At 31.3% G+C, this 144,179-nt stretch overlaps 10 protein-coding genes and 1 long non-coding RNA gene across 15 annotated transcripts; 3 read left to right on the top strand and 8 right to left on the bottom strand.

The window, feature by feature from the left end:
* Window positions 1–7,929: 7,929 nt before the first annotated feature.
* Window positions 7,930–11,680, top strand: LOC135138451 (leucine-rich repeats and immunoglobulin-like domains protein 3). Its single transcript, XM_064068424.1, has 2 exons — window positions 7,930–8,730; window positions 11,600–11,680. Exons 1-2 carry the CDS (start codon window positions 7,930–7,932, stop codon window positions 11,678–11,680), a joined length of 882 nt encoding a protein of 293 aa, XP_063924494.1.
* Window positions 11,681–16,927: 5,247 nt separating this feature from the next.
* Window positions 16,928–18,147, bottom strand: LOC135138450 (insulin-like growth factor-binding protein complex acid labile subunit). Its single transcript, XM_064068422.1, has 2 exons — window positions 17,323–18,147; window positions 16,928–17,014 (listed from the first exon to the last, which is right to left on the bottom strand). Exons 1-2 carry the CDS (start codon window positions 18,145–18,147, stop codon window positions 16,928–16,930), a joined length of 912 nt encoding a protein of 303 aa, XP_063924492.1.
* Window positions 18,148–20,706: 2,559 nt separating this feature from the next.
* Window positions 20,707–22,022, bottom strand: LOC135138449 (leucine-rich repeats and immunoglobulin-like domains protein 3). The gene is made up of 3 exons (XM_064068421.1): window positions 21,391–22,022; window positions 20,824–20,918; window positions 20,707–20,762 (listed from the first exon to the last, which is right to left on the bottom strand). The coding sequence occupies exons 1-3, from the start codon at window positions 22,020–22,022 to the stop codon at window positions 20,707–20,709; spliced, it is 783 nt and encodes a 260-aa protein (XP_063924491.1).
* A 564-nt stretch (window positions 22,023–22,586) lies between these two features.
* LOC135138447 (probable multidrug resistance-associated protein lethal(2)03659) lies at window positions 22,587–25,893 on the bottom strand. Its single transcript, XM_064068420.1, has 7 exons — window positions 25,695–25,893; window positions 25,488–25,644; window positions 24,360–25,442; window positions 24,001–24,313; window positions 23,807–23,957; window positions 23,529–23,759; window positions 22,587–23,479 (listed from the first exon to the last, which is right to left on the bottom strand). Exons 1-7 carry the CDS (start codon window positions 25,816–25,818, stop codon window positions 22,587–22,589), a joined length of 2,952 nt encoding a protein of 983 aa, XP_063924490.1. The 5' UTR covers window positions 25,819–25,893.
* Window positions 25,894–26,003: 110 nt separating this feature from the next.
* On the bottom strand, window positions 26,004–26,576 carry LOC135138446 (ATP-binding cassette subfamily C member 4-like). The gene is made up of 3 exons (XM_064068419.1): window positions 26,434–26,576; window positions 26,155–26,382; window positions 26,004–26,103 (listed from the first exon to the last, which is right to left on the bottom strand). Exons 1-3 carry the CDS (start codon window positions 26,574–26,576, stop codon window positions 26,004–26,006), a joined length of 471 nt encoding a protein of 156 aa, XP_063924489.1.
* Window positions 26,577–28,629: 2,053 nt separating this feature from the next.
* On the bottom strand, window positions 28,630–32,573 carry LOC135138445 (ATP-binding cassette sub-family C member 4-like). The gene is made up of 9 exons (XM_064068418.1): window positions 32,481–32,573; window positions 32,205–32,432; window positions 31,738–32,153; window positions 31,531–31,687; window positions 30,403–31,485; window positions 30,044–30,356; window positions 29,850–30,000; window positions 29,572–29,802; window positions 28,630–29,522 (listed from the first exon to the last, which is right to left on the bottom strand). The coding sequence occupies exons 1-9, from the start codon at window positions 32,555–32,557 to the stop codon at window positions 28,630–28,632; spliced, it is 3,549 nt and encodes a 1,182-aa protein (XP_063924488.1). The 5' UTR covers window positions 32,558–32,573.
* A 490-nt stretch (window positions 32,574–33,063) lies between these two features.
* Window positions 33,064–33,969, bottom strand: LOC135138444 (leucine-rich repeat-containing protein let-4-like). The gene has a single exon (XM_064068417.1). It carries the CDS (start codon window positions 33,967–33,969, stop codon window positions 33,064–33,066), a length of 906 nt encoding a protein of 301 aa, XP_063924487.1.
* A 2,405-nt stretch (window positions 33,970–36,374) lies between these two features.
* LOC135138443 (uncharacterized) lies at window positions 36,375–38,450 on the top strand. The gene is made up of 4 exons (XM_064068416.1): window positions 36,375–36,445; window positions 37,552–37,876; window positions 38,051–38,176; window positions 38,412–38,450. The coding sequence occupies exons 1-4, from the start codon at window positions 36,375–36,377 to the stop codon at window positions 38,448–38,450; spliced, it is 561 nt and encodes a 186-aa protein (XP_063924486.1).
* A 38,611-nt stretch (window positions 38,451–77,061) lies between these two features.
* Window positions 77,062–80,853, bottom strand: LOC135138692 (uncharacterized). The gene is made up of 2 exons (XM_064068673.1): window positions 78,798–80,853; window positions 77,062–77,928 (listed from the first exon to the last, which is right to left on the bottom strand). Exons 1-2 carry the CDS (start codon window positions 79,929–79,931, stop codon window positions 77,884–77,886), a joined length of 1,179 nt encoding a protein of 392 aa, XP_063924743.1. The 5' UTR covers window positions 79,932–80,853; the 3' UTR covers window positions 77,062–77,883.
* A 5,651-nt stretch (window positions 80,854–86,504) lies between these two features.
* Window positions 86,505–87,240, top strand: LOC135137852 (uncharacterized). Its single transcript, XR_010281947.1, has 3 exons — window positions 86,505–86,741; window positions 86,796–86,938; window positions 86,987–87,240. It is a non-coding gene; the product is annotated as an uncharacterized LOC135137852 (long non-coding RNA).
* LOC135137851 (vinculin) lies at window positions 87,238–143,942 on the bottom strand. Of its 5 annotated transcripts, none has more exons than XM_064067605.1 (12): window positions 143,843–143,942; window positions 142,638–143,232; window positions 135,816–136,326; window positions 135,660–135,756; window positions 117,750–118,637; window positions 109,745–109,832; window positions 109,646–109,678; window positions 109,385–109,492; window positions 109,236–109,292; window positions 108,840–108,961; window positions 93,796–94,129; window positions 87,238–87,869 (listed from the first exon to the last, which is right to left on the bottom strand). In XM_064067605.1, the coding sequence occupies exons 2-12, from the start codon at window positions 143,182–143,184 to the stop codon at window positions 87,697–87,699; spliced, it is 2,958 nt and encodes a 985-aa protein (XP_063923675.1). In that variant the 5' UTR covers window positions 143,185–143,232; window positions 143,843–143,942; the 3' UTR covers window positions 87,238–87,696. The 5 variants fall into 5 exon arrangements, with proteins under 5 accessions (XP_063923675.1, XP_063923673.1, XP_063923674.1 ...); XM_064067603.1 differs by lacking the exon at window positions 143,843–143,942 and adding an exon at window positions 143,649–143,836; XM_064067604.1 differs by lacking the exons at window positions 109,236–109,292; window positions 143,843–143,942 and adding an exon at window positions 143,649–143,836.
* Window positions 143,943–144,179: the final 237 nt, after the last annotated feature.

The raw sequence follows: 144,179 nt of genomic DNA, 5'->3' as shown, positions 1-144,179 counted from the left end.
CTTCCCTCTAAAAGTAGTCAAGCGTCAACCTAACAACAAGAAAACTGTAAAGTGGTTTGATAGTGAATTAATTCAAATGCGGAAAACATTACAACATTTATGTGAAATAAATAATCTAATTGGGAGTGAACAAACCAAGTCAGCAAAAAACTCGTTTAGGAAAGTATATCGTGACAAAATAAATGAAAAGAAAATGCTTTGTAATGAAGAATTCATCTCTACTGCAAGTAATAAAGTTAAGGCTATGTGGAAAATTATCAACGAAACTAGCAATAAAAGTGTTAATAGTCAAAAATTAAGCTGTGATATGACCTGTGACGATTTTAACAACTATTTTATAAATGAAATTTCAAAATTGGGAACGCAAAGCAATAATGACTGTGATATTGAACTCTGTGATATAGCAAGTAAGTCTACTCACTCCTTGATTAATAGCCCTAGTTTCAGTTTTAAAGAAGTGTCACACATAAAAGTGAGAGAAGCTATAGATAACCTGAAAAATAGTAATTCTTCAGATATCTTTAATCTTAATGTGAAAATTGTCAAAAGTATAAAGGACTTGCTGATACCTCCACTTGCAAAACTTATTAACTTTTGCATAAAATATTGCGTCTTTCCCAAATGTCTTAAAACAGCGGTCACTGTACCAGTATACAAAAAGGGTGATACTAATAATCCATCTAATTATCGACCTATCTCATTACTTCCCATATTTGCCAAAATATTAGAGAAAATTCTATTTGAACAACTTTGTACTTATCTTGAATCACATGCTTTACTTTCTGAGTCACAATATGTTTTTAGGAGAAACCGTTCCACTGGTAATGCTGTTCAGGAGTTAGTTAATTTTATATCTCAGTGCTTTGAAGATCGTAAAATTGCAGTTGCGTCTTTTCTGGACCTGTCCAAGGCCTTCGACTGCGTCTCGCATAAACTTCTCCTCAAAAAACTGACAGCCTACAACTTACTTGGTACCGTCTAGCATTCATCTTATTAGATCATATCTGGAAGATAGACACCAGGTTGTCAAATATAAGGAACAATTATCCGATTGTCTTCCTGTCAGAAAAAGTGTGCCACAAGGGTCCATCCTGGGGCCCCTCTTATTCATTATTTTTATTAACGACCTATCTTCTAGTATAGACTCAAAAATTATCTTGTATGCAGACGATACAACCCTAATAAACCAAGCAACATCGACGGAGACTATCTGCGTCAAAAGAGAGGAGACGCAATCGAGGGATGAAGATTGGTTCAGACAAAACGACCTCAGCTTGAACGCAAATAAAACTACCTCTATGTTATTTTCTTTAAAAAATAGCGATGTTCCACCCGATTTCACCACTTCAGCACAATTCCTTGGGATACATTTGGATGCAAAACTAACCTGGAAAGTTCACGGCGACGAGCTGGCCAATAGAATTAGCAAAAACTTATTTGTGTTAAGGAGTCTTAAAAATAAAGTATCATATCAAGTGCTCAGAACAGCATATTTTGCCTTATGTAAATCGCATCTAAGATACTGTATCCGAACATGGGGTCATGCCAGCATCTGTAATCGCATATTTAGGCTCCAAAGAAGAGCAATAAGAATTCTTGCTGGCATAGATTATAGGGATGATTGCCGCTCATATTTTACATCCTTAAGAATATTAACCCTACCGTCAATATATATATTAAATTCACTGCTACATCTTAAACTTAACATCAATAATCATATGAGACACAAAGATATTCACTCGTATAATACACGTCACAACGCTGCACTTCTTCCAAATTTTGTAAGGTTAAAATGAAACCAGTCATTCAATTATTACTCTGTCAAATTTTACAATAAATTATCAGAAAGTACTCAAAATCTTGGTATAAAGCAATTTAAGAGACAAATATCAGATTATCTCATCAAAAATGCATTTTACAATTATTATGAATTCCTCAGTGTTACCTCAGTAATTGTACCCCCATCCAATGTTTTGACTTGATTTTAAAGTTATAAAAATCCATATGTATGTAATGTGCCTTGTATTGAATTTGTGACTTGTACAACGACTTTTGTTATATGTACTAATAAACATTATTATTATTATTATTATTACTACCTAAAATGCCTAATTTACCGTTAGAGACCTAAAGTGTTAATTACAAGACCTAATTGTAAATTTTAAAAGACTTAAAATAGGATTCCACTACCAACGAAGCGGACGTGCTTGCACAATAGAGATTTTCAGTGAATTCATTGTTTTGACTGGCAGATTGTTTAAAAATGGGTTGCAAGCAACGCCTTTTAGTTTAGTGGTACGGGTTGGTGTCGCCAACTGACAACGCTGGCCTGCATTTCATTTAGATTATAGCCGGAAGGAGGTGAATCTTTGAAAAAGCATTTTATTTGAGAAGTTTATTGTTAGTGATACTGAGTGTCTTTGCGTGTTAGTGAGTGTGCTGGGGCCGTTTTTGATTTTTGTGCATACAGTAAAGAATCCTCACAATGCCTAAGGTAAAATCATCCATGAAAGATAAAATCAAATTATGGTTAGGGAATAATTTGGACACAAATTTTCAATTTCCTTCTTCAACCAAAGACAATGAGTTATTCTGCAAAGTGTGTGGAAAAGTTGTAAGTAAACATTTAAAATACTGAAGCTTGAATTAGGTTCACATTTTTGTTTCCTAGTTTAAGTGCGAAAAAAAATCACACTTTGAAGAACACTACAGTGGCGATGCACATAAAAAGAACGAGAATAAATCCAGCAAACAAACTTTATTAAACACTAGTTCCGACAATGATTTTACGCAATTTTGCACCGATTTATGTAGGGCATTTACCGCAGAAAATATTCCATGGAATAAAGTTAGTTGTCCTGAATTTAAAAATTTTCTGCATAAATATAATTTTATAATTTACAGGTAAAATTAAACAAATTAGAAATTCTATTGGCAATAATGATATATGGATTAGCGTCGATGAAACGACGGACAGATTAGGAAGATACATAGCCCATTTAGTAATTGGAAAGTTATCTTCTGAAGAAGCTGGCCGTCCATTTCTACTAGCTTTGACGCGGCTTCATAAAACTAATAGCAACACAATCTCGAGATTTATAAACGAATCATTGGGTGTGGTATTGATAATTTTAAGCATTGAAATTATTATAATTTATTTAATTGTTAATTAGCAGCTTGATTGTGGCCAAAAGGAACTGAACACAAAAAAGTTAAATGGTTTGTATCAGATGCTGCTTCATACATGATCAAAACTGGTACTAATTTGAAGGTGTTTTATGAAAATATAACACACTGAACATGTATGACACATGGGTTACATTTAGTGTCTGAAACAATTAGACTGAATTATCCAGATGTCAATGGGATAATTAGCAATGTTAAGAAAATCTTTTTAAAAGCACCAATAAGAGTAGAGTTTTATAAAAACAGTTTACCAAATACATTTCTCCCACCTGAACTTGTATTAACCAGGTGGGGCACTTGGATTTGTTGTAAAGTAAAGTAGGTTATTGTTGCATTATTGTTGCATTATAATTTCATTTCGCCATAGTTTTGTTAGCTATATTAAGGGGTCTATTTTGTAATTTATCGCTCCAGAACGATCTCGTTCCCAAACGATAATCGTTAGAAGCAATCGTAAAATCAGGTTAGCGAGATTGTGCAAATTTCCAATTTAAGAGGTCTATTTTGTAACTCTTAACGATCTCGCTAGAGCATCGTTAACTTGCGATAATCGTTCCCATAACGATTTTGGGACTGATAGCGATTTTGTAACATCTATCGTCTCGTTACATAGCGATCGTATCGTTAGAATGTCATCGTTCCGGAACGATAGGTTTCAGCTCACCGTTAGAAGTGTCAGAACACGTTAGAAAAGTATTTATACAATAAAGAGGAACGTTTTGGTGCAAATATGGGTAGAGAAGGTAAATGTAAGTAATTAATGTATGTTTGGATTAGGTTGATAACTTATTATAGGTATATTTTTTTTACTGCAGAGACAGAATGAGAAATTTGTCTCGGGTCTTAAGAGATGTAAACGACCCCTTGATCGTTCGAGAAGAAACCTTTAGGAAGACCTACCAACTGCCGCAGAGTTCTGTATTATTCACCAGAAGTTGCAGGAAAAATTACATACTCATGTGCTGTTTCACACAATCTTACGCATAAGAAATATCGAAAATGAAGAGATCAACATTGTCTATGACAAGGAGAACGATAATAATGAAGAACTTGAATATGAAGAACACAATTTACTACATGAATGGCATATCACAAGAAATAATTTAATAATACAGCATTTTCAATAATGTATTTATTATTTTTTTTACAACATAATGAAATTATTAAACAGTTCCTCTTTCACATACTCGTAGTCTTAAATTTCTGGCCTTCTTTCAAACATTGAATTTCCAATCTACAAATCTCTGGAACACACAGTGACGTTTACTTACCAGGCAGTACATTGTAATTAGAGTGCCCTATGTTATATTCTTGGTGTACTAAAAAACACAGAGGTTATGGTTTATTGTGTAACAGTATTTATAAAGATTAAACATCTCAGTTCTCATAATTGATTGGTCATGACTAAACAAGATGTTCACTTTGTCATAACCAAAGTGTTGATGTAAGCAGAATAATTGCTAATAGTTGTACGATAAATTATAGTAAAGTACACATTTTTAAAAAGAGTGTTCGGGAGATTCATTAATTACACATACCTCTCTGAACTGCTGAAAACTTTTTTGTGGTCCTCCCACAGAATTTAGTTTTGCTATCAACCCTTCCCATATCTTTTCTAAAAGATCTGGCTTGTCCGCTACGAACTTTTGGGCCCTAAAATCTACATTACCTTCTAACTCCTCCACATACAACTCATGTTACTCTTGGGTAATACGCTGGGCCCTTTTACGTTTTTCCACTGCTCCCGTGAACGTATTGTAAACTGAATTTCGTGTTAGTGTGATTATTTTGATGTTTTTCTTTTATAATTATTGTTTACTTACATGTTATAAAGTTCACAAATTTGTCCAAACTTCAATCAGTAGCAAAACAAATGTCACATGTCACAACAGAGAACAACGTAATCTAGACGCTACGCAAATTTAAATACTACCGATTCTAAAAACATTTGATTCATCGTTCCGCTAACGATTTCAAAGCTTTACGATTACGATAGTGTTTATAAAATTGGAAATTTGTACAATCTCGCTAAACTGATTTTACGATTGCTTCTAACGATTATCGTTTGGGAACGAGATCGTTCCGGAGCGATAAATTACAAAATAGACCCCTTATAGGTTTCTTCTCGAACGATCAAGGGGTCGTTTACATCTCTCAAGACCCGAGACAAATTTCTCATTCTGTCTCTGCAGTAAAAAAAATATACCTATAATAAGTCATCAACCTAATCCAAACATACATTAATTACTTACATTTACCTTCTCTACCCATATTTGCACCAAAACGTTCCTCTTCATTGTATAAATACTTTTCTAACGTGTTCTGACACTTCTAACGGTGAGCTGAAACCTATCGTTCCGGAACGATGACATTCTAACGATACGATCGCTATGTAACGAGACGATAGATGTTACAAAATCGCTATCAGTCCCAAAATCGTTATGGGAACGATTATCGTAAGTTAACGATGGTCTAGCGAGATCGTTAAGAGTTACAAAATAGACCTCTAAATTAGGTTGCTTGTCCAAATGTTTTGTAATCGCTGACTCCTCTGTATTTTGTAAGAATATGGTCAGTTGCCCTCGTTACGAGGAAGTGATAAATAGAGGAGTCAACGAAGAGACAAGGGAGAGAATGTGTGTAAGGTAGAGAAGAGGTTGCCATGTGATCATGGCCATGTAAAGTTGTCATGTAAGTTTTAATATCTGGTTGACCGAGTTTCACTCGGCTCGTTTGGTAGTATTAGATCAGATTAGGACAGATAAATATGCGTATAGTATGCATTTTGAAGTACACGCGCTACTTAAAAATACACATTAAAAAAGAAATTTCATAAGCAGTCTTTGTTTTAAACACTGATAAGTGACATGTAGAGATTAAAGAACAGAAAACTGGAATTATTGTTTGACATCTCATTTGTTACCCAAGTTTTCTCCCTGTCGTTCTTTTTTTTTCGTAGTTCTCTCTCTCGACTCTAGAAAAAGGTCACAACCACATTCTTACTGCCAGAAGAGTTTCGCCTCTGGTGTGGTTAACATATTGAGTTAACGTGCTCTTTTGTGTTATTCCTAATTTCTCAATCTCAACCCTGCTCCCGAAGATGCCATTTACGAAAGTGTGCGAAACGTTGAGCCCAAAAACTCAAATAACACGGTCCCATCCCCGAAAACGATCACATGTTGACACTGACCGTGGAACCTCTGAAATGAATGCTTGACAAAATAATCTCAATTCAACACACTTTCGTGTGCCTTTTATCCGCTCACTGTTTAGTTTTTGGTAAATTTTCTCACCTCAGGAGGTGAATTTCAACGTCCTCTATACAGTGGAGTATGTTTCGGTACGTACAATTGAAGATAAAAAGGTACGTCAAACGTACTGTCAGACTGTCACCCAAACTTCTCATATAAAACAATCTCGTGTTCGTGTAGTGTCATCTGATGTTGCCTAGCAACAAATATAATTCACTGCCTGAAAATTGCTGAAAATGCATGAAGCTGTAATTTTCAGAAGTTAAAACTATGATCAATCGATTTCTTGACCCAAAAAACCCCTAACCTGTAAATTTCATCGAAATCGTTAGAGCCGTTTTCGAGAAACCCATTACATATATATATATATACAAACTTTGCTCGTTTAATAGTATTAGATTATGTGGGCAGTGAAATAAACGGGAAATCGAAATATATGTGTCTAAGTCACAACCCCTTCACAACAGATTCAAGCAGCATTGTCATATGCAGAACACTTTGATGTTTTAAAATAAGTCAGTAAATATATAATGGTTTTTATTCTTATATTGAATATTTTTAGGTTGTATTGTCATTTGAAGCCACATATGCACAAAGCATTAAAAAAGCTCAAGAACTCCTGAATAAAGCAAACGTTAAAAATGAACTCTTGTACATTAAAACTCACTTTAAAATTATTGTTGATGCAATAGAACAATTAGAAACTATAGGTTTAAAATTAAATCAAAGTATGGAAATTGTGTAAAAAGTGTACACATCTTTAAAAAACACACCAGGAAAGGTGGGGGAACTGGCGTTCCAAAAATTATGTTCTCTATTAAAAAAGAATCCAGGATACGATTTTATATGTTCAGTAAATAACGTAATTTGCGGTAATGGAAATGCTACCAATAATGCATACATAAATGAAAACGTAGATTGTTCAATATTTAATTTTGCACCCATCACTTCTTGTGATGTGGAACCATGTTTTCAAAACTTAAAAGTGTTCTAAGCGATCAAAGGTGTACATTTATAATCGAAAATTCAGAGAAATATATAGTTTGCTTTTGTAACTCATTTAAAATACCTGAATTAATATTTTATTTTTTGTTAAATGCGACTTGCTTTAATTTGATCGCCATTTTTTGCGATAACTTAGAATTAGTGGACGTAACTATAGATCGTTTGTTTATTTAATAATTTTTTTGTTTGTTACACAAAATATTTGTTTCTATAAAGTTTCGTTTAATGTCTTTTTTTTAAATATATATTTCTTTGATGTATGCTTCTTCGTTGAGCAAATATTTTTTCCTCCAGGTTTTTAACCTAAACTAAGATTTTTATAACCTAATTCGTCAATTTTGGGACCTAAAAATGTCTCCTTTTATTCATTTTTTACCAACCTAAAATCCGAAGCCTAAATATGAGGTATCAACAAAAATAAAATTTTATAATGATAATGTTAATTGATGGGACAACTGTATACTCCAAATTGTTTAAACCTTAAACAATGGTGCTATTTATAACCGAAGCAGTTCTATTAGGAAATATGCGTAATACCTCCAAAATAGGTATTACATCAGACAGTAATTGTTACATTAGTGGCAACTTTATACCTAACCGTAATCTAGGTCTTCATAGAGTAGAAATACACAACATGTTCGTTTATATTATTCGTACGCTTTTTCTTTGGCATCTTCAAACATCATTTTTATCGCAAGCGTTTACTTCGATAAGCTATATTACAGTAGATAACGAAATGTACGAAAAACCGCACAACGAGTCCATAATTTTGACACAAGAACCTGCACTGGCGATAGTAGTTAAAGATAAAATTACCAAATTGTTCGACGGGTTATTTAATCTCTCGTACCCACTTGAATACCTGAAGTTTATAAACACCAGCACTGTAGAAATAGAACCAGATTTTCTGAACGGACAAGAAGTCTATTCACTTTCTATTCAAGAAAACAATATTAAAGTGATCCAAACGTACACTTTCAGGAATCTCAAACTTACATTAATAGATCTCAGTCGTAATGGAATCCAGATCGTTGAAAATCTGGCATTCGCTAATCTTTCTAATTTAGAGAAAATCTGTCTTGAAGGAAACAAACTAACGAATTTGAACTCCAAAGCCTACGAAAACCTACCCAAATTTCTAGATCTGATTTTAATGGAAAACTACATCACACAATTGGGACCATCTTCATTGGGTTTTGTCAAGACGAGAGATTTTATGTTATTTCTATCAGATAATAGGATTGCAAATATCCACGAAGACGCGTTCAGAGGATCAAATGCCACAAATGTATATTTTTTGTTAGACAACAATTTGTTACGACAAATTTCGGTCAACATTTTCCACAACCACAGTTTTCTACAAGTTAGTTTAACGGGAAACAAAATTCATACTTTAACTGGTAATCTTGAAATGCAAAATTTTAAAATTCTTGTTTTACGTATTGAAAACAGTTTTTATAAAAGAAGTTTTCAGTCTCTTTTAAACTGGACAATCAGGAACAACATAACGTTGGACTGTGAAACCTGTGTTGGTATGAATATCAACAATTTTGCGCGACCGGTACATTTTCAAAAGAGTTTTTCGATGATTTTTCAGATTTTTTTCGCTATTTGTTCGTGGTGGATTGTGGTCACGTAAATGCTTATTGGTTTATGTTGTGCATATATATGTGCAAATATATCTAGATTATTTGTCTAATAAAAATCGCGACAGACGGCAGGCAGACAGACAGACGGAAACGGTGGACCTATTTTTTGTTTGAGTACGAATAATAAAAATCTTGCACAACCGCTGCATTTTCAAAACAGATTTTCAATGATTTTTCAGGTTTTATGGTTGTTTACTTCAGTGAAATAAAGAATGAAAACGTTTGCGCATTAAATATTTAATTTCTTTTATATGCTTTAGTAATAATTCGAAGTGCGCGTTTTTGTAATATAAAGACTCGATACATTATTTCATAATTGAAACCAAAATAAAGTTGCTTCATAACTTTATTACTGACTAACTTTATTTCGTTATTGCCAAGGTATAACGACTTTTAAACAACTTGGAACATACAGTTTTTCCAGTTTTTATAAATATAAAATTTTGTCGTGACTCGTATTGGGAAATCGATTGAATAGACGATTCTCCGTTTTTTCTTTAATTAAAATTAAGTTATTCTTTGTGTCACAATTGCGACAATCTCATCAGCACAAAAATAGTGAATTTTATTTTTTGTTGATGCCGGATACCTTAAATTAACCTAAAATAGAAAAAAAATAAGGCACCTCTGAGATTTTTCGAAGTTTTTCCAAAAATGAAACACATGGAGACTCGAACACAATATTGTTAAAAAAACACTAGGAACCTCTATGATTCTTTCAAGTGTCTACAAAAACAAAATACCAGAAATCCCCGAAATCTTTCAAATTCCTTCAAAAATAAAACTCGAGGGTTCCGAACTTTCAAGGAAACTCTTTCAAAACCAAACACCAGTAAATACCAAAATATTTTCAAAGAAGACACTAAGAGTCCCTAAAATTAGTTCAAACTTTTTCAGAAATTAAACAACTTGAAAATGTAAAAGGCAAGCAGCCCCAAAAATTCTGTAGTGTTCCAAGGTATTTCAGCAGGCACGGCGAAATTCATTAATAACCAAAATTTGTGTATAGATATTGAAGTCTAGAAAAGTTTGAAAAATTTTGAAGAATTTAGGAAATTCTCGCTGTTTTATTTTTAAAGGTACTTGAAGGGATGTTAAGGATTTTTACTGTTTGTTCTTTAAATAATGCTAAAGAATTTTTAGTGTTCTTTGTATTTTAAAATTTGACAAAAATGTCGGTGATTTCTGATGTTTTGCTTTTGGGAGGCGTTTAAAAAAATCTTAGGGATTCCTAGTGTCTTTTTTTCTAAATAAAACAAATTATAGTGATTATTCAATACGTATTCAATGATTTATTAATACACAGTAACAAACATATTCATACACTCAAGAATATATGTCATCACACGACAAAAACCAGCTCAATAATATTATTAATAATAATATTCTGATCTAGATAATTATATTTTGACATATACCAAGTAAACGTACAACATAAATCAATAAGCATTCATGTGACCACAATACAACACGAACAAATAGCGAAAAAAATCTGAAAAATCATCGAAAAACCCTTTTGAAAATGTACCGGTTGCGCAAGATTTTTGATATTCATACTAACACAAGCTTCACATCTCAACGTTATGTTGTTCCGAATTGTCCAGTTTAAAAGAGATTGGAAACTTTTTTTATCAAAATTGTTGTCGATAGCAAACATATTAATTTTAAAATTTTGCACTTCAAGATTGCCAGTCAAATTACGAATTTTGTTTCCCGTTAACCAAACTTTTACAAAACTGTGGTTGTGGAAAATGTTGACTGAAATTTGTTGCAACAAATTGTTCTCTAGGAAAAGATTTACATTTGTGGCATTTGATCCTCTGAAGGCGTCTTCGTGGATGTTTGCAATCCTATTATCTGATAGAATTAACAAAAAATATCTCCTCTTGACAAAATCTAATGAAGATGGTCCCAACTGTGTGATGTAGTTTTTGATTAAAATGAGATCTTCAAATTTGGGTAGGTTTTCGAAGGCTTTGGAGTTCAAAGTCGTTAGTTCGTTATCTATAAGACGTATTTTCTCTAAATTGGAAAGATTAGCGAATGCCAGATTTTCAACGATCTGAATTCCATTACGACTGAGATCTATTATTGCAAGTGTGAGATTCCTAAAAGTGTACATTTGGATTACATTAATATTGTTTTCTTGAATATAAAGTGAATAAACTTCTTGTCCAATAAGAAAATCTGGTTCTATTTCTACAGTGCTGGTGTTTATAAACTCCAAGGTTTGGAGTGGGTATGAGAGATTAAATAATCCGTGGAACAATTTGCTAATTTTATCTTTAACCTTTATCGCCAGTGCAGGTTCCGGTGTCAAAATTATGGACTCGTTCTGCGGTTTTTCGTACCTTTTGTTATCTACGATAATATAGTTTATCGAAGTAAACGGTTGCAATAAAAATGATGATTGAAGATGCCAAAAAATGAGCGTACGAATAATATAGGCGAACATGTTGTGTGCTTCTGTTCTACCACGATCTATACTACGTAGATGTCTTATTATAGGTTCGAAATAAAGTTGCCACTAAAGTATCAATTACTGTCTGTTGTAATCCCTGTTTTGGTAGTACTACGCAAATTTCCTAATGGAAGTGCCTGGGTTGTACATGACGCAATCGTAGGCCAATCAACTAATCATATTAATCGAGTCCATAGGGTGAATTATATTTTGCAATTTAACTTTGAAACTGTAAAACCGAATGCTCTGAAATGTTGCAAAAGTACTAAGTTTATCGGAATCGTGGTAAATCGTTAATGAAAATGTATTCGTTTATCCCCTACAATAAAATTTGCCTAATAAGTCCTGTATCTGAAATATGTAAAATATTACTGTGGTTTATCAGGGCGCTCATAGTTTTTAGAATTATTCTTTTGGAAAGAGACGGTCAGCTTCTTCAGAAGATAACTTTCCGGTTACTAAATGTCCGTCGTCTCATCGACGCCAATCCATATCTCATTATAGCCAATAGAATTTCTAATTTGTTTAATTACCTGTAAATTATAAAATTTATGTTAAGAAGTTTTTAAATAAAAATTATAGTGTTCTTTTTATGTGCATCGCCACTGCCATGTTGTTGTTCAAAGTGTGATTTTTTTTCGCACTTAAACTAGGAAACGAAAATGTGAACAAAATTCAAGCTTCAGTATTTTCAATGTTTACTTACAACTTTTCCACACACTTTGCAGAACAATTCAGAGTTTGCAGAGTTGAGTTAAGATGGCCGACCAGGACGGTGGTTCGCAACGTATTGTGTGCTTTGTGTGCAGTAGAGTAGCTGTTAAAAAACGGATCTTTTGTGCAGATTGTCAACTCTGGTCACACATTGGATGTGCTGAAAGAAAACCATGTTGCATGCCTACAACTCCTGTTCAATTGCCTGATCCAGATGATCCGAATGCGATTAAATACTTGGTAACTGCCATAAATTCTTTGACCTCTTCTATCTCAGATATGAAAAAGTCCATCAATGATATACTATCAGAAAATAAAAAACTCCGAAAAGAGTTGGAAGATATAAAAACAAAGGGATTTACTAACAATGTTGATCAACAATCTGATCCAAATATAGAGGAATTTATTTCAGAAGCCAGGGATCGTATTCATCGTGAAAAAAACATAATTATCACAGGTCTCCCGGAAACAAATGGATCACCTGAAGATCGTAAAAGGAAAGACATGGAAAAAATAACGCAAATTATATCTACCGTTATTCCCGAAAATGATTACAAAATAATGTCTGCCATGCGTCTCGGAAAATCCAGCTCTACCAAACCCCGCTCCATTAAAATAGTTTTCGGTAATTCCGCCACAGTTAATGTTTTAGTTCGAGCTAAACCTAAAATCGACTCTGTTTATTTTAACAATGATTTAACACCCATGCAACAACAACAGGCCTATAATATACGCAAAGAACTTCGCACAAGACGCGAGAATGGCGAAAAGGGTCTCCGTATACGCTACAAAAATGGTGTGCCTACAATTATCAAGGATACAAAAAACTTCACTCTGATCGTAAAACAGGATTAAGTCTTTTCTACCAAAATGTGCGTGGTTTACGAACAAAAACGACAACTGCTTTTCTAACTTCCTTGAATATGGACTACGATATTATTATATTAACAGAAACTTGGCTTTGTAGTGAGATAACAGATGGTGAAATTTTTAGTAGTGACTACACAGTATTTCGTTTAGACCGTGATCTAAGATCCTCGGTAAAAGTTCGTGGCGGTGGTGTTTTGATATCTGTGCGTTCATACCTTCTAACCGACAATGTACGCATTCCTAATACTACTATATGTGAAGAATTATATGTTTCCATCAGGTGCGAAAACTATTTACTAATATGTGGCGCAGTTTACATTCCTCCAAATTCTAGTATCGATACTTATCTTCAAAACATTGCCTCCATTGATTGTATTCAAACATCTTTTCCTGATGCTTTACTTTGCATAGCTGGAGACTATAACTTACCAAACCTTGTTTATTCATCTACTATAGAAAACCTTATAACAGGAACTAGTGATAAAGATAAAATTATTTGTGACAGCTTTTCTTCACTAGATTTAATTCAATACAATCGTGTAGCTAATAACAACGACGTTATCCTCGATTTAATACTTAGTTCAATACCAAATACCTTTGTAAAAAAGTTATCTCAAGGTTTAGTTCCAATCGATTCCCACCATCCGCCGCTTTTGACGCATATTAATTTACCATATTCTACACCCTCTATTGCTCCATTGGCAAGTTGGCGTTATAATTTTAAAAATGCCAACTATAGCGAATTAAACGACTACTTTTCTTCACTTAATTGGAATTCCCTAATTGATTATAACGATATAAACTCAGCAACTGACTTTTTTTATTCTATTATATTTTCTGCTATCGATATATGTATTCCTAAATCTAGACTACATAATTGTCATTTTCCAGCATGGTACAAGCCTGACACTATCAAACTTATTAATAAAAAACGTAAAACTTTAGCCCTCTATAGAAAAACTTCAAATGAAAGTCATTACAATTCTTATAGACATCTTCGTAGACTTTCTAAAACGGCTATCAAAAAAGATTACAAAAAATACTTAACGTATATACAAACCAATTTAAATCATAATACGAAGATCTTCTACAGTTTTATCAACTCCAAACGTCAAAACTCCAAATCTTATTTTCCCAAATGTATGAATTTTGGTGACACCTGCTCTTCAAAACCTAAAGATATTGCCAATTTGTTTGCCAATTTTTTCAAGTCTGTTTATAATCAGGATGTTATCGACCCTAATATGACACTAGGCCTTTCAAGCGTCAACAACAATATCGATTTACACGACATAGATATCTGCATCGATGAAGTAAAAAATAAATTACTGTCCCTTAAATCTAGTTTTAATCCTGGACCAGATGGTATTCCTTCATTCTTCTTAACGCAGTGTGCTTCCAGTCTTGCTTGGCCAATCTGGATTTTATATAGTAAGTCTTTGACATCTGATACATGCCCAGACATCTGGAAACAATCTTATGTCATACCTTTGTACAAATCAGGTGACAATAAAGATGTTACAAACTATCGTCCTATTTCGATTATAGCAGCTTTATGCAAGGGACTCGAAGCAATCATCAGTGATACATTAACTAGATCTTATGCAAAGGTTTTGACACCTCATCAGCATGGATTTCTGCCAGGAAAAAGCACAGTAACAAATCTCGCCATCTACAATGAATATATCATTGATGCTTTAGAGGAGGCAGCTCAAGTCGACGCTGTATATCTAGATTTCTGTAAAGCTTTCGACAGAGTCAACCATGCCCTTCTTTTAAACAAATTAAAAATTTATGCCATACGAGGTTCTCTTCACCGCTGGTTAGCTTCTTACCTATTAAATCGTACCCAAAAAATCTCAGTTAAAGGCTTTTTATCAGATGCTATTTCTATTCCCTCGGGAGTCCCACAAGGCAGTCACATCGGTCCTATTTTATTTTTAATATTCATAAATGACCTGGCACTATCACTTAATTTTGTTAGATTTTTATTCTTTGCGGACGATCTTAAAATATTCATTAAAGTTAACGACCTTGCAGATTGTCAAGCTATGCAATATACTCTTATAAAAATAACCAACTGGTGTAGTGAAAATAGCATGCAATTAAATAACAAAAAGTGTAAACAAATAACATTCTCCAGGAAAAAATCCACTATAAAATTTTCATATAGCATTGACAACCAAATCCTGGAGGCTGTTAGTGAAATTAGGGACTTGGGGATCATTTTTAATTCGACTTTAAGTTTTGTTAAGCATATAGATTATGTAATCGATAAGTCTTTTCGAGTTAGTGGTTTCATAAGAAGAATGACTGCAGATTTCCATAGCATCATAGCAATTCGTAAGCTCTATATTACCATGGTTAGACCAATTTTAGAATATGGCATTCTTATATGGTTTCCTTCATATGCAATTCACGAAATTCGCCTCGAAAGGGTAAAAAGAAAGTTCTGTAATTATTTAATGTTTAAAATGGGTCTCAATAAATCAAATTATAATTATAATCAAAGACTTGCTATAACAGAACTAGAGACTCTTATACAACGTAAGTTAAAATTTGAGCTTAAGTTTGCATATAAACTGTTCAATAATCAAATTGATAGTGCCGAATTCTTATCCTTATTTAATTTTAGAGTACCTTTGGTACATACTAGGAACCAGGACACAATCTTATGTTCGATTAAAAGAACAAATCTCGGTTACAACACTTCTGTAGTAAATAGAATAGGATTGGCGGTTAATAACTTAGTAGATATAGATATCTTCAGTTGCTCGCAACATATGTTTAACAATTATTTAAGACGTTTGTAGTTATAAGGACATCTTATTTCATATTTTGTTTTTTAAAACTATTGTCTCTTTTGGAACTTTGTTCTGTTAGTCAATAAAAAATTATAATAAAAAAAAAAAAATCATTGTCTTTGGTTGAAGAAGGAAATTGAAAATTAGTGTCCAAATTATTCCCTAACCATAATTTGATTTTATATTTCATGGATGATTTTACCTTAGGATTCATTACTGTATCCACAAAAATTAAAACCGGCCCCAGCACACTCACCAACACGCAAAGACACTCAGTATTACTAACAATAAACTTCTAAAATGAAATGCAGGCCAGCGTTGTCACTTGGCGACGCCAACCCGTACGATTAAACTCAAAGGCATTGTTTACAACCCATTTTTAAACAATCTTGAGATTTTTGAAAGTTGTTTCAAAAATAAAGCACATGGAGCTCGAACATTACATTGTTAAAAACACTAGGAACCCTTAAGGTTTCTTCAAATGCTAACGAGAACAGAAAACAGAGTAAAATGCACCAATAACATACACTAGGCTCCGCCCTATAATTGCAAAATCCAAATTTTCTTGCAAAAATGTACTATTTTAACCATGTTCTATGTTTCTTGTTTTGATAAGATGGCTATGTATACTAAGAAAAAAGGCAAAATATAAACCCCGCCCGCCCGCCCTATCGCAATTCTGATGATTTTTTTAATTTCTCGTAAGCCGAGGGGCGAAGCTTAATTGTAAAACCCTCGTTTTCGTAAAATTCGTCAAGGTAGAGCAAACCTTGTGAAAAGCGATTTAAAATGTTTCCAGAGAAGTGATTACTATAGAAGACAGCAGAAATTTGTGTATAGATATGGAAGCCTAGAAAAGTATGAAAAATTTTGAAGAATTTAGGAAATTCTCGGTGTATTATTTTTAAAGGTACTTGAAGGGATTTTAGAGATTTCTATTGTTTGTTCTTTAAATAATGCTAAAGAATTCCTAGAGCTCTTTGTGTTTTAGACTTTGAGAAAAATGTCGGTGATTTCTGATGTTTTGCTTTTGAAGGCGTTTAAAAAAATCTTAGGAATTCCTAGTGTCTTTTTCTAAGTAAAACAAATTATTTATAGCGATTATTCAATATGTATTGAATGATTTATTAATACACAGTAACAAACCTATATATACACTCAAGAATATATGTCATCACACGACAAAAACCAGCTCAATATTATTTATAACAAGGAATTTCAGCACGAAAAGATTGTCCATTCTGATCTAGATAAATATATTTTGACATATACCAAGTAAACGTACAACATAAACCAATAAGCATTTATGTGACCACAATCCAACACGAACAAATAGCGAAAAAAATCTGGAAAATCATCGAAAAACTCTTTTGAAAATGTACCGGTTGCGCAAGATTTTTGAAATTCGTACTAACACCGGTTTCACAGTCCAGCGTTATGTCGTTCCGAATTGTCCAATGTAAAAGAGACTTTAAACTTTTTTTATCAAAATTGTTGTCGATACGAAACATAGTAATTTTAAAATTTTGCCGTTCAAGATTACCAGTCAATTTACGAATTTTGTTTCCCTTTAATCTAACTTCTAGAAAACTGTGGTTGTGGAAAATGTTGACTGAAATTTGTTGCAACAAATTGTTGTCTAGGAAAAGATTTACATTCGTGCCATTTGATCCTTTGAAGGCGTCTTCGTCGATGTTTGCAATCCTATTATGTGATAAAGATAAAACAAAATATCTCGTCTTGACAAAATCAAATGAAGATGGTGCTAATAGTGTGATGTAGTTTTTCATTAAAGTCAGCTTTCGTAATTTGGGTAGGTTTTCGTAGGCTTTGGAGTTCAAAGTCGTTAGTTTGTTTTCATCAAGATAGATTTCCTCTAAATTGGAAAGATTAGCGAATGCCAGATTTTCAACTAACTGGATTCCATTACGACTGAGATCTATATCTGTAAGTTTAAGATTCCTAAAAGTGTATGTTTGGACTACTTTAATATTGTTTTCTTGAACAATAAGCGAATAAACTTCTTGTCCTTTAAGAAAATCTGGTTCTATTTCTTCAGTGCTGGTGTTTATAAACTCCAGGGTTTGGAGTGGGTATGGGAGATTAAATAACCCGTCGAACAATTTGTTAATTTCATCTTTAACTATTATTGCCCGTGCAGGTTCTGATATCACAATTATGGATTGGTTCTGCGGTTTTTCGTCCATTTTGTTATCTACGATGATATAGTTTATGGAAGTAAACGCTTGCGATAAAATTGATGTCTGAAGAAGCCAAAAAGTAAGCGTACGAATAATATAGGCGATCATGTTGAATGCTTCTACTATACCAAGATCTAGACTAAGTTGATGTCCTCATTATCGGTTCGATATAAGTTGCTACTAACTCTCTGATGTAACGCCTGTTTTGGAAGTATTACGCATATTTTCCAATATATTTATTTCCTCGGTTATAGACAGCGCAATTATAGGCTAATCATAGTAATCGAGTCCATCGAGCGAATTGCCACTACGAAAAAGTGGATTTCACGATTTTCTGATTTCTTTCATTTCCATTATTTCAATTTTACATTTTGTTTTCTTTATTTTGCCTTTTTTCGATTTTTGATCTTCCGGTTCCGAAGAACTGAAAAAACGAAAAATTGAAACATTGAAAAACTAAAAATTGAAAAAAATGAATGAATCGAAAAATTAAAAAACCCAGAATTTGTAAAATCGGAAAATGATAGAATTTGCCACTTCTTCTTGTAAATTCGTGACACTGTAACACTGAAAAATCAAAAATTGAAAAACGTCACATTGAAAAAAGAAAAATTGTAAAATAAAAACACAGAAAAACCGAAAAATGAAAAAAAAAACAGGAAAATAAAAAACGGAAACGAAATATTTCAAATCGAGAAATTAAAGAAATGAAAAATTGAAAAATCAAAAAAAAATTAAAAATAAGAAAGTCGTGAAATTTCATCCAAAAATTGAAACATCCAAAAGTTGGAATAATGAAGACTCGTTGAGTTGCATGTTGTAAAATTGACGAAACAAAATAATTAAAAAATTGAAAAATTACAAACCAAAAAATCGAAAAAAAGATTATACCGGGTGTCTGGAAAATGGCGGATTTAATTCTCCGCCAAGCTCTTAACATTTTATGTAAGAACCCATTAGGCTTTGGAAAGAAAATTTGAGGCATCCAAATTGGAAAATTGGTTCTACCTTCAAAATTTATAAAGTACTTATTTCTGTAAAGTCTTTTTTATGTATTTTTAAATCTTTTAAGGTACACTTTCATCAAGAAGATTTCGTCTACGACTTAAAGTTGAAAGAGAACGCTATACCTAAATATTTTAAAGTCCAAGATTTTAAAGATAAAGCTCCATTAAGACAAACTGGTGGTTGCAGGTAAATTTGAAATAAACGATGAAGTGATCACCACGTCTCGGAATAAAATCTTACTGCTGCAATCGCTCAGTAGAAGTAAGGTATGTTTTACGCCGAGTAGTGTAGACGCTTTGATCTGATCGACAAGGACGTCGCCAGTGCGCACCACTAGCAGTGTTTACGGCTGCTAATAGTACTTCAAATAATAATACTTCACACCCTTTTTGATTTTTAAACCACCGGACAGACTTGTTATACTGAAGTGATATATTATATGCAAATTATTAAATTGATTTTTTTGGCTTCAATTATGAAATAATATATCGAATCTTTATATTACAAAAAAGAGCAGTTCGAATTATTGCGAAAGCAGGATATCAATTAACCGAATCTCCAGTAAGCTGTGATTTTGGGAGCGGAGTTTGGGGCTACCGGTCGGGGCTATTCTCCCTCCTCGACGGTGATTCTATCTATCGCAAGTCTACCCGGACAGCACATTACACGCATTTCGTTTCTCTCACGTTTTCTGTGTTATTTAACCTCAATTCCATTGTAAATGTTCAATTTTTTATGACTGATATTAACAACAACTGAACGAGTATTAAAGTTTCCAAAAGAGCAGTAAACAATATTTAAATTCGCCATACAATCTTGGGAAGTTTTAAACAACAAATAATTCTTATGTGAGATTAAAATTGGACATGGTAGACTTATTATATTCAATGGACTGCGCGTTCACGGTCAAGCAGGCAACGAGCAATATGGATTAAGGGTAAAATAATAATTAATAGTAATATAGGAAAATCATGGAAATATTGCAATAATTTAAATTACAAAGTCGCATAAACTTTATTTTTGAAGTTGTGTTACGGAAATAACAAAATCTTTTAATCTATAGAAACATTAATTTAATTTTTAATTTAATTAGTTAAATTTTATCATTAAAAACTAAAAATGATAAATAATTACGTACTTATAATATAAAAGAAATATATGTATACCAATTTTGCAAAGTACTTAAACACATGGTGATACATAAAAATTTGCGTCGTTCTTTTGGACTATTAACAGAATGGAATGCTATGACAAAGGAATAAATGTAAAAAATAATCTACTTCTTTCACAACTTTTAAATTTTAGATTGTAACAAATTTTTTTTATGTTTTTACTTCCCGAGCGTAAACAAAGGAAGTATTGTAATCGAGTCCGACGGCCGACTCTCTACTTTTACGTTTTCTCGACCTTTCATTACCCCTACAGGACGAAGCAATAGGTCTCCCGTTACCGTCTGTCTGTCTGTCCGTTTGTCCGTCTGTCTGCCGTCACTGATTTTTATTAGACAAATAATCTCCGAAAGTACTAGGCCGATTGTTGTCAAATTTTGTATTTATATTAGGAATATCTCTTGACTTTGGGGAGCATTACAACACTTTTTCTTTTCATTGCAACTAACACGTGAATATTTATCACACTCAACACACTAAACTCTTTTTTTAACAGCAGGATTACCACAATACCAGCACAGTACTTTATCTGCACAACTACTTGACGCCGGCATCTTGACGAACTTAACGAAAATGTTAGGGATTCCTAGTGTCTTTTTTCTAAATAAAACAAATTATAGTGATTATTAATACACAGTAAGAAACCTATACACACACTCAAGAATATATGTCATCACATGACAAAAACCAGCTCAATATTATTTATAACAAGGAATTGCAGTGGAAAAGGATGTCCATTCTGATCTAGATAATCATATTTTGACATATGCCAAGTAAAATACAACATAAATCAACAAGTATTTACATGGACACAATCCAACACAAACAAATAGCGAAGAAAATGTGGAAAATCATCGAAAAACCTTTTGGAAAATATACTGGTTGCGCAAGATTTTTGAAATTCGTACTAAGACAGGTTTCACAGTCCAGCGTTATCTCGTTCCGAATTGTCCAATGTAAAAGAGACTTTAAACTTTTTTTATCAAAATTGTTGTCGATACCTAACATAATAATTTTAACATTTTGCCGTTCAAGATTACCAGTCAATTTACGAATTTTGTTTCCCTTTAACCTAACTTCTAGAAAATTGCGGTTGTGGAAAATGTTGACTGAAATTTGTTGCAACAAATTGTTGTCTAGGTAAAGATGTATATTCGTGCCATTTGATCCTTTGAAAACGTCTTCGTCGATGGTTGCAATCCTATTATGAGGTAAAGACAACAAAATATATGTCGTCTTGACAAAATCAAATGAAGATGGTCCTAATAGTGTAATGTAGTTTTTCATTAAAGCCAGCTCTCGTAATTTGGGTAGGTTTTCGTAGGCTTTGGAGTTTAAAGTCGTTAGTTTGTTTTCATCAAGATAGATTTTCTCTAAGTTGGAAAGATTAGCGAATGCCAGATTTTCAACTAACTGGATTCCATTACGACTGAGATCTATATCTCTAAGTTTGAGATTCCTAAAAGTGTGCGTTTGGACTACTTTAATATTATTTTCTTGAATATAAAGCGAATAAACTTCTTGTCCTTTAAGAAAATCTGGTTCTATTTCTTCACTGCTGGTGTTTATAAACTTCAGACGGTTGAGTGGGTATGAGATATTAAATAACCCGTTGAATAAGTTGCTAATTTCATCTTTAACTATTATCGTCATTGCAGGTTCTGATATCAAAATTATGGACTCGTTCTGCCGATTTTTCTTCATTTTGTTATCTACGATAATATAGTTTATCGAAGTAACCGCTTGTGATAAAAATGATGTCTGAAGAAACCAAAAAATAAGCGTACGAATAATGTGGGCGAACATGTTGTGTATTTCTACCCTATCAAGATCTATACTGCGTTGATGTCCTCATTGTCGGTTCGATATAAAGTTGCCACTAATGTGAAAATTATTGTCTTATGTAATCCCTGTTTTGGAAGTATTACGCATATTTTCTCGGTTGTAGACAGCGCAATTATGGGCTAATTATAGCAATGGAGTCCATAGAATTGCCACATTCATGTTTTTCCACGTTTTCTTAATTCTGGAGTACGCAATAAGTAGTCTTCCGTTTCCGTCTGTCTGTCTGTGTGTCGTGTGTGTCCATTTTTATTAGACACATAATCTCCGAAATTAGTATAAATTTTTTGAAAACAGGAATCAAGAAAAGACAATGGTTTTGAAAATCGCCCATAGTTTGGACACTGTGATGGATTCGTACAAGATTTTGGTGATAGATGATGGGTGTGTTGTGGAATATGTTTATGGGAGTTGACTTAATAAAATTTATTGTTTATGGTTTTTCTTATACAATTGATAAAATATTCCGTTTTTGTCTTCTAGTAGACGACGCGGATCACCAACCTGAGCTACAGTACCATTGTCTAAAACCAGAACGTTGTCAAAACCTAGTATATACCGAAATTTGTGCGTTATGACGATGACAGTGCTATCCCCGAAACTACTTGAAATTACGCTATTTATTACAGATTCCGTATCAAGATCAACATTCGCTGTAACCTCATCCAAAATTACAACCTTGCTTTTCCGCACAATAGCCCTACACAAACAAACCAATCGTTCTTGCCCAGCACTCAGTTTTGTATCTTGACCAATTTTATCTTCCAAACTTTGAAACAGTTCCGCTAAATGCACCATTTTCAAAGCTTGCCAAATTTCATCGTCAGAAAACTTCTTCGTAGGATCAATGTTGTCGCGAAGACTTCCTGAAAACAAAGTAGACTCTTGCGAAATTATAAACACGTTGGACCGTAGCAAATCTAAACTAAGGGTAGCTATGTCAACATTGTCAATAAATATGTTTCCTTTGAATCCATATGGACGAAGAAGAAGAGACGTCAGTGAAGTTTTCCCGGCAGCAGTTCGTCCAACTATAGCTAATTTTGTCTTTGACTTTACAACAAAATTTAAATCGTTTAATACGTTGGTGGTGTTGTAGCCAAAATATACGTGTTCGTATCTTATTTCGCCTTCTGAAGGCCAGTTTGTCACAACTACGCCGTTTTTATTTTCTTGTTTTTGCTTAGTGTATTGTAGAATTCTTTCGACTGTCGTTATGTAGTTTTCGAGTCTGGTCCAAGAACGGCACAAAAACTGTTGCGTTAGGGTAAGTAAAAATATCTGCAAGAGACCGAGGCCTACATTGTCTGACGATATGTCTAAAAGGGTAAGTTTTTATTGTCAATTTAAAGCCACAAATGAAGTTACCTTCATCTAGAACTAAAAATAAAATAATTGCAAAAGTGCTAAAACACACACCACAGCTGTCAATAGTAAAATGGAAGGCTTTTTCACAAGTCATATACATGTACGAAGCCGAAGTATATAAATTCTGGCGTTTATCAAATTCCTCACGTTGAAGATTTTGTTGTTTGGAAATTCTAATAGTCGCCAGTCCCTCTAGTGTTGCGTTAATGTGACCAACTAAAGGACTCCGTGCTGGAAAATAGTTTTAGATAAAAAATATTATTATTGCATGAGCGTACTTGAAAACTCCAGTCGCTTTAGTGCCCGTCCTGTTCTTATATAAATCATTCTTAAAGTGATGATTATTGCACCAAATGCCGAACACGCGATCAAAAAATAAACGTTTACTGTCGCTCCAAGAATTATGATTCCGGTTGTTGCTGCAATGTTCTGGAACATAAAGTGTAAGTTTATATCGATGAAGCCAACTCACTCTCAACATATCGTAGAATGTTCTCGGTACGAATTCGTCAAGATAGAGCATATCTTCCGAAAAGCGATTTAATATGTTTCCAGCGAAGTGGCTATTGAAGAATTCTATCGAAGAATTTACAATTTTAGACAACAAAAATTTGTGGATAGATATGGAAGCCTTTTTAGCCAGAAACCAGTAAAGCGTTGTGTTGACTATGAAGAGCACAGTTGCCGCTATTATTAAAATGGGAAGAACGTAGATCATTCTTTGTCGATTTTCTAGTGCCATCGTCGTGGTAGAATTCTTGAAGATAAGTTGTTCGGTGCCAATCCTACAACAGTACCAATTATACCCACCTATGTGGCACTCGAGTTTACCAGTTAGCTTGTAGCTTGATAACACTAGTTTTCAAAACCTGGGTTAATACAATAAGGGAAAAAGCACCAAAAATTTTTGAAATTCCACCACAAGCTTCTAAATATTTTTGGTACACTTCTAATTTAACTTTTCCTGACGCTTTCACTTCTTGGTAAACATTGTCATCCGCTTCAAGATTTTCAACCAACTTTGTTTCAGTAGTTGTATTTTCTTTTGTTGTAAACCTCTTTTTCACCAGTTGCTTATCGTCACGTTTTATAGTACCGTTCTCGATTGTAACTACTCTGTCGGAATTATCAATATGTTGCACGTTTTGCGTAACCACAAGAGTTACTTTGTTTTTCAAAAATTTTCTCAAACACTCCTCGTAAACAAAATCTGCGACCATCACATCCAAATGACATAAACAATCGTCGATTAAGTAGACGTCGCAGTCTTTGTAAACAGCTCGTGCCAGATTGATTCTTGCTTGTTGGCCTTTACTCAGATTATCTCCTTTATCTGCCACCACCGTCGAGTCCTGTACTTCGTCAAGCAAAGCGCATACTCTTAGAACTTCCAGATATCGCTCTTGGTCGAAACTACTTCCAAATAATAAGTTTTGCTTAATGGTAGCTGGAAAAAGCCACGGCTCCTGAGATGCATAAGCAAAGATCTTCATATCATCTGTTGCCAAAATTTTTAAAAAGTGAGTTTTCCCGCTTCCAATTGGTCCGGTTATGGTCGTGATTCCACTACTGTATTCAAAATGCACGTGTGGTGTCTTCGGACTCAATAAAGGTGTGTATATGGAAAGTTCGTCGACGCTTCTATATGTTGGTCTAAGAAAATGTTCGATTCTTGTGATAACGGCGATTATTGTTCCAAATTCGAGTACTGCCCGAGGTAAGACGTGTTGTAGAGGCAAACGAAGTGTGTTGAGACTGTTTAATATGACAAAGAGTGTACCGACATTTGACTTAACTCCAGAAAATATTAAGCCAACCACAATGATGTACCACGAAATGTCAACAACTGCAGACGAAATGATGATGCTGGTATTCAACAAGATAAATACTTTAGTAAGAAGAGACACTTCTTTTCTGGAAACTAAAATTCATACGGGAGGTACAATTTTGTGTCCTTACTTTCTAATTCCTTGAATTTTGTGTTGGTAATAGTCACCCCATAAGTAGTATTTTATCAACGATATCCCCCCCAAAACCTCTTTAGTAGTTTGAAGCCTCATATCCGTCTTTGCCAAAGTTCTGACTTGGAGTTTCTTCACAAAAAAAGCCAAAATTCCTAAAAATGGGTACACCCGACCTAGATCGACCTCCGGTACTATAACTCACCACTGATAGTCACCGCCGCAACAATAATGACAATTAAAATCACAAACAGCCAACCCACTTCCGTGTACAACACGTAACACAAAACCAAAATGTTCAAGACATCTCTCAGCATTAAAGTCACCATTAGTAGGAATTCTTCAAACTCTGACACATCTTTCGTGATAAGATTAACACTTCTGCCAATCGACACCGACTTCAAATCTAGAACTCGTCTGTAGATCAGAGAAGTGAGACCAGCGCGGATTTTTAGAGAAAATGTGATGATTCTTCGATCGAAGTTATTAACGTATAAAACTGTAGCGAACTCTACTAGTACCAGCAATAAGCACACGCTTCGCTTTTCGGAAAAGTGGTACGGTCGGACGCAAAGTACAAAATAAATCTTTTGGTCAGTCGGGGTTTCACAGCTCTGGAAGAAGGAACGTAAGTTTGGACGTTGCAATGTTGGAAGAATTCATACGTTAGAGTTAGCGGAATGATTAAAGTTAGTACTAGTAGAAAGTACTGTTTGCCGAAGCATCTGAACAGAAGGTGTGGTAACGAGTTCCGGTTGTTTCTTGCTTGTTTCGTCCATTCTTTTTCTAGTTTTTGTCCTAACTGTTTCGACTCGTACGATGGTAGTACTTCGTATATGTCGGTTTCAGTCAGCTCTTTCTTATATCCTTTTAGAAAGAGTTTGGCTGTGTAACTAAATTTTTAGTGTTACTTTATGGTACTATTATTCGGGTATTCTACTTACGTGAAAAATAATTTTGAAAAGAAATTGGTACTCTTCACAGGATTGAGTGGTTTGTGTGTCTTTTTTTGGTGATTCATTGTTAAGTATAGTAGTTTTTTCATGTACTGTTTGAGTTCAGTATTATTGAGTGTTTTGATATACATTTCTAATGGAAAAATTACACTTGTAAAAACAATTTAAAAGTGCATAAAAAGCGTAGCACAGTCGTTAAGTGAGTGATACGAAACAAACGATAAGGAAATGAAGCACGTGTTGCCATAATGATAAATAAAAATTAGGGTTGGGTAAGGCTAATTTGTGTAAGCATCTTTTCTGTATCTATCTATTTTGTACATTCTACATATAACGTGGCGACAACTACAAGGGCCCGGTGTATAAAGCCTGGTCTATATCTCAGATGGAGTACCACAAGGAAGCATCTTAGGACCTCTTCTCTAAACCGTAAAATTAAAAAAATTTAAATTTAATAATAATCTGCGTTAGTAAATAAAACAACAAATTATATAGCTTATTCTATATTTAGTGAATGATTATCAATAAACATTAACAGTCCTATGTACACACAAGAATATATGTCGTCATACGAGTAAAACCAGGTCAGTATACGATTTTTTTTCATGGATTAGATCGACGGGTAAATAACTATTACTTTGTTTTCAAAAGAGGAGTCCTCCGAGTTTTATTTTTGAAAGCATTTGAAAAGATTTTAGATGATTTTTAGTGTTTTGCTGTTGAAGGCGTTTGAAAAAGTCTTAGGTGTTATTAGTGTCTTTTTTCTAAAGAATGCGATACAATATTCGGGACCTCTTGTTTTAGATTTTAGAAAATTTAATAGATGTTAGGGACCTCTGGTGTCTTTTTTTTAATACTTTGCCATAATTTTGAACTTCACGTGTGCTTTTTTTTAATTTGACAAATCTTTGAGAATTTATTGTTTTGTTCTTTGAATTTTATTTTTGAAGAAGTTTGAAAAAGCCTCGGGGATTCCCGGTGTTTTATTTTTGAAGTAGTTTGAAAGAATATTAGGGGTTCTTAGTGTGCTTTTTTAAGAATGCTATGACAGAATTTGGAAAAATCTCAGGAACAACTTTCGCTGTGTTTCTGAAATTTGAAAAAATTTTAGGAGCTTTGTTATTAGAAGAATTTGAGAAGACCTTAGGAATTGCTGGTGTTTTGTTCTTGAAACAGTCTCAAAGAATTTCGAAGTTTTTTGAAATTTATTTTGGAAGAAAGTTTGAAAGAATCTTAGAGTTTCTAGAAATAAATAAATAAAATTCGTTGTTTTTGTGATGATGACATTATTGGAACTGTGAACACAAAGAATAAATTTAATTTAGTTAAAGAAAAACGGAGAACATTTTGTTCAAGATCAAAAGGTTACACTATTCAATGCGATGACAATATTTTATATCGATCTAGAAAACTGTATGCTCCAAGTTGTTTAAAACTCGTATACCTTAGCAATAACGAAGTAATGTGGTTGTAAATTTGTGAAGCAATTTTCTTTTGGTTGCTTTTTTTTTGGTTTCAATTATGAAATCTTTCATAGAAACAATTAATTGCGTGTTTGACACTAACGTAAGTATTACTCTCTGATAATAAATAATGAAAAAATAGGTTTTCCGTTTTCGTCTTGAAGGATTTGTCAAATATTTTTTAAAATTAGCTGGTTCAGGTATAGCGAAAAACACTGTATTTTCATTTCTCGACCGCCAAAGTGACACTTACACTCCGTGGTACATCATATACTACTGACTCAACTCAACAAACTCTAATGTTTCAAAACAATAAAAGAAGATTGTCATTAATGATGAATATAACGATTTTCACTCCAAAAACAATTAAAACTTCCTCTCACATTTCTTCTCTTAGTAAATAATTAAATCGTCCACATAGACAATTTTTATTATTCAATTTCAGTTGGCAACTACAAACTCTCTTCAAGGTTTCGAAGATCCAAGACGTTGACGACAAGTTTACAATCTCTACAGAACCAAAAGAATCACAACAACTATGAGAAAAGTTTGAAAACAAATGGAATCGGAACAAGAACCCTTCATTGATGAAAACCCCCACTTCCATTCTTTTTCATCTATATGATTTTGAAGAAGCCATCTACATCGAGTAATCATCAATGATGCGTGTGCCGTGGAATTTCGGACTACTAAGGGGTCATGAGAGTTGACTTAACAAAATTTATTGTTTATGGTTTTTCTCATACAATTTGTAAAAGATTCCGTTTCTGTCTTCTAGTAGACGACGCGGATCACCAACCTGAGCTACAGTACCATTGTCTAAAACCAGAACGTTGTCAAAACCTAGTATATACCGAAATTTGTGGGTTATGACGATGACAGTGCTATCCCCAAAACTACTTGAAATTACGCTATGTATTACGGATTCCGTATCAGAATCAACATTCGCTGTAACCTCATCCAAAATTACAACCTTGCTTTTCCGCACAATAGCCCTACACAAACAAACCAATCGTTCTTGCCCAGCACTCAGTTTTGTATCTTGACAAATTTTATCTTCCAAACTTTGAAACAGTCCCGCTAAATGCACCATTTTCAAAGCTTGCCAAATTTCATCGTCAGAAAACTTCTTCGTAGGATCAATGTTGTCGCGAAGACTTCCTGAAAACAAAGTAGACTCTTGCGAAATTATAAACACGTTGGACCGGAGCAAATCTAAACTAAGAGTAGCTATGTCAACATTGTCAATAAATATGTGTCCTTTGAATCCATATGGACGAAAAAGAAGAGACGTCAGTGAAGTTTTCCCGGCAGCAGTTCGTCCAACTATAGCAAATTTTGTCTTCGACTTTACAACAAAATTTAAATCGTTTAATACGTTGGTGGTGTTGTAGCCAAAATATACGTGTTCGTATCTTATTTCGCCTTGTGAAGGCCAGTTTGTCACAACTACGCCGTTTTCATTTTCTTGCTTTTGCTTAGTGTATTGTAGAATTCTTTCGACTGTCGTCATGTAGTTTTCGAGTCTGGTCCAAGAACGGCACAAAAACTGTTGCGTTATGGTAAGTAAAAATATCTGCAAGAGACCGAGGCCTACATTGTCTGACGATATGTCTAAAAGGGTAAATTTTTATTGTCAATTTAAAGCCACAAATGAAGTTACCTTCATCTAAAACTAAAAATAAAATAATTGCAAAAGTGCTAAAACACACACCACAGCTGTCAATAGTAAAATGGAAGGCTTTTTCACAAGTCATATACATGTACGAAGCCGAAGTATATAAATTCTGGCGTTTATCAAATTCCTCACGTTGAAGATTTTGTTGTTTGGAAATTCTAATAGTCGCCAGTCCCTCTAGTGTTGCGTTAATGTGACCAACTAAAGGACTCCGTGCTGGAAAATAGTTTTAGATAAAAAATATTATTATTGCATGAGCGTACTTGAAAACTCCAGTCGCTTTAGTGCCCGTCCTGTTCTTATATAAATCATTCTTAAAGTGATGATTATTGCACCAAACGCCAAACACGCGATCAAAAAATAGACGTTTACTGTCGCTGCAAGAATTATGATTCCGGTTGTTGCTGCAATGTTCTGGAACATAAAGTGTAAGTTTATATCGATGAAGGCAACTCACTCTCAACATATCGTAGAATGTTCTCGGTACGAATTCGTCAAGATAGAGCATATCTTCCGAAAAGCGATTTAATATGTTTCCAGCGAAGTGGCTATTGAAGAATTCTATCGAAGAATTTACAATTTTAGACAACAACAATTTGTGTATAGATATGGAAGCCTTTTTAGCCAGAAACCAGTAAAGTGTTGTGTTGACTATGAAGAGCACAGTTGCCGCTATTATTAAAATGGGAAGAACGTAGATCATTCTTTGTCGATTTTCTAGTGCCTTCGTCGTGGTAGAATTCTTGAAGATAAGTTGTTCGGTGCGAATCCTACAACAGAACCAATTATACCCACCTATGTGGTACTCGAGTTTACCAGTTAGCTTGTAGCTTGATAACACTAGTTTTCAAAACCTGGGTTAATACAACCAGGAAAAAAATACCAAAAATTTTTGAAATTCCATCACAAGCTTCTAAATATTTTTGATACGCTTCTAATTTGACTTTTCCTGAAGCTTTCACTTCTTGGTAAACATTGTCATCCGCTTCAAGATTTTCAACCAACTTTGTTTCAGTAGTTGTATTTTCTTTTGTTGTAAACTTTTTTTTCACCAGTTGCTTATCGTCACTCTTAATAGTACCATTCTCTATTGTAACTAGTCTGTCGGAATTACCAATATGTTGCACGTTTTGCGTAACCACAAGAGTTATTTTGTCTTTCAAAAACTTTCTCAAACACTCTTCGTAAACGAAATCTGCGACCATCACATCCAAATGACATAAACAATCGTCGATTAAGTAGACGTCGCAGTCTTTGTAAACAGCTCGTGCCAGATTGATTCTTGCTTGTTGGCCTTTACTCAGGTTAGCTCCTTTATCTGCCACCACCGTCGAGTCTTGTACTTCGTCAAGCAAAGCACAAACTCTTAGAACTTCCAGATATCGCGCTTGGTCGAAACCACTTCCAAACAAAATGTTCTGCTTAATGGTGGCTGGAAAAAGCCACGGTTCCTGAGATGCATAAGCAAAACTTTTCATATCTTCTTTTGCCAAAATTGTTAAAAAGTATGTTTTTCCGCCACCAACTGGTCCGGTTATGGCCGTGATTCCACTACTGTATTCAAACTCCACGTGTGGCGTTTTCACACTCAATAAAGGAATGTTTGTGGACGGTTCGTCGATGTTTCTGCTTGTTGCTCTAAGAAAATTTTCGATTCTTGTGATAGCAGCGATTATTGTTGCAAATTCGAGTACTGCCCGTGGTAAGACATGTTGTAGAGGCAAACGAAGTGCGTTAAGACTGTTTAATATGACAAAGAGAGTACCAACATTTGACTTAACTCCGGAAAATATTAAGCCAACCACAATGATGTACCACGAAAAATCAATAACTGAAGACGAAATTATGATACTGGTACTCAACAAGATAAATACTTTAGTAAGAAGAGACACTTCTTTTCTGGAAACTAAAATTAATACGGAAGGTACAATTTTGTCTCCTTACTTTCTAATTTCTTGGATTTTGTGTTGGTAGTAGTCACCCCATTGGTAGTACTTTATCAACGATATCCCCCCCAAAACCTCTTTAGTGGTTTGAAGCCTCATATCCGTCTTTGCCAAAGTTCTGACTTGGAGTTTCTTCACAAAAAATGCCAAAATTCCTAAAAATGGGTACACTCGACTTAGATCGACCTCCGGTACTATAACTCACCACTGATAGTCACCGCCGTAACAATAATGAAAATCAAAATCACGAACAGCCAACCAGCTTCTGTGTACAACACGTAACACAAAACCAAAATGTTCAAGACATCTCTCAGCATTAAAGTCACCATTAGTAGGAATTCTTCAAACTCTGACACATCTTTCGTGATAAGATTAACACTTCTGCCAATCGATACCGACTTCAAATCTAGAACTCGTCTGTAGATCAGAGAAGTGAGACCAGCGCGGATTTTTAGAGAAAATGTGATGATTCTTCGATCGAAGTTATTGACGTATAAAACTGTAGCGAACTCTACTAGTACCAACAAAGCCCCATAAGCGCACGCTTCGCTTTTTGGAAAAGTAGTACGGTCCGACGCGAAGTACAAAATAAATCTTTTGGTCAATCGGGGTTTCACAGCTCTGGAAGAAGGAACGTAAGTTTGGAAGTTGCAATGTTGGAAGAATTCATACGTTAGAGTTAGCGGAATGATTAAAGTTAGTACTAGTAGAAAGTACTCTTTGCCGAAGCATTTGAACAGAAGGTGTGGTAAGGAGTTTCGGTTGTTTCTTGCTTGTTTCGTCCATTCTTTTTCTAGTTTTTGTCCTAACTGTTTCGACTCGTACGATGGCAGTACTTGGTATATATCGCTTTCAATCAGCTCTTTGTTGTATCCTTTTAGAAAGAGTTTGGCAGTGTAACTAAATTTAGTGTTATTTTCTAGTATTATTTGTTATTTTAGTACTTACGTAAAAAATAATTTTGAAAAGAAATTAGTGCTCTTCACAGGATTGAGTGGTTTGTGTGTCTTTTTTTCGTAATTCATTGTGTAGTGTAGTACTTAGTTGTTTAAGGTACTGTCTAGGGTTCAGTGTTTTCATGGTTTACATTTCTAATGGAAAAATTATACTTGTAAAGACAATTTAAAAGTGTATAAAAAACGTAGCACAGTCGTTAAGTGAGTGATACGACAGAAACGATAAGAAAATGGTGCCAGAATGATAAATAAAAAGTAAGGTTGGGTAAGGCTAATTTGTGCTGTGTCTGTCAATTTTTTTTTTTATTAAATTTGTAACAGTATACCACAATCGATATTCCAGCCATTCAGTATCTAACATAAATCGTAAAATTGAAAATTTTTATTTTTTATAATCTGTGTTAGTAAATAAAACAAATTATTATGATTATTCAATATGTATTGAGTGATTATAGATACGTCATCACACGAGTATTATTTATAAAAAGGAATTGCAGTGCAAAAGGATTGTGCATTCTGATCTAGATATATTTTGACATACACCAAGTAAATGTACAACATAAACCAATAAGCATTTATGTGACCACAATCCACCCGAAACAAATAACAAAAAAAATCTCAAAATTTATCGAAAAACCCTTTTGAAGCTGTACCGGTTGGGCAAGATTGTTGATATTTGTACCAACACTGGTCTCACAGTCCAATAACGTTATGTTGTTCCGAAATGTCCAATTTAAAAGAGACCGCAAATTCTGTTTATCGAAATTGTTGTCGATACGCAAAATAAGAATTTTACAATTTTGCACTTCAAGATTGCCAGTCAATTTACGAATTTTGTTTCCCTTTAGCCTAACTTCTAGAAAACTGTGGTTGTGGAAAATGTTGACTGAAATTTGTTGCAACAAATTGTTTTCTAGGAAAAGATGTATATCTGTGGCATTTGATCCTTTGAATGCATCTTCGGCGATGTTTGTTATCCTATTATGTGACAGAGATAACATAAAATCTCTCGTTTGGGAAAAATCCAGTGAAGATGGTCCCAGTTGTGTGATGCAGTTTTTCACTAAAACCAGTTCTTCAAATCTGGGTAGGTTTTCGTAGGCTTTGGAGTTCAAAGTCGTTAGTTCGTTTTCTGCAAGGTAGATTACCTCTAAATTGGAAAGATTAGCGAATGCCAGATTTTCAACAAACTGGATTCCATTACGGCTGAGATCTATAAATGTAAGTTTGTGATTCCTGAAAGTGTAAGTTTGGATCACTTTAATATTGTTTTCTTGAATAATAATAGAATCAACTTCTTGTCCGTTAAGAAAATCTGGTTCTATTTCTACAGTGTAGGTGTTTATAAACTGCAGGCTTTGGACTGGGTATGAGAGATTAAATAACCCGTCGAACAATTTGGTAACTTTATCGTCAACTATTATCGTCACTGCAGGTTCTGATGTCAAAATTATGGACTCGTTCTGATTTTTTCTGTTCATTTCGTAATTTAAGGTAATATAGTTTATCGAAGTACACGCCTGAAATAAAAATGAAGTTTGAAGATGCCAGAAAATAAGCGTACGAATAATATAGACGAACATGTTGTGTGTTTCTACTCTACCAAGATCTAGATTACGTTGATGTCCTCATTATCGTTTCGAAATAAAGTTGCCACTAAAGTAACAATTACTGTCTGATGTAATCCCCATTTTGGAAGTATTGCGCAGATTTCCCAATAGAAGTGCCTCGTTTGTAGATTTTGCAATCATGCATGGGCTAATCAGAGTGATCGAGTCCTTCGGGCGAATTGCCACTTTCATATTTTTCCACGTTTCATTACCTCTGCGTCAATTTTTGTTAGGCACATAATCTCGGAAATTACTGTAAATTGTCCATGCATATTAGGACTATCATATACAGACAGAAAGAAAAGGGATAGAGAAGTAGAGTCTCCGGAAGAGAAAAAGCAGGTCTTCCAAAGAACAAATTGACAGTAACGTCACCTCTGCAATTGATAAAGAAGAAGAATCAAGGAGACATAGAGATGGAGAAGGAATGGAATACACGGCCTAAAGAGGAACTTAAAACAATAAGAGAAGAATTAAAGCAAGCAAGAGATCAACTACAGGAGAAAAATCAAGAAATTAGAGACAAGCATGAAGAATGGAAGCGAGTTAAGGAAGAAATGGGAAAGCGAGTGGGTGAAGTAGAAAGTCAGCTAGATCGAATGGACAGAGAAAAGAGAAGAAACAAAGTAGTGATGATGGGATTCGAAATAGGAACAGGAGGGCAGCAGCAGATAATTGAAAAGGTGATAAAATTTTTAGAAGAGAAAGTCAAAATTAAAAGCGCGTACAAAATTGCAGAGAAAGTTTAAAAATAGTGGAATTCGAAAATAGAGAAGAAAAAATATATGTAATGAAAAGCAAGAACTTAAGAGGGTCGTCAATTTACATGAATGATGATCTGACGAAAACGGAAAGAAAAATTCAAATCAAAATAAAAGAAGAGGCAACAAAAGAGAGAAATAAAGGAAAAATGGTTAGAATGGGATATAAAAAGTTAACTGTAGAAGACAGAAATTTTGAATGAAGTGAAGAAGAGGGTAGACTCAAGAAGGTAGAAAAATTTTAGTAAAGAGCCAAAAGAAAAGGAAGAAAAAGAGGAAAAATGGAAGGAAACAAGGCAAAGGAAAAGGAAAAGAAATAAAGGATGCAGATAGGGAAATCGGAAAAAGGGAAACTGGTACAAAATTAGGAGAAAAAGGGGTGAAGGTACTGTTTTGGAATGTCCAAGGGTTGCGAAAAAATGAAAAAGAGTTCTGGGTCTACGTGGGAAAATTTGATGTGGTGGGTCTAGTAGAGACATGGGTACAAAGAGAAAACTGGGAGAAATTTGAAGAAAGATTACCACAAGAATATGTGTGGGAGTGTCAAGGAGCCACAAAGGAAATGAAAAAGGGGAGAGCAAGCGGGGGAATAGTAATGGGAATTCGAAAAGAAATGCAAGAATTGGAAAAGGAAAGTAATAGTAAAAACAGACTAATGAAGAAAGTAATACAGTTGGATAACAATCGATGGAAATAATAACCGTTTATAGCAAGAAAACGGAGGAAAACAAGATAAACATAGAAAAGGAAACAAAAGAAAAAGGAGACTTTTACGAGGGGATTTTAACGCAAGACTGGGCGATAAGGGGACAAGAATAATAGATAAAGAAAAGGGAGATAAAAGAGGATCAAAAGACAAGGCAAATAACAAAAAAGGAAAAATATTCTGGAAGATAATAGAAGAAATGGGATGGGAAATTTTGAATGGAAACAAGGAAGGAAATGAAGAAGGAGAATGGACGTACGTAAGGGCTAGAGGAGAATCAATTATAGACTATGGGATTGTCAACGAAGGGGCGTGGGAAGAAATAGAAAGTTAAAAAGTGGGGGAAAGGGTAGAATCAGACCACATGCCACTAGAAATAAAAATCAAAGGAAAAGAGCAACAGTACGAACAACAAGAGTGAAGAAACGAAAGAAAAGAAATAGAAAAAAAAAGATGGGATGAAAAGGGAATTCAAAGATACAGAAGTAGACTAGAAAAAAACAAATTCGAAGTAAAAGAAGATATAGATGCTATGATAGCAAAACTGATCAACTTAATTGTAGCGTAGAAGCTACGGAAAAAAGAAAGATATACATATGGCAAGGGAGGAATAATGGATGGAACGGAGAATGTAGTGAATTGAAGAGAAAAGCAAGGGAAAAATTAAGAAAATGGAAGAGTAACAGGGGAAGGAAAGAAGAGTACTTAAAAGCAAGAGAGAATTATAGGAGAAAATGTGAAGAAAGAAAAGGAGAACAACGAGAAGAAGAAGAGAAGGCAATAAAATCCCTGAAAACAGAAAAAGAAATATGGAGATATCTAAACAAGGAACGGAGAAGGAAGAGTGGGCAACTGGAACAACGATTAAAAGTTTCAAAAAGTACGTACAAAACAGGAATTGGAAGTGAATGTGGAAAAACAAAAATGGTGGTGTTTGAGAAGAAAGTAAGAAAGAAGAAGGAAGAGTGGGCATGGAGAGGGAAGAAGATTGCATAGGTGAAAGAATTCCATTACTTAGGATATACATTAAAGAGCAATAACTCAGATAGAGCTCATATTCAAGAAATGGTCCGAAAAGCGAACAAAGTGATAGGAATGGTATGGGGAATAGGAGATAGAAAATTTGGACATGAATATAAGAGAAGAATGATGATGTTTGATAGTTTGATCAAAAGTGTATTTATGTACGGAGCTGAGATATGGGGATGGAGGGAATATGAAGAAATAGAGAGAGTGCAAGAAAAATACATAAAATGGACATTGGGATTGGAAAAGTATACGTCGGAGTATACAGTGAGAGAAGAAACAAAAAGGGAGAAAATAAGAGTGGAAGCGGGTAAAAGGGAGGTTGGACTTGAAGAGAGTTTAGTGAGAGCGGTGTAAAATATTGCAAGGATGTTGGAAAAAAATAAGAAAGGAAGGGGGAAAACATGTTTGGAACGAAAGAGACAAGTATTATGAAGGAAAGGGATATGCATGTGCAGAAATAGAGAGAATGGGAGAGGAGTATGAAAAAACAACTGAGTGTAAGAGATAAGGATATAGATAAGCAAGAACGCAGATCGAGAATATCGGAGTCTAGATATAATGCAGCGTATAGAAAAATAGTAAAGGATGAAGTACCAAGGTACACACACAGAGAGAGAGTATAAACTTATTCGCTCAATTTTTTTCTTCTGTATATGAAAAGAACAATAGCAATTTCAACCTTAATTTTGTTCCGGATATGGAAGTAAATGATTATGGTTTAAAGGTGTCTATTGTTGAGGTGTTTGAGCATATTTCCCAAATAAAATCCTCCTCCAATTATGGTCCAGATCAGATTCCAAGCATTCTCTTACAAAACTGTGTCTTCACAATTTCTCTTCCATTGATTTTGTTATTTCAATCGTCTCTAAATGAACGTAAATTTCCTAAAGTTTGGAAAAACAGTTATATTATCCCTATCTTTAAAACTGGTGAACAGAATAGAACTGATCATTATAGAGGAGTGTGTAACCAATCTGTTATTGCAAAGATTTTTGACTTCATAGTGTCTAAACAATTGCAGTGTATGTCGTCCTGCATAATTTCTGAAAAACAACATAGTTTCGTTAAAAATAGATCAACTCTGTCGAACTTAATAGAATACTATTCCTTTCTTAATGATGCTTTTGCCACTAAACTTCAAGTTGATGCTGCATATACCGATTTCTCTAAAGCCTTCGATAAACTAAATCATAAGTTGCTACTTTTAAAGTTATCCAAATACGGTTTTAATAACAACACTATAAAGTGGTTAGCGTCATTCTTAAGTGATAGGCAGCAACAGGTGAGAATTGGGAACCACTTATCTACTCCCTTTTCTGTAACATCGGGGGTCCCACAAGGTTCACACTGTGGTCCTATTTTGTTCTTGTTATTTATTAATGACATAACATCTTGCTTTCACAATTCGAATTTTTTATTATATGCTGACGATTTGAAGCTATTTAAATCTGTTCAGTATATGACTGACGCAATGGAATTGCAAGATGACCTTAATAGATTACATGCATGGTCTTTGAGCAATTTACTACCTCTAAATCTCAAAAAGTGTTATGTGATCTCTTTCCTCAACTCTAAATCATTGGTAACTTTTAATTATCAGTTAGAAAGCTCTGTCATAACTCGTGTGAAAGAAATCAAGAATTTAGGCCTTATTTTTGATTCATTCCTTACATTCAAGCAACATAATTATCATATTTATAATAAATCAATTAGAATATTAGGCTTCATATGGCGTCATTGTTGTGATTTATCTCAGTGGTTCATTACATTGTTATACACTTCATTTGTGCGTTCTCATCTTGAATATTGTTCCCCAGTATGGAATCCATATTATAGAGTTGACTGTGATCTACTAGAAAAAGTTCAAAGAGGTTTCTTCGTTTGATTGAATTTAAACTTAATCGTAGTCATCATCAGGGTGATTACACTTGGATTTGTAGTTATCTCAATATAAACTCTTTAGAGGATAGGCATTGTATGTCGGATATTTGCATTCTCCATGGTCTCATAAATGGTAACATTGACAATTCTTTACTGTTAAGTAAGTTTAACGTTCTTAATTCCTGCAGCCAATAGTCGTATTACGCGTAGTTCAGCGACGTTCAGAATTTCTGTATCTAGTACCAACAAAACTATAAGAATCACGCTATCTTAAGAATGATGGAGACAGCAAATCATCCGAATAAATATAACGATTTCGTATTATTCAACAGTGGTAAACACGAGTTTAAAAGAAAACTAAAGCGATTATTTCCGTCACAATTTTTATAAACAGTGTATTATGAGTATATATTTTTTATCTCTTCTCATATCTATTGCTAATTTTTCTTATTGTTAAGATGAATTAATTAAGTAATTTAAGTTTGTATACTTGTATATTTATTTTATGTACTATTATTGTAATTGAAGTTATACGTCAATAAAATAATAATAGTAATAATAATAAAGCTGAAGTGTTTGTTTAGTTGAACACGCTAATCTTAGAAACTACTGGTTCGAATTCAAAAAATCTTTTTTTGTTGGATAGTCCATTTATCGTATCTACATATAGGCTATATAACATCACGCTACGATCACTAGGAGTGAAGTAGCAATGAAAAATTGGAAAAAACGGGAAAAATATTCCTTCTTTGACAGCTTCCGTTGCTTACACTGCCTAAACGGTTAAAGTTACGTAAAAATCATGTATGACGAAATTGTTCCCTTCTAAAAGTTCTAAAGAAAAGTCCGCGACAGCGTATGTCTATCTTTTAAGGTCAACTCAGTATAACCATTTTTATGGTTATGAAATTTGTTCTAAAATAATAATGCATCTATATAAATAAAAATGAATCGCTGAAATGTATGTACGCGCATAACTTCAGAACGACTGCACCAAATTAGATGATTCTTTTTTTTATGTGTTCCTTATTGTCAGGACAAGGTTTGTATATAAAAAAATTTACAAAAAATAAGACAGCTAAAAAATCAAAAAATTCTAAAAATTTTATGTGGGAATCGCCACTTCAAATTAATTTCAATAGTTGGCGTTCCTGACGGACCTGTCGTCTAACTGACGTGTCATACAAAACTATTTCTTCCGTGCGATTGTGAAAAGTATATTGCATTTCAAATAGTTGTTTGTTTTTTCGTAAAAAAAACGTCGTTTATTTTAAGAAAAGACTTGGTTAAAGTGAATTTAGTTACACATTGCAAAAAGTTTCTTGATAATTTTGATCTGCCATTCTATTTACCTATATTCACTTTATTGGTTTCGACAAAACCTCAACCTTTACCGTTATTCGAGGATTTAATTTTTCCAAAATTTAAACATTGTCGACTGAACGAATCACGGAATCTGATAAATTAAAACTGAAGTCGTACTTACCCTGTTTTCTGTCCTTTTTGGAGAAATATCCATTTTCGTTCGTGTTCACAGCACTAACACAACAAATTTTCATTAATATGTATTAATAATAAACTTGAAATTCGCTAAAACGCTCCACTTTTACGCCAAAATGACGCGACGATTTTGCCGCCATCAAACAGAAATTAATACTGAACACAAAGGACCGCAAAACGTGACCTTTATACAGGTAGCTCACGTGACATTGATGTCATCGTACGTCACGATGAGACTGCAAAAATTGTTTTTCATATTTTGGTCGGGAAAATGCACATTTTCGGGGATAATTTAATATTGTTTAAACAAATTGATTTGTTTTTAATAATTTCGGGTTTGTAGGAATACGAGTTTCGGTTTAATTATCATATATATTTATGCTTATCATATTTAAACATTATAAGTGATATTAATTATGTTTAAAATTCATTAATTTATATCGTGCAAATGTATAGCTTTGATCAACCGACTTCAATCGTTTCGAAAATTTTCCCAAAATTTAAACATTGTCGAGTGAACGAATCACGGAATCCGATAAATTAAAACTGAAGTCGTAAGATAATTAAATTTTATTTATGCATAAATTGTGCAGTGCGTTCTTTCTAACACTGGCCACAGAGATTCCCATCTCAAGGTGTCTACCCAATACTAACTTATATTTTGGTGACTCAATTTTTGCCTTGATGGTTGAACACTGTCACTGTTTTCCGTTTTTGTTGTATCGAGATGCATCAACTCTTACCTACTGAAGTATTAGCATCATCTAGAAAAACTAGAAATATTTTGGTTTGATATTCGAGTAGATACTTCATATTTCGAGTATGAGCATCTACTGAGTTTTATTTATATCAACCGTTGTTAAAAAATTGTTCGAACGTTGTTTCGACAAAACTTCCTTCGCACCAAAAGTATAATGAAACATATTCAGCATTTTCGAGTTGAGTCTTTTCTTCACACAATTTTATGATGACCTAATCAATATTTACGATCAACCCGTATACCACCTTGGATTGGTGCAGTGTAATACTAAAAATAACTGTATTGTATTCCCAAAATTATCTGCGAAAATCGAGTGAGCCGTCGCATCATTTTTTTGGGGGGAATAAATAAATATTCTTAACAATTTACCATGCTTACAATAACTTTATAACGTCTGCAAGATCTCAAAGTATCCATTTCTGCAACTCTTGAGTTATTCACTAAAATAAATTGACTGATCCATTCATTTTTTTGAGTCACTGTAAAAGCAAATCTAAAAAATACGAATGCAATGATAAATTATGAAAATATACTGATGATATTTTGCACATTTTAGATAGGATTTATTCGGCAAAATCTTGAGATAACGTCATCAAGTTTTTGGACTTGATAGAAAGATATATTTTGATTAAAAACCTACCATGTCAAACAGTAACTTCAAAACGTCTGCAATATTTCAAAATTCAGTCTTGCAATTCTTGATTCAATCAATAAAATAAATTGACTCAGTGATTAATTTTTTTGAGTACACCCCCTATAAGCAAAACTAAAAAATATGGATGGAATGATAAATCACAAGTATAGTCTCCTCCTATTTTGGACATTTTAGATAGCATTGATTCATTTGGCAAAATTTTGGGCTGACGTCATCAATTTTTTGGAGGGGATAAGTAAATAAATTTTGAATAAAAACAAACAAAATTAAATTGTAGTTGAAACGAAGTTCACGGGATCAGCTAGTCTAACATAAATCGTAAAATTGAAAATCTTGATTTGTAATAATCTGTTAGTAAATAAAACAAATTATAGTGATTATTCAATATGTATTGAGTGATTATTAATAAACAGTAGCAAACCTACACATACGCTCAAGAATATATGTCATCACACGACAAAAAACAGGTTAGTATTATTTATAACATGGAATTGCGGTGCAAAAGGATTATCCATTCTGATCTAGATATATTCTGACATATGCCAAGTAAATGTACAACATAAACCAATAAGCATTTATGTGACCACAATCCACCAGATACAAATAACGGAAAAAATCTGAAAAATCATCGAAAAATCCCTTTGAAAATGTACCTGTTGCGCAAGATTTTTGATATTCGTACCAACAGAGGTTTCCCATTCCAACGTTATGTTGTTCCGAATTGCCCAACTTAAAAGAGACTGGGAACTCTGTTGATCAAAATTGTTTTCGATGCGCAAAATAACAATTTTAAAATTTTGCACTTCAAGATTACCACTTAAATTACGAATTTTGTTTCCCTTTAGCCTAACTTCTAGAAAACTGTGGTTGTGGAAAAGGTTAACCGAAATTTGCTCCAACAAATTGTTTTCTAGGACAAGATGTATACTCGTGCCATTTGATCCTTTGAAGGCGTCCTCGTCGATGTTTGTAATCCTGTTATGTGACAGAGATAACATAAAATCTTTCGTCTTGACAAAATCCAATGAAGATGGTCCCAGTTGTGTGATGCAGTTTTTCATTAAATTCAGTTCTTCAGACCTGGGTAGGTTCTCATAGGCTTTGGAGTTCAACGTCGTTAGTTCGTTTTCCACAAGGTAGATTACCTTTAAATTGGAAAGATTAGCGAATGCCAGATTTTCAACAAACTGGATTCTATTGCAGCTGAGATCTATAAATGTAAGTTTGAGATTCCTGAAAGTGTATGTTTGGATCACTTTAATATTGTTTTCTTGAACAATAATCGAATTAACTTCTTGTCCGTTAAGAAAATCTGGTTCAATTTCTTCAGTGGATGTGTTTATAAAGTGCAAGCTTTGGAGTGGGTATGAGAGATTAAATAACCCGTCGAACAATTTGCTAACTATATCGTTAACTGTTATCGTCACTGCAGGTTCTGATGTCAAAATTATGGACTCGTTCTGAGGTTTTTCGTTCAATTCGTTATTTAAGATAATATAGCTTATCGAAGTACACCCTTGAAATAAAAATGATGTTTGAAGATGCCAAAAAATAAACGTATGACTAGCATAGGCGAACATGTTGTGTGTGTCTACTCTACCTAGATCTAGACTACGTTGATGTCCTCATTATCGTTTCGAAATAAAGTTGCCACTAATGGAACAATTACTGTCTGATGAAATCCACTTTTATGTTTTTGCACGTTCCATTACCTCTGGAGTACGAAAAAAGTGGCCATTTAGATGGTAAATCCCCGCCAACGATTTGAATACGCCATTTCCAAAATTTGTAATAACATTTTTAGTCCAGTCATTTTAGGATAAAAAAGGGATCAATCTCGGAATGAGAGATAATAAGCTGAATTTTTGTATATACCTTAATTTTGGCGTTTTAAAAGTTGTGTCAAAAGTCTCATAAAATCTCATGTCTGCGTCGTAAGTTATTCAAGGTCAAAGGTGAAGAAAAACAGTTTTTTGCGATTATCTCGGTTTCTATTGCTCCAGTGATGTTAACATCTATTATCATAATTGTAGAGTACAAAATTTGGGACAAATTTTATTTGAAACATTTTTTCATGCGCTCAATCGTTTTTGAGATAGAGGGCAGTGAGCGCGCAGCGCTCATCCATACGTACTGTAATGCAATCAACCGTGAATATCCGTGAATACTACCTTGAATTTTGAGAAATTTGTATTATTTATCAATTAATACATTGTATTTAAACATTTTACATATTTTCAACATATTCATTGAATAATACTTACCTACTTTGTGTAATTAAAAACGCATTTAATGAAATATTTATTGTATATCTCAATTTATTTATATCTTTAAAATGTGTAAGGTTTTAAATACTTATTTTTCTATCATGATTATAAGTGGAAGGTCTGGAAACAACGATTCAGGGCACCGAAGATGATGACCATGAAACAGAAATTCCCGAACGTCCAGAAGATGACGGCGAAGAAGAAGAAAATTAATACTTTTGTTCTTTAAATTATTAAAGATTTCTAGATTTTCACTGCAATTCAATTTCAATCGTAAGAAATGTACAGGTACTGAACAAAGATAAAATTAAAATACATTAACTCGTTTTACTTCCTTAAAATTTACTTTGAAAAAATTAATATAACTTTTAGATATATAATAATATAGCAAGTATAATATATTATCTAATATATAAAAACTTACACATTTGAAAGATAAAGTACTTAATTATTTTTCTACTTAAAATCTACTTTCAATAAATTAAGATATACCTACAATAAGTATTTCATTTAAAGAGTTTTTAATTCCACAAAGTAGGTAGGAAGTATCATTATCATTAAATGAATGTATTGAAAATATGTAAAATGTTATTAAATGCAATGTATTAACTGATAAATAATACAAATTATTCAAAATTAAAGGCAGGATTCACAGATATTCACGGTTGATTGCATTACAGTACGTATGGACGAGCGCTGCGCGCTCACTGCCCTCTATCTCAAAAACGATTGAGCGCATGAAAAAATGTTTCAAATAAAATTTGTCCCAAATTTTCTGCTCTACAATTACGATAATAAATGTTAACATCATTGGAGCAATAGAAACCGAGATAATCGCAAAAAACTGTTTTTCTTGACCTTTGACCTTGAATAACTTACGACGCAGACACGAGATTTTATGAGACTTTTGAGACAACTTTTAGAACGCTAAAATGAACGTATATACGAAAATTCAGCTTATTATCTCTCATTCCGAGGTTGATCGCTAATTTGACTGGACTATTTTTTTATTTTTCATAAAACAAGATACTCCTGTACTTGTGGTGTATGAACTTATCCTTTGAAACTGCAAAACCGAAACCTTTCAAACGGATTAAGGTTGAAACTAGATGAATAGACATTTTATTCCTTTTTCATACAATATATTAGTCTGGAGGATAATTAAGATATCACCTGCCAGTATACACACCATTACATTACCAACTATTAGACACATATATTTTTTTACAATTATCACTATCCATATCTACCCTTCCTAGTTCCAATAAGGACCTACGAACAGCAGGAACTGACTGCTCCAGATTGTCATGCCTAGTCATGCTGCTTGTGGTCCTCTTACAAAAATTAATCTTCCAAAAAAAAATTATTACTGCTACAACAATTCCTAACAAATATAACACATACATTGAAAATATGTGCATTTTATGCGAATTTTGGTTATTCTCTCAATAATTAAGTTTTTGGTTACGTTTTAAATCGTCGATTTTTACGCTTATTGATTTCAATTTTTGAATATTATTTCTATCGATCACTAAAGGATTATATGACAGCTCTGACAACTGGGAATTTCCAAACTCAGACATATTTATGTGAATTGAATCTGTGATATCTAATGAAGGAATCAAATTCGTGAAGATTTCGCTCGAGAAGTAATTTTGTGTATTTAGTATTAGTGATTTTGTGTAACCGCTACAATTCGAATTTAATCTCAAAATGCCAGTATGATTTAATGAAAGAACATATCGTTGATCGGATGGTTTGCAGTTAACATTTATATACTCTTCTTTATTCGTAAATACCAACCACGAATTTGGAGAAGCCAATTGTATAAAAATGGTATTTGATAGCTTCATTACCCGTGTTTCACAAGATTTAGGTATGTTATCAACAGGAGTTAGTAAATTCGACTCACAACCCCCATGCATGTGCACTAAGTAGATAGGGTGTGATTGCTTACAAATGTAGTTGTTTGAAATTTTTAAGCATTCTTGAATTTCAGAATATTCGAAAAGAAAATAGTGTTGTCGTACAGGATCTATTATTAAATACGGCTTTTGTGGTTGAATAAAAATGTAATTCGACCCTGACAAGTGTATTGGAAGGCTTGACATTTTTAACAAATCGTAATTACTAGGAAGAATCAGTGGAATAACTATTACAAAACAAAGTTTATCCTGATAAGGAAATATGTTAATGTATATGTTATATGAATTTAGACCACCTGCGTGAATGAAAGTGCTGACGTATCAGTATAATATAACATGACTTATTTTAAGGTAGGTCATGGTTTTGAATCGAAACCTTGACCCTGCAACAATAATATTTACGTTTACAAAAATCTTGAATTTTAAATTTCAAAGAAATAGAAAAGAGATAGAAAAGTAAAGATATGTATCATTTACTCAATACATTTTTTTTTAATCTATTTTTGTAAACTAATACCAATTTCTTGCCTATCCTAATAGTGCAATTCACATCGGAATCTATGGACACTACTTCATATGGCCCCTTATAAAGAGGTTGCAGTTTTTTCGTTTTACCGATTTTCTTTTCTTCGTTTACTAAATATACCTTGTCAGTAACTTTTAAATCAAGCTCCTTTATATATTTATCATAATATTGTTTAGACTTGACTTTACTATTTAATAAATTTTTGCGAGCAATTTCATTACTATGTTGCATTCTTGATTTTAGTTCATTGTAGTAATCATCATAGCTATAAAACGTTTCGGGACTTCTAGTTATAGACGAAGGTAGTTTCGCTTTTCTACCATATAATAATTCAAAAGGAGAATAACTTGTCGAAGTATGCGGAGTGGTATTGAAACTAAATGCTGCATACGGCAAAAACTTATCCCACTTAGTCAAATCTTGATTTATAAAATTTCGCAAATATTCGACTAAAGTTCTATGAGATCTTTCTAAACTTCCGTTCGATTGCGGATGATAACTAGTACAACAAATATGTTTTATTTTTAAAATACTGCAAGTTGTTTTAAAGACTTCACTCATGAAATTACTTCCTTGATCCGTGACTACGTAATTTGGCAATCCGTACTGACAAATAATATGTGTGGTGAAGGCATGAGCTATTGTGTTTGCTGCTTGATTTGGTAACGGAATAGCTATAGAAAATTTGGTTAAGTCGTCGTGAAAAGTAAGTATGTATTTGTTTCCATTTTCGGACTGATTTAGAGGACCTACCACATCTAAAAATATTTTCTCAAAAGGAACTGATGAAGTTGTTGTTATGACCATTGGTAGTTTCGTACGTTTTGAACATTTATTTTTCTGACATTGTGAACATGACCTTATAAATTTCTGAATGTCTTTAAACATATTTTTCCATTTATAGTATTGTCTGATTCTGTTATAAGTTTTGTTCACACCTTCGTGACCTCCAGTGGGAGTCACGTGAAATTCTTTTAGTACTTCTTGCACTTCTTCAGGCGTCAGATTATTATGAACATTTTCGTGATAGAGGCTAATGCTTACGTTTGTGTTTTTAAAAATATATTTTATCATTGTTCTAGCTGTATTGATCTGCAACTGTTCTGCTTTAAAATTTTTAATAGAAGTAGCCAGTTGTGAAATACCTTTAGTCAAGCAAAAATCTTTCAAATTGAGCAAGGAATAAAACAAATCTTCGTAAGATGATTTATGAGCTTTAGTTTCTTTAGTAACAAGGTAAATAAAATATCGATCATCTGACTGTAAATAAGCTATGTTGTGTAATTGAGCTTGTTAAGATTTAACTCATATTTGCTATTGTAGTATTCCGTCTTATCAGAAAATTCACGATCTGTTACATAAAACAAATTAGTTTCTTTAGGCACATCATCTAAACTTTGATCTGTATCAACAACGTTATCGTTAATAACAGTACAATCCTCAATTTCTTTTAAAAAGTTCTTGTATAAATCGCGTCTGACTGAAATTTGGTGAATTCGTGACAAGCTATCTGCTTTATTATTCTTACCGGGTTTATAAATAATTTTGTAGTCATAATCTTCTAGTTTTAGTCTAAATCGTAAAAGACGAGATGAAGGATCTGAAACTGAAAACAAATAAACAAGTGGTTTGTGGTCCGTCACAATGGTAAATTTCCTTTCCAATAAATAAGGTCTAAAATGTTGTACGGACCAGACAATGGCTAGTAATTCTCGTTCAATTGTGGAATAATTTCTTTCAGATTTATTTAGTGTACGACTAGCATAAGCAATTGGAAGATCGCTTCCCCAAGAACCTCGTGATAATATAGAACCTATAGCGAATTGACTTGCATCCGTTGTGAAAATAAATTGTTTATTAAAATCAGGAAATTGTAGTATAGGCGGACTTACTAATTTTTCTTTCAATTGTGAAAATGCATCTTCGCATAACGCATTCCATTCAAATTTGACACCTTTTTTCAAGAGATTATTAAGTGGTTGAACAATTTGAGAAAAGTTTTTGATGAAACGTCGATAATACGATGCAAGACCTAAAAATGATTTCAACTCTTTTTCAGTTGTTGGAGTAGGAAATTTTAATACTGCGTCAATCTTTTTTGTATCGGGCCTTACCCCATCTTCAGAGATAATATGCCCAAGGTAGTTGATTTCTTTTCTCAAGAACAAACATTTACTAGGTTGAAGTTTTAAACTGTGCTGTCTAAGATGAAAAAAAATGTCTACCAATTTCGAATTATGATCTCGTAGAGAACTACCATAAATTATGACGTCGTCTAAGTAGACAAAACATTTTATTCCCTGGAGACCTACTAAAACATTATTCATTAATCTCTGAAAAGTAGCTGGAGCTCCTTTCAACCCCATTGACATTCGATAATACTCATAATAACTGTAAAAAGAAAAAGCTGTTAAACGTCTGCCTTTTTCTGAAATGGGAATTTGGTGGAATCCATGAGCAAGATCCACAACAGAAAAATACTTAGAATTCCCCAATTGGTCCAATATTTCTGTAATATTAGGCAATGGGTAAGCATCCGATTCAGTGATGTCATTCAATTTTCTATAATCAACAACCAGTCGCCATTTTTTGCTTCCATCGGGACCTGGTTTTTTTGCAACAACTAGAATTGGAAAATTATAAGGAGAATGACTGTTTTGGATTATGCCATCGCCAAGCATTTTTTTAACTTGATTTTGCACTTCCTGTTTTTGACTCTCGGGCAACCGATATGGCTTTACAAATACAGGTTTGTCAGATATTATAGGTATTTCATGCTCCACTATATTTGTGTGTGTTAATTTGTCACCTTCTAAATAGAATAAATCATTAAACTCACGACAAATATTTAATATTGAATCGCGCTCTTCCGAATTCATGTGACTTGTATCAATCTGTTCCTCTAAAGATTGTATACGTTTTGACTCGAGGGTGGAAACAAAGTTAATGATTTGATAGTTATTTAAGTTTTCAAATTCGAGTTTTTCGGTATTTAATTCTAAAGAAGTTTCAGATGAATTTATTAGACTGATTTTACAAAATCCATTGTTTGATTCTCTGGCAATATTTCTTTTTGTAAACAAATTTTTGAGTCATTAAAATTAACAGGTACTGACACCACGTACTCACAACGAGCTGGAATAATGAAAGTTTTATTTAGAACATTCGAATAATTTGTGATCTGTAAACAGATTTCTTTACCGTTGACTGATAATGATAACTTAGCACATCTCAAATTTATTATTGCATGATAAGCGGAAAGAAAATCATGACCTAGAATTCCATGAGCTGGCACAGGAAAATCATCTGCGACGATATGAAACGGATGTGTAAATGTAATTCCATTTACTTGAATTTTGCCTATTGCTACTCCAAGTGTCGTGACAAGATTTTCGTTAACACCTTTTAACAAATTTTTTTGATTAGTACATATTTACAAGAGCATCATCATTAACCTCGCATAATCTTAAAACTGAAATTTCCGAACCAGAGTCAAGTAACAAATTTGCTGATTCACCGTTATATGACAATTGCAATGGTAATTGCACGCTAAGCAGATTGGGATTTTTCAATGATATAGTGAAAACTCTAGAATCATTATTTTTTGAACTATGAGGTATTTGAAATTGTTTATCTAGGCAATTTTGAGGTTTCGGATCGGAGTTTCGATTGTTAAAATAAGAATTCTGGCTTTTGTCAGCAGTGTTATTAGAAATGTTTTGGTAATTTGATCGCTTAGCATTATTATATTGACGTTTACGACAGTTGTCTATAGTATGACCCACATTCTTACAATATGCACAGGTAATGTTAATATTGTTAACCTTGACTTCTCGCTTGTGTGCAGATCTAGCAAAATTTTGAAAGTCGGGCAATTTATTTGATTCTGAAGCTTTATTCGAATAACACTGATTCGCCTTGTGATTAGATTTGCCACATTTGTAACATCTGATGAAATTATTCATTTTAGGGTAACTAGAATTTACGTGTCCAATACACTTTAAGGTGCGCTCTTCTTCGCAGGCTGCTTCAATCGCGGCAGTAAGATCATCAAACCTACTCGCTTTAATTACAAATTTTAAAGAAGGAACTAATCCTTCGACAAAAGCTTTTATAGCCGATTTTTTGTTTAAATTTTTAATAATAGGTGCTGCTGCCTCACCTTCACTTCGTACACATGCATCGGTTAAATCCTGACATAAACGTTCAATTTTGTTATCAAAAGACCTAACATTTTCATTTTGTTTTTGACGTGTACTTAATAATTCCAGCTGAATTTGAGCTATTGTTCTTGTCTCTAAAAACTGATTTTGAATTGCTGGTTTCAAAATTTCCCAGTTATTAAACTCGCCATATTTAACAATTTCATAAGCTAATCCTGATAATTTTGTTTTTACAACACTTAGGAAACTATCTTTTTCTGCACGCGTCGTAGCTGTATTATATACAATATCACAACAACTTAGAAATTTATGCAACTCTCGACGTTCGCCACTAAATTCGGGAATCATTTTTAACACTATCTCTATCTGAAAAGGCATGATTTCGTCAAATAAATACTTCAAGTCTACAAGGATCATTCATAAAAAAATTCGAACTTACAAGTTACAGCAACGACGTAGAATTTCTTGATTTCCTTCCGGGACTGGATTTGAAAATGTGTACCACAACCACCAACGCTCTCTTCTGAGGACCAGAGACCACAAACTCTCCTTGGAAGACCAAAGACCACTCACTTTCTTTGAAGGACCAGAGACTTACTTACGCAATCTCTTCAGGACCAGAGACTTCAAGCAATCTCTTCAAGAAACGGAGACTTAAGGCAATCTCTTCAAGAACCTCTTTTTTCAACGAAAACCCCACACACCTGACACCACTTTTATGTTGTGAAGGGGTTGTGACTTAGACACATACAAGACAACTTTATACATGGCCATAATCACATGGCAACTTCTTCTGTACCTTACACACACTCTCTCCTTGTCTCTTCGTTGACTCCTCTATTTATCACTTCCTCGTAACGAGGGCAACTGACCATATTCTTACAAAATACAGAGGATTCAGCGATTACAAAACATTTGGACAAGCAACCTAATTTAATATAGCTAACAAAACTATGGCGAAATGAAATTATAATGCAACAATAACCTACTTTACTTTACAACACAACCCACTTAAACATTTGTAGACAAGTGTGCAAAAAACCATCAGAAAACTGTTTTGAAGGCGTAGCGGTCGAGCAAAATTTTTCTCTGTTTCACTTAAACAACCCCAACATTCCAACGTTATGTTGTTCCAAACTGTCCACGCTTGAATTTGTTTGAAAGCTTTCTTATCAATAGTGTCATCGATATCCATACGTTTAATTCTAAAATTCTGAGCACTTAAATTACCAGTTAATGTACGAATTTTATTCTTTCTCAGTGAAACTAAATCAAACGTGTGGTTGTGGAAAATGTTAACTGAAATTTCCTCTAACAAATTCTTGTCCAGTGCGATGACCACATCCTCGACACTTAATCCTTTAAAAACGTTGTCATCTATGTATGTAATCCTGTTATATACAAGGTAGAGTGCAAAATTGTTTTTTTGAACAAAATCCAGTAAAGACGGCCCCAAATGACTGATTTCGTTTGTCATTAAACTCATTAAATGTAATTTAGGCAAGCTGGCGAAGGCTCTACTATTAAAAACTGTCAGTTTGTTTGTGGAAAGACGTATTTCTTCTAAATTCGAAAGATTAACAAAAGCCATATCTTCAATCGCCAGGATGCCATTCTTAGAAAGATCAATTGATTTAAGTACGAGGTTCCTAAAACTGTGTGTCCTGATTACTTTAATACTGTTCCTAATTATGTCCAGATTAGTAATTTCTTGCCCATAAAGAAAATCTGGATCTATTTCGACGACGCTACAGTTTTGAATCCGCAGAATGTCAACTGGGTATGAAAAATTGAATAATCCTTTGAACAATGTGGCGACTTTATCGGTGACCGAGACAGCGTTTAATGGTTGTGAGGAGAAAATTACGAATCCGTTTTGTGGTGTTTCATTATCGTCACTATCTGTGACAATGTAGTTTATCGAGGAAGAAGTATTTGACAAAACCGATTTCTGAAGTTGCCAGAAGACAACTATTCGAAAAATATACAGATACATGTTGCACGGTTATAACACAACTCACGTCACATCAGAGTACTGCGTGTGCTGGTGTTCCTGCCAAAACTAACTCTTTAAAAGTGTTGTTTTGAAATATTAACGGACGTGTTGCAATCTGAAATGTTATTTTAAATAGCCAATTTTGAAAGTTGGATTGAAGTTTTTGATAAATGTGTTGGACGACGAAACTAAATTAAGTAATTTCGATGGGTTGCGCCACAAAATCGAACCACTTAACGTTTTCTCGATATTCTCCCGTTTCTTTCCGTCTCACATTTTGTTTGTATGTTAAGGCGCAATTCCACTGAGGCAATACTGAACGACATGTTGCTTGATACTTGTTTCCTAGTCACCACAATTTCTCAAAAATGTGAAGAATACGCACGTTTTTATATAATAATTATAAAATAATTAATAACGAGTTTGTCTTCTCTGTTTTGAGAAGTCAAACTCACTCAAATCAAATTAATTTCTAAATGGCATTCATTCGATGTATAAACTTAAATAAACACTTGAGCTTCAGGTTGCTATTACCTACTGCTGAAGGACAAGGGGTGTGATTTATGCCTCTGGTTTTTACTTTGCAGCGGTTATCACAAAATGAAAATTGTAAAATCGAATTTTATAATTTTCTTACAGAGCTGGATTTGTCGGATGATACTTAAAACCCTTGGATCAATTTTTTAAATAAGAATAATAATAATCATAGTCAAAACATTTTGTTTTATTGTGGCTTACTTAATAATTTTAGTCGTTTGTTTTGAGGAGACAAATCATTCAAATTAAACAAATTTCTAGTGATATTCTTTCGATATATCAACATAAACCATCGAAGTTAAGCATGTACACTAATAATAGTAGGGGAACGAGGGGCTTGTTGTAACAGTTTTTAGGAAAACGAATATAATTTGGTATCTATTAGCTGTTTGACCATTATAAAAGTATCTATCGGTAGTCTAACTATTCCCCTATTGGACTGAACAGGCAAAAGATCAAAATTGTTCACTTTCACTTCACACCAGGCATTTTCTTAAAAAAAGTGCGTTGTTACAACTTGCCCCGTGGTTGGGGCTAGTTGTAACAGCCATCAGACAGGTAGTAACAATAAAAATAAAGCTGATGTTGATACATATTTAGACTTTATTTTTCAAAAATCAACACAACACTTCATTATATACAATTTTTTTTCAGTAAAACTGAAATAAACTTTTAGAAAAAGAGTCAACATTAAAGATTTGAGTCTTGTCTTCCTTTTTCTTAATATATCTGGAAAGCGATATAAGGTATAGGTCAAAATTTTGGCTCTCTTTTCGTATGCTAGGGACGAGATTTGTAGAAGTGAATTTGGGATAAGTTGTAACATGTTACAACTTGCCCCAAAGCTATTGTTACAACATGCCCCGTAGCACAATTTCCTACATTTAATTACATTTCGAAAAAATTAGGTGGTTTAGCGTCAAAATGTGTAAGGAATATCAAAGCTGAGTAATTTTTGAACTACATGCAAACCTAATTAATTTTAAATTAATTAATAACTGATACGAAAAACCAAATTTTACTAAAGCAATATTTTACATTACTTGGCCAAAACGAAACACGTGCACGCATCCACTCACTGCGCTGGCTGAAGGAACAGTGGTTGTGATGACATGATGTCTTATGGTGCAAGAATTAAGTTCAGTAAAAAACCTGACGTTAAAGAGTTTAAATTCTGGGTAAAAATGTAGTGTTACAACTTACCCCTGTTACAACAAGCCCCTAGTTCCCCTACACTCTTTTCCGTTTCCGTTTTCCGCACAGGTTTTTACTATGTAAAGGTTATCAGAAAATACAAATTTTCTATTAATTAAAAAACTGAAAAATTGAGAAATCGGAAAGTCAAAGAAACAAAGTCGAAAAATCGCAACATCAAAAAATTCAAAAACTGAGATATCGAGAAATCGAAAAATCGAATTAAAAATATGTAAAATTTAATGCAAAATAGAACACACTGTTTCTAAAACACAAATTAGTAAAGTATTGCTAATGTAGGACGTTTCCTTAGTATAACACAATTAAAGAATTAATTCTTAGTTAAACAATAGTATATTGTTATACGAGTTGTACAATCGCACGCAAATGTTTTGAGCCTATGGGCGGATCGTTTTTGCCTGCCCTCACCGAAGAAGGCGGTCCAAATCCTTCAAGGGCAGAATTTGCAGGTAAGCTCAAACTACAACGAAATTCACATTTTACCCTATAAAATTTTATTGACAATAACGGGACGGACAGTAGTTATATATACATTTGGTAAGAAATATTTATGGCTCACACCAGTTTTCTCGAATTTGTCGGAGAAGATTTAGCAGGTAGTTGTTCCCATAAAATAATGGTCACTTTCGTTCGTGAGTAACCATGGTCCGGACATGAATTATTTTGCTTTCTAACATCTTTCGACCAATTGTTCCGTATAAAAAATTTCATCACTTTTTCAAATAAAATACTCTTAAAAAGAAAACGATATTGTCGTTGAGTGGCATGTAACTGGCATAATAAAAAAACGTGCCATTTTTGTTAACTGATATTTTTTTCATAAATGTCGCAAAATTATTAAATTTGTCTAATCATCCCCACCAATACTGTGATGACGTCACTTCAAATTTATGCATAGTAAATGGGTTTTAAATTGTATACAGTAACATAGTCCTACACATGTAGTTTATGACTCCGTGATGGGTTTTTATCCGAAACGTCCAGATTCTTGGAAAAAAAATCAAATTTATAAAACAATATTTTGCAATTTAATTTTGAATTTGCAAAATCGAATACTTTGAAATCTTGCAGATGTTTTAAAATCATGATAAACATGATACATTTTTAATTAAAATATATTTGCTTATCCCCTCTAAAAAATTGATGACGTCACCTCAAAATTTTGCAGAATAAATCCTATCTTAAATGTATAAAATATGATGAGTTTTATACTTGTGATTTATCAATGCATTAATATTTTTTAGATTTGGTTATACAGGATGTCTCAAAAAAGTTAATGACTGATTCAATTTATTTTATTGAAGAAATCAAGAATAGCAAAACTGAATACTTTGAAATATTGTAGATGTTTTGAAGTTTTTGTAAGCATGGTAACTTTTTCGAAAATTTAATTAATCAAATATGCGCAAAATCAAAAATCGGAAAATCGAAAAATACAAATCGTAAAAATCGAAAATTCAATGAATCAAACACCTAGGTCGATCGAAAAGTGGAAATTCACAAACCTCAAAAATCGAAAAATCGAAAATTGAAAAACGGGAAAGCCAAAAAATCGAAAAGTCAAAAATTTGTAATATTGAAAATTAAAAAAATCAAAAACAAAAATAAAAAAAATCGGAAATTAAAATAATCAAAATACATAAAGTAAAAAAAATTGCAAAGCAAACTGAAACGAACAGAAAAATCGAAAAAGCAAAAAATTGGAAAAACAAAAATTCGAAAAATCTAAAATCGAAAAAGCGGAAAATCGAAAATCTGAATAAAGAAGCTTGGAAATTCTGAAAATTGGAAAATCGAAAACCAAAAAATCGGAAAGTAACAAAATTGAAGTCTAACAGTTGAGAATGGAAAAATTGAAAAACCGAAAATTCTAAAAATCGACAATGGACAAATTGAAAATCGCAAAATTTAAATTGAAAAATTGAACATAGAAAAATCGAAAATTCGACTACTCAAATTTTCTAAAAATCGAAAAATCATAAAACTGAAAAATCCAAAATTCTAATCATCGAAAGTCTGAAAACTGAAAATCGAAAATTCTGAAAAGCGGAAAATAGAATAACGAAAAATTTAAAAGAAAGAAAATTGAAGTCTAAAAACCCAAGAATGGAAAAATTAAAAATCAAAAATTCGAAAAATCAAAACCGAAAAATTCAAAGATTTAAAAAGAAAATCGAAAAATCAAAAATCTGAAAATTGAAACTCGAAAATTTGGAAAATCGAAAAGTAAAAAAATTGAAGTCTAAAAGCTGAAAAATGGAAAACTGAACAATCGAAAATTCGAAAATCAAATATCGAAAAATCGAAAAGCCGAAAAATCGAAAATTTGATAAATCAGATATGCGAAAAACAGAAAATCTGAAAATACAAAACTGGAAAATCAAAAATCTAAAAATGGAAAAACCGAAAATCGAAAATTCAATAAATCTAATACGTAGGTCGATCGAAAAACTGGAAATTCACAAATCTGAAAAATCGAAAATTTGCAAGATTGAAAAACCGAGAATTGAAAAATCAAAAAACCGAAAAATGGAAAAATCAAAAATCGAAAAATAGGAAAACCGAAAATTCGAAAATTCATAATATTGAAAACTCTAAAAGTCGACAATTCAAAAATCAAAAAACTGGAAAAAGATAATCGAAAAATCGAAAAGTAAACAAATTCCAAACTCGTAAAATCAAAAAGTGGAAAATCGAAAACTGGAAATTGAAAAATCGAAGATTGGAAAATCGAAAAATCGAAAATCGGAATATCGAGAATTGACAAATTAAAAAACCGAAAAATCGAAAAATTAAAAAATCGGAAAACGAAAAATTAAAAAAAAACGAAAATTCAAAAATCGAATAATCCGAAACTAAAATAAGAGAAAAGTGGAAAAGTAAAAATTGCAAAGTCTCAAAACTGACGAACAGAACAATCGAAAAATAAAAAAAAATCGAAAAATATCTAAACATGGAAAATCGAAAAATCGAAAATCGGAAAATGGAAAAACCGAAAAATCGAAAATCGAAAACTCAAAAATTCGATAAAATAAATACTCGAAAAAGCGAAAAGTAAAAAAATTGCAAGGCCTAAAAATTGAAAAATCAAAAAATCGAAAAAATTAAAATCGAAAAAACGACGATCGAAAAAAAATCAAAAAATCGAAAAGTGGAAAATCGGAAAGTAACAAATTTGAAATCTAAAAGCTGCAAATTGCAGAACCATAAAATCAGAAAATGGAAAATCGAATAATCGAAAGTTGAAAAATCGAAGGTCGAAAAATAAAACAACCGAAAAATCGAAAAATTTTATGATTAATGGAAAATCGAAAAATCGAGAATAGAATAATTAAAAAACCGGAAAATTGAAAAATCGGAAATCGAAGAATTAAAAACGTAAAATCGAGAATTCAAAAATCAAAAAAATCCGAAAGTAAAATATAATCGAAAAATGCAAAAAAATTGCAAAGTCTAAAAACTGACGAACAGAAAAATCAAAAAATCTAAAAATGGAAAGACGAAAAATCGAAAATTGAAAGAATGGCAAATTAAAAAATCGAAATATCGAAAAATCAAAAAAACGAAAAATTAAAAAGTCGAAAAGCGAAAAAACTGAAAACTCGAAAAATCAAAATACCGCAAATTTGAAAAATCAGAAAATTAGAAAGTAATAAAATCGAAAATTGATAGAAAAATGGAAACTGAAAAATCTAATTCGATGAAACTGTTGGTCGAAAAAACGAAAAATCGAAAATCGAAGTGACCTTTTTTTGAGACAGGCTGTATAAGTAAATCTAAAAAATATTACTGCAATGATAAATCACAGGTATAGACTCATCATATCAAATTTTACGATAACGTCATGCATTTTTTGGCGAAGATAAGCAAATACATTTTGATCGTGGCTTTGAAAGTATTCTTCGACTTTCGTTCCATTTCAAAATTTACTCTTTGTATATTTCAGTGGTCACAACGAGTTCACTAACTATGCTGAAGTATGCAAAGATTAAATTTGTCACTGAAAAGATGTCGGAAGTAATAAATTATCCTACGTAAAGTCATTCTCTTATATTCTTCGAAATTTCCTAATTTAGTTTTGTCATCTAATACTTTTATTGAAACTTCAATCCAAATTTCAAAACCGACTACTTAAAGTAACATTTCAGATTGCAAAACGTTTGTTAATATTTCAAAACAAAACCTTTTAAAAAGTTAGTTTCGGTAGGAACACGCAATACCCTACTTTGAACTAAAACCACTCTGAAATGACCTCAGTTGTGTTATGAACACGCAACATGTATCTGTATATTTTTCGAATAGTTGTCTTTTGGCAACTTCAGAAATCGGTTTTGTCAAATATTTCTTCCTCGATTAACTACATTATCACAGATAATGACTCTAACGAAACACCACAAAACGGATTCGTAATTTTCTCCTCACAACCATTAAAAACTGTCTTGGTCACCGATAAAGTCGCCACATTGTTCAAAGGATTATTCAATTTTTCATACCCAGTTAACATTCTGCGGATTCAGAATTGTAGCGTTGTCGAAATAGATCCCGATTTTCTGAACGGGCAAGAAATTACTAATCTGCACATAATTAGGAGCAATATTAAAGTAATCAGGACACACAGTTTTAGGAACCTCGTACTTAAATCAATTGATCTTTCTAAGAATGGCATTCGTTAATCTTTCCAATTTAAAAGTAATACAACTCGTGACAAACGAACTGACAGTTTTAAATCCTAGAGCATACAGAGGTTTGCCCGAATTACACACACTGAGTGTAGTGAAAAATAATATCACTCATTTGGGGCCATCTTCACTGGATTTTGTTCGAAAAAACAATTTTGCACTCTACCTTATATACAATAGTATTACGTACATAGATGACAACGTTTTTAAAGGATTAACTGTCAAGGATGTGGTCATCGCACTGGACAAGAATTTGTTAGAGGAAATTTCAGTTAACATTTTTCACAACCACACGTTTAATTTGGTTTCATTGAGGAAGAACAAAATTCGTACAATAACTGGTAATTTAAGTGCTCAAAATTTTAGTATTAAACTTATGGAGATAGATAACACTATTGATAAGAAACCTTTCAAACAAATTTTAGCGTGGGCAATTTGGAACAATATAACGTTGGACTGTTGGGGTTGTTTAAGTGAAACTGAGAAAAATTTTGCTCAACCGCTACGGTTTCAAAACAGGTTTCTGATGGTTTTTTGCACACTTGCCTACAATTGTTTACGCAGCGCTGTATCTTAGAAAGATATATCGTAATTGTTCTTCGGACTACTATATTTCGCCAAAAAAATGTATATATCTAGTCTTCTGCATCAAGCTTTCTAGTAAAACACTTATTAGAGTTATTGTATTTGTGATATTTTCAAATAAAAATAATTCTGGACAACGTTTTACCATCTACACGATATTCCGAACATACATATAAAATACAATCGGTCCGGTAGTTTTGGAGATTATCTGCCTAATAAAAATCTGAACAGATAGTAGATAGACTGAGCCACGAGAACTAATTTTTCATACTCTATGGGTCATGAAATATCGAGAACACATAAAAGTAGCCAGTCGCCCTCCCGATAGACTCGATTTTTTATAATTTTTTGTATTTTATAAAAACATCAAAAAAAAAATATCGAAAATCTAAAATTTAGAAATTGAAAAACTGAAAAATCGACAAATCTAGAAATCAAAAATCAGAATTTAAAAAATTGAAAAATTGAAAAATCTCAAAACTGAAAGAACTATCCAAAAATTGACAAATTAAAAAACTGAAAAATCGAAACACCGAAAAATTGGAAATTCGAAAAATTGAAAACCCCAAAAGTAAAAAATCGAAAAACCGAGAAATCCAAAAATCGAAACATCGAAAAATCCAAAAACTGAGACATCGAGAAATCGAAAAATCAGAGGATCAAGAAACTGCGGAGTCGAAGACCGAGAAGAAAAGTTAAAAATTGAAAAATTGATGAATCGAGAAATCAAAAAATTGAAAAATCGACAAATTTTAAACTAGAAAAATTGGAAAATCGAAAATTTAAAAATTCGGAAAATTGAAATAAAGAAAAACCACAAACTCGAAAAATCGAAAAACTTAGAATTTTAAAAATTGAAAAATTAAAACATCGAAAAGTTGAAAAAATTTAAAAATCTAAAGTTTAACGAAAAATTGGAAATCCAAAAAGTAAAAAATCCCGAAATCAACAATTCCAGAGCTCAAAAAATCGAAAAGTAAAAAGAAAAAAATCCTAAAACTGAAATATCGAAAAATTGAAAAATAAAAAGTCTAGAAATCTAAAAATCTAGAATTCAAAAAATCGAAAAGTTGAAATACTAAAAAGCCCAAAACTGAAGTATTGGAAAATTTAAAAACAGAGGAAAATTTAAAGAATTGAAAAACTGTAACATCACACATTTAACGAAATATCCAAAAATTGGGGTATTAAGAAAAGTCAATAAAGCAAAGTCGAAAATTTGCAAACTTTAAAAATCGGAAAACTGAAAAATGAAAAACCTGAAAAATTGAAGAACTGAAGAACTGAAAAATCGAAACTGGAAAGTCGAGAAATGGGAAAATAAATTGATTAACAAAAAAATCGGAAAATTGAAAATTCAGAATCCTCAAAATTTGAAAAATTAAAAAATATTGAAGAACGGAAAAATCGAAAAATCTAAAATTTAAAACATTGAAATATTAAAATATCGTAAAATCTAAACATCAAAAAATCAAAAAAATAGAAATTCAAATATCTAAAATTTAAATATTGAAAAACTGAAAAATCAACAAATCAACAAATCGAAATTCGAAAATTTAAAAAATTGGAAAATTGGAAAATCGGATAATTCAAAAATCGAAAGAAAAGATCGATAAATCGAGGAGTCCAAAAATCGACAAGTCGAAAAATTTAAACACTGAAAAATCTGAAAACTGAAACAAACATCCAAACAATTGAAAAATTAAAATTTGGAAAATTGAAACATCGAAAAATTAAAACAGCAAAGTCGAAAAGTCGTAAGGTTAAAAAATCGAAAACCTGGAAAATCGATAAATTGAAAAATTGAATAACTGAAACATCACAAAATTGAACGAAATATCCAAAAATTGGGGTATTAAGAAAAGTCAAAAAAGCAAAGTCGAAAATTTGCAAACTTAAAAAATCGGAAAACTGAAAAATGAAAAACCAGAAAAATCGAAAAATTGCAGAACTGAAGAACTGAAAAATCGAAACTTTGGAAAGTCGAGAAATGGGAAAATAAATAATTAACAAAAAAATCGGAAAATTGAAAATTCAGAGTCCTCAAAATTTGAAAAATTAAAAAATATTGAAGAACTAAAAAATCGAAAAATCTAAAATTTAAAACATTGAAAAACTGAAAAATCAACAAATCGACAAATCGAAATTCGAAAATTTTAAAAATTGGAAAATTGAAAAATCGGATAATTCAAAAATCGAAACATCGAAAAATCGAAAAGCCGAAAAGTAAAAAATTGAAAAATCGATATATCGAAAAATCGGAACATCGAAAAATTCAAAAACTGAGACATCAAAAAGTCGAAAAATCAAAAGATCGAGAAATCTGGTAGTCCAAAAATCGACAAGTCGAAAAATCTAAACATTGAAAAATCTCAAAACTGATACAAACATCCAAAGAATTGAAAAATTAAAAATTTGGAAAATTGAAACATCGAAAAATTAAAACAGCAAAGTCGAAAAGTCGTAAGCTTAAAAAATCGAAAACCTGAAAAATGGATAAACTGAAGAATTGAAGAAGTGAAAAATCGAAACTTTGGGAAGTCGTCAAATGGGAAAATAAGAAAAAAGATTACTTAAGAAATCGGAAAATTGAAAATTTGGGAACGTCAAAATTTGAAAAATTGAAAAATAGAAATATTGAAAGAAATGAAAAATCGAAATAGGGAAATCGAAAAATCTAAAATTTAAAACATTGAAAAATTAAAATATTGCAAAATTTAAAATATTGAAAAATCGAGAAATCCAAACATCAAAAAAGCAAAAATAAAAATTCGAAAATCTAAAATTTAAAAATCGAAAAACTAAAAAATCGACAAATCAAGAAATCAAAAACCAGAACTAAAAAAACTGAAAAATCGAAACACCGAAAAATTGTAAATTCGAAAAATTGAAAACCCCAAAAGTAAAAATTCGAAAAACCGAGAAATCCAAAAGTCGAAAAATCGAAAAATCCAAAAACTGAGACATCGAGAAATCGAAAAATCAGGGGATCAATAAACTGAGGAGTCGAAGACCGAGAAGAAAAGTTAAAAATTGAAAAATTGATGAATCGAAAATAAATAACAAGAAAATCGGAAAATTGAAAATTCAGAGTCCTCAAAATGTGAAAAATTAAAAAATATTGAAGAACTGAAAAATCGAAAAATCGAAAATTTAAAACATTGAAAAATTAAAATATGGTAAAATCCAAACATCAAAAAATAAAAAAAATTGAAATCCGAATATCTAAAATTTAAATATTGAAAAACTGAAAAATCAACAAATCGACAAATCGAAATTCGAAAATTTAAAAAATTGAAAAATTGAAAAATCGGATAATTCAAAAATCGAAACATCGAAAAATCGAAAAGCCGAAAAGTAAAACATTGAAAAACCGATAAATCGAAACATCGAAAAATTCAAAAACCGAGACATCAAGAAGTCGAAAAATCAAAAGATCGATAAATCGAGGAGTCCAAAAATCGACAAGTCGAAAAATCTAAACACTGAAAAATCTGAAAACTGAAACAAACATCCAAATAATTGAAAAATTAAAAATTTGGAAAATTTAAACATCGAAAAATTAAAACAGCAAAGTCGAAAAGTCGTAAGCTTAAAAAATCGAAAACCTGAAAAATCGATAAACTGAAGAATTGAACAAGTGAAAAGTCGAAACTTTGGGAAGTCGTCAAATGGGAAAATAAAAAAAAAGATTACTTCAGAAATCTAAAATTTAAAACATTGAACAATTAAAATATCGCAAAATTGAAAAATCGAGACTAAACATCAAAAAAGCAAAAAATAAAAATTCGAAAATCTAAAATTTAAAAATCGAAAAACTGAAAAATCGACAAATCGAGAAATCAAAAACCGGAATTTAAAAAACTGAGAAATCGAAACACCGAAAAATTGGAAATTCGAAAAATTGAAAACCCCAAAAGTAAAAAATCGAAAAACCGATAAATCCAAAAATCGAAACATCGAAAAATCCAAAAATTGAGACATCGAGAAATCGAAAAATCAGAGGATCAAGAAACTGAGGAGTCGAAGACCGAGAAGAAAAGTTAAAAATTGAAAAATTGATGAATCGAGAAATCAAAAAATTGAAAAACCGAAAAATTTTAAACTAGAAAAATTGGAAAATCGGAAATTTAAAATTCGGAAAATTGAAAAATTGGAATAAAGAAAAACTGCAGACTCGAGAAATCGAAAAACTTTGAATTTTAAAAATTGAAAAATTAAAACATCGAAAAGTTGAAAAATTTAAAAATCTAAAGTTTAACGAAAAATTGGAAATCCAAAAAGTAAAAAATCGCGAAATCAAAAAATTCAGAGTTCAAAAAATCGAAAATAGAAAGAAAAAAAATCCCAAAACTGAAATATCGAAAAATTGAAAAATAAAAGTCGAGAAATCAAAAAATCCAGAACTCAAAATATCGAAAAGTTGAAATACTAAAAAGCCCAAAACTGAAGTATTGGAAAATTTAAAAATAGAAGAAAAATTGAAGAATTGAAAAACTGAAACATCACAAAATTGAACGAAATATCCAAAAATTGGGGTATTAAGACAAGTCAACAAAGCAAAGTCGAAAATTTGCAAACTTAAAAAAACGGAAAACTGAAAAATGAAAAACTTGAAAAATCGAAAAATTGAAGAACTGAAGACTGAAAAATCGAAACTTTGGAAAGTCGAGAAATGGGAAAATAAATAGATTAACAAAAAAATCGGAAAACTGAAAATTTAGAATCCTCAAAATTTGAAAAATTAAAAAATATTGAAGAACTGAAAAATCGAACAATCTAAAATTTAAAACATTGAAAAATTAAAACATCAAAAAATCAAAAAATTAAAAATTCGAATATCTAAAATTTAAATATTGAAAAATCAACAAATCGACAAATCGAAATTCGAAAATTAAAAAAATTGGAAAATTGAAAAATCGGATAATTCAAAAATCGAAACATCGAAAAATCGAAAAGCCGAAAAGTAAAACATTGAAAAACCGATAAATCGAAAAATCGAAACATCGAAAAATTCAAAAACTGAGACATCAAGAAGTCGAAAAATCAAAAGATCGAGAAATCGAGGAGTCCAAAAATCGACAAGTCGAAAAATCTAAACACTGAAAAATCTGAAAACTGAAACAAACTTCCAAATAACTGAAAAATTAAAAATTTGGAAAATTGAAACATCGAAAAATTAAAACAGCAAAGTCGAAAAGTCGTAAGCTTAAAAAATCGAAAACCTGAAAAATCGATAAATTGAAGAATTGAAGAAGTGAGAAATCGAATCTTTGGGAAATGGTCAAATGGGAAAATAAAAAAAAGATTACTTTAGAAATCGCAAAATTGAAAATTTGGGAACGTCAAAATTTGAAAAACTGAAAAATAGAAATATTGAAGAACTGAAAAATCGAAAAATAGGGAAATTGAAAAATCTAAAATTTAAAACATTGAACAATTAAAACATCGCAAAATTGAAAAATCGAGAAATCCAAACATCAAAAAAGCATAAAATAGAAATTCGAAAATCTAAAATTTAAAAATCGAAAAACTGAAAAATCGACAAATCGAGAAATCAAAAACCGGAATTTAAAAAACTGAAAAATCGAAACACCGAAAAATTGGAAATTCGAAAAATTGAAAACCCCAAAAGTAAAAAATCGAAAAACCGAGAAATCCAAAAATCGAAACATCGAAAAATCCAAAAATTGAGACATCGAGAAATCGAAAAATCAGAGGATCAAGAAACTGAGGAGTCGAGGACCGAGAAGAAAAGTTAAAAATTGAAAAATTGATGAATCGAGAAATCAAAAAATTGAAAAATCGAAAAATTTTAAATTAGAAAAATTGGAAAATCGGAAATTTAAAAATTCGGAAAATTGAAAAATTGGAATAAAGAAAAACTGTAAACTCGAGAAATCGAAAAACTTAGAATTTTAAAAATTGAAAAATTAAAACATCGAAAAGTTGAAAAATTAAAAAATCTAAAGTTTAACGAAAAATTGGAAATCCAAAAAGTAAAAAATCGCGAAATCAAAAAATCCAGAGCTCAAAAAATCGAAAAGTAAAAAGAAAAAAATCCCAAAACTGAAATATCGAAAGAATGAAAAATAAAAAGCCGAGAAATCGAAAAATCCAGAACTCAAAAAATCGAAAAGTTGAAATACTAAAAAGCCCTAAACTGAAGTATTGGAAAATTTAAAAATAGAAGAAAAATTGAAGAATTGAAAAACTGAAACATCACAAAATTGGGGTATTAAGAAAAGTCAACAAAGCAAAGTCCAAAATTTGCAAACTTAAAAAATCGGAAAACTGAAAAATGAAAAACCTGAAAAATTGAAAAATTGAAGAACTGAAGAACTGAAAAATTGAAACTTTGGAAAGTCGAGAAATGGGAAAATAAATAGATCAACAAAAAAAATCGGAAAATTGAAAATTCAAAATCCTCAAAATTTGAAAAATTAAAAAATATTGAAGAACTGAAAAATCGAAAAATCTAAAATTTAAAACATTGAAAAATTAAAATATTAGAAAATCCAAACATCAATAAATCAAAAGAATAGAAATCCGAATTTCTAAAATATAAATATTGAAAAACTGAAAAATCAACAAATCGAAAAATCGAAATTCGAAAATTTAAAAATTGGAAAATTGAAAAATCGGACAATTCAAAAATTGGAACATCGAAAAATCGAAAAGCCGAAAAGTAAAAAATTGAAAAACCGATAAATCGAAACATTGAAAAATTCAAAAACTGAAACATCAAGAAGTCGAAAAATCAAAAATCGAGAAATCGAGGAGTCCAAAAATCGACAAGTCGAAAAATCTAAACATTGAAAAATCTCAAAACTGAAACAAACATCCAATTGAAAAATTAAAAATTTGGAAAATTAAAACAGCAAAGTCGAAAAGTCGTAAGCTTAAAAAATCGATAAATTGAAGAATTGAAGAAGTGAAAAATCGAAACTTTAGGAAGTCGTCAAAAAAAGATCAGAAATCGGGAAATTGAAAATTTGGGAAAGTCAAAATTTGGAAAATTGAAAAATAAAAATATTGAAGAACTGAAAAATCGAAAAATAGGGAAATCGAAAAATCTAAAATTTAAAACATTGAACAATCAAAATATCGCAGAATTGAAAATCCCAGAAATCCAAACATCAAAAAATCAAAAAATAAAAATTCGAAAATCTCAAAACCGAAATAAAAATCCAAATAAGTGAGAAATTAAAAACTTGGAAATTTGAAACATCGAAAAATTAAAACAGCAAACTCGAAAACTCGTAAGCTTAGAAAATCGAAAAATTGGGAAGTCGTCAAGTGGGAAAATAAAAAAAGATTACTTCAGAAATCGGAAAACTGGAAATTTAGGAACGTTAAAATTTGAAAAATATTTAAAAATCGTAAAATTGAAGAGGACAAAAATTGAGAAATCGTATTAATGAAACAGGAATCGGGAAATCGAAAAATAAAAAAAACGAGAAATTGAAAATTTGAAGAATGGAAAAATTGAAAAAGCGCAAAATTGAGATATTGAAAAATTGAGACATATACCTAAATTTGAAAAATAAAGAAATCGAAAAGCCGAAAAATCTCAACAGAGTATTCATAAACCACAAGTTCCGGTCTAATCGGAAAATGGAAATGCGAAAAATAAAAAAAGTGTGATGTCGAAACGTGTGGAATTCGAAAAGCTGGAAAGTCGAAAGATCAACAAATCCAAAAAATGTGAAAGCGGGAATTTGCAAAAACCTAGTAATTAAAAAATCGAAAATTCGTCTAGTGCGGAGATCAAAAAGTCGGAAAATCTAGAAAACGAGAAATGGAAAAAATATAAAAATCGAGAAATTGAAAAGTCGAAAAATCGATCAATTGTAAAATCGCAATGTCGAAAAATCAAAACAGAGATCAGATCAATAGAAATATATAGAAATTGGGCAATGGAGAAATCAAGTGAACGAAAAATTGGGAAATCGGAAAATCGAAAATTTGAAAAATCCAGAAACCGGGAAATTGAAAAATCAAAAAAAAATGTCTTCTATTATATATATATTGAATTATTACCAATGGAAACAAGAATATTGTGGATTTCGAGTCATAATATCAAAGAAATTTAGAAGCCGATTTTAACAAAATTCACAGTATTAATAAATACCGTTAAGATTAAAAATAAAGCTAGATTTTTTTTGGTGCGTTTCCTAAAAACAAGTGCCCTCTAGATCACATAATAACAAGTGCGTCTTCGTAACATAATGCGTTCAAGTCATAGGCAGAGGCGGAGTATGGGTGATTAAAGTATGATACGTTAATGAATTCAAAGAATTTCTAACAGAATTTTAAAAAATGTATACCATTAAAATTTGTTTTAAGAGGGTACAAACCTTTTCTTTGCCACTAACAATATTCCAAAAAGTATTGTTTAATTTAGTTTTATCTTCATCTGCCAGTATCTACTAATTCCTAGAATTACCCACAAATGACTTCCTCCCCGCATTGTATTTCTGTCAATTTAAACGCAATTTAAAATTTGGGAACACTTAATAATAGTACACCGGTCCTAATATTTAACCAAATTTATGCTTTCACACAGATTTATGTCTCTCACACGACACAAAATAACCATTCCTATTTTAACCACTATGTGGCTTCAATCACACCACATTCTGGTTCTAGTTCTCCTACCATGTCAAGTTTTTGCCAGTTTCGTAAGTAACTTTTATATTTGCTTGTTCTACTTTTATGTATTTATTTTGTTTTTTTTTTTTTTTGAAGATGAAAAACAAATATATCGTCGATTTAGAAAGCGCTTACTTGTGCCCCGACAACGACCAGCTGGAAATCCCGGTACGAAAATATCGCGTGGATCGTCTTAATCGGACACACCGTGCTTTAAGCGTAGATTTTTCGCTGGCACGACCTTTAGATAACACCGTAGAAGCTGTAGTTTTAATGGAAAAAGAGTCTGAGGGTGGTTGGATCAATTTGCCCGTTTTCCCCTACCAGCGCGATCCTTGTCGGAAAGTAATGGACAGTTCTCTGGATCAAGCTAAACTCTTATTCATCAAATTTGCCCGAGCTTTGGGTGCACAACATCCAGAGAAATGCGATATTCCGGCTGGAAAGTACTCAGTCGATAGGTACCCTCTGGATCTTACCAGCACCGTTCCGTTTTGGACTGGACGATTTCGGTCGACTTTGGTAGTCAGAAATGTTAAGGACAAGAAGAAGATCCTTTGTCTTGGTTCTTTGGTTAATTTTAAAGAATTGTCAGACTGATTTTGGTTGTACGAAACTATAAGGATCATAAAGTATAGCATAATCCAGCACTTGATTACTTTCTCCTATTTGATTTTGACATGTCCTTCGTAGTTTTAAGATGAAAAAGGTCAAAAAGGTCACAAATTAAATAAAAACTGTTACGAAACATGTTCATTTCAACCAATTAATTACGAATCAAATCATAATTACGAAACTGATTGGAACCCGATAAAACGAACAAACCTATAATTTTTCATACATTACTAGTACCATGCATGGTCGAGTGTCATTCCATTGCCAACCATGTCGTTTCTTTGCCACATCTTGGTACTAATATGTCTACCATCCCACCTCTTCGCAGCCTTCGTAAGTTAAACACTTACTTCAACTCAATATTACTTTATTTTTCTTAAGATGATACAAAAGTACAGCATCAACGTAGAAAATGGCTATTTATGCCCAGACAATGACCAACTGGAAACACCTATGACACTATATCGAGTTGACCGTTTAAACCGGACCCATGCCGCCCTTACTCTGGACTTTTCTATTGCCCATCCAGTAGACAAAGCAGTTGAAGGTGTTATCATCACGGAAAGGGCATCTGAGAGTGGATGGATTCAGTTACCCGTTTTTCCTTTTCAACAAAATCCCTGTCCCAAGATACTGAATGGGTCGTTTAAGGAAAGCAGAGCTTTGTTTATAAATTTTGGGAAAGCTATAGGCTTGGAGAATATAGAAAAATGTGACTTTCCGGCTGGCCATTACTCTGTTAATCGATTTCCCGTCGAAATCGGCAACGATATGCCGTTTTGGGAGGGGCGTTTTAGATTTACGGCCATTTTGAGAAGAAGTGCGACGAAGAAGAAGCTGTTTTGTGCTGTCACGGTAATTAGTTTCAAGGAAATGTAACGGTGATGTAACGGATTTTGGTGTTTATTTGAAATAAATAGTGTCTTATAGCACAGAGATATTTTTTTCAGGAGAACCCAAAATTTTGATTGTTGACCTGAAAATGTTATCGGTTTCAATTTTTTTTTCTGAACAGTCGATGCACTTACGAAATGATCTAACTACTATTTAATTTTGAAAGTACTTACTTAGTGTGACTTTTATCTTTGGATATTGTTTTTCCATCATTTTCTGTATTGCCTATTCTTTCTCTTTCTCTTCCTATTATTTCATTGCCATCTCCACCTACAATTACATAGTCGTCATCGTTTATTTCGATTTTGTATTTTATTTTTTCTTTCATTGTTGTCATGTTGTCTTACTATATTTTGTTCCAATGTACCATTTATTTCCTTTAATTATATGATCAACCCTTCTTTATCACTGCAGTTCATTTTTAATTCTTTCCTTTCTTGTTTTACTCCCATTATTACTCTCTCTTTAGCTCTTCCGTTCTTCTTTTCCCTTTCTGCCCCCTGATATGTCCAATTGAATTCTCTTGGCATTTTCTCTTTCAACCTTTCTCACTCTTTCATTTCTATCCATGTTTCTAAGACACTAACCAAAATTTGGCTAATCATCCCCACCATCAATGGGATGACGTCATCTCCAAAATTTACAATATGTTTTTTTATTTTATAAAATAAGATACTCCTACACTTGTGACCTATGAATCTGTGTTGAGTTTTCACCCTTGACTTCCCAATTTTTGGAAAAAAATCAAAATTGCATAATATTTTGCAGCTTAACTTTGAAAATGCAAAACTGAATACTCTGGAACCTTGCAAACACCTCAAAATTTTGCCTAATAAACGCGTTGCACTTATAAGGGTTATTTTCTTTCATTTTTCAATTTTTCCATTGTTCAGTGTTTCGGTTTCATAATTTTTCGTTTTGTCAACTTTAATTTTTTCGATTTTTTAATGTCGCAACTTTTAATTTTTTTCGTCAACTAAAATTGAGTTCTTAATTATTGCTTTTGATTTTCCCGCTATTTGCATTTTCATTTTCTCGATTTTATATTACAGTTTATCGTTTCTTGATTGGATTTCCAGTTATCCAATTTTTCGATTTCTTTAATTTTCAGTATTTGGATTTTATGATACATATTTGGCTTTTTCAATTTTGCATTTTTTTGATTTTTAAATTTCTCAATTTTTAAAGTTTCGATTTTTTAATTTTTCGTTTCGTCAATTTTTCGAGTTCTTGATTTACAGTTTTTCGGTTTTTCAAAGTTTTGATTTTATACTTTCATGTTTTTTCATTTTTGATTTTTCAGTTTTATAATTTTATAATTTTTGTTTTTTTAAATTGAAAATTTAAAAAATCGAAAAAAAGTAATGAATCGAAAATTGGAAAATCGAAAAATTATATAATCGCTAACAATGTAAAGTCAAATTATCCATAATATTGAAAGATTGAAAAATTTAAAAATTATATATCGAGAAATTGAAAAGTTAAATATCGAACACGGAAAAATTCCAAAATAATAAAATTGAAAAAGTGAAGAATTTTAAAAATATTCAAAATGAAAACCAGAAAAGTTGCAAATCAAAAACTAAAGACACGAAAAATTGAAAAATCTGAAATTTAAAATGGAAAAATCGAAATATTGAAAAGTTCTACATTGAAAAAAAGAAAAATATACGATCAAATCACTGAAAAATCGAAAAATTAAAAAGATAAGGGAAACAAAAAACCGAAACGAAAAATTGCATATCGTAAAATTGAAGAAACACAAAAAAATGAAAAGTTGAAAAATTGCAAATCGAAAAAATGAAAAAATTTAAACTGAAAAAAAATTAAATCGTAACATTGAAAAATCGAAAATCGTAACATTGAAAAGGAAATAAAAAACCAAAACAAAAAATTGCAATCGAAAATTTGAAGAAATGAAAAAATGGAGAATCGAAAAACCGAAAAATAAAAAATCGAAAAATTGAAAAATTTAAAAAGGGACAAAATTGAAAAATTGAAACATTCAACAACTAAAAATCGCGAAACTTAAAAATCCTAAGAACTTAATGAATCGAAAAATTGTTAAACAGAAAAATTATAGAATTGTCAAAAATGTAAAGTCTCACAATTCGTAATATTTAGAGAATATAAAATATAAAATAATAGAAAATAAAAAACCGAAACGAAAAATTGCAGAAATGAAAAATTTAAGAATCGAAAAATTGAAAAATAAAAAATGGAAAAATTGAGAAATAATAACTTTAAAAATTGAAAAACTGAAACATCGAAAAAATGGAAAATCGAAAATCTAAAAAATTGAAAAATCGCAAGTTAAAAAGCTGATAAATAGAAAACCTGACATTATAATTGAAAGAAATAAAGAAAATAAAAAACCAAAATGAAAAATTGAAAAATTAAAAGTGAAAACTCGAGAAACTCAATTGGAAAAATTTAAACTTAGAAATTCGAAAAATTGAAGAACGAGAAATATCGAAAACTAAAAAATCGGAAAAAATGATAAATTGAAAAACTGAGAAAACGAAAAATTGCAAATCGAAAAACTGAAGAAATGAAAAACTGAATCGTTGAAAAACCAAAAATCGCGAAATTTAAAAACCGTAAGAAATTAATGAATTGAAAAAATTAAATATCAAGAAATTGAAAAATTGTTTTAAATTTTGAAGTTTCATTTAAAATGAGAACTGGAAGAATTGCAGAACAAAAATTAAACAAATGAAAAATTGAAAAATCTAAATATTGAAACATTTCACATTGAAAAAAAGAAAACTGATAAAATCCGAGAACTGAAAAATAGTAAAATTAAAAAAAAAACAAGAAAACAATTAAAAGGCAACGAAAAATTGCATACTGTAAAATTGAAGAAAAAAAAATGAACAGTTAAAAAATTTTTAATAATTGAAAATGAAACAGCAAAAAATTATAAAATCGTAACAATGAAAAATTGAAAATATGTAAAAACAGACAAATCGCATATCGAAAAATTGAAGAAAAGAAAAACTAAAAAAATTAAAACTGAAAAAACAAAAGATTATAAAAACGAAATATTGAAAAATTAATAATTGAAAACTTGAGAAACTCAAATGGAAAAATAATCGAAGAATAAAAAATAAAAATTGAAAACACAAAAAAACGAAAAATTGCAAACCTAGAAACGGAAGAAATGAAAAATTGAAACACTGACGAATTCAAAATCGAGAAACTTAAAATCGAAAAAAATAATGAATCCAAAATTGGAAAACCGAAAAATTATAGAATCGTCAACAATGTAAAGTCCAATAATTCATAATATTGGAAGATTGAAAAATTAAAAATCGAAAAATCGAACAAATGGAAAAAGTTTTAAAATGCAATAATTGAAACACGAAAAAATTACAAAATATAAAATTGAAAAAGTGAAGAATTTTAAAAACTGTAATTATTATTACATATTCAAAATGAAAACTAGAAAAGGTTCAAATAAAAAATTGAAGACACAAAAAATGGAAAATTCGAGAAACTGAAAAATATGAAAAATTAAAAAAATTAAAATTGAAAATTTGAGATATTGAAAATTTTTACACTGAAAAAAAGAAAACTTATACAATCAGGTCACCGAAAAATTGCATATCGTAAAATTGAAGAAACACAAAAAAATGAAAAGTTGAAAAATTGAAAAACTAAGAGAAATTTCAAATCGAACAATTAAAGAAATGAAAAACTATAAAATCCAAAAACTGAAAAATTTTACAATGGGAACTCGGAAGTTACATATCGTAAAAATAGAAGAACCAAAAAAATTAAAAATTAAAACATTGCAAATCAAAAAATTTAAGAAACAAATTATAAAATTGGAACATTAAAAAATCGAAAATGTGAAAATAAAGAAAATAAAAAAACCTAAACGTAAAATTGTAAATCGAAAATTTTAACGAACTTTTATTTTTCATTTTTTGGACTATGCAATTTTCATTTTCTCGATTTTTATATCACGATTTTTCGTTTTTTCATTTCGTGTATTTTTTCATTGTGTCTTCCGATTTTATAACTTTTCGTTTCCTCAATTTTTCAATTCTGGAGTTTTTGAATTTCCCGATTTTCCAGTTTCTTTAATTTCTAATATTTTTTTCGATGTTGCTCTTTTTCGATCTTAAAGTTTCTCGATTTTGATTAATCTTCCGATTTTTCAGTTTTATAATTTTGCAATTTTGCAATTTTTTTGATTTGAAAAATTAAACAATCGTACGATTAAGTCTAAAAATTAAAAAATTGCACTTCGAAACATTGAATTATCTAAAAATTGAAAAATTTTACATTGAAAGAAGAAAAATTAGAAAATCAGAATTTTGAAAAACCAAAAAATTAAAAAAATAAAAATAAACGGAAACGAAAAATTGAAACACCCAAAGTTATAAAATCGAAAAATTGAAAAATATAAAATTATTACTATTAAAAATGAAACTTTGAAGAGTTGCCATATCGTAAAATAGAAAAACCAAAAAACAAATGAAAAGTTTAAATTGAAAAACCAAAAAATAATAAAATAGGAACATTAAAAAATTGTAAAAACAAAAGAAAAAATAAAAAACTGAAACGAAAAACTGCAAATTGAAAATTTGAAGAAATGAAAAATTGAAGTTATTCAAAATCTTTCATTTTTATTTTTCAATTTCCCGACTTTTTAATTTTCATATTCTTGATTTTTATATCACAATTTTTCGTTTTTTCATTTCTTCTATTTTTTCAATGTTTCTTTCGATTTTGTAATTTTTCGTTACTTGAAATATTCAAATCTTTGATTTTTCAGTTCCTCGGTTTTCCAAGTTTTAAACTTTAGAGTTCTTCGATTTTTAATCTTACGATTTTTCAGTTTTTCGTTTCTTCAGTTTTTTACATTTTCTATTCGCTTTTTCATTTTTGGTTTTTCAGTTTTACAATTTTGCAATGTTTCCATTTTTTTGATTCGAAAAGTTGAAAAACCATACAATTAAAAGTCTAAAAATTAAAAATCGAAAAACTAAAAAATCGGAAAAAATTGAAAAAGCAAAAAACTGAAAAACGGAAAATTGGGAAAAAGAAAAAATGGAAAATAGAAAAATTTCATAGAGAAAAAAGAAAAATTCAAAAACTGGAAAATTGAAAAAATACGAGAATTAAATAACGGAAAGGAAAAATTGCAAATCGAAAAATTAAAGAAACCAAAAATTGATAAATCCAAAGTTATAAAATCGAAAAACTGAAAAATTTAAAAACGGGAACTCGAAGATTTACATATCGTAAAAATAAAAGAACGAAAAAAATTAAAAATTACAACATTGCAAATCAAAAAATTGAAGAAACGAATAATTTAAAAAGTTAAAATTGAAAAAACAAATTATAAAATCGGAACATTAAAAAATCGAAAATGTGAAAATAAAGAAAATAAAAAACCTAAACGGAAAATTGTAAATCGAAAATTTTAACGAATTTTTCAAATTCTTGTTTTTATTATTCACTTTTTCTATTATTCAATTCTCATTTTCTCGATTTTTATATCACGATTTTTGGTTTTTTCATTTCGTCTATTTTTTCAATGTTTCTTCCGATTTTATAACTTTTCGTTTATTCAGTTTTTCAATTCTGCAGTTTCTGAATTTCCCGATTTTCCAATTTATTTAATTTCCAATATTTTTTTTCGATATTGCTCTTTTTAGATTTTATAGTTTCTCGATTTTTGATCTTCCGATTTTTCAGTTTTACAATTTTGCATTGTTTCCATTTTTTTGATTCGAAAAATTGAAAAATCGTACAATTAAAGTCTAAAAATTAAAAATCGCAAAACTAAAAAATAAAAAAAAATAAAAAATGAAAATTACGAAAAAGAAAAAAGAAAAAATTGAGAAATTGCACTTCAAAACATTGAATTATCCAAAAAATGAAAAAATAAGAGAAATGAAAAACGGTAACGAAAAAGTGAGAAATTAAAAATTGAAAACTTGTGGAACTGCATATTGAAAAACTGCAAAATCTAAAAACTGAAACATCCGAAGTTATAAAATTGAAAAATTTTACCTTGAAAAAAGAAAAATTATAAAATCCGAATTTTGGAAAACCAAAAATTGAAAAAATAAGAAAAATAAAAAACTGTAAATCAAAAATTTGATGAAATTTTTCAAATTCTTGTTTTTTATTTTTCATTTCCTTTAGTTTTTAATTTTCATTTTCTCGATTTTTATATCACGATTTTTCGTTTTTTCAATTATTCAATTCTGCAGTTTTTCAATTTCCCGATTTTCGACTTTATTTAATTTTCAATATTTTTTTCGATCTTGTTCTTTTTCGATTTTAAAGTTTCCCGATTTTTGATCTTCCGACTTACAATTTTGCAATTTTTCCATTTTTTGATTCGAAAAATTCAAAAATCGAAAAATTGACAAATCAAAAAAAACTGAACAATCGAAAAATCGCAACTCCAAGAACTTAAGTACAAAAAATTTGAAACACTGGAAACCTAAAAATCGTAGAACTTGAAAAAAAAAAAAAAACAATGAATCCAAAAACTGGCAAGAAGAAAAAACGAAGTCGAAAAATTATAACATTAAAAGACTGAAAAATTAAATATCGGGAAATTCAAAAATTAAAAATAAAAATTTTGAAAAATCGAATATTTTTTTAAATTACAATTATTATTACATTTCAAAATGAAGACTCGAAAAATTGCAACTCAAAAATTGAAAATTTTCACATCAAAAGAGAAAAATTGAAAACTCCTGAAAATGCAAATTGAAAAACTGAAACATCCAAAGTTATAAAATGGAAAAATTGAAAAATATAAAAATGAAAATTCGAAGAGTTACATATCGTAAAATAAAGCCAAAAAAAATAAATGAAAAATTAAAAAATTCAAATTGAAAAATTGAAGAAACGAAGAATTGTGAAAATAAAAAAATAAAAAGCCTAAACGAAAAATTGTAACTTGAACATTTGAAAATTTTTTTCAAATAATTGTTTATTTTTGTTTTTCCGATTTTTTTATTTTCCTTTTCTCGATTTTTATATCACGAGTTTTTGTTTATTCAATTTTTCAGTTCTGCAGTTTTTCAATTTCCTGTTTTTCCAATTTCGTTAATTTACAATTGTTTTTATTTTGCTTTTTTTCTATTTTAAAATTTCTCGATTTTTGAGCTTTCATTTTTTAGTTTAACAATTTTACAATTTTTCCATTTTTTTTTATTTGAAAAATAATAATAATAATACTTTTAAAAAATTGGAAAAATAAAAGACGGGAACGAAAAATTGAAAAATTAAAAATTGAAACATCCAAAGTTATAAAATTGAAAAACTGAAAAATATAAAAATTACTATTATTAAAAATGAAAAATTTCACGGGAGGAAAATTTAAAACGTTGAAATTGAAAAAATTAAAAAATGTAAAATCGGAACATTAAGAACTTGAAAAATTGTGAGAGCAAAGAAAATAAAAAACCGAAAGGAAAAATTGCAAATCGAAAATTTGAAGAAATAAAAATTTTCCCGATTTTTTAATTTTCATTTTCTCGATGTTTTATATCACCATATGTCACGACCGGGTCGGGGGAGAGATTGGTAGAGCTAAGGATAATTACCCGATCCGACGTTAAGAATAAAAATCCCAAATACATTTATAAACTAAATATATTTCAACTTACATTACAAATTCCATCCTTAGGGGGCACGGTGCGTCACTTCACTTCTCTCACTTTACCTTCTCCCTGTCCCTAGTTAGTACCGACTGCCCCTTTCGTCAGTCCGCACTCACCCCACCTAAGCTTCCGTAATGCCAGCAAAAAGAGGTTTTTGCTGACATCCCACAAGCATGGCATGAGGCAATCTTTACATAACTAGGGCAACTAGCAGTTCCGTGACACATCTCCCCCCTTAAGGAACACTGGACCTCCAGTGTTTTACAAACAGATATCTCTTAACTAATACAATGCATACAACGTACATAGCCACAAATTATCCATTTTGCAAACACAACCCTATAAAATATACAATCATATTAGACTTCACTCCTACTTTACTACAATAAAAAAGATACTCAACGATACAAAATTACATTCTTCTGGTCGACATACCCAGGAAGACCCTACCAACATTTTACACACTTGAATAAGACAAAAATTGATTTAAGGTATTTATCTTTTGAAGCAACTATTTTAAAATCTCTCGCGACAAGCGGCACTCTCTTACTAATTGCAGCAGTTGATGAGCGCTATTTTAACGTCCCTGCTTACTGGCCGAAGTCCCGTTCACCACCATTTCCTTTTTGGCAAAACTCAACCACTATGAGTCCAGTCTTGTTAACTGGAGTCTTCTTTAAGGAGAACTCGTCGTCGTAGAAGCTTGGTTCTCGAACGAGAGCGTCGTATGCGAGAGTGATGTCAGGGCCTTTTTTTTTTTTCCCCCCATGCTGGTTCTGTCTCGAGCAAGAACGCCTTATGTATGGTAGGTGTCTCCCGTTGCCAGACCCGGTTCCAGAACATAAAAAAAAAAGTTCATTCATTAGAATTACCTTATACTCCTACAAAATAGATAAAGCGAAGCCAGTACACAATATCTAAATAACTTTCTAAATCTATGTTCAATCTCCGATCTAAAATATAAAACAGTGGACAACTACTTATTATCTACATATAACCTATATATGGGTAATACATATATGCCTGCAGGCTTCAATCGACCTGCACAGATATTGCCTCAGCATTTGTCTAACGATCTTTTGAATCGAGAGTCCAAATATTAAGACAAGATCCACAGGTGATAATATATATAATTTACGACGCGTCATCTACAGTTATCCTAACGGCTTCCCCCCCTTGTAGTAGAAGGGAGGTGGTAGGGTTACATGTTTGGTTGGGGGAGGCTATCGCTGGGTGGTTGGATTTCCAAAATATATATATTAATAAAACAGTTAAGATTAAATTCCAAACAACTAAAGTAGCGGATGTATGTACACCATAACTGTCCGCAAAAGAAAAAATTTGTGGTGATTCTGGAATATTTGCGACAAAATTTTGGAGAAGTTTATTCGGGGAGGTTAAATTTAAATGCGGAATAGTCAATGACCAATTTGGATTAATACATTCCAAAAAGTTGTTATATGATGGTAACGAGTGGGTATGAATGGGGTTAAGAATGAAAGATTTTAGATTCGACCACGCTGCTGGAATTATGTGATTTACGTGGATGCGAGGGATAGTATCTAAGCAGGGAAAACGTCTAGGTATTATTACATCATGCAGGTAAACAAGTGCACACTGGCAGTGAAGTTTTATTTTTAACGCGCCCAATAAGCTTCCGAATTCAGTTAGGGTTTTATTACTGCTGGGACAACTTATATAAGCGCCTACCTTTAAATTTGTTATTATAAATAAATCCTCCTCGACTTCTGTGATGGTAAGCGATGTCGATGCGTGACATTTCATGGGGCAGTGATAACTTAATTCCTCCACTGTCGCCCCTTCATATAATTTTCGTGCACACGTAGGCCCATGAAGTTTATCCTCTCCGAATCGAGGAAGAAAGCACAGCTTGTCGGAGTGCGGCCTGCACTGATGCAACCCCAAACCAGAAATTTGTCGGTACAAATTGTGCCTCCGGTGTCTAGTGTAGGGAGCTTCTGCCACCGCCAAAAACAAGGTGCTGTACTCTATTCTGCAACTCTGATTGTACCAACTGAAGGGTGCAGTTATGAGCTCAAACAAACTCCACCTAATGCCCTGTTGTACGATGGGCACTCGTACTACCAGTGTTATGTTATTTCCTGAAATTACACAATCTGTTATTGGTAACTGATAATACCTGTGTATATCCGTGACAGCAATAGCTAAATCGTGACCTGCTTTGATTAATTCCTTTCGAAGTTCCATTAAGTTCGCTTGAAAAAGTTGGGGCCGCAACACCTTTTCTGGTATTTGGTGTTGTCGACATGACAGTTTTACGTCCCTTTGTTCCAACGCGCGCCACATTGTTACGATACGTCTAGTATTCTGAAATTGATTTTCTATTAAAGTACCGAAAAATCCTTCCCATTCACTCGTCTTGTTCCTAAAATTTGTGATGGCTTTTTCCATTTCTTTAATCCTCCTCTCCGTGGATTTAAAAGCCTCCCCGACCTGATCTGTATATTTTTTAAATTCCACAGAATTTTGACTTAGCGTTTTGATATTTTCAGATAGGCTCCTCTCCAATTGTCGAAGTTTTTTCTGTAAAGCCCTTTCTTCCATGTGCAGCGAGTCTAGTTTGTGTTGTGTTGCAACGCCGCAACACCAAGCCAGTCCCTCTCCTAGAAAATCCAGGCTGCGTTTTTCTCTGTGCTGTTGATCTTCAAAAAGCTGCCATCCTTCTTCCGACTCTTGTGGTTCCAGCTCGCCGTCAACCGCTTCCATTAACTGGTGCATAGCGGTCGCCAGCTCGCAATTGTGATCGCCACTACATTGTTTTGATGTGCCCATACTGTTTGTTTGTGGTTTGAACCACGCCATTGTATACTTTATTGGTATGGTTGCCTCGTAATTCAAAGTCTCCACAAGGGGCCTCCAGAATGCTCCTGCCGACACTTCTATTTGTCCTCCAACGCAAGAATTTTGACTGATTAGTAAGATAGCGAACAGCCTGTAGGAAAGCCATGTTAATACATTTATTTTGAATTCGTTTTACCTTAACTTAAAAATTGTACTATTTGTTTGTCTTTTTCCGACACGCAGGCTCACACGTTTGAAAAGTTCTCGTAAACCCCCGTTAACAAAGCATACATTTAAAATAAAAACTAACACCCAACGCTTTTATATAGTTCGACAAAATTATCTCATTATAATGGATGCAAAAGTAGATCAATGAAAACATTGTTTATTTGTCGCTACTCACCTGTGGACTCCATGGATCATTATATTTTAAAAGTCGACTTACATGTACAACTTCTTTTTTCGAGCCTTTTCTAATCTCGTAATCCACATCCCCCATTTTTCTTATCACCGTATATGGACCGAAATATTTTAATAATAATTTTTCACTCTTTCCCACTTTTCTAATAGGAGTAAATATTTTTATTTTTTCCCCAGGCATGAACTCAACGTGCCTATGTTTTTCGTCGAATCTTTCTTTATCAATATTTTGTTTTTTATAAATATTTTCGACAGCCCAGTTCCTAACGGCCAATGCCTTTTCTCTAATATCAAACACGTAGCTTGACAGCGGTTCCTGCAGAAGATTTGCCTGCGTAGGTAAGACTGCTTCTCTTGCATAGACAAGCATGAATGGAGAAAACTGAGTGGTATCTTGACGAGCTGTATTGTAGGCGAACGTTACGTGAGTTAAATACTGGCACCAGTCTTTCTGGCTGGTGCTTGTGAAAACGGCGAGCATGTCGGCGAGTGTTTTGTTGAACCTCTCTGTCAGTCCGTTACACTGTGGATGGTTAGCTGTTGTAAAAGTGTGATAAACACCCATCAATTTCAACAGTTCTTGTACCACTTGCGACCGAAAGTTGGTTCCCCTATCACTCAAAAGGTATCTTGGGCTTCCATGTCTCGTAAGTATCTGTTCCAAAATAAACTTGGCCACTGATTCTGCTTTAGCATTAGCCATCGCCCGAGTCTCAGCCCATCTTGTTGCATAATCTGTGGCTACAACTATGACTACATTTCCTCTCTTGCTCTTTGGGAATGGTCCCAAGATATCTATGGCTACTCTATCAAATGGCAACCCCACTTGAATAGGTTTTAGTAGTCCGGCTGGTTTCTTATGTTGTTCGCCCTTCCGCGCTTGACAGTCTGCACACCCTTTTACAAACTTTTCCACATTTCTGCGCTATGCGTCCGGAGAGTGCGGACGTTTCCAACAATCCCTCTGGGGATGCGTGTAAGAAATGTAAAATTATACCCGTGACAGGGCTTAAATGTGTTAAGTGCAATTCGCTCAGTCATCCCAGCTGTGTGAAATTATTAAAAAATGTGCAGTACCTAGGTGATGCGCAAATAATCTGTTGCGATAATGGTGAAAGTGTGGATAATGCAAGTAACAAGTCGCAAATATTTGAATTTTCCCATGAAGATATTGAAAAGATTATCCAAAAGGTAACTCGGCCCTTAATGCATGAAATTGAGTTGTTGCGTATGGAAGTTCGAGATTTAAAAGAAACTAATGTGGACTTGATTAAATTAATGACACAAAGTAACCCCAGTCTTGCTCCAAAGCTCTTTTCTTCTCAAGAAATAAAATCTACAGTTCCTAAATGGTCGTCAGTCGTTACACAATCAATTGATAAGCCAAGTCAGTCATTACATTTTCCGAATTTTCGTGATAAAGTTGATGTGAACTTGAATAAACCTTTCACTGAAGGTGAGAGAAGCACCGATAACGATAACAAGAACAGCGCAAGAAATCGTGGAAAGAAAATTCAAAAAAAGGAGTCAACTACTGTTACCAATAAACAAACAGATGAATTTCGTGTGAGTAGGGACGACGAAATAAATTTTCATGACAAAGTGGAAAATCCGTGGATGGAACTAAGAAGAAATCGAAGCAATCGTAGAAAACAAGTACCCACTATAACTGGAACTTCGAAGCAAGAAGATGATGGTGAATTTCGTTCTACTTACGTTAAAAGAGCATGGTTCTACGTCGGAAAAGTTGTTAAAAACATTGAGACTAGTAGTGTCAAAGCTTATATAACCAAAAAGTTGTCCACTGATGAGGTCATAGTCGAAAATCTTAAGCTGCAGGGAACATATGATGCCTTTAAAGTTGGTGTAAACTTTAGTCTGAAGGACAATTTATTACGTGAAGATTTTTGGCCACAAGGTGTGTGTGTAAGACGGTTTAATTTTCCAAAGAAGAATTTTTTAGGAAAAAATGCAGGGACGGAGTTAATTTGAAGAAACTCCATCATGAAGAGAGCGACGAATGTTACTTTAAACTAAACCGGCCCAACAGTTGTGGTAATGATTATCTACCTATTTATTACCAAAATGTTCGCAGCATTAGGTCGAGAGTTAATGAGGTATTTTTTTGTTTAAATGTTTCGGATTATGATGTCATTTGTTTAACTGAGTCATGGCTTGACTCATCAATCAGTAATTGTGAATTTATGCCATCTAGTTATTGTGTGTTTCGTGCCGATCGTAATTTTACATGTAGTAATCGGCAAAGAGGTGGAGGGGTGGTCTTAGCAGTTAGTGACAAATTTCCTGTGTCGAGTGTTGATTTATCAGTTTTCGACGCTTTTCATCTTATTGATATAGTTGCTTGTAAGTTATGTTGTGGACGTAGTTCTTTATTTATTTTTGTGATATATATTCCTCCGGATGTGTCCATTCAAGAATATGAATTATTTTTAGAATGTTTTGAAAATATTGCTGTTGAATTAGATAATATTCTTATAATTGGTGACTTCAATGCTCCTACTTTTTCGAATAATGTAAAGGATTCAAAATCTAATTTAGTATTTAATATGATGTCTTTTTTGAACCTTACACAGTATAACAATATTCGTAACTGTAATAAGGTATTACTGGACTTAGTTTTTACCAATTACGGCAAATGTTTGGTTGAACAGGACACCTGTCCTATTGTGCCAGAAGATCGACACCATCCTGCGCTTAATATTAATTTGGTTTTAAAAACTGGTACCTACGAAAATTTGTCTATGTGTACAGATGTAAAAACTTATAACTTTAAAAAGGCGGACTATGTTTCTTTATATAATGGTCTATTAACCACTAATTGGGATGTCCTGTATGAGTCCACTAATGTGAATAGTGCCTGTGAGACGTTATACAGAATATTGTACTCATTGTTTGATAAACATGTACCATTGTTTAAATGTTCCAAATTCAGTTTCCCGAGTTGGTATACTACTGAACTTAGACAACAAATCATTCTGAAGCATAAAGTGTTTAGAGAAATCAAACGAAAGCCTTCCTGTCATCTTCGAAATCACTTCAGTTCTTTACGTCGTATTGTTAAACAACTCTTGCGTCGGGATTTTAATAACTACATTAAAAATGTTCAGCATGCTTTACTGCGTGATCCTAAATACTTCTGGTCGTATATCAAAGAAAAAAAGGGGCGCTCCAATATTCCCAATAAAGTTCACCTTAACCATAATTTTCATGATAACCCAGCTGATATTGTTAATTGCTTTGCTAAATTCTTTTCTTCGTCTTTTCATAATCCTTCATTGAATAGTTTTGCTCATTCAAGTCAGCTTACAGGTATTAGTAATAGTTGCATTAATGTGGTTATTTCTGAAGATGATGTAAGCAGGGCAATAAAATTACTTAAGGATAGTCAAGTTGCTGGAGATGATCAAGTTCCCAGTTTTCTGGTTAAAGACTGTTCTAATGTTTTCGTTAAGCCCCTAATGCATATCTTTAATATAATTTTAAAAACTTCATGCTTTCCGGATAAGTGGAAAACCGCCAAGATTGTGCCCATTTTCAAGAGTGGTGATGTTTCAGCAGTGAGCAATTATAGACCTATTTCGTTGCTGTGCAATTTTTCAAAAATATTTGAACGTATTCTTTTTAATCAGATCTCCTTCCAAACTAAGTTGTTAGTAAATGAGGGCCAACATGGGTTTACCATGGGCAGATCCACTTTAACGAATTTAACTTGCTATTCCCAAGATATATCTCAGGCTTTGGATAACAGAGGTCAATTGGACGTGATGTATGGTGATTTTTCAAAGGCCTTTGACAGAGTCAACCACCAGCTCTTATTAAGAAAGCTGTCGAATATTGGTTTCTCTAATTCTCTCACAAATCTTTTTGAATCTTATTTGACTAAGCGCAACAATTTTGTGGTAGTAAATGGATTTAAGTCCAACAGTTACATCACAGCTGCTGGAGTGCCGCAGGGCTCCACTCTTGGTCCTTTGCTATTCACATTATTTATTAACGATGTGCTAGATTGTATTCGCTACTCAAAAGTTCTCATTTTCGCAGATGATATTAAAATATACCGTGAAATTAGTGGTAATAGTGACTCCTTGCTTCTTCAAAAAGACATAAATAATTTGGTTTCTTGGTCATTGCTCAACTTTTTACCTTTAAATGAGAATAAATCCTTTATTATTTCGTTCACACACAAGCTTAATGTATGCGAGTTTGATTACAAAATCAATCATCACAGCTTACAGAAATGCTCTTCCATTTTGGATTTAGGTGTTTTGTATGATAATAAGTTCAGTTTTGCAGAACATGTGGAGAGCATTACTTCACAAGCTAAAAGATCACTAGGGTTCCTTATTAGAAACTGCAAAGATTTCACTAGCATTCAAGCTTTGAAAACTTTGTTCTATGCTTTGGTGCGCTCTAAATTAGAATACTGTGCGTTAGCTTGGTTTCCTTATTACAACTATCAAGTAGTATGCCTTGAGAACATACAGCGCAGATTTTTAAAGTACCTCTATTTTAAGGAACAGAAAACATGGCCAACGAGAAATTATCCGCAAACAGCTCTACTAGAAAAATTTGATATGAGTTCATTATTTTGTAGACGTGTTACTGGCGTTATCGTTTTTTTATATAAATTATTAAATAATCAAATTGATTGCAGGGCCTTAACTAATTCTTTGTCCTTTCTGGTACCTAGAACTAGCAGCAGGCATTCTGTAACATTATACACTAGCATTGCTAGAACTAATTTTGGGAGAAAAGCACCGATATATCTAATAAGCTATTTTTTAAAAGAAATAGAAATGAATTCTGATTTTGACATTTTTAACACTAGCCTTAAGTCTATAAAAGACACTGTTAGAATTAAGCTTAAGTAGTTTACACTTTACTTTCAGATATGGTTTTCATACTGTTGTATTTTAATTTAAGTTATTTATTTCTTGATGTATATGCCTAGATTTACAGATTGTGTGTTTGATTTTTGATATTGCAGATAAATGTAGGTATTTATTTCGGCTTTAATTTATTCATTCATTCATTTATTTCTATTTTAATTTTATTTAAGTTAAGTTACTGTTCTTATGTTTCATTATATTGAGATCTTTGATTATTTATGCATTTAATTTATTAATTTGTTATTTTCTTTGATTCTGAATTGTTGTCATTGTTTTTATACTCTTTATAATTGTCCTGTAACTGGAATGTGTAGTTCTGTTGGGCAATAAACTTTATTTATTTATTTATTATTTATTTATCACAATTTCTAGTTTATTCAATTTTTCAAATTTTCAATCTTTGATTTTTCAGTTCCTCCGTTTTCCATTTTTAAATTTTTCAATTTTGAAATTTTTGGATGTCACGATTTTCCGATTTCTTTATAATAATAATACTTTATTTCAACGCCAAAATAGCTTTAAGTACATGGATTTACAAAGAAGGAGGATACATAGAGTAAAAAATACACACACCTATAATTACCTACATAAGAAGAAGAATTCGTAATTTATGTTTAAAAGAGTTGAATGAAGCATAACAAAAGAAATCAATTTCATTGTAATACAAGTTAGAAACATTCAAAATTTCATGTAAAGGTGAAGCTTTAACATAATTAGTTGCGGCAAAATCAATATAAAATAGAGACTTAATCCTAGTCAGATGTTGGGGCACTCTAAATTTGATCATATTAAGTATAGTTTACAATATTTCTTTTTTTCGATTTTTTAGTTTCTCGTTTCTTCAATTTTTCACTTTTTCTTTTCGCTTTTTCATTTTTTATTTTTCAGTTTAACATTTTGTAATTTTTTGGATTCGAAAAGCTGAAAAATCGTACAATTAGAAGTCTAAAAATCAAAAAAGAGGGAAAATACTGAAAAACAAATTATAAAACCGAAAAATTGTAAAAATACAGCAAACAAAAAACCGAAACGAAAAACTGCAAATCGAAAATTTGAAAAAAAATGAAAATTTAAAGAATCGAAGAATGGAAAAATTTAAATATTGAAAGTCAAAATTTGGAAAATTGAAAAAATGAAAGTTGAAAACTCGAAGAATTGAGAGATGCCTCAAGCAATCATAATAGGAATTTAAAAATGGCACACTGGTTACCTGAGAAATCATAAATTTTTTTCATAAACATCAAAAACCATAATTTTTGTTCAAATTTGGTTTTTTCATATGGAATGACACTTTTTTCCGATTATTGTATTTTTAGTCTCACGTACTGGCTGCGTGGATAATCTGTCTTTCTTTTTTTCCACTTTCGGTACTGATTTATATTTTTTACTCGATGAGCGACTACTATACAAACAATAAATTGTTTGCAATATTGTTTATACCAAACAATATTCTCTATCGGTGTGGCATCTACGATCTTTGGTATGTCTCAAGGGCATGGAGGTTTGTATTTCTTTAATTTTTTCGCGTAATAATATGTTATAATTTCGATTTCAGGTATTTTTAAAAAATTGTTTGAAAATCGTCGTTACCAGCTCATGGCTAATTTATCTTACAATGCTTACGTTGTACACTATACAATTGCCATGTTAAGTGCTGGTTTAAAGATGCAGCCTTCATACACCTCCGCTTACATTATGGTGAGTCGCTCTGTAGTAAAACTGTGTTAGTTAACTGTATGATTTCAGTGTTGTGATATACTGACCACAATAGTGCTTTCCTTTTTGGTGTCAATAGTTCTGACTCTGTTTGTACAAATGCCTCTTACCATTTTGTCGAAAAAGATGATGTTTATGGTAAAATAGTCATAATAAATATGTAGTTGCATGAGCAGTAGCACCATCCTGTTGAAACTATCCTGTCACGAAATTTTTAATATCATGGAGACTTAAAGGAGAAGGAAGGAACGTGTAAAAGGGCGACGAAACTCTCACCCACCTTAAATATAAACAAATTTATTAATCCGTTACATAAAATTCATTCCAAATACAAATAAAATAGTTAAAAAAATTAATAATATTAGAAATAAAAACATTGAAAGCAACCTTTTAAATATTTAAGCACTTTAACAAGTTCAAGCCATGGGTATTGCTTCAGATAGGATTGTACTCTCAAATAATAACAATCATGGCTATAGACATATACTTAAAAATAAAATTTGGCACTATTGCACTTTATATAAATACTCTCCATATATATCTCCTTACTCGGTAAAGCATAGAAAAATAACTATCATATTCCACTAAGGCAAGTTTTCCTAATAACTATAGAGGATTAATTAGTGACGATCGCGACCTTGCGTCGCAACCGCCTCGTTTGTTATCGACGTGTTAACTTAACAAAACTGAACACAGTATCGATCGACAATAATTAAACAACCAAAGAGATTATTATTTTTTTAAGCGTAGGCATACCACGGCTGTCTTCGTACCCACCTAAGCTTGCCGTGCGTCTGCGCGTGGATCTTGACGCTTGCGCTCTCGGCGGCTCGGACCGTCTCCTTCACGCTCTGCATGAGATTCTGGGCGTTGCCTTCCAGCATTTCTGTGGCTTCGCGGTCTTCCTCGGACCCTAAAGACACACAAACGTTAAGTAAAACACTCCAAGGAGCTCGCTAGGTAAGGCCATTGTTTAAGTATATTATAGTTGGACAACCTATACGGACAATCACTTTCCCATGTAGAAAAGAATGAATATATATTTTACATCTCACTCGCTTCACTATGAAGTGGCGGTACCTTACGAAAGGGGGTAAAAATAGTCCGTAAGCACGTGATGTCGATAAGGTAGTAAACGGACGTATTAATCAGTACGTTGTACGGGGAGCAGTCACAAAATAAGCAAACGTACGTGTTGAAGACTTTACTGTAATATATCTATATGTAGTGCATACCTGTTTCAAGGTTAAGGTAACAAAAATTTAATATTATCGCGGTATACCTATTATCCATGAACTGCATGGCTAACAAATATGCGTCCCTTCGTCCACTTTAAAGGTATACGAAATTAAACGACGACTACTTTAATTAATAAGTAACAAGTCAATTAATTTGCCTCCAGAATAACTATGGATTATCATCAAACTATGAACACCAAATTAATTCAATATGAACATCTTCTTACGTATTTTTTTTATTAACAGTAGTCAAATCATTAAATACATATTATTTTTGAAACTAAAATGCATTTTATCCTAATATTGTATCACAAAATATTCATCACCATTTAAATATATACGATTTAGACATCAAGAAATAAATTTAAAATTGCAAAAATTATACTAAAACAGCCTTAAATGTGTCTTGTATGTACGTGCTTATCAGTATGTAGGCATTTTAACGCACAGCAATAATCGTTCTTGATGAGTAATGACTGATGACTACTGTAACACAGTAAATCCTCGAAATCGAAAATTTAAAACACTGAAAAATTCAAATATGGGAAAATTGTAAAATCGAGAAATCGAAACATAAAAAAATCAAAAAAATTAAAATTGGAAAATCTAAAATTTAAAAATCGAGAAATTGAACAATCGGTTAATTCAAAAATCGAAACATCGAAAAATTGGAAAATCGAAAAATAAAAAAAAATTGGACAATCGAAAATTTAAAAATTCCGAAAATTGAAAAATTGAAATATAGAAGAACTGAAAATTCAAAAAATCGAAAAAAGTTAATAATTTAAAAATCGAAAAGTTAAAATTGAGAAATCGAAAAACTGAAAAATCACAAAATTGAACGAAATATCAAAAAAATTAGGAAATTAAAAAATTGAGAAACAGAAAAGCCAAAAAAGCAGAGTCTAAAAATCGCAAACTTAAAAAATTGAAAAATCAAAAACCTGAATAATCGAAAAATTGAAGAACTGAAAAATCGAAACTTTAGGAAGTGGAGAAATGGGAACATAAAAAAATAGATTAATTGAGAAATCCGAAAACTAAAAATTCAGAAACGTCAAAATTTGAAAAATAAAAAAATATTGAAGAACTAAAAAATCGAAAAATCAAAAATTTAAAACACTGAAAAGTTAAAATATCCTAAAACTGAAAAATGGAGAAATCCAAACAGCAAAAAATCAAAAATAAAAATAAAAATCTAAAATTTAATAATCGAAAAACTGAAAAATCAACGAATCGAGAAGTCGAGAATTTAAATATTGGACAATTGAAAAATCGGATAAATCAAAAATCGAAACATCGAAAAATCGAGAAACCGAAAAGCAAAAAATCGAAAAACCAACAAATCGAAAAATCGAAACATTGTAAAATTCAAAAATTGAGACATCGAGAAATCGAAAAATCAAAAGACAAAAAAAAACGAGGAGTCGAAAAATCGAGAAGTCGAAAAATCAAAAAATTGAGAAACCGAAGTAGGCCAAAATCGAAAAATCGAAAACTTAAATATGGAAAAATTCATAAAGCGAGATTGAATAATCAAAACATCGAAACATCCGAATCTCAATGAATTGAGATCTCAAAAAATTTAAACATTCGTAAATTTAAAAAATTAAAATATAGAACTGGAAACTCGAGAAACTGAAAAATCTGGAAATTTAAAAATTAAAATATGAAAAAGTTGAAAAATTGAGAAATTGAAATAAAAAACAAAAAACTGAAAATCCAAAAATAAAAAATAGAAAAATCTAGAAGTCGAAAAATGAAAGAATCGAAGTATTGAAAAATATCAAAACTGAAAGAAATATCCAAAAATTGAGAAATCGACAAACCAATAAAGCGAAGTCGAAAAATCGAAGAATTGAGAACTGAAAAATCGAAACTTTGAGAAGTGGGAAAATCAAAAATAGATTAATTGAGAAATCAGAAAACTGAAAATTTAACGCAAAAATTTGAAAATTTCAAAAATTTAAATACTGAAGAACTGAAAAGTCAAAAAATCGCAAAATTGAAGAATCGAGAGATCCAATTCAATTTGAAAAATTGAAAAATTGGGACGTTGAAAAATTGGAAAATCCAGAAATTGAAAAGCTCAAAAGAAAAAAATCGAAAAACCGAGAAATCCAAAAATCGAAACATCGAAAAATTCAAAAACTGAGACTTCGAGAAATCGAAAAATCGGAGGATCGAGAAATTGAGGAGTCGGAAGCCGAAAAGGAAAGTTAAAAATTGAAAAATTGAACAATCAAAACAACGAAACATCTGAATTCGATAAATTGAGAAATTAAAAAATTGAATAATCGAAAAATTTTAAAAAAGAAAAACTGGAAAATCAAAAATTAAAATTCAAAAAATCGAAAAATGAAAAATTGAAATATAGAAGAACTGAAAACTCGAGATATCGAAAAACCTAGAATTTTAAAAAATGAAATATTAAAACATCGAAAAGTTTAAAAATTGAGAAATCGAAACATTAAACAGTCCCAGAATTGAAAAGTTTACAATAAATTGAAAATCCAAAAAGGAAAAAAGCGAGAAATCAAAAAAAATCCATCAATTAAAAAATCGAAAAGTCGAAAAATAGAAATATTGAAAAATTTCATAACTGAAAGAAATATTCAAAAAATTGAGAAATTAAAAAATTGGAAAATTGAGAAATCGAAAATCTAAAAAAGCAAAATTGAAAAATCGTAATCTTAAAAAATCGAAAAATTGAGGAATTGAAGTTGTGAAAAATCGAAACTTTAGGAAATCCAGAAATGGACAAATAAAAAAAATACTTTAGAAATCGGCAAACTGAAAATTTAGAAACGTGAAAATTTGAAAAATTGAAAAATCGAAATATTTAAAAACCGTAAAATTGAAGAGGACAAAAATTGAGAAATCGTATCATTGAAACATCGTAAGATTGAGAAATCGAAAAATAAAAAAATCGAGAAATAGAAAATTTAAGGAATGGAGGAATCGGAAAAGCCCAAAATTGAAATATTGAGACATTTAAAGTTGAAAAATCGAGAAATCGACAAGCCGAAAAATTCCAATAGCGTATTTAGGTATAAATCACAAGATCAGGACTATTCTACTTTTTAAAATTTAAATACATAACATTATAAATTGGAAAATGTTGATTTTTTTTTCCAAAAATCTTGACGTCTAAAGTGAAAACTCGACACGGATGCATAAACCGTAAACGGGGCGAAACTACAATTTTACTATTGTAAAATTTGGAGATTGCGTCATTTCATTGTTCGTGACAAATTTTGGAGAGTGTAATTTGATAATACAATTTGAAATGTAAATTTTGTCATTCGGGAACATTATGTATTAAATCGTTAAGATGTTCAAGAACTTTGTTCACTTATTCGTTGTAAAGTCCAATGGTCGAAATGGGTTAGTTCTTCGTGGTGGATGTGTATCACTTCAACTCTAAGGACTATCGGTTTATAGATAAATCGCTTAAAGCCGATATTGGCCTGAGTGTGCTTTGCTCTGTAGATCAAACAAGTTCTCAGGCGACGAAAAATTGCATGTGGAGGGAGACTTCGGATTACAAATCGTGCCAAGAAAGACATATTTGGGAGAGATGGATTTTCAGGTGCTTGACTAGCGGTAATTTTAAATTGTTTGCTGTCGTTCGCGAAGTGAAGAACACAATTTCATTAAAATGATAATTATAAAATTATCATAATCACTATTGCTATTAATTAACACAAAATGGCGCGCAAGTTATCAGTTGATTTCGTTAATAAATTCATAGAAACCTATATGGGATTTTTTCATGCCTTAGAAAATTAAAAAGTAAAAAATACAATAACAAAAATTTTAAAATGCGATTTACGAAAAATTAGTTAACCTGTGCAAAGAAGAAAATTTTGGAAACGCTGACAAATATGACATCTTAAAAAAAATAACACTTGAAGAAGTGCTTTCGGCGTAATATTTTTGATGCTCGCGTGAATAAAATACTCTATGTCAGTGTGCAGTGCGCAAAGAGTTAACTGTGCAGATCTAGCCGAAAATCCGAAAACCAAATCGCTGTGTGTAGGGCCAGCATAACGGAAGTAATAAATCATCACATCGGTTGAAGAACGTTGGGTCAGTGCAATGATGTCGGTGTTATATCCCGAGAGGGGCCCAATACACCCAATAAAATGGAACAGACGAAATAAAGCTTCAAACATGATTATTTTTATACTAAAATTCTGAAGTTTATAAACTGCACATTTTATTTATTTATTTATTTATTTATTTATTTTATCTTGTTTTCGAACTATAATTAACATTTCAAACAATGTCTGTAACTTATTTTAATGTAAATTATATTCTTGTGGTTAACAAAATCAGATGTAATATTAGTGTGATTTTGACCTTATTCTAGATTTTATTACAGCAGAACGGCGTATTCTTTTTAAATTTTAGAAGTTACGGAAACTAGTTCAAGAAACAATTAGTTACCTCGTATTTTTGGAACAAAATCTACCAAAATGTCCCATAACAGCAATTGTTTTTCATAGAAACAAACAGTCTTCAAAGCAGCCTTTAACAACTCGATATTACAAACATGCCTCTTAAGTTCTTAATGCGTTTTTTTCTCTCTTGTAATTATTTGTAATGTTAACGCCGAAAGTTTATGTCATTCTGTTATTTACTTTGAACATATATTTTCATTTTGTGTTAATATTTTTGTAACACCACGAATCTAAATTTTAATTAAAATCTTGTTTTACTTTAATCTTGTAAAACTAAACAATTATACCAGTTTAAAAACCCTTGGAAAGTTTCTGTCAGTCTTCAGATATAGTCAAATAAAAATATGCGTCAAATTCATTTAAATTCAATTCTTTCTTATCACGTTACAACGCGTTGCTTCATATTTTTTATGTCAAGTATATTTTCATATTTTGTACATATATGTTTATACACATTACTGTTTACGGAACAATGTTAATTATGGATTTATGGATAACTCCTCGTATAAGAGCAGAGTGAAGGGTGTTTGCCTTTGCTAATGTTTGATGGCGCCATCTGATTTAGAGTAAAATAAACCTAATACGTTGGCTCACTGTAGTGAAAATGCGCGTTGACGAAAAATTTGTCCCACGCCCCCTGGATTCCTTGTCCTAAAGCTCACTATTTAGGCGAAGTAAAATTTGTATTAGGTTGTCCAACTATAATATACTTAAACAATGGTAAGGTTCTGAACCGTCCACGTGTGTAAAAAATGCGGTTATTCTATATAAAGAATTTTAAAAATTGTAAAATTAACACAAATTACGATTTTGGCACACAATTGAAAAAGTCCGTTAAAATAGCCACAACCTTTGTCCTGGTACCTGGAGTGCCTTAATCCCTCGCTTTAGCTCCGCTCCAAACTAAAAACATTTGGACTAAAAAATCGAATTTAAAGCCGAACCCTAATTTTGGTGTCCCGCTTTAATCACGCAAGACGCCTCAGAACCTCCCCAAATCCGCTTTAAAACAGTAAAATTTGTATAATTGTGCTAGCAAACCTTTCTTGGGCTTTCCCTTCTCTACGTAAGCATACAAACAGAGCTGTTATTTACAAAGCGATTCACGACATTACAATTAACACACACAACTCACCTTGTGCACCCAACATCGTGGCTTTGACGGTACTGAGAATCTTGAGTTGGGTGGCAATCGTGGGGATTCTTTCGCAGACCTGCAGCAGGTTGGTGCGGATCCTCTTGTCTGTGCACTCTCGAGCCAGTTGCTTGGCAATGCGCGTGACGTCATCGCTGGCATCAGCTATGGCTTTGGCAGTGGCAATCAGTTCCCTTTTACTGCCCTTGTCGTCGTTGTGTACGAGTTCGGAGAGGCGTGCCATGAGCACGGCCATTCGTTTGGCGGCGGCGATGAGTTCGTTGTCTTTGGCGGACCATTGGCGGACTTCGTGGTGGAGGCTGTGGGCGGCCACCTACGCAAAATGGAATTTTGTTACGATTTGTTGCGGTTGGAATCTTTGGGAGTTCTTGCGAAATCTTGTTATATGTCAGTTTAAATGTATACTAAAATTTTATGACATAATTAGGACTAGTAGGCTACAGAATTTCCGTAAAATGAAGAATTTTGTCCGAACGTTAACAAAACAAAACAAACTGTTTCTAAAATAAAATACCAGAACCCCGACAATTTTTCAAGTGTTTAAAAAAAGTAGGGTTCCCAAAATCGTTCCTAATTCTTTTTAAAAAAATTCAAGGTCCTGGAGATTTTCTGAACTTTTTTCAAAACAAAAGGAACCTCTGAAATTATATTATTTTTTTTCACTTACAAAACATTGCAGGCCCTTAACATCTTAGATCTTTTCAAAAACTCTCGATATTATTTATATATATTTTTCAAAGATAATTAGCACGAATCCCCGACACTTTTCGTCAAAAAAAAATCGTATGGTCCCCAAAATCCTGACACATCCTTCAATCAAAAAATTGAGGTTCCCGAGATTTATTGAAATTCTTTCAAAACAAAAGGGGCGCCCGAGATGATACAAATTTTGTCAGATATAAAAGACCAAAGACCTTCAAAATTTAAAAAAATAGAACAGGGATTCGTGAGGTTTTTTCAGTTTTTTCAAAATAAAACACAGCGACCCTCGAGATTATTTTCGGTTTATTTTCCAAATAATATATTTGGTAGGAACGCCCGAGTGTTTTCAAGTGTTTAAAAAAAAAAACGTAAGGTCCTCCAAGATCCGTTCAATTCTTCCAAAAACAAAATTTCAAGTTCTCCACGTTTTTTGAAATTCTTTTGAAACAAAAGGGGCCTCCGAGAAAATATTATTTTTTTTCTGGAATACAATACCAGGGACACTCCAAATTCTTGCAGTCTTTAAAAAAACGGAACATCAGAGATTCACCAGATTTTTCCAAATGTTTCAAAAATAAAACACCGGGATCCCCGACACTCTTTTAAATTTTTTATGCGAGATCTTGACATCTCGTTTTTCCATTTTTAAAATTTTTCGACTTTTAATTTTTAGATTTCTCGATTTCTCAGTTTTTCAACATCTCAATTTTGGGAATCTTTTAGTCTTTGAATTTTACAATTATTCGATTTTTTGATGTTTCGATCTCTGAATGTTTCACTTTTTGAATATTTTGATATTTCTGGGTTTTTCAATTTTTCGACTTTTCTGGTTTTCGATTTTCCAATTTTCGATCTTTCGATCTTTCAATTTTCGATTTCCCAATTTTTCGTCACTTCAGTTTTGGAATTTTTCGATTTTTCCAATTTTTTAACTTTTGATTTTTCAATTTTTGATTTTTTTAAGCGGTTTTTGACATCTTGTTTTTCGAATTTTAAAATTTTTCGACTTTACCGTCTTTAGATTTCTAGATTTTTCAAGTTTTCAACATTTCAGTTTTGGAAATTTTTCAGTCTCTGGATTTTTCACTTTCTGGATAATTTAATTTCTCGATCTTTTGATGTTTCGATTTCTCGATGTTTCACTTTTTGAATATTTTGATATTTTTCGGTTTTTCGATTTTCCAATTTTCCCTAATCTCAATGGTGGATTTTTTCAAAATTATAAGTATAATAATTCCCGGATATCCCAATTTTTCGTATTTTCGATTTTTCGGTTTTTCCATTTCTCGATTTTTCAAGTTTTCAACTCCTTAATTTTCAATTTTTCGATATAATCAGTGTTGGATTTTCAATTTTTTGATTTCTGTGTTAATTAATTGATTTTTTGGTTTTCCCAATTATGGATTCGGCGACCTTTCAAAGTTTTGATCTTTTAGTTTTTTTCTTTTTCGATTTATCCATTTTGAAATTTTTGAATTTTCAATTTTTCGATTTTTCAAGATTAATTTTTCGATTTCTCGATTTTTTAATTCATCGATTTTAAAAAAATCGTAGGGTCCCCAACATCCTTTCAACAGGAACTTCCGAAATTTTTTCAAGTATTTAAAAAAAAAGTACGGTCCCAAGTTCCTTTCAAATTCTTCTGAAAACACAATTTCAGGGTTCCCCAAGAATTTTTGTAGTTCTTTCAAAACAAAAGGGGCCTTTGAGATTATAGTCAATTTTTTCAGGAACAAAATACCAGAGGGCTCCAAGGTTTTTTCAATTCTTTCAAAAATAAAACACCAAGGGCCCCCGATATTCTTTATTTTATTTTTTTTAAATATCAAGTAGGAATCCCAAAAAGCTGTTAAAAAAACGTAGAGTCCCGCAGATCCTTTCAAATTCTTCAAAAAAAAAAAAAAAAATTAGGTTCCTCAGATTTTTTTAAATTCTTCCAAAACAAAAAGGCATCCGGGATTATGTGAATTTTTTTCAGGATTCAGGAAAAAAACAAACTGTTTCAAAAATAAAATACCGGGACCCCTGACACTTTCAACTGTTTAAAAAAAGTAGGGTTGCCAAGATCGTTCAAAATTCTTAAAAAAAAAAAAAAAAAAAATGAGGTTCCCGAGATTTATTGAAATTCTTTCAAAACAAAAGAGGCGAGATTACTTTTGCGATTTAAATTTTTTTTATGCGAGATCTTGGCATCTCGTTTTTTGATTTTTAAAATTTTTCGACTTTTCGATTTTTAGATTTCTCGATTTTTCAAGTTTTCGATTTCTCAGTTTTTCAACATTTCAATTTTGGGAGTCTTTCAGTGTCTGGATTTTACAATTGTTCGATTTTGTGATGCTTCAATTTTTGAATATTTTGATATTTCTCGGTTTTTCAATTTTTCGACTTTTCTGGTTTTAGATTTTCCAATTTTTAATGTTTCGATTTTTCAATTTATCGATTTCTCAATTTTTCGTCACTTCAGTTTTGGAATTTTCCAATTTTTCAGTTTTCAATTTTTCGATATTTTATGTGATTTCTTGACATCTCGTTTTTCGAATTTTGGCAATTTTTCGACTTTATAATTTTTAGATTTCTCGATTTTTCAAGTTTAAAATTTTTCAAGTTTTGGAAATTTTTCAATCTCTGGATTTCTGGATATTTTAATTTCTCCAATTTTCGTACTCTCAATGGTGGATTTTTTCAAAATTGTAGGTACCTCCGAAATTTTTTCAAGTATTTAAAAAAAAAATCGGTTACCAAGTTCCTTTCAAATTTTTCTGAAAACAAAATTTCAGAGTGCCTAAAGAATTTTTGGAATTCTTTCAAAACAAAAGGGACTTTGAGATTATATCAATTATTTTATAGGAACAAAATATCAGAGGGCGTCAAGATTCTTTCAATTAAAAAATAAATAAATAAATGGAAAACCAGAGATCCCCAAGGTTTCTTCAATTGTTTCAAAAATAAAACACCAGGGACCCTCTACATTCTTTTATTATTTTTTAATACCAAGCAGGAGTCCCAAAGAGGTGTTAAAAAACATTTACCAAAAACAAAATTTCAGGTTCCTCAGATTTTTTGAAATTCTTTCAAAACAAAAGGGCCTTCGAGATTATATCAATTTTTTTCTGGGTTCAGGAAAAAAAATTGTTTCTAAAATAAAATACCCGAACCGCCGACATTTTTTCTAGTGTTTAAAAAAAAGTAGGGTTCAAATTTTTCTGAAATAAAACATCAAAAACCCTCAAGACCCTATTAAAGAAAAAAAAATAAAAATAAAATAACAGATTCCCCAGATGTTTTCAGCTTTTTCAAAATAAAACACACCGACCCAGTTTTTTTCAAAAATAATACAGTGTGAACGCCCGGGATTTTTTCAAGTGTTTAAAAAAAACCAAAGATCCCCCAAGATCAGTTTAATTCTTCCAAAAACAAAATTTCAAGTTTCCCAAGTTCTTTTGAAACAAAAGGGGCCTCCGAGATAAGAATGTTTTTCAGGATTCGGGAAAAAACAAAGTGTTTCTAAAATAAAATACCAGAACCACGACATTTTTTCAAGTGCTTAAAAAAAGTGGGGTTCCCAAGATCGTTAAAAATTCTTCAAAAAAGAATCAGGCTCCCCTGGGATTTTCTGAAATAATTAGCAGGAACCCCGAGATTTTTCATGTTTAAAAAAATCGTAGGGTCTTGTCAAACCCTTCAACAAACAAAAATTAACGTTCCTGAGATTATATCAATTTTTTTTAAACACTTGAAAAAATGTCGGCGGTTCTGGTATTTTATTTTAGAAACAATTTGTTTTTTTCCTGTACCCAGAAGATCCTCCAAGATCTGTTTAATTCTTCCAAAAACAAAATTTCAAATTCCCCAAGTTCTTTTGAAACAAAAGGGGCCTCCGAGATACGAAATTTTTTCAGAATTCAGGAAAAAAAAACAAAATGTTTATAAAATGAAATACCAGAACCCCGACATTTTTTCAAGTGTTTAAAAAAAAAATCAGGGTTTCTCTCGATTTTCTGAGTTTTTTTTTTAAACAAAAGGGATCTCTGAAATTATATAAAAACATTTCAAGAACAAAACACCACAGGCCCTCAACATTCTTTCAAACCTTTCAAAAATAGAACACCAAAGACCCTCATGATTCTTTAATTAAAAAAAAAAATGGAAAACAGATTTCCGAGATTTTTTCAGTTGTTTCAAAATAAAACACAGCGACCCTCGAGATTATTTCAAGTGTTAAAAAAAAAATCAGAATCGCATCTGTTTCTGAGAATTACGAGGTTTCGGCGATTTTACGCTTCTTTGACTCGACTATATTTTTATTTTAACTTACAGGGATTTTCATAAAAAATAAAATTCGCAAAATCAAATTTCGCAATTTTTTGAAAAAGCTGGACATTTTTCATTACACTTCAGGGTCGAAATATTGGCAACACATAAAGCGGCGCTCTTGAAATGTAGTTACTTGGCTGCGAAACGCCACACAAAACTCTTAGTATCATTTATTCCAAGAACAAATAAATCGAGTTCATGACATGATCATTATTTATTTCAAAATGCAACTAATACAAAAAATGAACTCAAATGCACACCCGTTCACCGCTTCACTCCTTCTTTTCTTCCTTCTCGGCCTTCTTTTCCTCCTTCTCGGCCTTCTTTTCTTCCTTCTCGGCCTTCTTTTCCTCCTTCTCGGAGGACTTCTTCGGGTCGGTCCCCTTGCTCACCGTCTTCGCCTTAGCTTTCTTCTCTTTCTCCTTCTCGTGCATGGCCGTCTTCTCGTCGATTTCTATCTTCAGGCGCTCGACTTCCTTCTTGATGAACTCCCTGTCCTCCTTCATTTTGTCCAGCTCCTTGGACATGACGTCCAGCAGCTGCATCATCCTGGCCACGCAGCCCTGGAGGCGCTCGTCCGGAGTCTCGAACGCTTTCACCAGGGCCAAATCCGTAACTTCCGGCGTCGATGGCTCTGATGGCTTTGATGGCTCTGACGGCTTCTCCGGAGGGTTCTCGGTCGGGGTTGTTGGTTTGGAAGACATTTCGGCTGAGATTTTTGGGTGAAAACGCACTCAAGTTCGTACACACGTTGCGGTTAAACGATGGTAGATAAATGAAAGAAAATGCTGCCGGTTATCGGCAAGTCGATAATCAGTGCGGTTTTTATTTCTGGTAAAAAGAGGCGTTTTTGCATCGACCTTATGGAAGTTTACTAAATAATAAATTGTGGAAAAATAAATGGCTCGGATTGAGTTGGGGTGTTTTGTAACGATTTTACAGAGTTGACAAAATTAAAAATGAACTTTCAAAAACAAAATTAATAATGACAATATTGCTTCAACAAAAAAATATTCGAGCGTTGAAACTTGTCGTAGATACTAAAATTTTTGAGTAATCTTGATATTTTTACCTTAATATTATGGTTTAGTCAATTTATTCATCAGAAACTGGTCCTGATTGTCAAGCTGATGTAATACAGCGATTTTTTTAAGCTATTCGATAGCTACGGAACCTTAATTATTACCATTTATTCAGTGGTCCCCTTAATAGATCTATATTTAAATCATACTTAATTATTAATACCAGAATCCTCGTTCGAATGACACATCGAAATTAGCAGTTTCTCAACAAATTGTGTCCCTGCTTTTCCTCATTTTTATCGATGGTCGATCATACTTCTTAAATATGAAAAAAATCTTTTCTATCTGTCATCCAAGTGCCAACTTTTATTAGGAGTTATCTATATTCCCAGAGTCCCCGAGATTCTTTCAATTTTTTTCAAATATGTATAAAACACCAGAAAGTCCCGCGATTCTTTCATGTTCAAAACACCAGAGGCCCTTAAGGTTATTTTTTTTCAAAAATAGAATACCAGCAGGGACCCCCGATAATGTCTCAATTTTTGAAAAAATATTACATCAGGTACCCTTGGAATTTTTTCAAGTGTTAAAAAAAGTGTAGAGTCCCCCAAGATTCTTTTAAAATCTTCAAAACGAAAGAGGCCTCCCAGATTATATTATTAAATTTCTTCAGGAATAAAACACCACTTGTCAGGAACGAAATGCCAGAGGTTCTAAAGATCCTTTCAATTTTTTTTTAAATATAGAACACCACAGACGTCCGAGATTCTTTGAAATATTAAAAAAAAACCCTTCAAGATCTTTTGTAATTATTCCAAAAACAAAATTTCAGGGCCCCAGAGGTTTTTTGATATCCTTCCAAAACAAAAGGAACATCTAAGTTAATATCCAAATTTTTGAGGCATAAAACATCAAAATGTCTTCAAGATTCTTTTAACTTTTTTCAAAAATAGTACACCGAGATTGTTTAAAAAATGTAACACCAGGGATCCACGACATTCTTTCTATTTTTTTCAAAAATCATACAGCAAGAACCTTCGCGATAACATCCCCAAGATCCCTTCAAATTTTTCCAGAAATAAAATTTAAGGGTTCCTCAAGAGTTTTCGGAATTCTTTCAGAACAAAAATGCCTCCCGTGATTTTTTGGGAGTTAAAAAAAAACATACGGTCTTTGGATTTTTTTTAAATTACTTTAAAACAAAAGGGGTCTCCGAGGTTATGTCAAATTTTTTCAAGAACAAAATACCACAGAGGGCCTCAAGATTCTTTCAATTTTTTTCAAAAATAGAACACCAAAGATTCCCAAGGTGTTTTAATTGTTCCAAGGTGTTTTAACTGTTTCAAAAATGAAACACTACGGACCTCCGACATTCTTTTAATGTTTTTCAAAAATAATACAACAGGAACCCCGAGATTTTTTCAAGTGTTTTAAAAAAATAGGGTTTAAAAAATTTTTCCAAAAAAAATTTTAGAGTCCTCCGACATTTTTTAAATTTTTTTCGAAACAAAAGGGACCTCCGAGATTTTTTTTTTCGGGAACAAAACATCAGAGGCTTCGACATTCTTTCAGTTTCTTTCAAAAATAGAACACTATGGTTCCCCAACACTTCTTCAATTGATTCAAATAATTAAACACCACCGACTCCTGACATTTTTCAAATTCTTAAAAAAATAGGTACCCCTTAGATTTTTTTGAAATTTTTTCAAAACAAAAGGGGCTTCCAAGATTATATAAATTCTTTTATGGAACAAAACACCAGAGTCTCTCAAGATTCTTTGAATTTTTTTCAAAAATAGAACATCAAAGATCCCCAAGGTTTCTTTAACTGTTTCAAAAATGAAACACTAGGAACTCCCGACATTCTTCCATTTTTTTTCAAAAAGAATACAACAGGAACCTCTCGATTTTTTCAAGTGTTTAAAAAAAGTAGGGTTTTCACGTTGCTTCCAAATTTTTTCAAAAAAATTTTATGGTCCCCGACATTTTTTGAAATTTTCTTAAAATATTGATTTGTTTCAGGAACAAAACACCAGAGTCCTCAACATTCTTCCAAATCTTTTCAAAAATAGAACACCATGGTTTCTCTAGGCTTCTAAAATTGATTCAAAAAATGGAACACCACGGACCCCCGACATTCTTTATATTTAAAAAAAAAAAAAAAATTGTAGGGTTCTTTTAAATTCTTAAAAAAAAGATCAGGCTCTCCTTTGGCTTTCTGAATTTTTTTCGAAACAAAAGGGGCTTTCGTGATTATATAAATTTTTTTCAAGAACAAAACACCAGAGGCTCTCAAGATACTTTCAATTTTTGACGTGACAACGTCTTATAAATCGATGGAGCCGGCTGCACGCACGAAAAAGCATGACTCATGCGGCGTTACCTCGCTCTGAGGCGTCCCATGTAAGGCTTGAAGTGCAAGCGAGAACGCGGAACGAGCGACAAAGAGGCACAATCGGCCTTCGCGTTCGGCAGCGTTCGCCATCCGTCTCTCTCCGACTTGAGTGAGCGATGCGTCTGCGTAGAGGCACAATCGGCCTTCGCGTTCGGCAGCGTTCGCCATCCGTCTCTCTCCTACTTGAGTGAGCGATGCGTCTGCGTGGACAGCTGCTATATTATAGTACATTGACATGTTTTGGTCGAGTATCAAGTGCAGTGAAAAGTGAATGTAGTGTCAATGTTTTCAAGACACATTAAACTAAAAAAATTGACATAATTGTATTTATGCGTATAAATAAATCTAACTTGATCAATTTCATTGTGATTTCTAATTACCTCCTTCTCTATATACATACAAATCTATTAAACAAATGAAATTAAAATTTTCTTTTGAAAAATGGTACCATTCCATCAGTATTTTCTTAAGACGTTGTCACGTTCAACTATCGTCAGTAAACCGACTTTACAGACAACCGATTTTTTTTTCAAAAATATAGAACATAGATCTCTGAATGTTAACAAAAACGTAGGGTTCCTAGATATTTTTTTAAATTCCTTTAAAACAAAAAGGCCCCCGAGATTTTGTCAAATTTTTGTCAAAAATAGAACCCCACGACTCCCGACATTATTTATAATTTTTTTTAATAATAATTAGCACGAACCCCCGAGATGGTTTCAAAAAAGAAAAAAAAAAGTAGGTTCTCACAATTCTTTCAAATTCTTAAAAAAAAAACAGGTTCCTTGAGATTTTTTGAAATTCTTTCAAAACAAAAAGAGCCTCCGAGATTATATCTTTTTTTTTCAGAAATATAACACTCCGGACCCCTAACATTCTTTCATTTTTTTTTTTTCAAACAGAATTAGCAGGAATTCCGAGATTTTTTCACGTGTTTTCAAAAGAACAAATAAATAAATGATTGGGTGCCCAAAATCGTTTCAAAATCTTCCAAAAACAAAATTAATTTCAGATTTCTCCGAGATTTTTGAAGTTATTCTTTCTAAATAAAAGGAGCATTCGAGATTATATAAATTTTTTTCAAGACCAAATTCCAGAGGCTCTCAAGATTCTTTTAAACTTTTTAAAAAATCTAAAACACCACAGATCACGGACATTCTTTACTTTTTCAAAAAAAAAAAAAAAAAAACAGCAGAGATTATTTCAGTTGTTTTCAAAAACAATACAGCAGGAACCATTGAAATGTTATCAAATGTTAAAAAAAAACGTTTTTTTTTTTTTTCAGAATGAAATACCACAGATCCTTAAGATTCTTTCAAATTTTTACAAAAATACAACGCCAAGAACCTTCAACATTCTTTCAATTTTTTTCAAAAATAATACAACAGGAAAGGAACTCCCCAGATTTTTCAAGTATTCAAAAGATCTTTTCAAATTTTTCCGGAAACAAAATTTCAGGGTTCCTCAAGATTTTTTGGAATTTTTTCAAAACAAAAGGGTCCCCCGAGATTATATCAAATTTTTTAAGGAACACAACACCAGAGGCCCAAAGATTCTTTCAAATTATTTTAAAAATAAAACACCAGGGACCCCGACATTCATTCATTTTTTTTCAAAAATAATAGAGCAGGACCCCCGGGATTTTTTTGAGTGTTAGAAAGATACCAGCGGGCCCCAAGATTCTTTAATTTTTTTTCAAAAATGGACCACCAAAGATCCCCAAAAACGTAAGAGCCCCGACATCCCTTCAAATTTTCCAGGGGTTATTTAAATTTGTTTGCATTTTTTTTCAAAAATAATACAATAGGAACCCCCCCGAGACTTTTTCCAGTGTTAAAAAAAATGGATCCCCGAGACCTCTTCAATTGATTCAAAAAATAAAATACCATGGGCATTCTTTATAGTTTTTTTCAAAAATTATTAGCACGAATACCTGAGAATTTTTGTTTTCAAAAAAAAAAATTGTAGAGTCCCCAAAATACTTTCAAATTAAAAAAAAGTGGGTTCCCGTGAGATTTTTTCCACATTGATTCACTTTTTTTCATAAATAATAGCGCAGGACCTTGGAATTTTTTCGAATGTTAAAAAAAATATTAGAAGGCCTCAAGATTCTTCCAAATTTTCTCAAAAATGGAACAAACATTCCCAAGGGTTCTTTATAAAATTTTTTTCAAAAATAATATAGCAGGAATCCCAAAAAAGTGTTAAAAAACGTCGAGTTCTTCAGATCCTTTCAAATTCTTCTAAAAACGAAATTTCAGGTTCCTCAGATTTTTTTTATTCTTTCAAAACTAAAGGGCCTCCGGGGTTATATTAAATTTTCCAGGAAAAAAAAACAGTTATTTCAATTTTTCTCAAAAATAATACAACAGGAACCCCCTAGATTTTTTCAAGTGTTAAAAAAGAAGGGTTCTCAAGATTTTTCAAAATTCTTAAAAAAAAATTTTTAGAGTTCCCCGACATTTTTTTAAATTCTTTCAATGTTTTCAAAAATTATTAGCACGAACCCCTGAGATTTTTTGTGTTTAAAAAAAATCAATAAATAAATAAAATAAATGTAGACCCCAAAATTCTTTCAAATTTTCAAAAAAAAAGTTTGTAAATTTCTTTCATAACAAAAGGAGCCTCCAAGATTAAATAAATTTTTCTGTTTTTAAATATAACATCACGGGCCCCCAACATTCTTTTATTTTTTTTTTCCAGGGGTGATTTTTTTCTTTTTTTGTCTGTTTTTATTGTAGTCCTTGCTATCTTGCTAGAAAACTCTAAAACTGGACACTTTTTTTAACTTAAGAAGTTTCATATGATCTAGAACTACAAAATTTCAGTTGCTCTTTCCTTAATAATGTCAAAATCTGAAAATTTAGAGGTTCCAAAATTCATAAAATTTTTTATAACAATTTGACATGCATAGAGAAATTTTAGCATTTTTTTTAAATAAATTATTTTTAACAATAGTTTGAAAATACAGAGTAAGATATACAGGGTCATTAAGCGTGATATCCCGATTATTGGAAAGAAGTTGAAAAAAAAAAAGTTCAAGACAATAGTCGTACGATCCTTCAAGGGACACCCTATATATTTTTACATATTCTAATTGGCCTCTTTCGAGATTTTACTATTTTTGAATGCCGATGTGACATCGTTTCGTTATTCCAATTTTCTTGGACGATTTTCTACCAATTAAAAAAAATAAATTGAGTCTTAATATACAGGGTCTCTATAAATAAAAATTGATAAAACACCCTATATTTTATATCTGTAGCTTCTTCTGTTTTTTATTTTTTTTTGTATTTTTTGTATTTTCTAAAGTTGACAGTTTTTGCATTTTTCACTTTTGTAAGATACACAGCGACATATACAGGGTGTTTTAGTTGATGGTAATGTTTGGGGATTTTTATAAACTCTGTACAACAAAATTTAATTTAACGGACATTATAACAAAGCGTGGTTCTTTTGTGAACCCTTGAATTACTAAAAAACTTTAAACAAGGACCGAATCTTCTAAATTTTCTACTTGAAAATCAAATATCTGGAACATTTTTGAAATTGATTTATTTCATCTTGGTTATTGTCAAGAAAACATAGTAATTTTTGGAAAAAATAAAGCCTACAATAACTTCGAAAGTGATCGAGAAAGCGTCAAAATTTTCATAAGGGGAGGAGTTTAAAAAAATTTAGTTTTTGGAAAACTTGCCTAAAAATTCGCTAAAAAATTCTGGAATATAGTTCTCGACGTGTTGATTGACGAAAAATAGCGTGTTTATAGTTCTGGACCAAGATTTTCGAAATTTTTCGTCTGAAATCAAATTTTTGGAAAATTATAAAAATTGACGTATTTCATATTGGTTATTCTCGGGAAAACATAGGATCTTTTGGAAGAAGTAGAACTGACAATAGCTTCCGGAGCCCGAAACCTACGTAAAAATCCCTTCGGGTAATTTTTGAAAGTGGTCGAAAAAGCGTCAAAATTCCATAAGGGAGGAATTTTGAAAAATTTAGCTTTGAAAAACTTGCCTAAAAATTGGCCAAAAAATTCTAGAATATAGTTCTCGACCTGCTGATTTGGTTAAAATAGCATGGGTAAAGTTCCGGAGCAAGATTTTCGAAATCATCGGTTTGGAATCAAATTTTTGGAAAATTGTAAAATTTGACGTACTTCATATTGGTTAATCTCACGAAAACATAGGAATTTTTGGAAGACACAAAGCCGATAATAACCTCTGGAAACCGAAATTTACACAAAAATCTCTTAGGGCAATTTTTGAAACTGGTCGAAAAAGCGTCAAATTTTTCGTAAGAGGAATTTTAAAAAATTAAGATTTTGGAAAACTTGCCTAAAAATTCGCCAAAAAATTCTGGAATATAGTTCTCGACGTGCTGATTCGGTAAAAATAGCGTGTTTATAGTTGCGGAGCAAGATTTTCGAAACCTTTGGTTTGAAATGAAATTTTGTAAAATTCGAAAAATTGACGTATTTCACACTGGTTATTTTTGGAAAAACATAGGAATTATTTGGGAAGAAATACAGCCGACAATGACTCCCAGAATCCGAAAATTACCCAAAAATCCTTTCGGGTAATTTTCGAAAGTGGTCGAAAAAGCGTCAAAATTTTCATAAAGGGAGGAGTTTTGAAAAATTTACGTTTAGAAAAACTTTCCCAAAAATTCGCCAAAAAATTCTAGAATATAGTTCCCGAAGTGCTGATTCGGTAAAAATGGCGTGTTTATAGTCCCGGACAAGATTTTCGAAATGTTCGATTTGAAATCAAATTTTTGGAAAATTTAAAAAATTGACGTACATATTTTATATTGGTTATTCTCGGGAAAAGATAGGAATTTTTGGAAAAAATAAAGCCGACAATAACTCCAGGAATCCAAAATTTACACAAAAATCCCTTGGGATAATTTTCAAAAGTGGTTGAAAAAGTGTCAAAATTTTCATAAGGGGAGGAGTTTTGAAAAATTAAGCTTCTGGAAAACTTGCCTAAAAATTCGCCAAAATATTCTGGAATATAGTTTTCGACTTGTCGATTGGTAAAAATAGCATGTTTATAGTTTGTAGGCAAGATTTTCGAAATCTTCGGTTCTAAATCAAATTTTTGAAAAATTGTAAAATTTGACGTATGTACTTCATATTGGTTAATTTCACGAAAACATAGGAATTTTTGGAAGAAACAAAGCCGATAATAACCTCTGGAAACCGAAGTTTACACAAAAATCTCTTAGGGTAATTTTTGAGGCTGGTCGAAGAAGCGTAAAAATTTTCATAAGGGGAGGAGTTTTAAAAAATTTAGTTTGGGAAAACTTGCCTAAAAATTCGGCAAAAAATTCTGGATTAACTCGATGTGCTGATTCGGTAAAAATAGCGTGTTTATAGTCCCGGAGCAAAATTTTCGAAATCTTCGGTTTGAAATCCAATTTTTGGAAAATTTTGAAAATTGACGTTTTTCATATTGGTGATTCTGTAGAAAACGTAGGAATTTTTGGAAGAAATAAAGCCGACAATAACTTCTAGAGACCAAAATGTACACAAAAATCCCATCGGATAATTTTGGAAAGTAGTCAAAAAAGTATCGATAAAGTTTAAAAATTTGATGTTTGCCTAAGATTTTGTAAATTTCTTTCATAACAAAAGGAGCCTCCAAGATTAAATAAATTTTTTGTGTTTTTAAATATAACATCACGGACCCCCAACATTCCTTTATTTTTTTTTTTTTTAGAATCAGTAGGAACACCTGAAATTTTGTCAATTGTTTTCAAAAAAAATAAATAAATAAATAAATCGTACGGTCCCCAAAATGCTTTCAAAACAAAACACCAGTGGCTCTTAAAATTCTTTCAAATTTTTAATAAAATATAGAACACCACAAATCCAGAAGATTTTTTTTTTCAAAAATAATACAGCAGGAATCACCGAATTTTCTTCAAATGTTTCCAAAAACAAAATTTCATTACCCGAAAGATTTTTTTTTCTATATTCTTTAAAAATTATATCAAGATTCTCTAATGTTTTTTTTTCAAAAATACAAGACCAAAAAAATGCCCCCTCAACATCCTTTCAAATCTATTTCAGGATCAACCGGCCCTTTTGAAATTTTTGTCAAAATAAAGTCCTATTTGGACAAAACGAGAAAACTTTGAATTTAATCACCCTGTGTAAATAAGAAAACATCAATTTTTACAGGTTTTATCAAGGCCAGCTAACTAAAAAGTCCATCTTTAAATATGGGGAAGTTAAAAAATTTCCAAAAATGAGAGGTTTTTTCAAAAAAATTCAAATATTGATCAAAAAATCTGGGTACCCAATATCATGTCTCCCTTTTATAATGAGAAATCTGAATTATATAAAATTCCAAGCCCACATGTAGATTGATTTTGTTAGCTTGTTAAAGTAGACTTCAATATTAAACCCCAACTGACAACAAAAAATTTTTCGTAATAACTTATCACGATAAACTGTTCAACCGAATCCAAGAACAAATATAACGGCATTAATAAAACTACATACAAAATAAAAATCTGCTGTTTTTAAGATTTCGCAAGACGTGTAAAACACACACAGAATCAGTAATGCAGCAATTACGTACCATGATTGGTTGGCTGGAGCTCGGGGCGTGCCTAAACACGTCATCCTCGTCGTCGGTCTCCGGTGGTGGGGGACGCATCGGGGCGCCATCTTGTGGAAGAGGTGGTCTCGGCGGCGCCATCTCTACACAACACCACACTTTAAATAAAAAACCACCCCAAAACAGCAATAAATGAATAAATGAACATGCCAGCCATGACAATTACCATCTTCTAAAATATATTCCGGGATAAAACTGTAATATCCTGGATGCATGAAAAACGACAAATCGAAAATGTTAGTTTCTTTGACAGTGTGTTCAATTACGAAAAAAAAAATCAAGCCATCAACTAGCAAAAAGCCACTATATGTACATGCATTAGGTTAGTCGGACATGCTCTCAAACTCATTTGTTTACCTGGTTCGTGATAAGCGCTGGGGATAAGTTCTTGACACAACAAGTCGGAATTATCCCCTGACGCATCGAATAAAGAAAAAAAAAATTAGAAAAATACGAATATATGTATGTACAGAGATAAGAGAAAAAAATAAACTCATTGCCGATACCTCTGGCCCATTTGGGCAATGGACTGACGCGTCCGTGTTGGTGAGGCGTGGGGCTGAGCGCCCCCGTATCTCGGCCCGGAGTCGGTGTGTTTCTTAGCGGTTCGCCAACTACAAATTTTAGCCTTAAGAAAAGCCGTTATTCTACAGCGATCTCAATTATGTACAACAACAAAATATAAGTGCACGGTGTGATAATTGTGTGAATTATATATAAACACGAGTTATGATGTGAAAAGTGTAAGTTTAGTCCAATCCCAATACCTTTGTCAATAAAGTAACTGTTGGGGGCGGGTTCTGTAAGAATTAATAAGAGTTAGGTTTACTCCGTTTAGTGGGGCGCGACGAGAAAAAGTAACTTACCTAAGTTCAGGGAGTTGATGTCGGGGAGTGGGGGCAGGTCGGGGTTGATCTGGACGGCCTTGCGCACGTCTCCAACGGCGTTTAATAACTGAAAAAAAAGAGTGCAAGTGATAAATTTTGTCTAAATTTAATTTTAGTAGGGTAAATGTGTACAAGAGTACGCACTTAGTGTAAAACTGTCAATAACTTTTTAATTTTTTTGTATAGACAAATTTTATGATATGGGTTCGTCATATACATGTTTAGAGATCAGATGTATTTAATTGTACGTCCCAAGACCACTATATTTTAAGAGTAATTTCAATTTTTATCAACATGTGTAAATGCGCACTCTTAGACAGTTCATTGTACAAGAGTGCGCATTTGAACGCTTATGAGTGCGCATTACATTTTATGAAAAAATCTTTGTTTTTAAGGTGAAAATAAATGGGAATAAGTGACTACAGACTACACATAAAACGGGAGACCTATTTCTTTGTACGCTAAGGGTTTTGAAAAGTCGAGAAAATGTAAAAGTAGAGAGTCGATCGACGGACTCAATTACAACACGCTCAGGAAGTAAAAATTAAAAAAAAATCACCATAACCACCACCACACAACTTGAGAAGCAGTACAAAGTAGTAGAGTTAAATAATTCATTATCGTATGATATGTATCTACAAGACTATTGGACTACGTATCGCAAGCAACGCGCACTCTTATTATACAATACCTGGCTGCGCACTCTTGTACATTTGTACATAACCTAATGTTTTCAAAGTTAAAAGCTTTTGATGGATAGAAAGTATAAAACTGTTAGTGTATAACGACACCTTAAAAGTTACAGCTAATGAAAATTATTACTGTAAAATAAAAGAACTGGTACGTACCTTACAAAAAACTAAAACTATGAGCGGTAAAAATTACATCCACACAACGGGTGAACATAAAATCGTCAGTACGACCAAACTATAAACTATATTCAGGTCACTTTTGCACCTTTATCTCAGCTTTAGTATTAGACTCTGAATGGTATAACTTCATCTTACCCAGATGGCACTAATAAGCAAAAATCATCAGTGCGTACTCTTATACATATTCGCACTCTTGTACACATTTACCCTAACTAAAAACATGAAAATGGAGAAAACGGATTACAAATTGATTGGTTTCTACATGATGGTGAATCGCCGCATTACAGGCAGATCGCTCGAGATTTATTAAATTTTTCACTGCGAAGTGGATGGGTCAGCTTGGGTCCTCCACAACCCTGACGTCATAAAAAGTTGGTAAATCATATGATTTTTTTTCCCATTTTTAAAATACCTTTAAATCATTAAATAAATCATTTTGAGAATTTTCGACGGTAATTTGGAAAATGTCAAAAATTTCATATGGTGGTGTTTTGAAAATTTGAGTTATTAACGAACTTGTCATATTGGGGATAAGGGTAAGTACTTTTGAAGAAATCGAGCCGAAAGTTACTTCAGAACGAAATCTACAAAAAAAAATGTAAAGGGCATTGAAAATTTTAATTTATAGAAATATGGCCTAAAACTCCACAAACAATTCAAGGATATAAATCGCAATGAGCGGATTCGAAAACATTACGTGTTTATGACACGCATTCAAATTTTTGAAATATTCAATTTCAGTCACTTTTTTAAACATAAAAATAGCAGAAATTTTCAAAGAAATGAAGCTGACAATAGCTTCAAAAGGTCGAAATCTACAAAAAACCTCGTTAGATAATTTTCAAAGGTGCTCCAGAAAGCGCCAAAATTTGATGCAGGTAGTGAATTTCATTCTACGGGAAAATTGAGCTTTTGGAAAAATTGCTTGAAAATCCACACAAAATTCAGGGATATAAATCTCGATGACCTGATTCGAAAAACATTACGTGTTTATGAATCCCGCATTAAGATTTTAGAAATATTCGGTTTAAAAGTCAAATATTCTGAAAATTCTAAAAATTGTCTTTGTTCATATTGGCGATTTTGGAAAAAGAGTAGAAATGTTGGAAAAAATAAAGGAAAAAATAAGTTTACAAGGTCGAAATAGACAAAAAATTTCTTTCTGTAATTATTGGAGACGAACGAAAAAAAAATAATTTGGAAAATTTAACCAAAAATCCGCAAAAATTCGGAGAAATAGATCTTGACGAGCGATTCCAAAAATATTGGGTATTTGTGCTTCCCGACCAAGATTTTCAAAATAATTTTACTGTTTTTTTTAAATTGCCTGAAAATCAACAAAAATTTCAAGACAAATCTCAACGAGCTGAGTCGAAAAACATTGCGTGTTTATGAATCCCGCATTAAGATTTTCAAAATATTGAGTTTGAAAGTTAAATATGTATTTTGAAAATTCTAAAAATTGTCTGGATAATGGATAATATATCTTCCGCATCAAAATTTTCGAAATACTCGGTCAGCAAATGAAATTAAAAAAAAACGGAACAATTGTCATACTTCATTTTGGCGATACTGGAAAAATAGTAGAAAATATAGAAGAAACGAAACACAAAATAACTTCTGCAGTTCGAAATGTGCTCGACAACAGGTAAAAAATTTAGTAAGAAGTTTTTGGGAAATTTGCCCGAAAATGTACACACAATTCAGGGATATAAATCTTGACAAGCTGATTCGAAAAACATTGCGTGTTTATGGTTCCCCCATGAAGATTTTCGAAATATTCGGTTTAAACGTCAAAATTTTGAAAATTCAAAAAGTTGCCTTATTTCATCATATTGGCGATTTTGGAAAAATGGTAGAAATGTTCGAAGGAATAAACGCAAAAATGACTTTAGAAGGTCGAAATCGACAAAAAAATCTAGTTATGCAATTTTCGGAAGAGCTTGAAAAAAAGACAAAAATTTCGTAAGAGTGGAACATCAAACCAAAAATCCGAAAACATTCAGAGAAATAGATCTTGTTGAGCTGGTTCCAAAAATATTGGGTATTTGTGACCCCGACCAATATTGTCAAAATGTTCAACTTCAAAGCCAAATTTTTTGAAAATTTTAAAAATTGCCATATTTTATATACACGATTTTGAAAAGAACGGAAATTTTCGAAGGAATGAAGCTTCAGGATGTCGACATTTAGAAAAAAACTCGTTATGTAATTTTCGAAAATACTTGACAATAAAAAAATTACCTACAAATCCACAAACATTTTTATATTATATTTGGAGAAACTGGAAAAATGGTACAAAGTTCGAAATAATAATGGTGGTTTATTTCTACAAAAAAATCTCGTTCGAGTTCATACAAAAAATAAAGCTTGTTTAAGCTCCCGGATCAAGATTTGTAAAACATTCGCTTTGAACTTTATATTTTTTGAACATTAAAAAAAATGCCATATTTCATATTGCCGATTTTGGAAAAATGTAGGAATTTTTGAAAAAATGAATCCGCAAATAAATTTTGCATGTCGAAATCTAGAAAAAGGTCCGTTAGGTAATAAGTAAAAAATTTCGTGATGGGTGGGTATTAAAATATTGAGATTTGAAAATTCACAAAATTCGAATATTGCGAACGGTTCCGAGTCAAAATTTTCGAAATACACGATTAGAAAATGAAATTAAAAAATTTTTTTTTCTCATTTCGGTGATATTGGAAAAGTACAAAATATCGAAGAAACGAAACCCAAAATAATTTCTGCAGGTCGAAATGTACACAAAAAAATTCGTCATGTAATTTTCAAAGCTGCTCTAGAAAGTTAAAAAATTTAGTAAGAGGTTTTTGAAAAATTGAGCTTTTGGAAAAGTTGCCTGAAAATCATCAAAAAATTCAGAGATACAAAAATTTCAATGAGCTAATTCGAAAAACATTGCGTGTTTATGAATCCCGGAATAAGATTTTCAAAATATTCGGCTTAAAAGTTAAATATTTTGAAAATTCTAAAAATTGCGGTAGTTCACATTTGCCATTTTGCAAAGAGTACAAATGTTGGAAGAAATGAAGGAAAAAAATAACTTTAGATGGTCGAAATCGACAAAAAAATCTTGTTATGTAATTTTCGAAAGTGCTCGAAAATAAGTCAAAAATTTCGTATTGAAAAACTGAGCTTTCGGAAAGTTGTCTAAAAATCCACAAAAATTAAAAGTCATACTATATTTGGGGAAACTGGAAAAATGGTATAACGTTCGAAATATTAATAATGGAGGTTCATTTCTACAAGAAATCTCTTTAGGTAATTTTCGACGAGAAAAGAATAAGTTTTTTTGAAAAATTGTCCAAAAATCCACAAAAAATTAAGGGATACATATCTCGACGTATTTATAATAATATTAATAATAATAATAATATTTATTGCCCAACAGAAATTACATTCCATTTAAAGGACAATTTTGCACACATGCTTATACAAAATGAAAATAAATATTTATGCGAAAAATAAAGCGTGTTTAAGCTCCCGAAATAAGATTTGTAAAAAATTCGGTTTGAAAATAAAAATTTTTGAAAATTTTAAAAATTGCCATATTTCAGATTACCGATTTTGGAAAAATAGTAGGAATTTTTCAAAAAATAAAGGTATGAAGCAAAAAATTTCGTAAAGGGTGGGCATTAAAATATTGAGCTTTAGAAAAAATTTCCTTAAAATTCATAAAAAAAATATGGACATAGATCTCGACGACCTGATTTGAAGAATATTGCGAGCAGTTCCGCATCAAAATTTTCGAAATGCTCGGTTAGAAAGTGAAATTAAAAAAAAAAACAACGAAAAAATTGTCAAATTTCATTTTGGCGATAATGAAAAAATAGCAGAAAATATCGAAGAAACAAAACCCAAAATGACTTCTGCAGGTCGACGAAATGAACAAAAAAAATTTCGTCATGTAATTTTCAAACGTGCTCAAGAAAAGGTAAAAAATTAGTTTTGTGAAAAATTGAGTTTTTGAAGAAGTTGCCTGAAAATCATCAAAAAATTCAGAGATATAAATCTCAATGATTTGATTCGAATAACATTGCTGTTCATGGATTCCAAATTAACATTTTCGAAAGAGTAGAAATGTTCGAAAAAATAAAGGCAAAATAACTTTAGAAGGTTGAAATCGACAAAAAAATCTCATTATGTAATTTTCAAAAGTGCTCGAAAAAAAGACAAAAATTTCATAAGAGCGAGCTACTGGAAATTTAACCAAAAATCCGCAAAAATTCGGAGGAATAGATTTTGGTAAGGTGATTCCAAAAATATTGGGTATTTGTGGTCCCGGACCAAGATTTTCAGAGTGTTCAATTTTAAAGTCAAATTTTGTGAAAATTCTAAAAGTTGCCATATTTTATATTGAAAGAGTGGAACTTTTTGAAGGAATGAAGTCGATAATTACTTCAGGATGTCATGTAGAAAAAAACTCAAAAATTCGTTATGTAATTTTCGAAAAGGTCGAAAATAAGTCAAAAATTTCGTACCTATTGGAAAACTGAGCTTTTGGAAAGTTGTCTAAAAATCCACAAAAAATGTCATTTTATATTCGAGGAAACTGGAAAAATGGTAGAAAGTTCGAAATAACTTATTCAGGTTGATTGCTACAAAAACATCTCGTTAGTTAAAAAATTTCAAAAGAGGTTTCTTCAAAAAATTTCTAAAAATCTACAAAAAGTTCAGGGATACACGTCTCGAAGAGTTCATACGAAAAAATGCCTATTTAAACTCCAAGATCAAGAATTGTGAAACATTCGGTTTGAAATTAAAATTTTTTGAATATTTTAAAAATTGACACATTTCATATTGGCGATTCTGGAAACAAGAGTAGGAATTTTCGAAGAAATGGAAGCCGAAAATAACTTTTGTAGGTCGAAGTTTACAAAAAATCTCGTTAGATATTTTCGAAGATAAATCGAAAACAATCAAATATTTCGTAAGAGAGGACTAGTGGAAAAGTGAGTTTTTGGAAAATTTGACTAAAATCCACAAATAATCCAAAGATATGGATTTTTGAAATATTTGGTTTGCAAGCCAAATTTTTGAAAATTATAAAAGTGGACGTAATTTATATTCACGATTTTGGAAAAAGAATGGGAATTTCCGGATAAATGAAGCCGAAAATAACTTCAGGAGTTCGAAATCTAGAAAAAAATTAATTTTTGAAGGTAAGTAAAAAATTTCAAATGGGAATATTTAGTTTTTGGAAACTGTCTAAAAATTCACAAAAAATTTGGTTATAGATGTCGACGACCTGCTGATTCGAATAATACTGCGCATGGTTCCGCATAAAAATTTTCGAAATACTCGATTAAAAAGTAAAATAAAAAAAAAGAAAAAATTCGACTTGAAAGTCAATCGAGAGAAGTCAAAAATTTCATAAGAGAAAAATTGAGATTTTTGAAAATTTCACTAAAAATCCACAAAACATCGAGGAGTTGAATCGAAAAACATTCGTTCTCAAAATTCTTTTTTTTAATAAATTCTAAAATGTCATATTTGATAGTAGCGATTCTGGAAAAACAGCAGGAATGTTTGAAGACATAAAGTCGAAAATAACTTTAAAAGGTCGAAATCTATCAAAAAAAAAAAAACTCGTTGGGTAATTTTTAGAGGTACTCGGAAAATAAAAAAATTCAAAGTCGAGCTTTCGGAAAAGTTGCCTGAAAGTCAACAAAAAATTCAGGGATATAAATCTCAACGAGTTCATACGAAAATAATGAATGTTTAAAGTCGTGTGTCAACATTTACTAAATATTCGATTTGAAAGCCTATTTTTTTGGAAATTTTCAAAATTATCTGGATTCATATACATCTAAAAATAAAAAATTCCACAATTTTGAGATGACAGCATCAAGTTTTTGGAAGGAGTGGATGTTCTTTAAATTAAAAATAAATAAATTATAAAATATAAATTTTTCTTTAATTTAGTTCAAGTGTAGAATTTAATTATTTACATTTTAAAACCGAATGTTGCTAACAGATTCTGCACCGCTTTAAGAGTCGTTGCATTATGTAACCTCATTAAATATTAATATTTAAAAGTGCATGAAAATAGATTGAACATCTGTTTTAATGTGTGGGCGAAAAATAAGTGAAAGGTGTAGACATAACACGCCTTCCAAAACCATAAACAATAAGTACGAGCACGTGCTATTTATTTAATGTAATATAATTTAGTACCAAGCAAAACGAAATTTTTGCCATACAAATATAATCGAGCACCACAGGATTTAATAAGCGCACTTCGGAAAATTTTTGAAAATTTTAAAAATTTATTTTGTGGAAACAGAGCGTTCCATGTTTTTATATTTTACCATGTGGGTCGTTAAGTATTTATTATACATTCCTGTTTTCGAACATTATTTAAATATTTTGACAAGTTTGGCATCTTCAGAACACTCAAGAAAAATCCAAAGCAGGAATATGTTAAATAATGCTCGTACATTGTCTTGACATTTTCAAAAAATATGTTAGATTGGTTAGGGGCCCAAAGATTCTGAAGATTTTAAAGAGTTTCTAAAATTCCTATGACCGCAGACTCAAAAAAAAAAACAAAATCCATAAGGATTCCAAAAACTCCAAAAAAAGTCTTTCAAAGAGCCAAAAACATTTCCAACGCTTCTAAAAGCTTTCAAAAGTTCCAAAGATTTTAAAAACTTTAAAAAGAACCAAAAAGACAATGACCCTAAAACTTTCAAAAGTACACTAAAAAAAACTCCAAAGATTGCAAAAACTATTTAATATTACTTGGGATCCCTGGATTCCAAAGAATCTACGGATTCTTGGAACTTTAAGGACTTCCACTGACTGCAAGAATCCTCAGAAGTTCAACGACAGCACGGATTTTACAACACTCAAGGATATTAAAGCTTTTAAAAATTCTACATATTAGGAGGCTCCAAAAATCCAAAGACTAAAAATTCCAAAAAATATAAAGATCCTAATTTCAAATATTCAAAGATTTTAAATCTCCAGAAACAAGAAGAATCCGAAAACAATTTCGTACTCCTCTTTGTTGATGCCACCTGTGTTGGCGAAACGCGTCTATACCACATCGATAAAAACCTAAATAACAATAATAATAAACTACTCACCGCCTTATTTGAGTCCCTCCACCTCGACACCGCGCTCGCATCCCCCGGATTGACCGCCACCGACTTGGCGTCCTGCACCATCGGCGGCACCGTGCCCTGCAGCCCGTCCGACGCCCTGTTCACATCATCGATGAACGCCGGATCCTCCGAATTGTCGCTCTCCTGCTTCGCCACCAGCAGCACCCTGTTCGCCAGCCTCGCAATCGCCGACGTGTTATCCACCATCTTCTGCGGCTGCTTGTTCTTGATGGCCTCCTCGCACAAGAACGTGTGCTTCCTCATCTGCTCCTCCGACGCCTTGATAAAATCGGCCGAATCCGTCGCCTCGTCGCACAGATTCCGCATCTTCGTCACCGTGTCGGCGTACTGCTGCCTCAGGTTCTCGAAGTGCTCGTCCGCCGCCTTGCTCGTCGGGTAGTTCATGCGGATGCTGCCCGCCGACACCAGCTGCGGCGTCAGGCTGTCCACCTGGTTGGCGGCGCTCTGCAGCGACTCGGCGAGCTTCTTGTTGCCGCCGCTGCCGCCCGCCGCCACCATCTTGGCGGTTTTGACGGCGCGGTTCGAGAACTGCTGCAGGTTGGCGGCCTTGTCGGAGAAGTTCTGGTCGCGGTTGGGCGTGCCCTCGGGGGCCAGGGCGGCCTCGGTGAATTGCTTGAGGGGGGTGACGATGTCGATGAAGTCCTCGACGACGCGGTTGACGACGGCTTGGTTGATGCGTTCTTTGAGTTCGTGGAGTTTTTGGGAGAGCTTTCGGGCGATCTCTTGGGCTTCGGGCGAGTTGCCTTTGCCCTGGGCGCAGAGCTCGGCGAGGTCGCGGGATAGGGAGTCGACTTCTTCGCAGAGCTGGAGGATTTCGGCTTTTTGGACGCCGGGGAGGCCGTCGGCGACCTAAAAAAAATGTTCTTGTATTAAATGTATGTAAAGCTAGTTTTCACTGTTTAGTAGTATCAACGTGAGTTAGAAAATTTTTAGTCGAATTTCCCGCCAAAATCATGAAAACATGCGTTTCATTATTTTAAGTAGCCGAGTAAGTCGATGTTCCGCTCTATAACGATGACGGACATGAGGAAATTCCACGTTGTCGGCTTACTCATAAGACATAACTAAGATATTATACCATATACGGTTTTAAAATTGCTACAGTTTATATACACACTTACGACTGTATATATGGGTATTTTAATACGTTTCCCAGAAGTTAGCAATATAATTTCATGTGGTTTCATAACTGAGCAACGTTTCGTTTTTATTCAATTTTTAATTCTGAATATTGATCGTGATTTTCTTTGAAATATTTAAATAAATTTATTAAAGTAAAAAAAACTAAACTACAAATTTAACATGTTTATATCACAAAAGCAGCAGCAATTGTATTATTTTTTTTTATTATTTGTATTTTATATTAGGAAAAACTTCATCAAATTTACTTAGAGACAAGTTGGAAAATGTTACCAAATACAGGGTCTTAAATTGTTTGAAAAACATGAGAAAACTCACACTTGGAAATTTAATCACCTTGTATAAATCAACTGTTCAATTTTTATATGGCTCTTAAACACAGCTGGAAAAAGTTCAATTAAAATGAAAAAGTATCACGAAAAATCAAAACTTTGGAATTTTTGATTATAAACGTTTATTCAGTTTTAAATTTTAGTACTATTTATGTTTACAAAGTTTACTAGAATATTTTTGGTTCTTTGTTATATCAGTCCGACAAATTTTTGGGACAATGATAAAATTTGATTTTGCCAATTTAATTTTTTTTAAGATAAAATCGGGACGGATTCATAAGCTACAAGTTTAGGATTGTTATTTTATCAAATTTAAATATCATTTACTATGCAAAATTTTTACGTGACGTCATCAAAATATTAGTGGGATGTCCAGGCATATAAACGGTATTATTTAAATACGAATAAAATTCGGTAACAATCAGTCCAGTAGTTTCGGACATTATCTGTCTAATAAAAACGACATGGACGTAAGACAGATAGAAATATTTTTTTAACTTTGGGAGCCATGAATTCCAGACCCCCATTTTTAAAACTGACGGTGGACGGTTCTAGAAAAATGGTAGGCGATTGAAAAAATGAATCGAAACTTCTGAAGGTAGCAACCAATAAAAAATATCTTTCAGTTAAATTTTGAAAAATGGTCAAAATTTTCGTAAGGGGCCGGTTGTGAAAAAGTTGCCAAAAAAATCCCAAAAAGTTCTGGCATAAATTTCGTCTTTTTGCTCTCGGTGCAAGAAACCTTTTTTTTTTTTAATCCAAAAAATTCCAATATTTCAGTGGACGATTCTCAAAAAATGGTAGAAGCTATCGACGAAATGAGTCCGAAACTAACTTCCGGAGGTCGAAATCAATAAGAAACTGTCTTTGGTTAAATTCCGAAAATTGTCGAAAATTGGTCGAAATTTCCCAAGGGTATTGAAAAATTTTGCACTTGAAAGAGTTGCCAAAAAATTCCCAAAAAATTCTGGGATTTAAATTTTGTTGTACTGACTCCAAAAACATAGCGTTTTTATGCCCCGGTGCAAGATTTAAAAATAGTCAGTTTGAAAATACGTATGTACATTTTTTTTAATCCAAAAAAATTGAAAATTTAGGAACGTCAAAAATTGAAAAACTGAAAAATTTTAACACCGTAAAATTGAAGAGTGGAAAAATGGAAAAATTTCTAAAACCGAAGTATCTGAAAATGGAGAAATTTAAGTATGAAGAAATCGAGAAATCGAAAATTTGGAAAATCGAGAAGTTGAAGAGACAAAAACTTGAAATATACCAACAGTGAAATGTCGAATAATTGAGCAAACGAAAAATTCAAAAACCTAAAATTTAATAAAAATCGAAAAAATAAAAATTGAAATATTGCAAAATCCCAAAACTGAAATTTTAAAAAATAATAAAAATTGAAGAATCGAATCACTGAAAAATTGAGAAATCCAAAAATCGAAAAGGTGAAAAATCAAAAACCTGAAAAAATGAAAAATCGAAACATTGAAAAGTCGACAAATCAAGCAACCAAAATGAATCGCGAAATTGTGAAATGAAAAAAATTAAAAATCAAAATTCGAAAAAATGAAAAATTGAAATCGAAGACCTGAATATCGAGAAATTAAAAAATTGAAAAAAATTTTAAAAACTGAAAGGTTAAAATATCATAAAATTAAAAAATCTAAAATTTGAAAATCGAAAAATTGAAAAAATTAAAAATCGAGAAATCGAAAATCCGAAATTCAAAAAAAATTACAAAAAAATTAAAATCGAGAAATTGAAGAAACGAAAAACTGGAAAATCGAAAATTTCGAGACATCGAAACAAAAAATATACAAAAACTGAAACATCGAGAAATCGGAACATCAAAATATCGAGAAATCAAGAAATAGAAAACTAGAGAAGTAGAAAAATCGAAATAGACCAAAATCCAGAAATCGAAAAAACTGGAAAATAAAAAAATAAAAAAATTAAAAACCTAAAATTTGACAATGGAAAAATTGAAAAACCGAGAAATCGAAAATCCAAAATTGGCAAAAATGACAAACAATGAAAAATCGGGAAATTGAAGAATCGAAAAACTGAAAACTCGAAAAACTGAAAAATTTCAAAACTGAAATTGAAAGAGTTGCCAAAAAATTCCCAAAAAATTCTAGGATTTAGATTTTGTTGTGGTGACTCCAAAAACATGGCGTGTTTATGCCCCGGTGCAAGATTTAAAAATAGTCGATTAAAAAATACATATGTACATTTTTTTATAAAAAAAATTGCAATATTTCTGTGGGCGAGCCTGGAAGAAATGAGTCCGAAACTAACTTCAGGAGATCGAAATCCAAAAGAAAATGTCTTTAACTAAAGCCGAAATTTTCGAAATTAAACTAAATTAAATTGCCAAATCATTATTTACGTCGCGATTATAATCAAGTTATTAAAAAAATATGTATTTAAATCCCCCTCTTTTCAATTCTGCCTTTTGAAATAATACTAAAAATATTGCATAATGCGGCTTTCTTAAACTCTACATTAAAAAAAATATATATGGAATACTGACTCGAATAAAATATTTACATCAAATAAAACACTCATTTTCTTTTGATTGTTTATTTCCCAAGCGTAAAATAGGGAAGTATTGTTAATTCTATTCGGAAAACGGCTACTTTTATGTTTTCTCGACGTTTCATGATCTCCAGAGTATGAAAAATAGGTCTACCATTTCCTCCGTCTGTCTGCCTGTCTGTCGCCTCTCGCGTGTGTCGATTTTATAAGACAGATAATTTTCAAGCCTACTGGACTGACTGTTGTCAACTTTTATTTGTACTTACGGAATAATAATAGGTAAATTCAATTCAATTTAAATTTAGTTTAACGTCAAGAAATCGAAATATCAAAAAATCGAAAAATGTAAAATTTAAAAAAACGAAAAATTGAAAAATAGAAATATCGAAGAACTGAAAATCGTGAAATCGAAAAATATAAAATTTAAAAAACTGAAAAACTAAATTTTATCAAAAAAAAATGTAATCTAAAATTTGACAACGGAGAAATTGAAAAACCGGGAAATCGAAAATCCAAAATTTAAAAAAATAGCAAAAAATCAAAAATCAGTAAATTATAGAATCGAAAAACTGAAAACTCGAAAAACAAAAAATTACGAAAAATCAAATATCATCAAAAGATTGAGAAATCGAGAAATGAAAAAGTCAAGAAGTCGAAAAAATCGAAAAATTGAGATATCGAATAGGCCAAAATCGAAAAGTTCATAATTAAAAAATCAAAAAATCTAAAATTAAAAAAATCGCTAAATCGAAAAATTGAAGAATCGAAAAACTGAAAAACCGAAACATTGAAAAGTTGAGAAATGGGAAAATCAAAAAAATCATTTAATCGAGAAATGAAGAAATTGAAAATTTAGGAACGTCAAAAATTAAATAACTAAAATTTTAAAGCCGTAAAATTGAAGAGTGGAAAAATTGAAAAATTCTAAAACCGAAGTATCGGAAAATGTTTTAAATTTCTAAGAATAAAAAAATCATCACAATTGAGACGGGCGGGTGGGCGGGGTTTATATTTTGCGTTTTTGTTTCTTAATACACATAGTATTCTTTGAATAACACGACACTCAAAAATATGTTTTTAATTTCTTGTAAAGAAATAAGCATTTTGCAGTTAAAATCCGCCCCCTTGGTTCACGGCGAATAAAAAAAATCATCGCAATTAAGATAGGGTGGGTGGGCGGGCTTACATTTTGCCTTTTTTATTTTAATGGGTACACTTCTTTTCAAAACATGAAACTTAAAACATATTTAAAATGGAAAATTTGTATTTTTTATTTTATATAAGTACAGATAGGAATAAGACTTTCATAGACACACTATGTTTTTATTAAATCGTGGAAAAACAAGCTAATAATCACCTACACGATGTTGGTATTTATGTTATATAAATTTTGTTTATACAACAGTACAGCATTTAAGTAGAATTAGAATTTATTTATAGTTTTAAATCAATAATATTATCATTGATTTTTATTATGTCCTATAAATGGGTGTTGTACCTGTGGGACATAAATATACTTAAATGTTATTATTATTTATTTATTTACAACATGTTTCAATTTTCTCCAAATTTTTTCACCAGTTAAAATATAGCTCACCTTTTGTTAATATATTACTTTATCAGCACCTAAAAATTTATTTAGATGGAACATTGTTTCGAAAACACAACTACAAAGTCTTTCAATTTAGACAACAAAAACAGGGACACTATTATTAGCACCAAAATAAAGGAGTCAGCAACTACTAAACCATGCTTCATAAAACTCGTTAATACCACCTGACTTTTCAGAAAAGAAAGTTATTTTGGGCTATTTTCAACCTATTTCTCGCTTGCTCCATCAAACATTGTTTAAACAAAAATTTAAACAATGAGATAATGTTGTCGCCTGCAATAGACGGTTTATTTCTATCTCAATAATGAACCCAGAGAACATAGAGAAGCGTCATAGTTTAAATTAAATGACGGTTGAGGACTCCTCGACTTATGTTGGCAATAGTGTTTGTTTCTAACTAGGAATAAAATTAACTAGAAAAAATGTCATAACTTTAATTCAGGTCACACGAATTACAGTTCGTCGTCTAAGAACTCGTTTGATCTACAGACCAGAGCGCACTCAGGCCAATGTCGACTCTAAGCGTTCGGAAACGATTTGATTTATGCGCCATGATCCGTGTTTTGATACACATCCTAACCGGTTTCGACCACAATTTCTTGCTGTTTCAACTTTCGAATTTTCAGTTTTTCGAAATTTTAGTTTGGGGATTTTTCAGTTTACTCCTATTTATCATTCAGTTTTTGGATTTTACAATTTCTCAATTTTTCAATTTCTCGGTTTTCAGTTTTTCGATTCAATTTTACGATTTTTAAATATTTACATTTTTCAATTTTTGACTTTTATAAACTCTTTATTTGTCGATTTTTCGATTAATTGATTTTTCAGGTTTTTGGTTTTGCAATTTTTCTATTTTTACAGGTTTTGATTTTTCAACTTCTCTTTTTTGATTCTTCAATTTCTCAATTTTTCAATTTTTTAATTTCTCAGTTTTTGGACATTTCAGTTTTGGGATTTTCAGTTTTCTTGTTATTCAATTTTTCGATCTTACGATTTTGCAGGTTTTTGATTGTTAAATTTTTCAATTTTTTTAAGGTTTCGATATTTCGACTTCACTTGTTTGATTTTTCTACTTCTCAATTTTCGATTCTTTGGATTCTCAGTTTTTGGATATTTCAGTTTTGGGATTTTTCAATTTTTCGATTTGTCAGTTTTTCTTTCATTTTTCAGTTTTTCGATATTTCAGTTTTGGGATTTTTCAATATTTCTGTTCTTCGACTTTTCCATTTTTGACTTCTGGATTTTTCGATGTGTCGACTTTTTACTTTTTCGATTTTTAAATTTTAGATTTCTCCATTTTTTGGTATTTTAATTTTTCGATTCCTCGAGTTTTCATTTCAGCTCTTCCATATTTCAATTTTTCAAATGTTTCGATTTCTTAATCTTTCGATTTTTTGACTTCCCGGTTTTAGATTGTCCGTTTTTTAATTGTCGTTGTTTCCATTCTTCGATTTTTAAATTTTAGATTTTTCAGTTTTTTGATATTTTAATTTTTCAATATTTAAAATTTCAGATTTTTCGTTTTCTCGATTTTTCATTTCAGTTCTTCGATACTTCAATTTTTCAAATTTTCGAATTTTTCAAGTGTTTCGATTTCTTAATCTTTTGATTTTTCGACTTCCCAGTTTTAGATTTTCTATTTTTCAATTGTTATTTTGTGAAATTTTCGATTTTTCAATTAATCGATGTTTTGATTTTCCCATTTCTTGACCTTCGAGTGGTTCGATTTTCCTGTTCTTCAATTCTTTAGTTTTTTAATTTTTCAGGTATTTTGATTTTTTAATTTTTCGATTTTTGAAGGTTTCTATTTTTCGACTACACTTTTTTGATTTTTCGATTTTTCAGTTTTTAGATATTTCAGTTTTAGGATTTTTGAAAATTTCAATTCTTCGGATTTTCTATTTTTGACTTCTGGATTTTTCGATGTGTCTACCTTATTACTTTTTAGATTTTTTAAGGTTTCTATTTTTCGACTTCACTTTTTTGATTTTTCGATTTCTCAATTTTTCGATATTTTGGATTATCAGTTTTTGGATATTTCAGTTTTGGGATTTTTCAGTTTTTCGATATTTCAGTTTTGGGATTTTTGAATATTTCTGTTCTTCGACTTTTCCCTTTTTACCTTCTGGATTTTTCGATGTGTCGACATTTTACTTTTTCGATTTTTAAATTTTAGATTTCTCAATTTTATGGTATTTTAATTTTTCAATATTTAAAATTTTTGATTTTTCGATTTCTCGATTTTTCATTTCAGCTCTTCCATATTTCAATTTTTCAAATGTTTCGATTTCTTAATTTTTCGATTTTTTGAGTTCCCGGTTTTAGATTTTCTGTTTTTTAATTGTAGTTTTTTCAATTCTTCGATTTTTAAATTTTAGATTTCTCAATTTTTTGGTATTTTAATTTTTCAATATTTAAAATTTTAGATTTTTCGATTTCTCGATTTTTCATTTCAGTTCTTCGATATTTCAATTTTTCAAGCCTTTGAATTTTTCAAGTGTTTCGATTTCTTAATCTTTTGATTTTTCGACTTCCCGGTTTTAGATTTTCTGTTTTTCAATTGACATTTTGTCAAATTTTTGATTTTTTAATTTTTCAAATTTGACCGTTTATAAACTCTCAATTTTCCGATTTTCCTGTTCTTCAATTCTTTAATTTTTTGATTTTTCAGGTATTTTGATTTTTCAATTTTTCGATTTTTGAAGGTTTCTATTTTTCGACTACACTTTTTTGATTTTTCGATTTTTCAGTTTTTAGATATTTCAGTTTTAGGATTTTTTATTTCAATTCTTCGGATTTTCTATTTTTGACTTCTGGATTTTTCGATGTGTCTACCTTATTACTTTTTCGATTTTTTAAGGTTTCCATTTTTCGACTTCACTTTTTTGATTTTTCGATTTCTCAATTTTTCGATATTTTGGATTATCAGTTTTTGGAAATTTCAGTTTTGGGATTTTTCAGTTTTTCGATATTTCAGTTTTGGGATTTTTGAATATTCCTGTTCTTCGACTTTTCCCTTTTTACCTTCTGGATTTTTCGATGTGTCGACTTTTTACTTTTTCGATTTTTAAATTTTAGATTTCTAAATTTTTTGGTATTTTAATTTTTCAATATTTAAAATTTTTGATTTTTCGATTTCTCGATTTTTCATTTCAGCTCTTCCATGTTTCAATTTTTCAAATGTTTCGATTTCTTAATTTTTCGATTTTTTGAGTTCCCGGTTTTAGATTTTCTGTTTTTTAATTGCAGTTTTTTCAATTCTTCGATTTTTAAATTTTAGATTTCTCAATTTTTTGGTATTTTAATTTTTCAATATTTAAAATTTTAGATTTTTCGATTTCTCGATTTTTCATTTCAGCTCTTCGATATTTCAATTTTTCAAGTTTTCGAATTTTTCAAGTGTTTCGATTTTTTAATCTTTTGATTTTTGGACTTCCCGGTTTTAGATTTTCTGTTTCTCAATTGTGATTTTGTCAAATTTTCGATTTTTTAATTTTTCAAATTTGACTTTTATGAACTCTCAATTTTTCGATTTTTCAATTAATCGATGTTTTGATTTTCCCATTTCTTGAGCTTCGAGTGGTTCGATTTTCCTGTTCTTCAATTCTTTAGTTTTTTGATTTTTCGGGTATTTTGATTTTTCAATTTTTCGATTTTTGAAGGTTTCTATTTTTCGACTTCACTTTTTTGATTTTTCGATTTTTCAGTTTTTAGATATTCCAGTTTTAGGATTTTTCAATATTTCAATTCTTCGGATTTTCTATTTTTGACTTCTGGAATTTCGATGTGTCTACCTTATTACTTTTTCGAATTTTTATGGTTTCTATTTTTCGACTTCACTTTTTTGATTTTTCGATTTCTCGATTTTTCATTTCAGCTCTTCCATATTTCAATTTTTCAAATGTTTCGATTTCTTAATCTTTCGATTTTTTGACTTCCCGGTTTTAGATTTTCTGTTTTTTAATTGTCGTTTTTTCAATTCTTCGATTTGTAAATTTTAGATTTTTCAATTTTTTGATATTTTAATTTTTCAATATTTAAAATTTTAGAATTTTCGATTTCTCGATTTTTCATTTCAGTTGTTCGATATTTCAATTTTTCAAGTTTTCGAATTTTTCAAGTGTTTCGATTTCTTAATCTTTTGATTTTTCGACTTCCCGATTTTAGATTTTCTGTTTTTTAATTGTCGTTTTTTCAATTCTTCGATTTTTAAATTTTAGATTTTTCAGTTTTTTTGATATTTAAATTTTTCAATTTTTCAAGTTTTCGAATTTTTCAAGTGTTTCGATTTCTTAATCTTTTGATTTTTCGACTTCCCGGTTTAAGATTTTCTGTTTTTTTATTGTCGTTTTTTCAATTCTTCGATTTTTAAATTTTAGATTTTTCCGTTTTTTTGATATTTAAATTTTTCAATATTTAAAATTTTTGATTTTTCAATTTCTCGATTTTTCATTTCAGTTGTTCGATATTTCAATTTTTCAAGTTTTCGAATTTTTCAAGTGTTTCGATTTCTTAATCTTTTGATTTTTCGACTTCCCGGTTTTAGATTTTCTGTTTTTCAATTGTCATTTTGTCAAATTTTCGATTTTTTAATTTTTCAAACGTGACTTTCATAAACTCTCAATTTTTCGATTTTTCAATTAATCGATGTTTTGATTTTCCCATTTATTGACCTGACCTTCGAGTGTTTCGATTTTCCTTTTCTTCAATTCTTTAATTTTTTGATTTTTCAGGTATTTTGATTTTTCAATTTTTCGATTTTTTAAGGTTTCTATTTTTCGACTTCACTTTTTTGATTTTTCGATTTTTCAGTTTTTAGATATTTCAGTTTTAGGATTTTTCAAAATTTCAATTCTTCAGCTTTTCTATTTTTTACTTCTGGATTTTTCGATCTGTCTACCTTATTACTTTAAATATTAGATTTTTCAATCTTTTGATATTTTAATTTTTCAATATTTCTTAATCTTTCGATTTTTCGACTTCCTGGTTTTAGATATGCTGTTTTTCAATTTTTCGATTTGTTAATTTTTCATTCCCGACTTATCGAGATTTGACTGTTCAGGTTTTCGATTTATCAGTTTTTCAATTTTTTGTTTTGGCCTATTTCGGTTTCTCAGTTTTTCCAGTTTTCCATTTTTTCGTTTTTTGATTTTTCCGCTTTTCCAATTTTTCAACTTTTAACTTTTTGTTTGTCGATTTCTCTATTTTTCGAATTTTTCGACTTCATCACTTTTCGATTCCTCGTTCTTTTGATCTTTCAATATCTCAATTTTTCAAATTTTTTAAGTTTTTTGATTTCTCGATTTATCTAGATTTGGAGTTTTCGATATTTTGATTGTCAATTTTTCAATTTATAAATTGTTCAATTTTTAAGTTGAAGTATAGACGACGAAACTAATTTAATTATATTAAAAAAAAAGATGAAATAATTTAAACACTTGTTACAATCTAGTTTCATTATACCGGTGTCACATATTCATACGACGACCATAAATTGGAACGTAAATTTAAAAATAGACATTGACATGTAGATAAATTACAGCACAGAGGTTAGATGTCTCGCTGCCAATAAATTTTCGTAATGTGTACTACCAGTCGTATCAATCAGAATTAATGTTTCATTCAATAAAATCCACAAATACGAAACTACAAAAAGAACGTTTCTAAACGCGTAATAAATAACGCGATAAATAAACAACGGCCGTTATTTACAAAAAAAAATCTCTAACGACGAATGGAACGAGTTTTGACTGGAGACAGGTTTGTGTTCTAATAATGCAGATGACTTAGAATCGACCTTTATTTATGCACATCTAAAGTTTTGTGATTTGCAAAAATAGACGTTAAGTTATGTCACACTTATATGTGCGAATAGAGTACTTTTCCATTACTTAGTGACTCACTTAATTAAGCAATTAAGTAATAAATATTAGGAGTATTGTTTATATTATATAAATTTCAAAACTATTTATTACGTATGAGATATAAAATTTTATCTACAACTGCTCAACACTGAAAAAACAACATTTACTTAATAAAACGTTAAAATGAGGACGTCATCACGATTTTGCAAGTAAAAATTTATTAAGACTCTTCTTAATTGTGTTACCCGGAATACACTGAAAAGATCAAAGAAAAGAAAAAGCTATCAAAGCCGAGAAAAGAAATTTTCAGCAACCACATTTCAACATTACGCGTAATAAAAAAAGTTTACAAAAAAAATTCTCCACCCAGCGCCCCAATTATAAACCAGCTGCCAACAAACAAAATTATAGCTTTATTATGAACCCAATTTGCAGCTTCTCCGAGGACTGTTTCGTTATATTTTTAACCGGACAACTGAAATTATCCAAACTTTGCTTCTCGAAATAAAACCGGTAATCGATTTCTGTCGTTATCTCTTAGTCATCGACGATCTTTTCGCAAAACTACCGCCAGCACGACATCGATAAAATAAACAAAAAACCCACAAACACACACCCGCTCATAATTCGCAAGACCGTTCCATTAAAGAGGAAGTGACACACGTTTAGCGAAAAAACCTCAATAAAACAAAACATTAGTCGCCAGGTCTAAAAATATCGCGGCAATTGCAGTGAAAAGTTTACAGCCGCCTGTTTATCTTATTACTAACCCACTCGAAGTTCAAACAGAAAACGCAAATCTGAACTTGACCTAGGTTTTTATCTGTGCGTTCTGAAAATTTTAGACAACAAAAAAAATTGGTCCAAGGTTATTTCAACAGAACCTGCAATTTTTTGAGTTTTTAAGTTTATATTCTTCGGTTTTTCAATTATCTAATTTTTTGATTTGCAATTTATCGTTTCGGTTTAATAATTAAAAAAATTAAATTCATTATTTTTTCAATTTTTAATTTTCGATTCTTTAATTTTTCATAATTTCTTAAATTTTTCGCTTTGCAACTTTTAAAATGTTTCATTTCTTACTTTTTCGATTAGCCGTTTCAGTCGTTCCGGTTCTTTATTTTTTATTTTTTCAATTTTTCGGTTTTACAAAGTTCTGATTTTATATTTTTGTTTTTTGGATGTGAACTTTTTCAATTTTTCGATTTGTAATTTTGCGGCTTTCAATTTCTCTTTGGAATTTCTAATTTTTCGTCTTTTCAATTTTAGATTTTCAGTTCCATGATTTTTGCATTTTCCGTTTCTTCAATTTTTGATTTGAACTTTTTCTAGATTTCATTTTAAATAGGTTATAACAATAATATTTTATGAAAAATTTGTGAAAATTTTGAACCCACTTTTCACATTTAATTGACTTGAAGTCGTGACGGCGATTTCGGATTCGTATTTGCCGCCAAATTATCCACAATTTGGCATCAATTTTCAGTCGGTTGAACCCATTTTAACCATTTTTTTTGACAATTTTGGGCTCATTTTTCACGTTTATTTGACTTGATGTCATGACCTCGATTACGGGTTCTTAATTGGCGGAAGATTGTCTACAAATTGACAAAAATTTTCAGACGATCGAACCTATTTTAAACATTTTTTTGGAAAATTTTGAACTCACTTCTCACGTTTATTTGACTTGATGTCGTGACGGCGATTTCAGATTCGTAATGGGCGGAAGATAATCTACAATTTGACACCAACTTTTAGTCGATTGAACCCATTTTAACCATTTTTCGGAAAATTTTTAACTCACTTTTCACGTTTATATGACTTGATGTCGTGACGGCAATTTCGGATTCGTAACTGGAGGAAGATTGTCTACAATTGGACATGAATGTTCAGTCTATTGAATATATTTCACCCTTTTTTTCGAAAATTTTGGAAAATTTGAACCCACTTTTCATGTTAATTTGACTTGATGTCGTGACGGATATTTCGGATTCATAATTGGCGGAAGATTATCTAGGATTTGAAACCAATTTTCAGTCGATTGATTTTCACTTCTTCGACTTTTCGATTTTAGAATTTTATTTTTCAATTTTGTAACTTTTTCCCATTTATTGGACTTTTCAATTTTTCGTTTTTGTTTTTAATTTTATTTATTGTTACAAATTCTCGATTTTTCAATGTTCCGATTTTATAATTTTTTGTTTTTTCAACTTCAATTTTTTGTTTCTTCAATTCTTCGATTTGCAAATTTTAATTTTTTTAGATTTTCGATTTTCTAACTTTCCCATGTTTCAATTTTTCAAGTTTTCGATTTGCAATTTAATAATAATAATATTAACATTCATAAAAAGAATATTTTCCAGATGAGTACAAAAAAATAATAATAATCATGATCAAAGTAACAAGAATTAATTAGTTGTGTTTCGATTAGTCGTTTTGGTTCTTTATTTTCTTTACTTTTTACAATTTTTCGGTTTTACAAAGTTGATATTTTACAATTTTTCTTTTATTAATGTCAAATTTTTGAATTTTTAATTTGTAATTTTTGTTCTTTCAACTTTTGATTTTTAGTTTCATGATTTTTTAATTTTTGTTTCTTCAATTTTTGATTTGAAGCTTTTTTTTAATATTTTGCTGTTTCGATTTTACGATTTTAGAATTTTTTCATTTTTCAATATTGCATTTTATAACTTTTTTATTTATTCGACTTTTCAATTTGTCGATTTTTAATTTTGCAATTCTTTGATATTTCAATGTTTTAGTTCTTTAATTTTTCGTTTTGGTTTTTTATTTTCTTGATTTTTACAGTTTTTCGATTTTACAAAATTTCTACTTTATAATTTTTTGTTTTTCAATTTGATTTTGTCATTTTTACAAAATGCAACTATTGGTGTTTTCATGTTTAATTACTCTGTTTTTCTATTTTCCAACTTTTGGATGTTTCAGTTTTAATTTTAGAATTTTTCGATTTTTCAATTTCTCATTTCTTCACTTTTTCGATTATTCTTTCGGTTTTTAATTTTTTTCAATTCTTCAGTCTTCCAGTGTTCTGATTTGCAATTTTTCTGTTCTCAACTTTCAGAATTTTTAATTTTGGATTTTTAAATTTTTCGTTTCTTCAATTTTTGCTTCGCAATTTTTCTAGTTTTCATATTAAATAATAATCATAATAATTTTTAAAATATTTCACTTTTGCAATTTTACGATTTTACAACTTTTTCATTTTTCAATGATTGGATTTTATAATTTTTGCATTTATTCGACTTTTCAATTTTTCATTTCTTCAAATTTTCGACTTTTACAAAGTTTCTATTTTATAATTTCTTGACGATTTTTTTAATTTGACGAAACGAAACCATTGGTGTTTCATTTTAAAATATTCTGTTTTTCGATTTTCCAACTTTTGGATGTTTCAATTTTACATTGTAGAATTTTTCAATTTTTCAATTTCTCATTTCGTCACTTTTTCGATTATTCTTTCGGTTCTTTATTTTTTTCAATTGTTCGGTCTTTCAGTGTTCTGATTTGTAAATTTTCTTTCTTTCAATGTGAAGTTTTTCAATTTTTGGATTTGCAATTTTTCTATTTTCAACTTTCAGAATTTTTAATTTTTCTTTTCTTCAACTGTCGATTTTTAAATTTTTTGTTTCTTCAATTGTTGATTTGCAATTGTTCTAGTTTTCATTCTAAATATGTAATAATAATAATAATAATTTTTAAAATATATATTTCACTTTTCCAATTTTTTCGATTTTACAACTTTTCCATTTTTCAATTATTGGATTTTATAATTTTTGCATTAATTCGACTTTTCAATTCTTCAAATTTTCTGAATATCAATTTTTCCTTTCGGTTTTTTAATTTTTTTTTACAATTTTTCGATTTTTCATTGTTCGGGTGTTATTTATAATTTTTTGTTCTCTCAACTTCAATTTTTTCAATTTTTCGTTTTTTCAATTTGCCGTTTTGCAACTTTTAATTTTTTTGATTTGAAGGTTTTCTAGTTTTCATTTTAAATAACAATATATTTCGCTTTTTCGATTTTAGAATTTTTTCATTTTTCAATATTGCATTTTATAACTTTTTCATTTATTCGACTTTTCAATTTCTTGATTTTTAATTTTTGAATTTTTCAATTCTTTAAATTTTCGATTTGTTTTTTATTTTTTTGATTTTTACAGTTTTTCTATTTTACAAAGTTTCTATTTTGTAATTTTTTGTTTTTCAATTTCGATTTTTCCTATTTTAGGAACTGCAACTAACGGTGTTTTCATTTTGAATTTTCTGTTTTTCGATTTTCCAACTTTTGGATGTTTCAATTTTAAATTTTAGAATTTTTCGATTTAACAATTTCTCATTTCGTCACTTTTTCGAGTATTCTTTCGGTCCTTTATTAATTTTTTTTTTTCAATTGTTCGATCTTTCAGTGTTCTGATTTGTAATTTTTCTTTCTTTCAATGTGAAGTTTTTCAATTTTTCTGTTTTCAACTTTCAGAATTGTTAATTTTTCGGTTATTCCAAATTTTAATTTTTTAATTTTTCGTTTTTTCAATTTGCCGATTTGCAACTTTTAAATTTTTTTATTTGAAGGTTTTCTAGTTTACATTTTAAATAACAATATTTTTTAAATATTTCGCTTTTTCGATTTTACGATTTTAGAAAGTTTTCATTTTTCAATATTGCATTTTATAACTTTTTCATTTATTCGACTTTTCAATTTCTAGATTTTTAATTTTTGAATTTTTCAATTCTTTAAATTTTCGATTTGTTTTTAATTTTCTTGATTTTTACAGTTTTTCTATTTTACAAAGTTTCTATTTTGTAATTTCTTGTTTTTCAATTTCGATTTTTCCTATTTTACGAAATGCAACTAATGGTGTTTTCATTTTGAATTTTCTGTTTTTCGATTTTCCAACTTTTGGATGTTTCAATTTTAAATTTTAGAATTTTTCGATTTAACAATTTCTCATTTCTTCACTTCTTCGAGTATTCTTTCGGTCCTTTATTATTATTTTTTTTTTTCAATTGTTCGATCTTTCAGTGTTCTGATTTGTAATTTTTCTTTCTTTCAATGTGAAGTTTTTCAATTTTTCTGTTTTCAACTTTCAGAATTGTTAATTTTTCGGTTTTTCCAAATTTTGATTTTTCAATTTTTCGTTTCTTCAATTTTTGATTTGTAATTTTTCTAGTTTTCATTTTAAATTTGTAATCATAATAATAGTAACTTTTAAAATATTTCACTTTTTCAATTTTACGATTTTACAATTTTTGTTATTTTTCAATTATTGGATTTTATAATTTTTGCATTTATTCGGCTTTTCAATTTTTTCATTGTTCAATTTTTCATTTCTTCAAATTTTCGATACGCAATTTTTCGTTTCGGTTTTTTTTTATTTTCACACATATTTGTTTTTTCAATTTTTCGTTTCTTCAGTTTTTCGATTTCTGATTTTTCAATTTTTCATTCTTTTATTTTTCAGTTTTTCCATTTTCCAACTTTTAGATTTTTCTTTTTGATTTTTTATTTTCTCTATTTTTTTTTTTTCAATTTTTCGGTTTCTTCAATATTCTGATTTTGTAATTTTTTTTTTGTTCAATGTGAAATTTTTCAATTTTTCGATTTTTCAACTTTTCGAATCTAAATGGAAAATTGCAACATCGTAAAATTGAAAAATTAAAAATGAAAACTTTGAAAAATCATAAAATTGGAAATCAAGAAGTTGAAAAATTGAGGAAATGAAAAATTCAAAAATCGAAAGATTAAAATTTGAAAGAGTAAAATCAAAACGAAATATTGAAAAATTTAAAAATTGGAAAATCGAGGTATCAAAGATTGAAAATTTGAAAAAAACTCGGAACAGTGGAAAAAAAAATGAAAAATAAAAATCAAAAACATGAAAAATTGAGGAAACGAAAAATTGCAAAATTGAAAAAATTAATGTGGGTAAACGAAAAATTATGATACAGAAACATTGAAAAATGCAAAAACGGAAACATGCAGGAAACTGAAAAAACGAAAAATTGTGATATCAAAAAATTTGAGGATTTGATTTGCGAATTTTATTTTTTTATGATAAACCTTTAAAAGTTAAAATAATGGTATGCATGTAATATTAAATTTAATATAAAGAAGCATGCTACGTGTTTGTTTCAAGTGAGTAATTTAGAAAAATAATTCTTGTAAATTTTGCAGATGACGTCATCCCATTGGTGGTAGGGATGATTAAGCAAATTTTGGTTAGCGTCGTACCATCTTCATAACATTCCTAATATACATACAAAATCAAAACAATCGATCCAGTAGTTTCGGAGATTATGTGTCTAATAAAAACTAACACAGACGACAGACCGACAGACAGACAGAAAGTAAAAAGTAACTCACCTTTCTCCCTTCTTCCACAATCAACGCAATCGCCCTACGCCCTAGACCCTTATCATCTTGCCCCGGATTCGACAACCACTTCCGGGCTTGCTCCAACCTATAATTCCAAAAATCAGACAATCGTCAAGGACAATGCACCATTCTTAAAAAACCCACCTTCCTTGAACGGTATGAGCCGTCTGCTGGAGCCCCGCCTTATCCACAGCCACCACGGCATTCAACACCGCCTGCTGCAAGTGCCCCAACTTCTCCTTGATCCCCCTGGCCAAAGACTCGGCCTGCGGAGTCGACCCTTTCCCGTCCTGCCTCAGCTCGCACAAAGCATCCGTCATCGTATTCAGTTCTGAACACAATTTGTTAATACTGTGGGCATCTTGGGGTAGGCACCTCTCGGCCACCCTTTGAGCATCCTCGATTATCTGTCTTAGCGACTTCTCGCCGATGCCGCCCCTCACCGCCGTCGGATCCAGCAGCCAATCGTTGGCAGTGTTAATCTTGTTCTGGATCGCGTTCTGCAACTTCTTCAAAACGGTCAGATTGTCCAGGTCTGATTGCTCCTCGTCGTAGCTCGTCAGTTGTAGAACTCGGATGATTTCGTTGATTTCGTCGGTCATTCGTTGGGCCAGGTAGTTCCGGTTTTCGATGGCTTCTTCGGCGCGTTTGCCCCCTGGAGAATAATAATTATGATGATGAGGTAGTGTGGGAGCGGTATGTGCATGCGTTGGCGATAGTATTGATGTCATTGATAAAGGGCGAGAAGAATAATGGTGTTAAGCGGAGGTGTTGAGGAACCCCTGACGCATCGATAGTTTATGGAAATGAAAACAATTTTAAACGGTTGGTTAAAGTTGGTCTAAATAGAACAGAACAGAATAATGTTTATGCAAATGAATTAAGTTATTTATAACATGTCATTTAATAAAACAAGCTTGACTATTAATCGCTGTCTAGTTGGTAATTATGTCTCCGGTTTTTTTTTAACCGACGTTATATTGATATGGTTATATTTCCAACATAATGAGAAACGTCCGTAGTCAACGATAAAGTGAAAATAATTAATTAAGAGTGGCAAGGTCAAGCACTCGACGCATTCCCTAACAGATACAGCATTGTATAGTCCACTTCTAGAGGTCTATCATCTTAATAGCATGAATCAAATACACTGTTCTTAAATGCATATGTTAATATTTTTTAAGAAGGCACTCAAGTTGGACAAAAAAGAAGAAAACGTTAAGTTTTGCAATTGGTTTAAAAATTTTCTTCTCCTTAAATTATAATTAAAATAAATTAGTTTCGAATGCCTATTAAACATTTTTTTTTTTCTTTAGAGGCTATCTACCCTATATATTTCAAATTCTGGTGGGTTGCCTATAATTTCGTGTCTTAACAACGTAAATTGTGGATTATTTCTTGTTCCCGACTTTGAAAAATATTTTTAAACAATTTCAAATGTGAGAATCATGCAAGAGTATGAGAGTTTTTATTTCAAACATCAAAAACTCATAAAATCGAAAAGTGTAAAATTTAAAAAATTGAAAAACTGAAAAATCAAAATAATTAAAAATTCGAAAAATTGAAAAATAGAAATATCGACGAACTGAATATCGAGAAAACGAAAATTGAAAAATCTAAAATTTAAAAATCGAAGAATTGAAAAATCCAGATACCGAAAAGTCAAAAAATAAAGTTGAAACATTGAAGAATTGAAAAACTTAAAAACCGAAACAGCGAAAAGTTGAATCTGAGAAATTGAGAAATGGAGAAATCGACAAATTGAAAAATCCCAAAACTGAAATTGAAAAATCTAAAATTTAAAAAATCGGGAAATCGAAATACCCCAAAATTCCAAAACTGAAATATTGAAAAATAAGAAAAATTCAAGAATCGAAACAGTGAAAAGTCAGAAAAACGAAAAGTGGAAAAAATCTAAAAATCAAAAACCTGATTTTGAAGCAACGAAAAATTGAAAAATCTAAAATTTAAAAAATCGAAAAATCGAAATACCGCAAAATTCCAAAACTGAAATATTGAAAAACAAAAATAATTGAAGAATCGAAACAATAAAAAGTCAGAAAAACTGAAAATCGAAACATCGAGAAGTCCAGAAATCAAGAAATCAATGAATTGAGAAATTGCGAAATGGAAAAATTGAAGTCAAAATTCGAAAAATTGAAAAATAGAAATATAGATGAACTGAAAATCGAGAAATCGAATAAAATCAAAAATCCGAAATTTTAAAACATCGCAAAAAATGAAAAATCGGGACACTGAAGAATCGAAAAATTGAAAAATTCCAAAACTGAAATAAGGAAAAATCGAAAAACCGAGAAATCAAAACATTGAAATATTCAAAAACTGAAACATCGAGAAATCGAAACATCAAAAGATCGAGAAATCGAGAAATGGAAAAATGGGACAAGTCAAAAAATCGAAAAATCAAGGTATCGAAATAGGCCAAAATGGACAAATTGAGAAATCGAAAAACGCAAAATTCAAAAAAATCTAAAAGTTGAAACATTGAAAAAGTAAACATTGCAAAATCCTAAAGCTGAAACATTGAAAATTTAAGAAATCGAAAAATTGAAAAATCAAGAAACCAAAAAGTCAAAAAATCTAAAACCTGAAAATCTAAAAATTGAAGAATTGAAAAGCTGAAAAACAGAAATATTGAAAAGTCCAGATATCGACAAATATGTGAAAATAAAAAAATAAATTAATAGAGAAACTAATAATTTAAAAATCGAAAATTTGAAGAAACAAAAAATTGAAAAATCAGAAAATTGAGAAATCGAAAAATCAAAAATTTGAAATGAAAAAACGAAAAATTCTAATACTGAAATATCGAAAAATTAAAAAAATTAAAATTTAAAAATTGGAAAAATGAAAAATTGAGAAATGGAAATATTGCAAATTAATGCCAAAACTGAAATATTAAAAAATGGAAGATAAGTTGAAAAATCGAAACAGTGAAAAATCGAGAGAACGGAAAGTTGAAAAATCAAAATTCTGAAAATCAAAAAACTCAAGAATTGAAAAACTGAAAAATTTAAATGAAACATTGAAAAGTCGAGAAATGGGAAAATCAAAAATTCAATTCACCGAGAAATTGAGAAATGAAAAAATTTAAAATTTAGGAACGTCAAAACTTGAAAAAGTGAAAATTTAAAAATCGAAAAACGAAAAATTTTAAAAATCGAAAAATTGAAGAAACGAAAAAAAAATTCCAACACTGAAATATCGAAAAATTGAAAAATGTATTGCAAATGTCACAAGTGAAATATTGAAAAATAGAAGAAAAATTGAAGAATCGGGAGAACGAAAAGTCGAGAAAACGAAAAGTTGAAAAATCAAAAACCTGAAAATCGAAAAACTCAAGAATTGAAAAATTGATAAATCGAAACATTGAAAAGTAGGGAAATCGAGAAATGGGAAAATAAAAAAATCAAATCGAGAAATTGATACATTCAAACAATTAGGAACATCAAAAATTGAAAAACTGAAAATTTGAACAGTCGAAAAATTGAAAAATCCCAAGACTAAAATATCGAAAATTGAAAAATCGAGAAATTGAAAAATAAGAAAAAACGAAAAATAAAATTGAAAAAACTAAAATCTAAAAATGTAAACTGAAAAAAAGAGATCGTGAATCCAAAATTTAAAAAAAAATCGCGAAAAATGAAAAATCGGGAAATTGAAAAATCGAAAAATTCCAACACTGAAATTTCGAAAAATTGAAAAAATAAATTTAAAAATAGGAAAAATAAAAAATCGAGAAATGGAAATATTGCAAATGCCAAAATTGAAATATTGAAAATTGGGAGAAAAACTAAAGAATCGAAATAGTGAAAATCGAGACAACGAAAAGTTGAGAAAAGGAAGAGCTGAGAAATCAAAAACCTGAAAACCAAAAAACTCAAAAATTGAAAAATCGGAACACCAAAAAGTGAGAAATGGGAAAATCAAAAAATCAATTAATCGAGAAATTGAAACATTGAAAATTTAGGAACGTCAAAAATTGAAAAACTGAAACATTGAAAAATCGAAGATCTGAGGAGTCGAAAAATGTAAAAACAGGAAAATTAAAAAATTAAAAAATCGAGAAATGAAATGTTGCAAAATCCCAAAACTGAAATTTTGAAAAAAGGAAGATTCGAAAAATCGAGAAAACGAAGTTCTAAAATCAAAAATTTTAAAATCGAAAAACTCAAGAATTGAAAAACTGACAAACCGAAATATTGAAAAATCGAGATATTGAGAAATAAGAAAATCAAAAAATCATTAATCGTGAAATTGAAAAATGAAAAGATTGAAAATTTAGGAACGTCAAAAATTTAAAAATTTAAAATTTTAAAATCGAAAATTTCAAGAGAAGAAAAATAGAAAAATTGGAAAATTGAGAAATCGAAAAATGAAACATTTGAAAAATCGAAAAATTGAAGAAACGAAAAATCGAAAAATTCCAACACTGAAATATAGAAAAAATGGAAAATCAAACAATTGTAAAAACTAAAATTTAAAAATCAAAAAAATAAGAAATCGAGAAATCGAAATATTGGAAATGCCAAAACTAAAGTATTGAAAAATGTAAGAAAAATTGAAGAATGGAAATAGTGAAAAATCGAGATATCGAGACATTGAAACATCGAAAATTTAGAAACGTCAAAAATTGAAAAACTGAAAAATTGAAAAATCGAAAATTTGAATAAGAGTCGAAAAATTGAAATATCGAAAAATTGATAAATAGAGAAATCGAAAAATCAAAAAATCGGAAAATTGAAAAAACTAAAATCTAAAAAATAAAAAATCGAGAAATGAAATATTGCAAAATTCCAAAACTGAAATATTGAAAAAAGGAAGAATCGAAAAGTCGAGAAAACGAAAAGTTGAAAATCGAAAAATGGAAAAATCAAAAATCTGAAAATCGAAAAACTCAAGAATTGAAAAACTGAAAAATAGAGCCATTGAAAGAAAAATCGAAGTACCGAGAAATGGAAAAATCAAAAAATCAATTAATCGAGAAATTGAGAAATAAAAAATTGAAAATTTAGGAACGTCAAAAATTTAAAATTTGTAGAATTGAAAAACTGTCAAACATTGAAAAGTGGTGAAAATGAGAAATGGAAAAATAAAAAAATCAGTTAATCGAGAAATTGGGAAATAGAAAAATTGAGAACTTAGGAACGTCAAAAATTGAAAAACTGAAAAATTAAAAAAAAAAACGAAAAACTAAAACACCGGTAAATTGAGAAAACGAAAAATGGGGAAATCGAAAATTTGAAAAATCGAGAAATTGAAGAAACGATAAATGCTGAAATGTCGAAAAGTTGAAAAATCGAAAAAATAAAAAATCGAGAAATTGAAATATTGCAAAATCCCAAAACTAAAACATTGAAATATGGAACAAAAATCGAAACAGTGAAAAATCGAAAAAACCAAAAGCTGAAAAATCGGAAAATTAAAAAACCAAACACCTCAAAATCGAAAAATTCAAGAACTGAAAAACTGAAAAATTGAAACATAGAAAAGTCGGGAAATCGAGGGAATGAATTGAAAAATTGAGAAATGAAATACAAATTTTAAATTTAGAAATGTCAATAACTGAAAAATTGAAGAGTCGAAAAATTAAAAAATCGTATAGGTGAAATATTGCAAAATTGAGAAATCGAAAAATCGATAATTTGAAGAATCCGAAAATTGAAAAATTCCAACATTAAAATATCGAAAAATTGAGTAATTGAAAAATTGAGAAACCGAAATATTGCAAGATCCCGAAACTGAAGTACATATTGAAAAATGGACTAAAAAATGGAAGAATCAAAACATTGAAAAATCGAGAGAGAAACTGAAACATTGAACAGTCAAGAAATCGAGAAGAAATCAATGAATCAAGAAATTGAGAAATCGAAAAATTGAAATTCCAAAACGTCAAAAACTGAAAAATTTTAAAATCGAAAAAAAAATCGGAAAATTGAGAAATGGAAAAATGAAGAAACCGAGAAATCCAAAATTTGAATAATCAAGAAATTAAAGAATCGAAAAATTGAAAAATACCAACCCTCAATATCGAAAAATTGAGTAATTGAAAAACGGAAAAATTTAAGAAAGAATAAAGAAAAGTGAAAAAATCCCAAAACTGAAATATCGAAAAATTGATAAATCAAATATTGAAAAATCGGAAATTCGAAAAATTGTCAACCTACAATTTTGATTTTTTATCCCAAAAATTTCCATAACCTCATTTGCATCACAACTACGAACTCTAGTATGAAAACTTTCCGTTATCTTGAAAACGGATGAGGACATTGAAATTCTGTCAACGCCATTGCTTTTAGCTTGAAGGGGCGTGGCAAACCTACATTTGTTTAATTGAACCATGTATATATTTTTCAATTAATTTTAATAGACTATTAAATATTGTGATTAGAATGATATACATACAACATTTCAATATTTTTTTCATTTTGAATTCATAAAAAATAAAACAGATAAGCATTGTCATTTAAATTTTATAAGTAAATAAGCTTCTGTACTAGGGGTTTATTAATTCGCCACAGTATCTGACCATGTACAAGATATTTTGGACCTATATCTCAGAAAATATAAACTTAAATTATGTGAATTTTGAAAACGTCCTAATGCTACCATAAAGACAGTAAACCTATTTATTCCCTCTACAAACTCTATGACTTCATCTCAAAATTTTGCTAAATACCTACAGCCTACATAAGACGCGCAAAATTTAATTTATTATTTATTCAATATACTGAGCGTATTTGATCAAGCGTCAGTGGCAAAGAAAGTTCTGTCTAGATAACTTCAGTTCAATTTTTGTTAAATAAATATTGATATAAAACTTTTTAGAACTGCTTCTGGTACTTAGAAGAAAAAACTTCCAATCGCCGTTAAAATATTGACCCAAGGTGTGACCCTTTTCTCATTAATGACATCAACATGACATCTGCCACACTGAATTCTTACCTTGAGACACTATCTGGATATAAATCTTCATCGAGCAAATGAGAATGGGGGCCAAAGTCTTGACCTGCTCGAGACATCGCACCAAAATCTCCGAATGCACCTGATGCGTCAACTCCTTCTCTCTCGCACTAACCTCGCGACTGACTTTACTCAAACAAGGACTCAAATCGCGCAAAAATTGCACTAACTCATCTAAGGTTTCGATAACCTCAGCCACAGCCAAGTAATCGAGAACTCTGTGACATTCCCTAATGATTTTCCTAACTTCCGACTCGTCGAAACACAGAAGAAGCGCGGAGGTGGCTTGCAGAATCCCGCCGCTGCCCTCGATCAGCCTTTTCCTAGCCGGTGAAGAGTAGGGGTCGGATTTAAGCATGCTACTCGCTTCTTCGAGGAGCTTCGAGGACCTCTCCACCCGGACCAGGGCCGCCGGCATGTCCTGGCGCAGGATGGGGTCATCCGAGCTGTTGATTGTCTCTCTGCCGACTTTGACCAGGTTCGACACGGCAGTGCTGACGCTCCGGACGGGCTGCTCCAGGTCTGGCATAGGAATTCCATCTTCGGCTTCTTCGTGCAAAATGACCAGTTTCGAGACCTTTAACAAAAACTCGTTAATTTATGCGGACATATGCGAGGTGGGCGTAACCCTAGGCGAGATAAGAGTGAATAAATTTGAGCAAGTGGTAAACACAATGGGAGACATAACCTTATTTGGAGTGGTAAAAGTTGGGTAAACAGACGTCGGTAAATGGGGCACGGTAGCGCAATAAACCCGTTTGGAGCTGTTTTTGTGTGGAGAGACGGGATTTCGGGGCGAAAAACGCGGGTTTAATTGACGTTTGGAACGACGGTCGATTGTTTGGCAGGCAACACCCACTTTGATCCTGTTGAAATTTGCCGGATATATGGGCCGGAAGTGTCTTTTTTGATACGGAGGGACTGTTAAGAGCGCCCACGACGGAAATGTTTGGTTAATTGGTTTTTTGATTAATTGGGGGTTTAGTTCTTTACCTGTTGTGCAACGGGTTCCAAAATAGACTCGATAGTTTTCGTGTGGAAAACCGGCATTTTCACTGTGTTTCTTTAAACTAATTAATAACAAACACTGTCACGTAACTAAACAATCGGAACCTTCTAAGGAATGACCGTAAACGAAACGATAAACACAAGAAATTAATAGCGATTTATAAATAAACCTAACTCACCTTGACGCGCCACCTGGTGGCCGATCGGGTGAGGCGAGGTGGGGACCAATCGCGAGTGCGCCTGCGCGAGCGGGCTTTTCAATTTCAAATTCGCATTTTCAGTTTTAATGGAAAAAAATAAGTATTTAAGCGATTTTTTTGTCACGCTCTATTTATATTGAGCTGTGGAACTTTCCCATATTACTGCTTATCAGTAACCGACAGCATGTCTGTTTTCCACTTTGTTTAGTTACCTTTTGCTTATCACTACATTCGGTGAAAAAACTGATACGTTTCAGGAGAAATCTATTATCAAATATTTCTCGAAATTATGACGCAGTGGAAAACCTGAAAATGT

This window comes from Zophobas morio, unplaced genomic scaffold, assembly GCF_036711695.1.
Source record: "Zophobas morio isolate AGI-343-1 ecotype UQ-CSIRO unplaced genomic scaffold, CSIRO_AGI_Zmor_V1 ptg000030l, whole genome shotgun sequence".
NCBI classification, from domain to species: Eukaryota; Metazoa; Arthropoda; class Insecta; order Coleoptera; family Tenebrionidae; genus Zophobas; species Zophobas morio.
The sequence above is the reverse complement of the archived record's forward strand: the minus strand, read 5'-3'. Positions and strand labels throughout refer to the sequence as shown.

What these genes read in the sequence shown, in the direction of transcription:
- LOC135138446 (XM_064068419.1), bottom strand. Translation starts at nt 26,576, where the DNA reads ATGTATATCAAAACACTCAATAATACTGAACTCAAACAGTACATGAAA. An exon ending in TTTTCAAAATTATTTTTCAC is followed by an intron (nt 26,383 to 26,433) that starts GTAAGTAGAATA and finishes CTAAAAATTTAG; the next exon opens with TTACACAGCCAAACTCTTTC. An exon ending in ATCATTCCGCTAACTCTAAC is followed by an intron (nt 26,104 to 26,154) that starts GTATGAATTCTT and finishes TCCTTCTTCCAG; the next exon opens with AGCTGTGAAACCCCGACTGA.
- LOC135138692 (XM_064068673.1), bottom strand. Translation starts at nt 79,931, where the DNA reads ATGGCGTGGTTCAAACCACAAACAAACAGTATGGGCACATCAAAACAA. An exon ending in TTATAATAACAAATTTAAAG is followed by an intron (nt 77,929 to 78,797) that starts GTAGGCGCTTAT and finishes TTTTTTTTTTAT; the next exon opens with GTTCTGGAACCGGGTCTGGC.
- LOC135138443 (XM_064068416.1), top strand. Translation starts at nt 36,375, where the DNA reads ATGGAGATATCTAAACAAGGAACGGAGAAGGAAGAGTGGGCAACTGGA. An exon ending in TAAGTGATAGGCAGCAACAG is followed by an intron (nt 37,877 to 38,050) that starts GTGAGAATTGGG and finishes AAATCTGTTCAG; the next exon opens with TATATGACTGACGCAATGGA. An exon ending in TCCTCAACTCTAAATCATTG is followed by an intron (nt 38,177 to 38,411) that starts GTAACTTTTAAT and finishes ATTGTTCCCCAG; the next exon opens with TATGGAATCCATATTATAGA.
- LOC135138450 (XM_064068422.1), bottom strand. Translation starts at nt 18,147, where the DNA reads ATGGACGAAAAACCGCAGAACCAATCCATAATTGTGATATCAGAACCT. An exon ending in TCAAAAATCTTGCGCAACCG is followed by an intron (nt 17,015 to 17,322) that starts GTACATTTTCAA and finishes TGTTTTACTTAG; the next exon opens with AAAAAGACACTAGGAATTCC.
- LOC135138447 (XM_064068420.1), bottom strand. Translation starts at nt 25,818, where the DNA reads ATGGTGACTTTAATGCTGAGAGATGTCTTGAACATTTTGGTTTTGTGT. An exon ending in ATCAAGCTACAAGCTAACTG is followed by an intron (nt 24,314 to 24,359) that starts GTAAACTCGAGT and finishes GTACTGTTGTAG; the next exon opens with GATTGGCACCGAACAACTTA. An exon ending in CATTCTACGATATGTTGAGA is followed by an intron (nt 23,958 to 24,000) that starts GTGAGTTGGCTT and finishes TTTATGTTCCAG; the next exon opens with AACATTGCAGCAACAACCGG.
- LOC135138445 (XM_064068418.1), bottom strand. Translation starts at nt 32,557, where the DNA reads ATGAATTACGAAAAAAAGACACACAAACCACTCAATCCTGTGAAGAGC. An exon ending in ATCATTCCGCTAACTCTAAC is followed by an intron (nt 32,154 to 32,204) that starts GTATGAATTCTT and finishes TCCTTCTTCCAG; the next exon opens with AGCTGTGAAACCCCGATTGA. An exon ending in AAAATCCAAGAAATTAGAAA is followed by an intron (nt 31,486 to 31,530) that starts GTAAGGAGACAA and finishes TTTAGTTTCCAG; the next exon opens with AAAAGAAGTGTCTCTTCTTA.
- LOC135138451 (XM_064068424.1), top strand. Translation starts at nt 7,930, where the DNA reads ATGGTGCTATTTATAACCGAAGCAGTTCTATTAGGAAATATGCGTAAT. An exon ending in GAGGATCAAATGCCACAAAT is followed by an intron (nt 8,731 to 11,599) that starts GTATATTTTTTG and finishes GTCTTATTATAG; the next exon opens with GTTCGAAATAAAGTTGCCAC.
- LOC135137851 (XM_064067603.1), bottom strand. Translation starts at nt 143,705, where the DNA reads ATGCCGGTTTTCCACACGAAAACTATCGAGTCTATTTTGGAACCCGTT. An exon ending in GGAGGGACTCAAATAAGGCG is followed by an intron (nt 109,833 to 117,749) that starts GTGAGTAGTTTA and finishes CTTTTTTTTCAG; the next exon opens with TTATTAAACGCCGTTGGAGA. An exon ending in CATCAACTCCCTGAACTTAG is followed by an intron (nt 109,679 to 109,744) that starts GTAAGTTACTTT and finishes TAATTCTTACAG; the next exon opens with AACCCGCCCCCAACAGTTAC.
- LOC135138444 (XM_064068417.1), bottom strand. Translation starts at nt 33,969, where the DNA reads ATGAACAGAAAAAATCAGAACGAGTCCATAATTTTGACATCAGAACCT.
- LOC135138449 (XM_064068421.1), bottom strand. Translation starts at nt 22,022, where the DNA reads ATGAAGAAAAATCGGCAGAACGAGTCCATAATTTTGATATCAGAACCT. An exon ending in CGCAATTTTCTAGAAGTTAG is followed by an intron (nt 20,919 to 21,390) that starts GTTAAAGGGAAA and finishes TGTTTTATTTAG; the next exon opens with AAAAAAGACACTAGGAATCC. An exon ending in AGTACTGTGCTGGTATTGTG is followed by an intron (nt 20,763 to 20,823) that starts GTAATCCTGCTG and finishes TTCACGTGTTAG; the next exon opens with TTGCAATGAAAAGAAAAAGT.